Consider the following 139,581-nt stretch of genomic DNA (forward strand, 5'->3'; position numbering starts at 1 on the left):
TCTTGTTTTCAGTATGGCTGCAAGTGTACCTGGCATTGCACCTGCATTTACATTTAGGACAGGAAGGAAGAGAAATGGTTAAGCTTAGGATGAACTGAAATAATCTGTCTCTTACCATACAGAGAAATAATTTCCCAGAACTTACCCCTACCTCCCACCCCCCACCCTACGGATTCCTTAGATCTAATTGACCAGAACTGTGTCACATGACTGATCCTAACTAACTGCAAGGGAGACTAGGAAAGCCAGTCATTTCTCTTTTCCAGCCTCTTAAGTGGAAGGCCACAGGGGAGGGTGGGTTGGTGATGGCAGATAGATAGGACAGCCAGCTGATGGATCCCCTCCCTCCAGCCTGGCCACCCCCCAGGCCGTGGAGCAGGGCCATCCTGTCAGGTGGGACACAGACTGCTTGCCTCAGTCCCCACCACTTGCCTTCTTTTTTTAAATTTAAATTTTAATTAATTAGTTTATTTGATTGTGTTGGCTCCTACTTGTGGCATGCAGTGTCTTTCATTGCGGCGTGCAGGATCTAGTTTTCTGACCAGGGATCAAACCTGGGCCTCCCACATCAGAAGCAAGGAGTCTTAGCTGCAGGACCTCCAGGGAAGTCCCTCGACCACTCCTTAATGTCTCAATGTATTCATATTTCTTTCCTGGTTCTTGTTGGTTCTGGAATTTGCACCCCTGAATTAATGTATTTATTTTCCTCTCCCTGACCTTATTTCAGAGAAATAACACAAAAAACCCTTTTAGGTATTTCATAAGTGTGCAGCGAAAGTCTTCTTTCTACCACAGAACCCAGGCACTCAGTTCCTCTCCTTAGGGGTAAATAATACCTTGTTTGATTTTTTTATGCACATATAGGCAATTCTACCTATATTTTCTATTCTTGGATAGAAAAAGGGATGGACCCTTTTTAGCTCAAATGTGGACATGTACTATACATTGTCCTATACTTGTTTTTTTTCCCCCATTTACAATATCTAACAATATCACTTAGAGATCACTTCCTGGGACTTCCCTGGTGGCCCAGTGGTTATGACCCCACGCTTCCACTGCAGAGGGGCATGGGTTGGATCTCTGGCTTGGGAAACTGCATGCCACGAGGCCCAAAGTAAAAAAACAAACAGAGGAAGATCACTTCGTACCTGCACACGGACTCCCTCTTCAGTCCTTTTTCTGTCTGACTTGCTCTAGCAAGTCCCTCCCTCCTCCTCTTCTTTGAGCCTCTGTTTTTTCCTTCACAGAGGGGGTCTGATAAGCAATACCAACCCCAGAGGACCACTGGGAGAATTCAGAAGTGTTGGTTTATGATGTCTCTGAGTCTGTGAGACCAGGCTTAGTGCACACCCTGCTGAAGGTGAGGTGAGTTTTCAGAACCAGAAGGGATAGAGGCACGCAAGGGGAGTCCCTGGAAAAACAGCAGTCAAGTGCTTCATGCGTATTGTTTTATCTTTCCTAGTGGCTCAGACAGTAAAGAATCTACTTACCAAAGCAGGAGACTCTGGTTCGATCCCTGGGTAGGGAAGATTCCCTGGAGAAGGGAATGGCTTCCCATTCCAGTATTCTTGCCTGGAGAATCCCATGGACAGAGGAGCCTGGTGGGATACAGTCCATGGGGTCGCAAAGAGTCAGACACAACTGAGCCGTGAACACTTTCACGCCACTTTCAATCCTCACAGCAATCTTCTAAAGGAGATGCTCTGATCGTCTCTATTCTACAGAAGGGGAGCCAGAGCAGCCAGGTGACTTGACTGGAGTCACACAGCAGAGAGTGCTCCAGTTAGGGCTTTAGTCCACAGTGGCCCTTCCGGTGCCAGCACCCAGGCAGCTGGGCACCACGTCCAGACACAGGCCGACTGCCCACATCTGCTGAGCAGTCCCCAGGCTGAAGGGGACCCCCTCCCTGGGCCCTCCAGGTCACTCCGCCTGGGAGGAGACATCTGGAGCCACATTTGTCCCTGTGCTCAGAGCAGGCGAGGCTCAGGGTCTTTCTATCCACAGCGTGGAGCCAGGTCAGTTGAGGAACTTAGGGACCCAGAGGCCCAGGAGCCAGGCTGCTCGTCTGCTCTTTTCCCACAGGTTCAGTCCGGCAGCGCCATCTGGTGGCGACTGTCAGATCGCAGCGCCCTCCGCCCGCCCGGGACTCAGCCCAGCCCCAGGTTCTGGGCGGGGTTTGTGGGGGTGCGGAATCCCGGGTCCAGACCATCAAACGAGGTGGGAAGCCTGGAAAGAGCATCAGAGGGGCCTGGGGCCACAGACCTTGCTATGGCCCTGTCCTGCCGCCTATTCTCCATGTAAGCTCGGCCACTGTGGACTAAAGCCCTAACGAGCACTCTGCTGTGTGGCTCCAGTCAAGTCGCCTGGCTGCTCTGGCTCCCCTTCTGTAGAATAGAGACGATCAGAGCACGGAGGCCTTGCCTCAGTGCCCGGCCTTTTACAAAACCCACTCACTGCCCCATCTCAGCGTGTGCAGAGATCCCTCCTGGTGCTGATGCTGAGCTGGGCCCTGGAGTAGGGCAGAGCCCAAGAGGAGCGAAGCTGATGCTTCAGGACACAGACGAGGAGCAAGGACAATCAACTGTGGAAACTCCTTGAGCTGCACATAGGTATATGCCACTTTCATGGGAAAGTTTCCTGAGAGGATAAAATGAATTAAATACAGGCATTAACTAAGTATTGTGAAAGGAAATGCATTACATTTCCTACCAGTGTTTCTTGAAAAAGATGTTTAAATTGGCTTTTTAACGGTTTGCCATGAACCACACAGAGTTCCAGGAGAGGCACCTGCATATGAACTTATTGCAAGGCCCCTCCCAGTGCTCTGGACACCTGGGCAGGTGAGGGCACTGCAGCTTAAGCCTTGTTAGCTTCTCAGTGAACTTGCCCTTATTGCCCCACTGTCACCTCCTGGCTTCACCCCACCCCTCCCCTAGCTCCCCCCACACTGGCCTTGTCGCTCCTCGTACCCCCAGCACACTCTCACCTCAGAACCTTTGCATCTGCTGTTCCCTCTCCCCGAAATGCTCTTCCCCCAGGTCTTCCGGTGACTCCCTCACCTCCTTCAGGTTTCTGCTCCTGTCACCTCCTTGGGAAAGCCTCGCCTCACCACTCTACTTAAGGTAATGCTCTTACTTCCTGACCGCCGCTCCACGACACGTCTCATCACCTGCCAAGCCCCACATCTGACTCACCGTGCTCTGACCCATCTGCCCCATGAGAAGGTAGCCCTGTGGTGCAGGGGGTCCGTCTCCTTCACTGGAACAGCGCTGTGCATACAGTAGGTGCCTAATGAATGCCACAGAGCCCGAGGAGCCTGATCAAGCCCGGAACGGGGACAGCGTACTGGGGCCCCAGACTGGGAAGTGGTGATGATGAGGACGGGCAAGGGTGCTCAAGACAGAGGGAAGAGCAGTGGAAAGGCACGGGGCACTGAGCTTCTCCGAGCCTCCGTTTCCCCATCTGCGACGCCTCAGAGGGGTGCTGGTGAGGAAACGCATCTTGAGCAGGTGTCCAGTAAGGGCTCAATAAATGTCAGTTGTGATGTTCAGGTTGCTTCCCTCTGCTGTGAGAGACTCTGTGTGAGTGGATAATTATAGCGATTACAACAGTTAACCCCGGTTAAGCTCACTGTCTCAGTTTGTTGTTGTTCAGTCGCTCAGTCATGTCCGACTCTTTATGACCCCATGGACTGCGGCACACCAGGCTCCCCTGTCCTTCACCATCTCCCAGAGCTTGCTCAAACTCATGTCCATTGAATAGTCGGTAATGACATCCAACCATCTCATCCTGTCATCCCCTTCTCCTCCTTGGTTCTTCCAAAGCAGACCTGAGACAAGAATTTATTTGGGGACAACCCTCAGAAGCCCTGGCAGAGGTGAGGGGACAGAAAAAGAGCAAAGGAGTGGGTCCTGCTTCTCAGGGTTGCCAGGGCACAGGGGTTGGATAGAGCTCACCCCAGCACTGTCCCTCCCATCAAGGGCTGGGAAAGGTGGCCTTTGCCTCATCGGATGATGTTTGCTCTGGTGCCCTTCACCTGGGCTGAGTGTCCTCAGTTGCAGAGAAAGCCCTCAGGTGCTCCAGGTGTAGGATTGCCAACCGCAGCAAATGAGAATACAGACTTCCTACTTACATCTGAACTACAGGCTAACAATGACTGGTTTTTAGCATAAGTATGTCCCATGCAATATTTGAGACAGGCTGAAGAAGGACTTGTTTATCTGAAAATCAGATTTATCTGGTGGCCTGTGTTTTATCTGGCAACCTCTTGAGGTGGGAAGCCAAGCGCTTGTTTGGAAATGCGGGGCTGGCTTGGTGCTGGCAGGGCTGTTACTGGCCACTCAGCACTCCTCGTGTGTCTTCCCACTGCTCTTCCTCATGACCTGGCAGCTCATTCCAAGCACTATGAATCCGAAGTTTCTGGTTCTCTGAGGTCTGAACTCGGAAGTCCCAGAATGTCACTTCTGATGCATTCTCCTAGTCTGGGCCAGCCTGGATTCAAGGGGTGGAGAAATGGGCTTCACCTCTTGTGGGAATGACAGGTGTATGCAGGGAGGGAGATGTTGCTGGTGGCCATTAAGGGGGTGGTCAACTGCACTGGAAAAGCACTTCTTTCTTTAGGTCTGTTGATTACATCCAGGTTAATCTCTGTTGATCATGTCCAGGGTAAATTTCTGCACAGCTTAAAGTAATTCAAAATTTCCCAGTTATGAGTTATGACCCCTTAGTGGGTTGTAAAATCCATGTATGGAATCCCAAACTGATGAGTTTTTAAAATTCTTTTTACATTTTTAAATTAATTAATTGGTTACAAAGCATGTGAGATTTTATTTTTCCCACCAAGGATCAAACCCATGCCCCGACAGTGGAAGCACAGAATCTTAATCACTGGACTGCCGGGCAAGTCCCAAACCAGTGAGTTTTAAAATATTCTTTTAATTTGTAACTTCTGAACATGCACAAAAATAGAAAGTCTGAACCCCCTATACCATCACTCAGCTTCAGTCCCCACCAACATTTTTTTACACATGTGCATCTACCTGCCTTTGAACATTAAAAAAATATATTAAAATGGGGTGGGATAAGCTAGGAATTTGGAATTAACATATACACACTATTATAAATGCCTGGAAAATCCCATGGACAGAGGAGCCTGGTAGGCTGCAGTCCATGGGGTCGAAAAGAGTCGGACACGACTGAGCGACTTCACTTTCACTTTTCACTTTCATGCATTGGAGAAGGAAATGGCAACCCACTCCAGTATTCTTGCCTGGAGAATCCCAGGGACGGGGGAGCCTGGTGGGCTGAGGCGACTTAGCAGCAGCAGCAGCACTATTATAAATAAAATGAAAGTGAAAGTGAGGGCCCTCAGTTGTGCCCGACTCTTTGTGACCCCATGGACTGTATGTAGCCCACCAGGCTCCTCCATCCATGGGATTTTCCAGGCAAGAATACTGGAGTGGGTGGCCATTTCCTTCTCCAGGGATTTTCCCAACCCAGGGATCGAACCCAGGTCTCCCTCATTGCAGGCAAACTCTTTATGGTTTGAGTTACCAGGGAATCCCATAAATAAAATAGATACATATGTTTATACAAGGACCTACTGTATAGCACAGGGAGCTATACTCAGTATCTTATAATAATTTGTAATGAAAAATAATCTATAAAAGGAATATATATATAATGAATCCGGACTCCCCTAGTGACTCAGTGGAGAAGAATCTGCCAGCCAATGCAGGGGACACTGATTCAGTCTCTGGTCTGGGAAGATTCCACATGCCAGACCACGCTGCATATGTGAGACATGTGTAGCGTGTACATGTGTGCATGCTAACTGGTGCCCCACCACTACTGAGCCTGCGTGGTGGGATGAGTGAAGCCTGAGCCCTCTAGGGCCCGTGCTCCACAAGAGAAGTCACTGCAATGAGAAGCCTGTGCACCGGAACACAGAGTAGTCCCTGGTCACCACACCTAGAGAAAGCCTGAGCACAGCAACATAGACCCAGCACAGCCCCAAATAAAATAAATAAATAAAATTATATTAAAAAAAAAAAAAAAACTTCATTGTATACCCGAAACTAATACAACATTGTAAATCACCTATACTTCAAGTTTTTTTTTTTAATGGGAAAAATAAAGTAGATAGAATAAAATAGAATAGAAAATATCAGAAAAATAAGGGTATTATTTTGTGAAATTTTTGTTTCATTTTTATGTATGGTGTAGGTCAAAATGTTAAAATGTGTTTGAAAAAAGCTTTTCTGATACATAATTTCCCTTTGAACTCTTTAAAGAGCACTGGCTTTTGTGAGAAACAGTGTCCAACAGCATTTCATAACATTGTCTCGTTTTTACGGTAATTTCCCTGTTGTTATTTACAAAGTGACAAAACTTCCACTTAAGAGTAGCGCTATGTTACTGACATTTTAAAAACCGTCCTCAAAAACATTCATCTGTTCATGGAAGTTTTCAGTTCTTGTTAAGCAGTATCGTTTGGGAAGGTGAGAGGCAGGGATGACGCGAGGGAAAGGCCTCAGCCTGGACCCCCGCCCGGGTGGCTCGGTCCCCCGCTGGACCCGAGGTCCGGACTCCCGACTCGGCTTGAAAGGCGGCCTGTAGTTCCGAGAGATGCCATGAGAGGGCAGACGCGGCCGCCGACCGAGGGGCTGCGGGGTGTGCGGCCGAACCCAGAGGCTCTCCGGATCGATCCCGGTTCTCCGTTACCCAGGCTGCCCCTCCACCCCTCCCCCGGTAAAACGGATTCCTGGAAAGGTTAAATAATATAAATATAACATATAGTTTATGAATGCGTTCCCCCCTACAGCTTCATCTCAGATGCAACTGTGGACCTCCCACAAGGGCCGTGGGCCATTTAATGAGCGGGAAGAATCCAAGGAATTTTTATTTAGCTGGTTTGCCTTGGAAAGCGTGGGAGCGGAGGAACTCGGTGATTAAACAATACGGGTTGGGCGGGGTGGGTGGAGGGAGAAAGGGAAAAAAAGGAAGAACTTACACCTAATGAAAGCTAACTATAATTCTATTTCTCATCAATAAACATAAGGATATTGGTATAAAGTTTTGCAGTCTCATTTTTTTTAACTGCAAACACATACATACATAAATATATGAATATTTTATCCACAAATTCAAGGGCATGAGCAATGTCACATTAGTTCATTAAGAATTTTCCTTTACTTTAAATAATGACTTGTTTTTAGAAAAGTAACACATACTCAACAGAAAGAAATCCAAGCAATTTACTAAAGAAAGTACAGAGACAATAAGCAGTAGAACATCGTCACCAGTGGAGGTGTGTATTTCATGACTATCTCACAGATTTCTCCCTACCCAGCTTCACTCATCTCTATAGGGTGAGTGAACAGACAGACAGATATGATCATGAAGACTGGGATCATGATCCATGGCCTGTGTGTGGTTTTAAATTAATTAAGAGATTTGGGGGGAGGGGCAGTTTTAAGTTTATAGAAAAATTGAACAGAAAGTACAGAGAATTCTCATATATCACCTCACGTCTTCCTCACCCAGCCATTTTCCTATTAAAATTCTGCATTGTGATGTGGTACATTTGTTACAATTGATGAGCCAATATCAATGCATAATTATGAAATAAAGTTCATAGGGTTGCATTAGGGTTCACTTTTTGTGTTGTTCTTTCTGTGGATTTTGACCAGTGTATAATGACATGTATTCACCATTATGATACCACATTGGCAAAGTTTCACTGCCCTCCCCCAAACCCCATGTTCCATGTATTCATCCTTCCCTCCCTTGAGCCCCTGTCCACCACAGATCGTCTTCTGATTCCTTTCCTGGAATGTTGTATAACTGGAACCTACAATCATCTGGATTTTCTCCTGTGATGTTAGCCTTGTTGTTAGTCACTCAGTCGTGTCCAACTCTTTGTGACCCCATGAGCTGTGACCTGCCAGGCTCCTCTGTCCATGGGATTTCCCAGGCAAGAATACTGGAGTGGGTTGCCATTTCCTTCTCCAATATCAGCCTATGCTTCTCTTAAAATAAACATTAAAAATAATTTTATTGCAATTTAGAATATGAAGAAGAAAAGTGAAATTGAGTAAATTCTAAATTTGAGATGCATTTTTTGTAACCATAAGAAATGTGGGTTCAAAATGAAAGTAAAATGAGAAAAAGAAAAGAGGAAGAAGAGGAGGAAGAAGAGGAGGAGGAGGAAGAAGGAGAAAGGAAAGTGAATTCCTTACAAAGAATTCCTGTAGAGTTAAGACAGAGTTTGTGAAAGTCATTAACACATTGGAGTCTTTCTTTTAAACCATACATTTTAAACTTAGATATGAGTGTCTCTCTATAATAAAAGATAAGGTGACCAAAATATTTTTTTACACTGAGCCCTGGCAACTTCTGTTACTTTGACTTTGTTAACATGTGTAATACATTTATGTCCTGTTCTGCAGCCCTGAGTCTTCTCATTTTGTTTGAGTTCTGCAAAAGGTAAAGAATCTGCCTGCAGTGTGGGAAACCTGGGTTTGATCCCTGGGTAGGAAAAATCCCCTGGAGAAGGGAATGGCTACCCACTCCATTATTCTTGCAGAGAGAATGCCATAGACAGAGGAACCTGGCGGGCTACAGTCCATGAGGTCGCAAAGAGAAGGACACGACTGAGCGACAAACACTTTCACTTTCCACTGGAAGACATTTAGTACTTACCCTCAGTCCTTTTTGCATCAATTTTCTATTTCTGAGTTCTTTATATCAATTCCTCATAGACTGACCAGATTTTATTATTGAGTAGTTTTTTTTTTTTTTTTTTTTTAAGAAAGTCCAAATGATGTAATATCTGCTAAGAGTAGCAGTCAGAGTCTAGTCAGGAGACCACAGTTTAAACAGAAGTTTGGAGAATGAATTGCTAACTGTGACCAAAGGGTAACTCTAAGGAAAGCCTATGGTTCCTTAGTGCTGAGGGAGGGTACCCCAGGAAGGACAAATTTGGAAGGGGTTCACACCTTCTTGGGGAAAGTGAGTTTTGACCACTGGATAACAGAGGCTCTAATCTAGTCAGGCTGACCTGCTGGACTGACAAGAGGGTGCTCTCTTTAATTAAAAAAAAAATTTTTTTTTAAATCTTGTGATGGAGACTTCTAAGGTTTATTCTCTTCAGTTCAGTTCAGTTGCTCAGTCGTGTCCGACTCTTTGCGACCCCATGAATCGCAGCACACCAGGCCTCCCTGTCCATCACCATCTCCCGGAGTTCACTCAAACTCACGTCCTTCGAGTCGGTGATGCCATCCAGCCATCGCATCCTTTGTTGTCCCCTTCTCCTCCTGCCCCCAATCCCTCCCAGCATCAGAGTCTTTTCCAATGAGTCAACTCTTCGCATGAGGTGGCCAAAGTACTGGAGTTTCAGCTTTAGCATCATTCGTTCCAAGGAATGCCCAGGGCTGATCTCCTTTAGAATGGACTGGTTGGATCTCCTTGCAGTCCAAGGGCCTCTCAAGAGTCTTCTCCAACACCACAGTTCAAAAGCATCAATTCTTCGGTACTCAGCTTTCTTCACAGTCCAATTCTCTTAGCAACTTTCAAATATGCAACACAGTCTTATTAGTTATAGTCACCATGTTGACAGTACATCCCTATGTCTTATTTTATAGAAGTGAAGAGCTATGGCTTATTTTATGGCTGGAAGTTTGTACCTTCACCCATTTCGTCACCTCCAACCTCCCACCTCTGGCAGCCACCAATCTGTTCTTGGCATCTACCAGCTTGAGGTTTTCGCTGTTGTGGTTTTGTTTGTTTTGTTTTTAATTCCTCTTTTAAGTGAAATCATACCATAAGGTATTTGTTTTTCTTTATCTGGCTTATTTTTCTTAGCATGATGCCCTTGAGGCTCATTCAGGTTGTTGAAAATGGCAAGATCTTATTCTTTTCCATTTATGTGGGATGTCAGGGGACTTGCTAGGGCTCTCTCATTCCTGGACCACATCAGCCGTTAAACTCCACTAAGTTCCTGCTGTTTCTTTGTTGTCTTCCAATCACATCCTGGGTCATTTTCTACCAACAGATGCAGTCAAATTCTGGCTTCTTTGAAGGAATACTGTGTGATTGCCATAGACAGAGAAGCCTGGTAAGCCACAGTCCATGGAGTCGCAAAGAGTCAGATACAACTGAGCAACTAACACCTGTTTGATTATTTGCTCTGACCCCAGAAGGGCTCCTGCCTGGGTATTGTACTGAAAACTAGTTAGCTTCCAGTCTAGCCTGGGTGTGGACTCTCCCCTCCGTATCTCCGTAATCACCACCGTTCTTGACAGAATTTCAGGCTTGAATTTCTTCACTCTGTGTTGTTGCCAGAGAGGTCAGTTCCTTTGGGAAGAGAGTAGGAGCTGTCCATTTTATGGCCGGTTTCTATCCCCAGGCAAAACCCAGGGAACAATGGGTACGTTCTCTCTGAGTAACACGCCTGCTTTAGGAGCTGGAGAGGGAGAGGCAGCCTGAGAGCCATGAGCAGCCACCACTTCAGGAGCCAGGGCTGGAGGCCAGGGTGCCAGGAACTCCTGCCCACTGCACTCTGCGTAGAGATCCTGTTTCATGGAGGGGCGTCCACCTCTCCACCACACTCAGGCAGTCAGCCTCAGTGACACTGACAGCCTGCTCCTCCCAGGAAAAAAGTCCTAACTGGGAGCTATGAGGAGGGGCCCTGGGTCCTGGGCACAACTGTCTGGAGGCTCACCAGCTGTGAGGAGGCTGAAGGGAGAGAGTGGTTTTGGTTCAAATACCACAGACTCTCACTTTTCTTATCAAATTGTCATGAATGTTCTTGAACAAACGTTTCTTCATTTCTGTTCACCCTTAGGGCCATTTCCAGAAACGTTCAATATTTTTATTTTTACCACTTCTCACCAGTCTCATGGGCAGCAAGTCTGCAGTGGAATGTTGAGCTCACCTTGCAGGGGGTGCTGACCTCTGAAGGTGGAGGCTCTGTGTCTGTTGTCTCCTTGTCAGCATCTCATCCACAGAGCCTTCCTGGAGCCAGCACAGGTCGAGGCTCAATGATGGGCAGAGGAGCACATCTGGTTTTCTGCCACTCTCCTGGTAAACCTGCCCTCCCCGCCCCATGATGAATCCCAGAGAGGTCACTTGGGTGTGTCCGTCGCTGTCAGATAACAGAAGGCTGCATCCAGCCTCTCTAGAGAATCCAAGGGTCTCGTCCAGTCTCTGAACTACAGAGCTCCAGCTTCACAGATCGTGGTCCCTGGAGCCCCAGGCCCAGCTCCGGGCCTGGAATGGGGGGCGAGGGGTCAGTTCCTGCTCGCTGTCCTCATGGCCTGGTCTCAAGTTGCCATTTCTGACTCAACACCGGGACGGCCCCGAGGGAGGGGGTGTGTATTTCCTGTGGCTGCTATGGTAAGTCACCACAAGCTCAACATCACAAGATCACTCTCTACTGTTCTGGGGGCCAGAAGCCCCAGCTCAGCCTCGCTGGGCCGAGGAGAATGCGTGGGTGGGGCTGGTTCCTCGTGAAGCCCTGGAGAGAGCCCCTTCCCTGCCCTTTCAGCCTCCAGAGCTGTGCTCCTGACAGCCCCCGGCCACTCGCCCTTCCTCCATCCTCAGCCACAGTGATTGCTTCATCTATCGCCTTCCCCCGGGATATTCAAGATCACATCTCAGGCCCACCTGGATAACCCTGGACCACTTCCCCATCTCAAGATCCTCAACTCAATAATGTCGATGAAGTCCCTTTGTCACCTATGGGAACACTCGCAGGCCCAGGGGTCAGGCCCTGGATGTGTCTGGGTGTTAATCAGATTGGAACAGGGGGCTGGGGGGCCTAAGGACCAGACAGTCCTAAGTGGCTGGTTCTGCTACAACCAGGCATGGCCAGTGGCCACCAGTGCTTGTTCAGGGGGTGGCTTTTGAGGGGCCTCCCATGGGGACTCAGCTGCAGCCATGATGGGACCATTAATGGTCTCCCAGCTGCCAGCTCTGCACCCCCTCATTTTAGGCCCCAGCATGCACCCTCAGTGGGGTGCCTGAACCCCCAAGGGGTCCTCCCAGTCAAGTCCCACTCCCAGGGTCCTGCTGGGCCTCTGAGAGTTGGGCGCATATGCCCTCCCACCAAGATTTGCTGCTCACCCGTCCACCCCCACCCCCACTTCCTGGCTCTAGACTGAGGCCACATGGCCCAGGGGTTATGGCCCAGGGGTCATGGCCCAGGGGTCACAGCTCTGGCCTGGGCTCAGCTCTGCCACTTATCAACCGCAGACCTTGGGAGAGCGACTCACATTTTTGTATATGACTTGGCACAGAATAAGCATTTTGAAAAACAAAATAAACCAGCCCCCAAGCCCCCAGGCCCCAGAGGACACTACTTAGTTTTATAAAGGGAGCCCTCCCAACTCTTGCCTCCCAGGCATCTCAGACTTGGGGCTGGGTGGATGACCACCCCCCCCACCCCCACCTCCACTCCTCCTCCCCACCACATTGCTCCATTCTGAGGCTTTGAAACCTCAGCTGAAACGGAGCTGGAGCCGCAAAGAAACACCTGCTAACATCCTGTCCCTGAGCAGGGGCCTGGAGGAAAGGTGAGGAGAGGTCCTGGAGTGGGGTCGGGGTCGCTGCCCTCTGCCCTCTGGGGGCTCCAGGGAGGCGACAGCTCTGCCAGAGCCCTCTTCTTTTCCCTCAACTGTTGTTTTTTCTTTTTTTTTAACTAAACCTTTTATTTTGAGATTACTGTAGTGTCACATCTATCTTACCAACTTTTTACATGGAAAAATTTCAAGCCTTTTGAAAAGGTGTGAGAAAGACATGACACTCACATCCCTCTTACCTGAACTAACCAATTCACATGTGGTTAAGGGCATCATTTTTAATCTATTATCCACAGCTTTGTAATTACACATAGAGGTAAATGCAGAAATATGCAGACACCAACTCTGTCTACTAGGAAACACATTTCTAATATATATAATGATTATTTTTTTTATGTTCTTGCTACTTTTCTTTTTTTTTTTACTTTTTTTATTTTATTTTTAAACTTTACAATATTGTATTAGTTTTGCCAAATATCGAAATGAATCTGCCACAGGTATACCCGCGTTCCCCATCCTGAACCCTCCTCCCTCCTCCCTCCCCTACCCTCCCTCTGGGTCATCCCAGTGCACCAGCCCCAAGCATCCAGTACCGTGCATCGAACCTGGACTGGTGACTCGTTTCATACATGATATTATACATGTTTCAATGCTATTCTCCCAAATCTCCCCACCCTCTCCCTCTCCCACAGAGTCCATAAGACTGATCTATACATCAGTGTCTCTTTTGCTGTCTTGTACACAGGGTTATTGTTACCATCTTTCTAAATTCCATATATATGCGTTAGTATACTGTATTGGTGTTTTTCTTTCTGGCTTACTTCACTCTGTATAATAGGTTCCAGTTTCATCCATCTCATTAGAACTGATTCAAATGTATTCTTTTTAATGGCTGAATAATACTCCATTGTGTATATGTACCACAGCTTTCTTATCCATTCATCTGCTGATGGGCATCTAGGTTGCTTCCATGATTATATATAATATCCATGTTAGTCGCTCAGTTGTGTTCAACTCCTTGTGAGCCCATGGACTATAGCCCACCAGGCTCTTCTGTCCATGGGATTTCCCAGCTGACAATACCGGAGTGGGTAGCCATTCCCTTCTCCAGAGGACCTTCCCCCCTCAGGGATCAAACCCAGGTCTCCTGCATTGCAGGCAGATTCTTTACTGTCTGAGCTACTAGGGGAGCCCCATATATAATATATATAGTGATTTATTTAAATATATAGGATATATGCGATTTTATTATTTTTTTCCTGTCTCTGTCTGTGGAGAGGCCCTGGGAGCAATGATGCCTCCACAGTAATAAGCACACCCAGTACCAGCTCAACCTTGGGTTCTAACATCACTTTCCATTAAAACCATCCTCCCTCTGCCCTTCAGGAAGGGCTGGTTCTGGGTATGAGGCAGAAGTCCTGGAGGAGCCTGGGATGTGTCATCAGAGAGATGGGAGGTGCTCAGAAAACCACGGGGATTTTAAGGACAAGGGGCATCTGGAAGGGGTCCCACTGATTAAATCTAAGACAATGTAAGCATCAACATAAATAATAGTAATGGATCATAATCATAATATCTGAAAGCAAGATGTCACCTTATCAATATAAATAAAGGAATAAAAATTCTTTTTTTTTAAACAAAAAAATAAAACCAAGCTGACTTCACGCTGATTCAGCCAGTCCCCGTCCAACACCCCAGGGCTCTTCCTCTCTCTTTTTGGGACCGTGGTCACACTCCTTCCCTGCACAGCAAACTCCATCCTCCGTCCTTGGTTCTGACGGCTTCACCACATTCAGTGGTTTAGGTTATTTCCCAAGAGACTCAGCCTCATCCCAGAATTGCCGCACTGATCTCACCACCCACAGCAAACCTAAGCAAAGGTCCGCATTTATTTTCAGTCCTTTTTGACCTTAGGCTCACCATTCCACTGAAGGTGCCCAGTGTTTAAACCAGAAGAGGCGCCTTCTGAGTTGGGCACTGATGGATGAATAGGAGTCTCCTGAGAAGAGAAAGGGGAAGAGGGGCCATGCGTGTGGAAAGGCTGGGGGCGATTTGGGCATGTGAGATGTCCCCCTGCTGCGGCTGCAGCCCAGGTTTGTTCAGAGGGAAGGGGAGTAACAAAGGATGGGTCTGGAGAGGTGGGGTGGGGAGGAGTAACAGGCAAGGCCCTGGTGGTTGGGCCAGGAGCTTCAGGTCAATAGTGGGTCACAGGGGGCGTCAGAGTTTAGAAACTGTGGTGGAAGGATTGGTAAATGAGTGGGAGTGGTGGCGACCACAAGTTCAGCATTCTTGCTGCTCTGGAGACTCAGTTTTATCATCTGTAAGGTGGGTGCAGGAGGAGGACCCACTCCCAGGGCTGCTGGGGGACGCCCTGGAGTCTGAGAGGGGCCCGTGGCTCACACCCCCTGTCTGGGACATCTCTGCTTCCTGTTTCTCCGTCAGGGGAAGTCTCGGTCTCAGCTTCAAAAGCACAAACACGCTCTCAAAACAAAGGAAGCTGGTCCTCGACTGCGGAGGAAGCAGGAAGCTGCCGGCCCTGCTAGCAGCCCAGCTGCCGGGGCGCGGGGACGGCGGTATGGAGTCTGTGGCCCTGTACAGCTTCCAGGCCACGGAGAGTGACGAGCTGGCCTTCAACAAGGGGGACACGCTCAAGGTAGGGTGGCCGGGGCTGGCCGAGTTGTGCGTATGTGATATGGGGTGGGTGCTTAAAATCAAGGCCTGGATGGCCCTTCTAATAGAGTCTAGTCTCTGGAGGAAGATAGGCCCAGCTTCTCCAGTCATTGGCTACGTGACTCTGGACAAGCCACCTTCTGCCTCGGATTCTCAGTTTTCCCATCTGAGAAATGGGGAGTTAGTTAGTGCTCCCTCCCTTAGGAGCCATTCTGAGAATTCAGCGTAGTGAGTGGCAGGGGCTGATTCAACACCCAGTTTCCCAGGAAAGAAATGAGTTAACTCATTTGAAATGAGTTAAAGAGAGAGAGGCAAAGAGACTGAGACAGAGAGAGGATCTTGGGAATTAAGTACACACACTAACCTATCGGGGATAAAACAACTGTGACTAAGGGTCTAGACGGGCCTCCCCACAGGTGAGATGAGCCTCAATGCTACGCAGTTCCCCTCGTGGAACCTCTGTAAGGAGCACACACCCTCCAGGGCAGAGGGGTTTCCAGGCTCTCTCTCTCAGGAAGTGTCCCTGCTTACATGCCTGCATCTGGAAGCGGAGCTCAGGGCCCTGATTCGGGAGTGTTTGGCACGATTTGGGTGCTGGATTAGCCATCAAGTCCCACTCAGAAAGCTCCCTGGGCCCCAGGCTCCACGCCGGCCCGGTGGGCATGAGACCGGCCATCCTTCCAGTCTGAGCTGGGGCCCCGCTCCGGGCTGCCCCAAGCTTCAGGCCTCAGAAGGGATAGCACCTCCCGTGGGCTGACCGTGTATGGAGCCAGGTCTGAGCTCGGTGGTGTGCTCCAGTGCCCACTTAATCTGCCACGGCCCCATTTTACAGGTGACTAAGTGAGGCCCCCAGGCACCATGACTTGCTCAGTGTGGGGTCAGGTGTGAACCCCTTCACCTGGGCTGGGGTGAGAGGGTGACAGTTCTAAGAAGGGCCACATCATTTTGAGGAAGTCCCCCCTTATCTGTGCTGGGATGCTGGCCCTGGGCCCCCTGGGTAGCCGGCAGGGGGTGGTGACCTGAGGACGTGTGGTTACCTGAGGGTGGGGCAGGCTTGACACCAGGACCAAACAGCCAGTACAGGAGACTCTGAGGTCTAGGACCAGCTCAAAGGCCTTGTTAGCCAATCTGAGAGAGTTTGGGTCTCTAGTTCCAGACTCCAGGGCTTGGGAGAAAGTGGAATCATGAGGAATTTGGAATGGGGTGGGCAGTGCTTTCCCCCTGAGATGCAGGTGATGGACAGTGTGGTGGGGATGGATCTGTGGGGTCCCCCAAGGGAATCACTGTAAAAACTATGACACCCATTTCCCTCCTGGATGCCTGGGCTCTCTACCCACCCAGAGACTGGCCGGGTTCCCACTAACCCTGGCTAGAGCACTGGCATCTTCTGCTGTGTTTGCTTCTAACCCGGGCTCCTGAGGGCAGGGGCATAAACCAGTGCTGGCACAGGGCAGGACCTCAGCAAGACACGGGGTGTCAGAGGAAGGAAGGCGGGATTAAGATGTTAGCCAGGACCCAGGAGGGGACCTCTCGAGGCATGACAGGCCATGGGAAGGGCTGCCTTTTCCTTCCTTCATACAACAAACCCTTGCTGGCCTGTGGAGCATTGTCCTGAGTGCTGAGGCCACAGGCAGTGGACAAAGCCCAATCCCTGTCCTCCCAAACCTGACATTCCAGAGGGTGAGTCATGCCAGGAGGTGACAGATGGATGGAAGCAATCACCCGCGAAGATGGAATGCAGAGGGTGGGAGGGGCAGGGGGACAGCTTTAGACTAGGGGCGGGGGGGGGGGTCTGGGCAGCCTCTCAAAAGAAGTGACACCTCAGCTGAGATCTGAAGGATGAGCGGGACCCAACCATGCAGAGAAGAGGCGGGGGAGGAGAGTGAAGGAGGAGATGCATCCAGCGGGGGTGTGAGTGAGTCTGCAGCGTGGACTCAGCCTAGCTCCATGCTCCGTGGTGGCATAAAATACCACACAGTCCCTAAAAATGCCATCTGGGAAAGGGTCATTTAACAATGCAAAAATGCTCATGAGGCAACGTGAAGTGGCAAAAAGGCAGAATGCAGAGGAATATACACAGAGAGCCAACTCACACGTACTCAGTAGATTTGAGTTTTAGGGATAGGAAACTGACATTCTGCAGGTGAGAAAGGGAAAGCTGAGCCTCTTCTAGGCACCGGATTCGTGCCTAGGAAAAAACACCAGCATGTCCTGAGGAGTTAGTCCTGGGTCCTGGGAGGCGGGCCATCAGCAAGTCCCACTTCCTTGTTCATGCCCCTGCCTTTCCCTGATGGACAGGGATGAACAAGTGGGCCTTCCAGGCCCAGACCTGGCGACAGGGCCCTTCCTCACGGTGGTGCAGGTGCCAGGTCAAATCCTGCCTTGATTTAAGATTTTGATGGATTTTTTTTTTTTTTGCATTAAATTTTAAACAGTCTAATTTTTAGAACAGTTTGAGGTTTACAGAAAAATCGAGAAGGTAGTGCAGAGGGAGTCGCATCTGACACCGCAGGCCCGCTCTCACCCATGCATACCCTCTCCCGTGGTAACATTTTAGAGTATCAACCTGGTTCATTTGTTACATTAATAGACTGATATGGATACATTATCATTAACTACTGACAGCATGAAAATTTTTTGCATTGATTTTGATTTTTTAACATATTCTCTTAAAATACTATTTACGTTGATTCGTGACATCTTCGGAGCTCCGTAAATTTTGCGCTCAAAGTGCTTCCCCCACCTTATGTGGTCTGGAGTCCGATTTCTGTAACTGCAAAAGTTCGACTGCGACATCGCCTGGCAGCCCTGCTCTCCAACTCCCGTCTGGTGACTGAGCACGCAGGGCGTCCATTCGAGCGTGTTTCCAGCGCACCAGCTGTAAGCGCCCAGTGGACATACAGATCCCAGGCCCTGGGAGCTGGCAGGACGCTGTTCTTCCAGTCTTGAGCTCTGCTCTTAGATGACCCTCTGGACAAATAGCCCCAAATGTCACTTCCCTAAAACATAGCCCCCTCCCAGGAGTAGGCTGCTTTGGGTGCACAGTACCCGTCGCTCCTGGCTAGAGGAAAGATGTGGGTGCTGGCTTACCTCCACCTCTTCATCGACAGCCTGGCCCCCAGAACCCAGACTCAGGGAGCCCATGGCCTCAGCACCTCCACGGGGATGGCCGGTGTGCCCCAGGTTGGACACAGCCAGCCCTGAGCTCCCCACCTGCCCCCGCAGCTGTTCCATTGTACCCGGTGGCCACATCTGCCCACCAGCACCCAGGCCCAGAACTTGGGGTGGTCTTGGCTGCTTTCTCTGCATCTCGGAGCCAGCCTGTTAGCAGTTCCCCCTAAACCGTCCCAAATCTGACCACATCTCAGTCACCCCAGTCCAGGGCCCCATCACCGCTCACCTGGGCCCAGTTCCTCACATCCCTCCCTCCAGTCCACAGCCTGGTCTCCACACAACAGCCACAACCCAGAGCCTGACCTTCCCCCAGTGGCCCTCAGTGGTTCCTCTTGTTTGTTTTTGTGAATAATTTTCTTTATTTATTGGCTATGCTGGGTCTTTGTTGCTGTGTGGGCTTTCTCTAGTTGCGGGACCAGGGGCTACTCTCTGGTTGCTGTGCTTGGGCCTCACATTGCTGCAGCTTCCCTGGTTGCTGAGCACAGGCTCTAGGGCGCGTGGGCTTCTGTGCTTACAGCTCGCAGGCTCTAGAGCACAGGCTCAATAGTCGGGGTGCTCTGTGGCATGTGGGATCTTCCTTGATCAGGGATCGAACCTGAGTCTCCTGCATTGGCAGGTGGATTCTTTACCACCGAGCCACAGGGGAAGCCCGCTCGTCTTGGTTTTGAAAATAAAAATCTGAATGGCCTCCTCATTCCCACCAGAGTACAATAACGTCCAGCTCTCTCGCTCCCTGTGTACCTCACGGTCCGGCCCCCACCTCAGCTGCAGTCACACAGTTTTCCTTTCTGCTCCAAGGACAGCTTGCTCCCACCTCAAGGCCTTTACACTGGCTATTCCTTCGGCCATGGACCGACATCCCCACATCCTCTCACGTCCAGCCTTTCCTATAATTTGGGCCTCAGCTCACATGTCAGTCACCTCCTCAGAGATGCCTTTCTTGCCCACTCCCCCACCCCTGTGGACAATCCCCTGCCCCAACCAGGCATCTACATCTTCCTGGTGTATATCTTGCGAGCACTCCCCACTGCATTAAATTATCTTGTTTATTTGTCTGTTTCCTGTTTCTCCCTCTGCCTCTGCCCTCCAAAGCGTGACCTCCTGCTCCCGGCTGTGTCATTGGGCTGGACACAGGGCCTGCCCTGCAGGAGGTGCTCAGTGACCACACTGGCCAGGGGGTAGTGGCACAGGACAGCACCCAGGAGAAGGGGCCAAGGTGGGAGCATCACCAGGGAGGGTTGGCAATTCCTGTGTCTCAGAGGGTCTGGGTGCTTTGAACAATGTTGACGGCAAGACCTCAGCTACCGCAACCCATCAAAACATTTCTGAGTCTTTCCCTGGAGTGGAGATGACAGGAAAACAAACAAAGTTGGGATAGACGAGATGTGTTACAGCCTCATGTCCACACAGGACTTTGTAGGTCACAAAACACCACCACATGCCATGTAGGCTGCATCTATTTTATGGTTGCAGAAACCGAGGCCAAGGCTGCGGAGAGAGTTAGAGGCAGGCAGACTGGTCTAGAGCCCAAGGCTGCCGGGAACCTTCACTGAATCTGTGTCCCATAGGCCCTGATTTTCCCATTAAGCTGGGGTGGGGGGGATTTGTTTTGTGTTGTTTGGTTTTCAGCAAAAGTTTTCCTGAGTCAGCCACCTGCTTCCGGCTGTCCCTGGGGACGCTAGCCTGGCCCAGACAGTGGGGACAGGAAGGAGGGGGCTCGGCGGGCCAGGCGGTCAGACGAGTTGCTGCCCCAGCCCTCATTCCCATGGGGCCTCTGCTTGGGTGGCTCATCTGTGTCTGATTTTTTGTCTCAACCAAGCATCCCCACCGGGTTGGAGCTGATACATGGACCTGCTCTAGGACGGACAGGGAAGACTGCCCTTGGGCAGGGTCCAGAGACAGAATGAAGGGGGACTGGCGTGAAGAGTGAGGGGGTCCTGCTCACCTCCTCTTGGAGCCTGCGTCCTCCTCTGTGAAATAGCTTTTGATGACAGCAGCCCCGGGGGCCGGGGTGAGAAGGGGTGACCCGTGGCGAGCCTGCCCAGCGACAGGGGAGGGAGCCCAGCGTCCCGCCGCCACCCTCAGCAGCTTCCACCCACACTTGGGTTTCAGTTCCCCTCGGGCCACCTGCAGGGCGACACAGAGCCTGTGACCCGAGCCTTGTCTCAGCCCAAATACCTCCCATTTGCTCCCCAGGGTCTGAACTCCCCACCAGACCATCACCCCTGAGTTCAGGTGTGCGGGTTTGTAAATGTGGGTGACCCCAGGTGACCACCACTTGGTGGGGCTCCTCAGACTGCCCCCTCCCCGGGTCAGCGGAGGTGTCGAGTACCATGGGCCCCATGTCCAGGGCCACAGCTCAGGGACTGAGGGGCTTTGGGGTCTGCCCTAACCCCATGGGGTGCTGGGGGTCTGGGTGGCAGCACTTGGATGTCCAGCTCCAGCCCCGTGTGCCCTTGGCAGGGGAAGCTGACACTCCTGGGTGACCAGGAGCCATGTCTCTCCTGCCCACAGATCCTGAATATGGAGGATGACCAGAATTGGTACAAGGCCGAGCTGCGGGGCGCCGAGGGGTTTGTCCCTAAGAACTACATCCGCGTCAAGCCCCACCCGTGAGTAGCTCCCTCACATCCACAGGACCCCCTGCCCCGCTGCCAAATGTCCCCTCCCAGCCTGGCCCAGACGGAGTGACCTGCAAGGCCTCACCCCAGCCTCCCTCCATCCGTCTGGAGCCCCCTGTCTGTACCCTGAGCAGAAGTGGGGGACAGAGATGTGATGACTTGTCCCAAGTGGTGGTAGTCCAGGCCAGTCCAGGCCACAACACCGAGGATCTGGGACACCCGAGAGCACCCGGGCCCTGGAGAGGACGGGGCCTGGGCCCTCAGCGCTGGGCCCAACGGCTGCGGCGTGGCCTCAGGCAGGCCCTGGCTCTCTCTGTTCTTGTTTCTCTGTCTACAGCACAAGGAGGCCCGAGGTTCCACTCATGGGGGGCCCTAGGAGCCTGTGCAGGGGTGGGGGTGAGGGGCCAGGGAGGAGAGGGGCAGGAAGGAGGCAGACCTGAGGGCCCCGCCATTGGAGCAGGAGATGGGAGAGCTGGACACCAGCCAAGCAGAGCTGGGACAGGGCAGAGCAGGAGTCAAGTGTGGGGCCCAGGCATCCCCAGGCCTGGGACCTGCTGGCCCAGGGAAGCCTCTGGTCAGGCTTTCAACATTGAATGCCCTAGTCTCAGCCCTGACACAGGCCTAAGTGGCCAAGAATCTATGAAAAACCAAGTGGATACGTGTGGAGTGAAGGCTGAAGTAGCCTTGAGACACAGTCATTCACTAAACACTGGCTATGGCCCCAGGGACCCGGCCCAGGTGATGCTGGAGACACGTGATGAGATGCTCGGGTCAGAGCAACGTGTCCCAGGGAGAGACAAGAGGTAAAGAAAGTATGACAAGAGAAGGCAGTCAGCATCGAGATAACTAACCAGGGAGGCCTTCTCGGAAGAGGTGACAAACTGAGGTTTTGAAGGATGTGTGTAGGAGTTAGCTGCGTAGTCAGAGAAGGGCATTCCGGGGAGAGGGGCAATGAGAACCCCTGGCTGTGGGCCTGGCAGTGGGGCCTCAGATGCTGGGTGGAGGGTGGGAGGAGCCACGGATGGGTTTCAGCGTGGATGGGGGTCCTGCATCTGATGCGGAGGCAGGTGACAGGGCTGGGCAGGCTAGAGGGGGCAGGCTGGGAGCTGCAACATGTGTGTGGTTGTGGGGTGAAAGGAGAGGGAGGTGCACTGCCAGGGTGGGGCCTGGAGGCTGTTTCCTCTTTATCTGTCTTCGAGTTCTTTCCAAAGCTGCCACCACCTCCGGCTTCCTGTGTTGGGCAAGGCCTCTACCCACCTAGGTCCCCTGTCTGGGCTCCAAGCACTCCTACCCCGCCACAGGTCCTGTAGCCTGGGCTCCCAGCCTGCAAGGGCTGTGTGACCTTGACTTCCGTAAAGGGAGACAGATGGAGAGAACCTGCCAGGGCCACCAGCCAGGGCCAGGTCAGTGAAAGACACAATGGAAGTGGGAGCCTCCAGGTGGAGGCTGTGGCCCAGCGAAGGCTGGGAGCCTAGGAGGTTGGAGGCCACTGAGAAACCCAAGTAGAGGCTTTGGTTTACTCAGAAGGAAAGAAAAGCTGATGGATTTCAGGGCCATGCCCTGTGGGGCACTATGGTGGTTGAAGCCAGTCTCCACCAGGGTGGGTAGCAGCCGTGGAGGGTTCCGTGTCTGATGGCCCTGGGGTCCCTGGGGCTGTCTTTGGCCACTAGTGTCTGGGACAGATCAGGGACCAAGGGCAGATCCCCCACTTAGCTGAGGCCAGGTCCAGGTGCGTTCTGGGCTAACTTCACCCCTGCCCTAGCTCTGAAATAGCAGTGGGGAAAGTCCAGCCAGCAACTGACTCAGCCTTTGGGGCTCCAGTGTGGAACATGGCAGGGCAGGGGTCTCAGGGGGGCCCTGATCACTGCCACCATGCTGCAGCCCAGGGAGCCCGGGGCAGGTGTGATGCAGGCCACCTACTCCCAGGGCCTCTGGGCATCACAGGCAAGGTCCACCGAGGGTCTGACCCAGTCGTGTGGGGGTCTAGGAGTGCACAGTCTGCTGGGCCTGGGAGGTAGAGTAGAAGTTTGCCAGGAGTGTGAGCAGACCAGCTAACAGTGGGGGAGGTGGGGTGCGCATGGCTGAAGGTCGGAGCAGTGGCGGTAAACCCCTGCAGGTGGCGGCACCCTTGTCCTCCCAATGACCCTGCGAGCTAGGTGCTCTCGTCAGCGTCTTGTGGGCCAGGAGACTGTGGCAGAGACGAGTGGCCTGTCCAGGGTCAGAGACGGAGGGAGGTTTGCTTCAGGTGCTGTGGGCCTGGGCTGTGCCCACCAGGATGGAGTTGGGGAAATTTGCCAGGCAAATATTGGCGGGGGGCCTCTGCCCCTCCTTGGGCCTCAGTTTCCACATCAGTAAAATGGGGGCTAAGTGAGGAGTGAGCTGGGTTCTGGGGGTGTCAGGACGGGGAGGCTGGTTTCTCCCATCCTGTCCTTTGAGCTACCGAGGACCAGGAGGGGGCTGGGCACCCTCCTCAAGACTGCGGTTGTGAAAGCCTTTGAGGGTGACGGCCGCCCACACGCGGATGCCTCCTGTGGGGTTTTGTGGGTTCTTCAGAGACACCGGGCTCGGGAAACGCCCACATGGGGCCCCACTGGACCCCTGCTCCCCCCGCGGCAGCACCTGCACGGGTTCCTGCTGGGGGCTTCCCAGAGGAGCTCCGTTCTGGGCACCCCCGAGCCCTGGGCCCTCCGCGTCCCAGCTTAGCCTCTGGCCTGGAGGTTCCTCCGGGACTCCCAGAGACCCAGGCTGAGCTCTCAGAGGCAGCCTGGAGCCCTACCCTTGGCCGCCACCTCCACTGCCTCCACTCCAGGAAAACCCGCTGTGAGATGGGCCCAGGCCTCTCCACCCCCCAGTATGGGGGCAGTTGTGGGCTAGAAGCTCACTTTTGGGGTATGGGCTCCCAGGAGTGGCGTCTAGAACACAATGTCAGGACCAGGATTTTATTTTGGGGTGGAAGATGGGGAGGAGCCTTGGAACTGCTCTTTCTGGCTGGAACCAGGGAGCCAACACCATGAGCTGGGCAGGGTGCCTGTCCTACTCCCCTCAGTCACCACCTGAGACATTGGGGGCCCAACCCGCCCACACCCAGGCCGGGCACATCACTCGGAGGAGCTGCCAGCGCTCACACTTGGCAGGCAGGGGAGGGGTAGGTAGGGCTGCGGGCAGGACCCCGTCTGCCTGCACCTGAGCCCCCGTGCTGGGCTTGCAGGGCTCTCTGTCAACATCCTGACATGACAGGAAATTCCCGCCTCGTATCTGCCGGCTGGGCGCTCAGACTCAGGAAGGGGAGAAGGGAAACAGCTCAGGGAAGGGAGGCTTGGCGGCCTCGGGGCGCCAAGGTCTCACGGTGAGATTCCGGTCACACTGGGCTTTGGTTTCCCCATGTAAACATCAAGAGTGGACTAAAACCCTGGGGCTGGGAAGCCAGCTGGAGGTCACCTGGGCCCTCTGAGGGTAGGCGATTCCCAAAGAGCCAGACTCCGCCAGACTGCCTCGTGCATTTACCAGGAGCCTTCTATATACCTGGTTATGTTTGGTCAGAAGGAAGAGGGACTTGATCGAACCTGTGAGAAAAAGTCCAGGTGGCCTCAGTCTATGCATCTGTGAAATGGGTACAGGGAGAGACCCTTCCTCATCAGAGCAAAGCTACTATTTCTCTTTGGTGGTGGTTTAGTCGCTAAATTGGGTCTGACTGAAAAAAAGACAAATAAATTGTGTTTGACTGTTCACAATCCCATGGATTGTAGCCCACCAGGCTCTCTCTGTCCATGGAATTCTCCAGGCCAAAAATACTGGCGTGGCTTGCCATTTCCTTCTCCAGAGGATCTTTCTCATTCAGGGATTGAATCTGGGTCTCTTTCATTATAGGCAGATTCTTTACCATCTGAGCCAGGGGAAACCCATTTCTCTTTGGTCATCTTTAAAATATTTTTTCACTTTTAAGAAACTACAACAGGAAATGTAAAAGCCCAGGTGGGGGTGGCTGGGTCAGAGTTCACTGAGGTGTGTGTTTGCCTGAGTGTGTGCGCATGTTAGGTCGCTCAGTTGTGTCTGACTCTTTGTGACCCCGTGGACTGTAGCTTGCTAAGCTCTGTCTATGGGATTCTCCAGGCAAGAATACTGGAGTGGGTTGCCATGCCCTCCTCCAGGGGATCTTCCCAACCCGGGGATTGAACCCGAGACTCTTGTGTCTCCTGCATTGGCAGGTGGGTTCTTTACTACTAGTGCCACATGAGAAGCCCCGTGTGTTTGCCTGGTGTGGTGGCAAAGGCTTGTGCTCAGGAGGCAGAATGCTGGGACTAGGCACAGCTCCTGTCTGCCACCATGTGTGACCTTGGGTACATGACTTCTGCCTCTCTGGGCCTCAGGTTGATAGTCTGTAAAGTGGGCGCAGTCGCACCTCCTGTGTCCAGGACTGCTGGGAGGACCTGGCTGTGATGGGTGCCTGGCACCGGGCAGGGTGGCTGGCCCCCCGCCCTCACCTTGCCCTCTCTGCAGGTGGTACTCGGGCCGGATCTCCCGGCAGCTGGCGGAAGAGATTCTGATGAAGCGGAACCACCAGGGAGCCTTCCTGATCCGGGAGAGCGAGAGCTCCCCAGGGGAGTTCTCCGTTTCTGTGAAGTGAGTTCTGACCCGAATATGTGGAGGAGGGTGGGCAAAGACAGGCCCTCGGAGCAAGGAGGGAACAACAGACCCCTGGAAGCAGATGACAGTCTCGGGGTTGGGGGTGAGGCGACTGCAGGGCGTGGCCCTGGACAGTGAGGATTGGAGGTCGACTGGGAGTCCTCCCATGCTGGGCCAAAGGGTCGGCCATTGTTCCACGAGCAGCAAGTCACCAGGGGAAGCTGATATGACAAGGCTGCAGGGGGAGAGCAGCAAGCCCCCCGGGGTGGGTGTCCAGGATGTGCTCTGGACAGGGTCCCCCTTGTGCTATGCAGTCAAGAGGATGGACCCTGGGGCCAGGGTGCTTAGGTTCACATTCCAGCTCGGCCATTTCCTGTCTGTGTGACTTTGGGCAAGTCACTTAACCTCTCTGTACCTGTTTCCTCACGTGTAAAATGAATTATTGCGAGGAGCAAATGAGTCATTCTATCGAGAGCCGTTAGAATAGTGGCTGCCACTGAAGCAGGGTGGCAGCCTCTGGGCAAAGTGGAACCAGAAACCAGAAGTCACAATGGGGCAATGAGGAGTCCAGGTGGAAGGAGGGGCAGGAGCCGGGGAGGGGGTCGGGCCCCGCTCGTCTCTGTCCTGCCTCTTCCGCACCTGGAACAGGGGGATGTGGGAGCAGCAATTCAAGGACTAGTCACTGAGTTATGTGCAGTGTGCCGGGCAGCATCAGGGACTCAGGAAACAACAGGAAAAAACAAAGTTGCTGTCCTTCAGGGTTTGTGTCTTAGTCGGGGAGACAGACCTTGAAACAAACACAGCAGGAGCCAGGTGGCAGGGACGGATGGCCTCAGGTTTGAGCAGAGATCTGCAGCTGCAGTGCAGGCTGTCCGGGGCCCCAGGAGTGAGGACTGGGAGGAGAGCTTCCGCACAGAGGGAACAGCAAATGGAAAGCCCCTGGGGTGACTGGGCAAAGCCAGTGTGGGGAGGGGTGTCAAATCCAGAGAGAATGGCCTGACAGGTCCCTAGCAGGAGGCGGGTTCCCCCAGAGCAATAGGCCTCCACGGAGCATCCCCACTAGGGGAAGGAAGTGGATCCCTTGGGCTACTGAGGAGGAGGATGGCTGGGATCGAGGCAGGCCCTGGAAAGAGCCAGACGGAGCCGCTGGCATTAGCACTGGGATGGGGCTGGAGGGTCAGGGAGGTGGCATGTGCCCGTGAATTGGGGACCATCAACAATAATACCACCTTCAGGGTTGCTGAGGACACTGGGCACATAGCTGGATGGGATGGGTGGGTGGACATGGGCAGCATGGCCTCAGGGTGCTGGATGGCACCAGTCTTCTAGGACTTGGATGTGTCACAGCCAATGGCTGGCTGATTTTCCAATGGATAAACGTACATAGGATGGCTTTGATGGCTTCTGTGGGGAAAAGTCTGATGCGGCACCAGGCTCAGGGGAGGGAAGAGCTCGTGTCTCCCAGCAGGCTGGCCATGAGGCTCCTGTTTGCAGAAATGTGCCCCAAGGGAGGCCTTTCCTGTCTGTTCTATACAGAGCTTGTGGTGGTGTGCAGTTGGCACACTGGAGCCCTGGCAGGTGGGCTTCTCCTTGTCGGGGTCAGGAGAGCTTCTGGGGATGGTGGTCCCACACCAGGGGTCACAGCCCTCACCCGCCCCTCTCCAAGCTTTGTCACCAGCCTTGGCTTTTCTCACTTCCATTTCCCCTGGGAACAGGCTGAGCTCCTGATCCAAGGCAATGGCTCTCCTCCTCTCTGAGCCTCAGGGGTGGTGAGACACCAGTTCTTGGCCCTGAGCGTCTGGAGCCCCCTGGCTCGCCCCTCCTTCCACAGCCCAGACCTTGAGGCCAGTGGGTCCCCGAGGAACAGGAAGTGGCAGTTTTCCCTGTGCTGGCTCCCAGGGCCCAGTATCTCCTGGGAAAGGCGCCCGCCAGGCGGGCTGGTCTGGCCTCGCTCCAGGAATCAGCTCCAGGGTCACCGCAAAGCAGGGCACAGGGGCTTCTTTGGCCACTTCTGCAGCCTGAACTGAGCTCCTACCTGCCTCCCCCTCACCTGAGAGTGGATCCCATGGCCTGAACTTCCGCCGTGGGTGCCCTGGCACCCTGCCCTCTCCTGGAGCCTCCCGGGGCATGCAGACCCGCCACCCCAGGCACGGGGTCAGGCCAGCCAGCTCAACCTGTGGGGTGTGTGTGTGTAGGACAGGGGAGGAGTCCCTTGGGGAGTGAGGGACTGGGGTCTCCACGATGCCTGATGGAGGGAAGTTCGATGGCAGTAGGCACTCCGCAGGCTGGAGGAGATGACATCTGAGCTGGGCCCTGGGGCATGAGTAGGAGTTTGGTGCACAAAGAGGAGAGGGGATGCCAGGCCCAGGGAACAGCAAGTGTGAAGACCCAGAGGTGGGGCAGAGAAGGTGGGCTTGGAGAGTAGTTGTCTGTCCGAGCAGGAGGGGAATGGGCAGTTTTAGGGAGCCAGCACCAGTGCTTTCTGGGAAAGGGGCCTGGAGTGTCCCTCAGAGAAATCCCCGCACACACACTGTCCCCCTTGTTCCACCCCAGGCATCCTGCCCAAGCCCTTTCCCCTAGCTCAGAGCCAGAACCCTGGGTGCCCAGGTTGTGGTGTGTACACAGCACCACCAGGTGGCGCCCTCCAGCCTCAGTTGCATCTCCCAGGGCCAGGATCCTGGGTCCTGCCCCTACTCTGGTCCATCCTCTGTCAGCGGGCCTTTCAGGGCCCTTGGAGGACCACCAGGCAGACCTCAGAGCAGGAAACAGACTCAGGGCATCTGTGGCTAGGAGAGGGGCTTTTGAGGAAGAATATGAGCTGTGTAACCCTGGGCAAGGTACCCTGGTCTGTTTCCTCGTCTGTGAGATGAACATCGATGCAAGGGGCTGAGAATGCTGCCAGCACACAGCAAGTTCTCCCCAAATGTTGGCTTCCCCGGTGGCTCAGTAGTAAAGAATCCACCTGCCAGTGCAGGAGACACAGACTCCATCACTGGGTGGGGAAGATTCCCTGGAGAAGGAAATGGCAACCCACTCCAGTGTTCTTGCCTGGGAAATTCCATCGACAGAGAAGCCTGGTGGGCTACTGTCCGTGGGGTCGCAAAGAGTCAGATATGACTTAGCGACATGAACAACAACAATCCCAAAAGCCAGCTATAGTTGTCATTGCCATGTCAACCCTCCCAGGACCACACAGTGCCTCCTGGCCCCAGCCCCATGGTCCCAGGCTGTTAGAGAAAGGCCAGTGGCCATGTGGGGCTGGGCAGCCCAGCTCTCCTCCTGTGTAACCTCAGCAGATCCCATCCTCCTCGGCTGTAACGTCCTTATCTCCAGTGTGGAGACAGTAGCCAGGACGTTGTGAAGTCCAGTGACCTGACAGCCACCCTTCTGGGTGATGACTACACAGATGCATGTGCAAGAGCGTTTCCGCCTCACTGGCAGGGCTCCCGGGACCTCTGATCCTACACGAGTGGCATCTCCCACAAGCTCCCGCCAAGCCTCATAAAGCTGTCAGAGGTGGGGTTTACGGGCCTTGCTCTGCCTCCTGGAGCGACGGTGGCCACGGCTGGGTGCCCTTTACAAGTTTACAGAGGGCGGTCACCCCCACCCCCACCTCCAGGAGCATGTCTGAGCTGGCGGCCTGAGGGCCAGGGCAGGGGCGCATGGCCTGGCTGTGTTACTTTTGCCCCCACTCTAATACAGGCTGCGGTGGGCTCCTTGGTTGGAAGCAGTTTGTTCCCTAGTGAGACTAGGAAGATGCTTGCTTCTTTTCAGGCTCAGGTGCCTGGGGTCCTAACTGTTTGCTCTGCCCCTCTGGTTGCTGAGCCCCTACTGTGCACCAGGCCCCATGCCCAGTTTCAGGGACTCAGCTGCCATCAATTCAACAAAGCTCCCTGTCCTTTAGGCCCAGGTTCCACTGGAGCAACTGATAATTTTATACATGTATGTATGAGGAGATGTGTATGTATAATTTATTAAACAATTAGTAAATTATATAAAATCTTGGAAGATGAAAAAGGCTCTTGGAAAATGAGGCAGAAAGAATCGGAAGAAGGCATAGTTTTATGCAGGCAAAGACAGGGAGGAAGTGACCTCAGAAGTCTGGTGTGCAAGTGAAGAAACAAAGGCTCAGAAACGTGCAGTAACTTGCCTGAGGTCACACAGCCAGAAACAGCAGATCTAGTGCCCATTGACACCCCCATGACCTGAAAGACCAGGTCTGCCCTTCCGCTCTCCTTCCCTGAGGCTGAAAACCCGGTGTTGGGGGGTTCTCTCTCCACTCCCTTCCCAAGGTCAGTTTGATTCTATCTCACATCTGCTGCAGAACAAGTCATCCACCCCCTCCTTTTTCACAGATGGGAAGACTGAGTGCACAAGGGCCATGCCTTATCAGAAATCACCCAGTAGGCAGTCAGCAACCTGGCCTCCACCAGGCCACCAACCTGGTCTCCAAGCCCTGACTGGGGGGTCCTGGGGATCCTGACACCTTACCCCAGCCTTGTTTATCCACCCTGGGCCACTGTCACCCTGGCTAATGCCGCCACCAGGCCAGAAAAACCTGCTGGGCAGGACCAGCAGCAGCTAGCATTAGGCCTGACTTCATCCTTTAGACTTTTCTGACAGCCCAGGGGCCCGTCCCAGCCCTCACCCCCCTGGGTAGGTGGGCGTGAGGGTCACAAACAGGGACACACACACCCATGGCTGCTCGGAGATGGATGCACATGGCCGGCCTCCCGGAGCAGGGAGAGACACACGCACACATCCAGGTGTGATGGAGAGACACTGGCATGCGCAGGCCTAGACATCAGACACATACATCAGGCTTGGTGCCCTCTCCAGCTCGGGAGGGCTCACCCAGCAGGGCCACCCCTCCTAGCTCTGGGGTCACCTGGACTTAGACTCGGGCCTGGGGAGGTAGGAGACAGGCTGGCCGGGAGAGAAAGTCTGCCCAGGTGCTGGGTCCTCATCCCTGTCACATGGAGGAGGGTCGGTCACTCGTCAGGCCAGGGGCTGGCTCAGAGGAGGGTCACACCTGCTCACAGACACAGCAGACCAGCTGCCCCCAGCCGTGGGCGGGCTCCTCTCCCCTCTGAGCCCTGCTATCCCATCTTGAGCCATGCACAGGCTGAGGACTGGACCACGAGAGCTTCCCAGGTTTGAGAATCCGCCGGTTGTCAGTCTGATGAATTTGAGCAAACTCTGGGAGATAGTGGAGGACAGAGGAGCCTGGCACACTGCAGTCCCCGGGGTCACAGAGAGTTGGACTTGACTTAGCAATTGAACAACAATAAGGTTCTAGAACTGCTGGATCCCTTGCCCCCTCCCAGGTCTCGCCCCTTCCCTGGGTATGATCAGGGAAACACTCCATTCTGGGTGACGTCCGGGTGACTGAAGGTAACCTTCAAACACCAGAGTGTTCAGAACTGTGCTCACTTGGAGCTGAGGTCTCCTCAAAATCCCTACACCCTCCGACCCTCACCCGGAGGACAGCTGCTGAATACACCCCCGGCTCCTCCTCGGAGATGGCACTGAATTAGGGACTCTGCCTCCCCAGCACCACGGCCACAGTCCAGGGGCTGGGAGAACCCCAGGCTCTCCGGGACAGGGCACGAGGGAGTCAAGAACCAAGGCTGCAGCAGGCCGGACAGGAGGGAGGTGCCTGCCCGCCTGCCTGCCCTCCTCCCATCCTGGGACATGGACACACATATCCTACAGCCGACAGCACAGGTGCTTAGTCACCTGGGAACAATGCTTGCTGACGGCACACGAGCGGCTTTGTCTCAGGCCGGGGTGATGGCTCTGCCTGGTCACAGAGCCTCCAGCATTTTCTGGCCTCAGTTCTGCAGGTGGAGCTGGCTGCCCTGAGCGTGGACGTGTGTTAGAGGGGCTGGGAGTACAGCTCAGAGCCAGTGGGGGTTGGGGGTGTCAGCGGGGTCTGGGAATGAAACAGCCAGTGAGCATGGATGCCTGGGCTGCCCCACAGTGTCCCTGACCAGATTCTCTCCCAACTGGGCTATGCCTGGGCCGACTCCTGCCTTCCTGACTTTGGGTATCTGTGAGCAGCGGGTTGCTGGCTGGCTGCACAGGGCTGAGGAAGACAAGGAGTCCCCTGACTCTGACTGAGGGCATCTGAGGCAGCTCACGGAGCTTGGGCCATGATACCCAGGCTTTGAAGCATGAATAAGAGTTTGACTGAAGAAGAATTTGGAAGAAATAATGTAGCAGAGGCCTGGAGGCATGCTTGAAAGTGGAGAGAGAAGCTATGGCGTGGTTGGGATCCTTGCCTTGGGCGGGGCAGGAGGATTCCCCCTCCCCCAGGCCCAGAGACACAGAATGGAAGGTATTTACCTGGGACAAATCTCCATCTTAAATCTCACATCTTACTTTTAACAAGGCAGCACGCCAGGCCTGGGGCTGACAGGTGGAGGAAGTGAGCTCAGACAGGGATAGGCAACTGGGGGATGGACTCCGAGCTCCGGTCCAGGCCCTCGAAGCACTTGGACGGCAGCACTGCAGGAGCTCAGGCTGCCCAGTCATGTGCGGCCCCTCCTGGCATGGGATAGGCTGAGCACAGGGAGGCACCGGCAGGTCCCTCTGCCCTGTGGCCAGTCTGGGAGAGGCAGGCCATCCCTTCAATTGGAAGGTGCTGGGCAGAGGGGTAGGATGCCGTGCAGTTGGGATGCAAGGCTGGGTAAAGGGAGGGAGAAGAGAAAGGGGTACGTTGATCGCATCACAGTGTATTTGAAGAAAATTGAGGCTGGACAGGTCATCAGAGCCAGACCTTGAGATCAAGGTGTTAGGATTTTACCCCGAGGGCTGAGGGCCGTGGGGAGCCATAGAAGGTTCTTAAGGGGGGTGGGGGTGGACAGGAAGCATCCCATAGCCTGAGCCTCTTGCACACTGGCAGGCTTTGGTCTAAGTCAGGATGCTCTTAGGACTCACCCCTCAAGGGACTGTGAGGGCTGAGAGAGGATAAGGTCGGGGAGGGAAAAGAGAGTTAAGGCTGAGGGGACGTTGGAGAAAGGAGGTGCTGTCTGCTCAGCTCTCTCAGAGGAACCATGCAATGTTGCCAACCAATGAGCGTTCACCCAGAAGGGAGGTATTACTATGAGGAAACCGAGGTTCAGAGAAAGTAAGTGATTTGCCTAAGGTCACAGAGCAAGAAAGTGTCCTGATCCAGGGTCCACATCCTTAACTCCACACTCCACGGCCAGGAGATTCCCTGTGCCTTGCACGGAGCCCGTTGGAGGGGACTCAGTCCTCACCCGGAGAGGAAAAGGCCAGGTTCCAGGGGGCAGGGGGAGGGCCCATCCGAGCAGCCCTCTGAGATGGCCTCTCCCCCAGCTACGGGGACCAGGTTCAGCACTTCAAGGTGCTACGCGACCCCTCAGGGAAGTACTACCTGTGGGAGGAGAAGTTCAACTCTCTTAACGAGCTGGTCGCCTTCTACCGGACCACCACCATCGCCAAGAAGCGGCAGGTCTTCCTGCAGGACGAGGAGCCCCTGCCCAAGGTGGGTGGGTTTGGGGGGCGGCAGGAGGAGGGTCTAGCACAGCTTCTCCAGTTCTGTCCTGGGGGTTGTCGTGAAGCAAGAGGAGCTGGGGGGCAGGGGGAGGTGGGAAGGGCGGGTAGAAACTGCTGGGCAAGCAGAGCCTGGCTTATTCTCAGCCAGAAGCTGTGCGTGCACACAGTAGGCGCTCAGTAGTTGTGTGTTGAGTGAGTGAAGGTATGCCACCTGCTGAGCCTCCTGGGAGCCGGCACCTCACAGGTAGGAAGCTGAGGCTCAGGGAGCAACGGGATTCGTCCCAGGCCGCCTGCCGGGTGGGGTCAGCACTAGCTTCTGCTTGCCAGCAGTGGCGTGGGGTTGGGAAGTGGGGCAGGGGGTGCCCGTGGGCCAGGTCCCGGTCTGGTGGAGGGGGTCTAGCCACCCCTTGTTCTCACAATAACAGCAATTTGCCAGCCGGCTCTTTCATCAAGGGGCCCTGGGACCAGATCTCAGTCTCATTAGGGTGATGAAATCAGCCAGTGGGTTTATTAGACCTGACATACTGTTTTCCTTGGGACGGGGTGTCAGCAAGGCCTGGGGCTGGAGGTCAGGACCCTGCACAGCCTAGTGAACTCGGGTTCTGTTGGGGAGGGAGAGGGGGCCGCAGGCTGCTGCTCCAGTCCTGCCTGTTCCTAGGCCCCCCAACCCCTGCTCCTAGCCAGGTGTGATCTTAGGGCCAGTTCCCTCCCCTGGGCCTCAGCTTCCCCTGGGGCCAGTAGGATGAGCCCTGGGAGCTGATAGGAGAGTAAACAGTGTTTTCAGAGGACCCCCTTCCCCGCCTTATGCACCCTCCTCCCATCACCACACTTAGCGCCTGGCCCACTCAGAGCTCAGTCTCAGGGATGGTTCCCCCAGTGGGTCTGCTGCCCAGGCCAGCTCTGCCCTTGGAAAGTGTGAGGGGGCCACGAGGGAGCTGGGGGCTGCCGGAGGGCTCTCCCACACCCACCGCCTGGCTCTGAGGTCACCCACCCTGAGAGGCGACTGCAGAGCAGGCCCGGCCCCTGGGACCCAGGCTGCCTCCTCTGTCCTGGGCAGAGAACCGCTAATTACAGCCTGTCCATGATCCTATCGCCCGCCCAGATGAGATTCTGCAGGCTCGGAGCAGAGTGCCTGGTGGGCAGGCAGGTCCAGGGTGCTGGGTGTGATCATCATGGCACCAGGCTGACGTGCCCGGCGGGGAGCTCTCATCCAGCAGCCATTCGCAGAGGGCAACCAAGTCCCACAGAGGTCAGGGACTTACCCACGGCCGCTGGGGCACAGGTGGGACTAGAGCCCATCCTGAGAGATGGAAGTGTGCAAAGTGACATCCTTTGCCTCAAAGCCTGGCCAAGGGTAACAGCAGCAGACTGCTCATAGCCACACATCACTTTACAATATAAAGGCCTGCTCCCATAGGTCTGGGGCCTGGAGTCAAAAGCTCAGGAGAGAGCCCCCAAGACGCACAGGTATCTAACCAAAGTCCCATGCTGAGGCCCAGGACTTGGTCCCTTGATTGCTGGCCATGTGGTCCCAGCTGGGCTGCCAGGACAGACCCTGTGGAGATGTAGGGTCTGTGCTGCAGATGTGCAGGGAGCGGGCAGCAGAAGGCCCATGGCGGGGTGGGGTGGGGGGATGGCTGTCATCTGAACCTGGACACAGAGCTGGGTTCAATCCCAACTCTGCCTCCTCTTGGGGCTTCCATGGGGACAGCCCAGCGGGGGGCTCCTGAAAGCCCACTGACCGTCTCCTCCCTTGCAGCCGCCCCGGGCCTGTTTCGCCCAGGCCCAGTTTGACTTCTCGGCCCAGGATCCCTCCCAGCTCAGCTTCCGTCGTGGTGACATCATTGAGGTCCTGGAGCGCCTTGACCCCAGCTGGTGGCGGGGCCGGCTCTCTGGGCGGATCGGCTTCTTCCCGCGGAGCTACGTCCAGCCGGTGCACATGTGACTGGAGTGGGCCCAGGGGCTGAGTCAGTGGACCCGCCGTCCACCAGGCACGTGGAGAGAGGACACTGGCACCCCCAATCCAGGGCTTTGGACGGGAGCATGGGCGTCTTGACTGTCTGGCTGGCCTTTGGCGCTTCATGCTAACTGGGATGGGCCCAGCGCCCCGGAACCACTGCCATGTGCAGCGCCCACCGGTCTGGGGGGCTCCACGGCCTCTGCTGGCCTCTGACATCACAGGTTGGCCAGCAGGGCCCGTCCACTCCAAACACCAATGCCCCACCCCAGGAGGGCTGAGGACTCGGGCTCCACCCACTGGGGGCCCAAGCCAAGGAACCACAGGCTGGGCCTGCCTGTCTCTCCATTCAAAGCCCCAAGGGCTGGCTACTGGGAAGGGGGCCAGGGCCCTGTGTACCAGTGACCTGGACTTCTGGACAGACCCTGGTGGAAAACGACTTCTCAGCTGTCCTTCAAAGACTATGGGATCCACAGGCCTCCAACACCCCTGTCCACTGCAGACACTTAGTGAGGAGGGCAGGGTAGAGGCGAGGTCCCGAGGAAGGAGGGGAGGGGTGGGAGGAATGGAGGCAGCTGCTCCTTGCCACTGGCCCCATGGGACAGATGCACTCCAAGGGGGTAGCCCTGGACATGGCCCCCTAGAAGACACAGCTGCACCTGCCGTATTTGTTCAGGCCCAGGTTCTGCCCAGACCAGGACTTCAGGAAGCGGGGGTCACTGCAGACCCGGTGGGGAGCTGGGGCAGGAGCTGGACTTTGAGGCCCAGCAGCATCCAGGATGGGGGCAGCCTTGCTGGGCCTGGCTTAAGGAGAGGCTGGGTGTCTATGGGGATGGCGCTGCCATACGACCCGGGACGCTCAGAGGCCTGAGCTCTGGTGAATTCGCTGCTCATGACCTGGGCCCGTGAACTCAAAATAAATACAGTGAAAGAAGATAAGTATGTCCGTGAGAAATCTCATTTTCTTTCCAATTACAACTACTATTTTTAAAGTATCAGACATTCTTTTTTTCCCATTTCCTCCCTAATTTTTCAGGGCTCCTACTTGGCTGGCTTGGCCAGTCGCTGGGCACTGGCCTGCCCTGTGGCCCAAGGCGCGCTGCCCTCCTCTGGCCCTCGGTGTTCTTGACGGGGAAAGGGGTACTCTGGGGGCAGCGTCAGGCGAAGTAGGTGTAAAAGAAGATGTTGACGCACATGAGGAGGATGGCGTTGACACCGCAGACACGAGCCCAGAAGGCGTGTCTCTGGGATGCTCGGCCATCACCTGGGGGTAGTGGGAGGAACGGGGAGATGAGGGCCACAGGGTCCCACCCAGTACCCTTGCCTGCCACCCTGCCATGGGTGGGAGCAAGAGGGGGGCCTAGGGTCACACACACACACCTGTTTTCACTCCCAAGGGCAGGTCCTGAGCCAGAGTCCACCAGGTCAGGCTCTGGATCTAGAGGGAAGGGCAGGGGTGAGCCCAGACAGGGGTCAGTGACGGAAAGAGGGCAGGGACCAGGGTTAGATGGGGTTACAGGTCAAGACCCAGAAGATTCCTGAGTCAGAGAGGGTCAGAGGCCAGGGGTGAGGGCAGGCTCACCTGGACGCCCTGGGGGTGTGGTGTCAGCAGGCTCCCAGCGACCACCACAGCCCCGCTGAGCAGGAAGAGGGCCACGGCGAAGTGCAAGTAGTGGACGCCATGGAGGATGGGGGGCCGCGTGTCAGGGTGGCCGCAGGGCGGGGCTGGGTGCAAGAACTCCAGCACCAGCCTCGTGGCACCCACTGCCAGCCCCGCCATCAGGCCCCAGAAGGCTCCCTGGAGGAGAAGGCAGGGCTGCTGGGGCCTCGGGAGGAAGGCCAGGCCTCCCCCACTCAACACCCAGGCAGCAGGGGAGATGAGCCCTGAAGCCTCCCGCTCTTCCCACATCCCACCTGCTCGTTGGCCCGCCGCCAGAAGATGCCCAAAACGAAGACTGCGGTCACCGGTGGGGCCAGGGAGCTGGTCACCGACTGCATGTAGATGAAGAGCTGCCCGCCATTGGAGCCCTGCAGGACGGGGATCCAAGCCACACTCACGCCGACGAGCACCACGATGACCAGCCTGCAGGTAGCAGGAGGCGGGCCGTCCTCAAGACCCCCACCCCTCCCCACCTCCCCTGGGTCACTGAGGCTGGCTCTCCATCTGTCCCCTGCTACAGAGCTCCAGCCTCCTCCCCAGCCCCTGCTCCTCTCCTCCAAGAACACAGCTGGCCTTGCCCTCTCCAGACTCTTCCATGGCTCCCCGCTGCCTGCAGGAACCGCCCCCGACTCGGCCTGCAGTGCTCCCGGTCATCCCTGCCATCTCCCCCTGGTCTCCTGTCCATCTTCAAGGCCCGACTCCACCTCTCTAGGTTTGCCATCTCCCACTCCTGGTGGCAGCAGCCTCATCCTTTAGTTCCCTGCTGCACCTCCCAGCACACAGTAGGCACTCAATACAAACTTGTGAATGACCTGTTGCCCTCACATCCAGGCCAGACTGAGCCCCTGGTGGTTCCTCAAATCCTGGCGGGCCTTTGAAGGAGTTGGGACCTCTGGTGGCACACCCCACCCTCTGCTGTGCGTGGCCTGAAGCCCCTCTCCCTGCCCCCCTGTGTGGACACCTCCTCTCAGCTCCTGCCTGCCTCTGGCTGGTGTGAGCACCCTTCCTGCCCCCTCTACCCCCCCCCCGCCCCCCGACACCAGCAGGGACGTGTTTCACTCATTCCTCCATGAAGCATTCATGAGGAGCCTGCCTGAGAGACTGATGGGGTGCTGGGGCTAGGTCTTGGTGACAAGCGGGCCTGGTTTCAGTGCTGCCTCCGGAGTGGGGTGTTCTGTCATCGTGTGCTCAGGGCTAGGCCAAGGGAGCCCAGAGGAAGCACCAATCCAGGAGGGCTTCCAGGAAGAGGGGGCCCTGTGGCATTGGGGGACAAAACTGGGGCTAGGTGTCCATATGCTCTTCTCTGCTTAAGGGCCCCTTGCCTGTATCCTGGCTCACCTGGATGTCCCTCACCCCCAAGGTGGGTGATGGGTGGGACCCTCCGGGACCCCAGAAAGGACAGCAATAGGCCATATGTGCAGCTGGGCGGGTCCTCCCCTTCCCGGCCTGAGGGAGAGGGTGGAGGAAGGAGGCGCCCCCTTGATTAGGGCTAATTAACCCTCCGCCTGGCAGGCGGCGGGCGCTGCCCTCTTCAAAGGCACAGGCAGGCTGCACCCCACCCTCCTTGTACAGGCCCTGCGTCCAACACCAGACTCAGCATCTCTCACAGGGCTGGGCCTCTGCAGCCAGCCTAAAGTGTGGCCCTGGCCCTCACCAGCCTCTGGGGTTTGCTCTTCTGACTCAGCCCCCATCAGGCTGCCAGAGGGACCCGAAACCCAGAGGCTGTTCCTTCTGCCTGGAATGCCCTAATCAGCTCCTCCCCCAGCAAAGCCTCCTCATCCTCCAAAGCCCAGCTCGAGGCCCTCCTCCTCCAGGAAGTCTTCCTGCCCCCCCCAACCCCATTCTGCTGTCGGGTGGGCAGGCCCCCCCACTGTCCCTGGGCTGCAGCTGTGGTCACTTTAGGGGAGCCCCACAAGGCCAGGTGTCTCTGAGACCTCTCTGGGTCCCAGGGAGGCCCGGCACTAGCGGACTGAAAAGCAGGGGTGGGTGCAGGGAGGACCAGGGAGTGAGGCTCCGGACGCCGGTCATGAAGTGATCACACTCCGAGGCCTGTGGTGGCTCCTCCAGCCCCCGACCTGAGGCGATGCCAGGCTCCTGGGGGACCCCTGCTGCCCTGCCCTGTGTTCTGTCTCTTCTTGGACTGGGGCTCCAGAGACCCAGAGCCCGCATTGGGGAAACACAGCTTGAGCGGTGCTGTTTTAGGCAGGAAGCAGGCTGGAGGTATTGGGGGTGTGCTGGTGCTTCAAGAGGGCAGATGGTAGGGCTGAGCCCTGGGGCCCAGAGAGGGTGAGCAGCCAGGCCACATCACACAGCTGTGCGCCCACAGGCAGGTTGGCAGGGCCCAGGGTGGGCTTGCCTGAGGGGATGGGCGTGAAGGTGGGCCAAGGGTGCTGTTTGTGGGGTGGGCCGCATGGAGGGGAGACCAGCTCAGGACTTTGGCCAGGAAACAGCAGGCAGGGGCTGTGGAGCCACCAAAGGGGCCCTGAGTCTGCTGTGTCCAGCCAGGGGGGCGAGGCAAACCCCTGGGCAGTAGGAGAATGCCCAGTCCCAGCATCCGGGAGGCTGGAGCTGGAGGGGCTCAGGGAGTCACCTGGCTGGGAAAAGTGGCCCAGGTGCCGACCCTGGGAGTAGAGGGAGGGGCTCCCTGCCCTGGATGAGGCCCGGGCCATGCAGGAGCCCATACCTGCCGGCTGGCGTGTCCCAACACAGGCGGCTGTACTGCGTCACGGGACAGCTGCCCGGAGCTCAGGGGACCCCACCCTGAGGATGGGTGCCATGCACTCTCAGCCCGAGGGGGCACTGCTGGGTCAAGCCCAGCACCAGAGAGCAGGGTCCCTGGGGCGGGCAAAGTGGGGGTCGCATGGCTCAGAGGGAGATAGTTGGGGGCAGGACCCCTGAGAGGGCACCAGCTCCCCTTCACCAATCACAGAGTCTCAGCCCGGGAGCTCCTGGGGACTTAGCCAAGCTTGGGGATGGAGGGCCGGGCCAGACACAGCTACACCCACAGGAGGGGCGTCAGAACACCAGTGGGACCTACAAGACCTGCCTGATCTATGGGAGCCACTGGGCTCTAGTTCCTACAGGGGCCTTCCAGGGGAGGGGACTCAGTCCTTGCCCGGGGGTATCAGGTGGGCTGCCAGGAGGAGGGGCACTTGAGCAGATTCTAGAAAGATTAGATGAGTCATAGAGGGATAAGAACGGAACAAGCAGGGCTTAGAGGATGTGGGCAGAAGCTCAGTGGGGCCAGAGGGACAGCTACAGCCTGGGTGTGGCCACGCCCAAGTACTGGCTCCCGGCATGTCTGCAGCAACTGGGATACAACAGGGGACTAGGGGCTCAGACCCAGGGAAGACATCTCTGGGTGTTGGGAAAGGGGGCTTTCCCAGCAGACTCCCTCAGAGGTCCCGACTGGAGTAAGAGAGCTACCCAGGATGGGCATGGCCAGGGGCTGGATATGGAAGGTAGGCGCAGGATGTTCTGGCCTCTCCTCTCCTCTCCTTCCTGGCATCATTCTATCTCCAACCAGCAAACTCTTACTCATCCCTCAGTGCCCACCTCTGGGGGTTCCTCCTGGGCTGAGGGTGTGCTGGAGAAGTCCTCCTCCCCACCCCTCCCCCATACCGTCCCACCAGCAGCAGCTCCCGCTCGCCCGCACGGGGCCGCAGCCGCCTCCAGATGTCCATGGTGAAGAGGGTGCTGCTGCTATTGAAGATGGAGGTCAGCGAGGACATGAGCGCAGCCATCATCACAGCGACCATCAGCCCCCGCAGACCTGGGGGAGGGGTACAGGCCACTGTGACCTCCCTGGGCTGCTCCTGGGCCCTACTGATGAGGCCCCTCCAAGTGCCCGCAGGCAGAGGCCCAGAAGGGTTGGGGTGAGGGTGTTGGAGGTGGTGGGAGGAAGACCCTGACTTGGGATGCTGGGGCTGACAGTGGGCTCCTGCGGCTGCAGGCAACGTGTCTGCTCTCAGCCTCTTCTTTCTACAGAGCTGCCAGTTGACAGAGTGCTTCCACACCCGGACTGCATCTGACGGGTGAGGAGGTGGAAGCTCAGAGAGGAGAAGAGAGTTGCCCAGGGAGGCACAGCAGGCCAGAGGCAAAACCCAGGGGTAGTGGGGGAGTGACAAGGGACCCTCAGCCTGGAGCCCACACCCCGGGCAGGGCGCAGGGGTCCAGAGCCTGCGGTTTCTGCTACTTTTTGTGCATGGCTGCCAGGCAGGCTGAGAGGAGATAAGGCTGCCCACCTGGGGGATAAAAGCCCTTGAAAATGAATGAAGGGCCCACACTGAGGTGAGCAAGGCCCTGCTGTGCAAGGCCTCCTGGGGGTTGTAGGCTCCAAAGGGGCTGAGGGTACAGAGACTCAGTGCTGTGTGACTTTAGGTTGGTTGGCTCCCTCTCTGGGCTTTGGCACAAGTCTGTCTCCAAAGTTTCTTGTGCTTTTTCTTCAAGTGTGTAAGCACCTCCTCCACCTCTGTAGACTCCCTGTCTATCCTCCACCCCCACAACACCTATACACCCCTCCCTGACTCCAGGAAATGCCACCTCCTCCGAGGGCTCAGCCTTGGAGATGCCACTGCTTGCCTGGCCCTGGTTCTGCGTCTGACCTGCTGTGTGACTTCCAGGCATCTCATAGCTCCCTCTGTTCACTAGGCTGGCTGAGATGGGGCCCAAAGCAAAGTGAGTTAAATCATGGTTTCCCCCTCAAACATTTCTCCAACCTCCTTCTCCTGCTCAGGGAGGTGGATTACCTTGGGGTTTATTCTCCTCCCATTTCTCAGGTGGGGAGCTCAAGATCTTGGAGCTGGATCTCTAGGGGTTGTGGTGAGCCCCTCTGAAGAGTAGAGGCAGACGACGCCCCAAGGTGCGAGCCCACAGGGCAGCCAACCCCTGTGCCAGTCAGTTTCCCTGTGCTGTGTTTAATCCCACAACCACTTTGAGGGGTGAGTAGGCATCATTATCCCCAGTTTGCAAATGAGGACACAAAGCTATGAGCAGGGAAGAGGCTTGCCCCAAATACCTCTGCCAGCAAGCGGCAGAACCCAGGCCTGGTCTGGGAGGGAGGGAGGGTGAGAGGAGCAGGGTGGGGTCCGAGCTCCCACAGTGGGATGCTGAGAATCAGGAGGTGAAGCCAGCAGAGGACAGCCGTCTCCTCCATTTGCTTCAGTGGGACCACACCCCTCACCGTGATCTGCTTTCACATCCTGTATCCCACTGGCCGGGAATGTGGAAATGGCCAAAACACACCCATGTTCTCTGGTCTGCAGGGTCTCAGGGAGGCAGAAGCTGTAGGCTCAAGGCAGGGCTGGGCGCCTCGGGCCCCGGCAGAGTCAACAGTGGACTTGGGGGCCAGAGAGACTGAGCTCTGTGTCTTAGCCACAAGCTACAAGCCTGGGACGAGTCACTTTCCTCTCATCTGTGTCTCAGTTTCCACATCTGTAAACACAGCTAAGAACTCTGCCTCATAACATATAGGAGAGGTCGTTTGTGAGTGGGCCTGACACCCAGCAGGCCTGAAGGACGAAAGCGTGGCAGCCTTTCTTGGGGGCAGGGCCAGCACAGGCTAAGAGGATCCCCCAGCCCTGAGTTCAAACTCCAGCTTTGCAGCTCGCTTGTCACCTGACCTTGGCCAGGGCACCTTGGGTCCCAGGTTATGCATCTGTAAAGCCAGGATGATAAGGGACTTCCCTAGAGTTCTGTGCTTTCACCGCAGGGGGTGCAGGTTCTGTCCCTAGTTGGGGAACTAAGATCCCGTGTGCCCTGCAGGGTTGCAAAAAATTAAAAAAAAAAACAAAGAGGGTATGATGATTAGAGCACCAGGGTTCCTGAGAAGCAGGTGCAGGTCAGTCCTGTGCGACCCCCTGGGCATGGTGCTTGGTGCACGGTGGGCACCCTACATGCTTTCTGATTCCTTTCCTCTCTTCCCCCAGGAGCAGAACATCCCACCCAGGTGTCACACAGCATCACGCTGGATCCAGAGTGGCCTCCACCACCCCCAGGGCCCCTTGTCAGACCCAGCCAGGGCCTCACCCGTGGGCATCAGCTCCATGACCAGCTTGGGGTAGGCGATGTTGGAGCAGCCGATCTCAGCCCCGCAGGCCCGGAGGCACTCGGCTGGCACCACACAGCCCACGTCATCTGCAGGAGAAGGATCCTCAGTGTCCCCGGCCTGCCTGCCACCCTGGGGTGGGCAAGGAGCCTGGCTGGACCTGCTCTGTTATCACCTGCCATCAGCTGCTGCTCAGCCCTGAGCCTCAGTTTCCCGGCCAAGGTGACAGACAAGGAGGGGGCCAGTCTTGGAGCACTATTCTGTCCCTAGACACCCTCTCTCCCTGCCTTTCTGTCCATCACCATGAGCCTGTCCATACCCACGACGCTGGCTCCCTGTCCCCACGTGGGGCCGGGGCTCCCCTGCAGGGCTGCCTGCCCAAGCAGTGGTCAGTGGTCAGTGGTCAGTCTACCATCTGCCGTCTTCCTCCCCCTACCTCCTGCCCCCAGCCCTTCTCCCCAGAGGAGCAGGTGAAGGCCCTCCCCTCAGACTGTCTCCAGCAGCTTCCAAAGGACTCTTCAAACAAGAATGGAGGCCCCTCCACAAGACTCGCCAGACGCCAGGCTCCTCCAGGCTGGTCTCCTTCTGCACACTCCTCTCATGGTGTTCCAGCCTCCCCCCGACCCAACCTCCCTCTCCCAAGCCTTCCCACGGGCTGCTCAAAAGTCATCTCCTCGATCTGGGCCGTAAGGATGGAACCCAGGTTTCGCTGCTGACATTCCCCATGGCGGAGACAGCACCCACTGCATGCCCTCTGAGTGGACGTCCAGGGCCTCGACCCAGATCCGGACTGAATCTGAAGTCTCCGCCTCCCTTCCAGCACCATCGGCCCTGACCCCTGGGTTTTCAGCGGTGGTGGGGGCAGGGAGGGGGGCAGAGGTCAACAGAGAGTGACCTGCGCTCAGGGAGAACAGGCAACGGGAATGCAGCTGCTCGGCACAGGGGTCTGTTTGGGGTCAGAATGTTTCCACGTGTAGCATCGACGTTTCTGTCACTGAGCCCTCCTCATGGACCGAGCGCTCCTGGGTTAAGATCCCTACTTAGATGCCCAACCCACCACGGAGGGTTTCAGGTCTCCTCCCTTGAGCCAGTGGGACTGGAGTAGCATCACTCTGCCCCCACGATCCTCGGCCCGTCTCCAGCCCAGCCTATCCTGAGCGCCAGGCTCCTAGGACATCTGTACCAACAGCCCCCACTTCCAGTGCACCAGCCCCCAGCCCATGGGGGCTCCTCCCGTCACCTGCCCCCTCCACTGGGCTCCCTCCACCTGCTGCTTTGTCTTCTCACTGGCCCTCTTCCACCCTCTGCAGCCTCATCCTTTCAGAGTCACGGCTTTGCTCTTGTCACTTCCTTGTCAGGAGCCCCCTCCCCAACTCTGGAGCCCATGGTTTCCTGGAAAAAAAATTCCTTTCCACGACATTCAGACAGTCAACATTCAAGGCCCTGGACAGCTGGGCCCAGGTCCTGTCTTCCCAGCACCCGTGCCGGCCACCCTGACCTGCTTGTATTTTCTCACACACACCCAGCACCCGACGCCTTTGTGACTGGGCAGACGCGGCTGGGCTGCCTCCTCCCACTGCTCCTGCTCCATCCCTACCCTTGTTTGCCTCCGGCTTCACGCCTGTTGCAAAGGACTAGCTCTCGGAGGCTTTCCGTAACTGTCCCCCAACCCCTCCCAGGCAGAGCAGCTTCCTCCCAAGGCCTCCTAAAGCCCAGGCTTGAATCACAATTATTTGTTTGCATATTTCACCTCCTCCACCAGACTGGGAGCTCCCCAAGGGCGGACACTGGCTTTGAATCACCTCCGCTCCCAGGTATCACCCAGTCCAGGGCTGGGCCCAGAGAAGATAGTCTGTGAACATCTGTGAATGAATGAGTGAGTAAATAAGTGAATGGCTGGAGGAAGGGGAAAGGCACAGAAGGCCAGAAGGAAAGGGAGAAAGGAGCCCATGAAGCCCTAGGGGGGAGTTCAGGCACTGTTTGATCCAGCTGCCTTGCCCACCACTGTGCAGATGTGAGAACTCAGGACCAGAAAGGGCATAACTTGCCTAGGACACATAGTCAGACCCAGGATACAGCCCGGGGTCCCCTGGAGGGACTCTGGGTCCAGGTGAGGGCAGGTGACTGGCCCCTCCCAACAGGTTCTGGGCTTGGCCTGGCCGGCTCTGGCACCTGGAGGACTCAGCCCTCCCGGAGGGACGGATGAAGAGTCACAGCCACATAATGGCTTGAAAAGCCCGAGTCAGGAGATTCTGCCCAGGTTTATTCAGCCTGTCGCAGCCCACTGCAGGCTCCCAGGATGGGGCCCTGCCTCTGGGCACCTCAGGGTTTGTGCTGAGCGTCAGGAAAGAACAACCTCTCTTTTGTGACAGCAGCAGAGGTGTCGTCGCCAGCTAAACACTGGCCCCCATTTGTGCCAACTCAGGACTCAGCAGCCCCAGGCCGAAGGCAGGGCCAGGGGCCTGAGTGAGAGGCTTTGGCCTTGTCTGGTGCTGGACTCTGCAGGCCTGTGGGGGTGTCCCCACTGGCTCCACCTTGACATCAGCACCCCCACCCAGTGGAGGCCACGCTGGAGGCCTGAGGGCTGCCTCCCTCTCTGCCCTCCATGTCCTCCCTCCCTTCAGCCAGTGCCAAGTCCAGTCACTAGGCTTGGGGACTGGGGGGCTGTACCACCTAGCCCCTGTAACCCACGCCCTGTGGGAACTTCTAAGTCCATCAGTCTGGCCACACTCCTTCCTGCTCACAGCCTCCTGTGGCCCCCATCACCCACAGGAACGACCATGGAGCTCTAGCTGGGCACTACAGCCTCTTGCTCACGTGACCACCCTAACTACCACCAAAATGTCACCCACAACTCCAGGCCTCTGTGTCTGCTGTTCCCTCTCCCTGGAATACTCTTCTGAAACCCAGGGAGCTCCTCCTGACTCCTCTCGACTCTAAGGCATCACTCTCCAAGGGCGCCTTCCTGCCTCTCCAGAGGCGCTACCGCAGGAGCCCCTTGGGGAGCCTGGGCCCCAGGCGTGCACATCATAAGCTCACGCGTGGCAGGGTGTGGCTGTGTTTGTTGACTGACTGAATGACTCTCTTCTAAGCTGGTCACTTGACACACCACCTCAGGGAGTAAACAGGGTGCTCCCCACTCCCAGGCCAGCCTGGCTCATCCCTGGGAGCCAGTCTAGACCCTGATGTTGCAGGAGGAAGCGGGAGAAAAGAAAAGCACACAGACCTGCGTTTGGGTCCAGTTCTCCCAAACCCATACTGTGTGCCTGCTCAGCCCATTCAGTCGTGTCCAGCTCTTTGTGGCCCCACGGACTGTGGCCCACCAGACTTTTCTCTCCCTGCAATTATCTAGGTAAGAATATTTAAGTGGGTTGCCATGCCCTCCTCCAGGGAATCTTCCCGACCCACGGATCAAACCCGTGTCTCTTACATCTCTTGCATTGGCAGGCAGCTTCTTTACCACTAGGCCACCTGGGAAGCCTCCCATACTGTGTGGTCCTGGGAAACAGTTCTCGGGCTCTTTGCTCCTTGGTAAAGCCCTTCTGGGGACATCCACAGCCAATGACTCAACCTAAACTTCACACCTCACACAAATATTAACTCAAAATAGACGACAGATTTAAGTGTAAACTATCAAACTTCAAGGAAAAAAAATAGGAGAATATCATCAGAACGTGGGGCAAAATGGAGAGTTTTTAGACTTAACATCAAAAACATAATTCATAAAATGAAAAATTGACAAAATAGAGTTCATCAAATCTAAAGCTCTGGGGATTTCCCTGGAGGTCCAATGATTAAGACTCTGAGCCCTCACTGCTGAGAGCCTGGGTTCAATCCCTGGTGGGGGAACTAAATTCCACAAACTGCACAGTGTGACCAAAAAAACCCCAAACAAACAAACAAAACCAAAAAGAAGAAAAACAAACAAACAAACTAAAGCTTTTGCTTTGTGTAAAACATCATCAGTGAAAAGGATGAAAAGAAAAGCTGCAGAAACAAATTCAATAAAGTCACAGGAAACAAGATCCATACTCAGAATCAGTTGTTTCTGTATGCCAAGAGTGAACTGTCAGAAAGAGAAATTCAGAAAACAATCTTATTCTTTTTTTAATGCTATTTACAACGTATAAAAAATTGCTATTCATTTATGTATTGTAAATATGCTGTTTACAATACATAAAAAATTTACAATAGCATAAAAAAATAAGATACCTAGGAATAAATTTAACCAAGGAGATGGAAGATCTGTACACTGAAAACTATAAGACACTGAAAGAAACTGAAGAAGACACACCAAAAAATGAAAAGATATTCCATGCTCACAGATGAGAAGAATTAATAGTGTTAAACTATCCATACTACCTACAGTGATCCATAGATTCAATTCAATCCCTATCAAAATTCCAATGATATTTTTCACAGAGATATTAAAAACCATCCTAAAATATCTGGATGGAACCAATAAATGGTCCTGAGTAGCCAATGGAATTTTTAAGAAAGAAAAACAAAGCTGGAGGCATCACAGGCCTTGATTTCAAACCAAATCATAAAGCTGTAGTAATCAAAACAGTGAGGTACTGGTGCCAAACAGACACATAGCTCCATGGAACAGAGTAGAGAGCCCAGAAGCAAAGAGAAAGTGAAGCTGTTAGCCGCTCAGTCATGTCCAACTCTGTGACCCCATGGCCTGCAGCCCACCAGGCTCCTCTGTCCATGGAATCCTCTAAGCAAGAATACTGGAGTGGATAGTCATTCCCTTCTCCAGGGAATTTTCTTGACTCGGGGATTGAACCCAGGTCTCCAGACTTGCAGGCAGATCTTCTCACATACATGGTCAATTGATTTACGACAAAGGAGTCAAGGATATACAATGGGGAAAGGATAGTTTTTGCAATCAATAGTGTTGGGAAAACTGGACAGTGACATGCAAAAGAATGAAACTGGACTCCTGTCTCACACCACATGCAGAAATCAGTTTAAAGTGGCTTAAAGATTTGAATGAAAACCAGGTACCATAAAACTCCTAGAAGAAAACATAGGTGGTAGCTCCTTGACATCAGTCTGGGCCATGACTTTTTGGATTTGACACCAGAAGCAAAGGCAAAAAAAAGTGAAAAGCAAAAACAAACAAATAAAACAACTGGGACTACATCAAACTGAAAAACTTTGCACATCAAAGGACACAATCAACAAAATGAAAAGGTATTTTGAAGAATGGGAGAAAATATCTGCAAATTGTATATTTGATAAGGGGCTAATATCCAAAATATGTAAAGAATTCATGCAACTCAGTATCTAAGACTAAAACCCACAAACAAACCCCCAAAATCTGCTTTAAAGATGGGCAGAGGAACTAAACAGACATTTTCCCAAAGGAAACAAATGGCCAACAGGTATGTGTAAAGTACCTGTACAACATCACTAATCATCAGGGGAATGCAAATCACAACCACAATAAGCTATCACTTCACACCTGCAAGAAGGGCTATTATAAAAACACAAGAGATAACAAGAGCTGGCCAGGATGTGAAGAAAAGGAAACATTTGTACACTGTTGGTGGGAATGTAAATTGGTGCAACCACTATGGAAACAGCATGCAGGTTCCTTAAAAAATTATAAACAGAACTACCATATGATTCAGCAGTCCCACAACTAGGTACATATTTTAAGGAAATGAAATCACCTCCTTGAAGAGACATTTGCACTCCTGCTCATTGTAGCATTGATCACAATAGCCAAGATACCTGAGAGTTGGACTATAAAGAAAGCTGAGCACCGAAGAATTGATGCTTTTGAACTGTGATGTTGGAGAAGACTCTTGAGAGTTCCTTGGACTGCAAGGAGATCCAACCAGTCCATCCTAAAGGAGATCAGTTCTGAGTGTTCGTTGGAAGGACTGATGTTGAAGCTGAAACTCCAATACTTTGGCCACCTGATGCGAAGAGCTGACTCACTGGAAAAGACCCTGATGCTGGGAAAGATTGAGGGCAGGAGGACAAGGGGACCACAGAAGATAAGATGGTTGGATGGCATCACTGACTCAATGGAAATGGGTTTGGGTGGACTCCGGGAGTTGGTGATGGACAGGGAGGCCTGGTGTGCTGCGGTTCATGGGGTTGCAAAGAGTTGGACACGACCGAGCGACTGAACTAAACAATACTTTTGATGAATGGATAAAGAAGATGTGACGCTCATATAGATATATATGAAAATATTCAGTGACTTCCCTGGTGGTCCAGTGGCTAAGACCACATTTCCAATGCAGGGGGTGTGGGTTCCATCCCTGATCAGTAAACTAGATCCCATGTGCTGCAGCCAAGGCCCAGTGCAATCAAATAAATAAAATAAATATTGGAAAAGAAAATATTATTCAGTTATGAGAAGGAAAGACATCCTGCCATTTGTAACAATGTGGATGGATCTCAAGGGTTATATGCTGAGTAAAATAAGCCAAAGAAAGATAAATACCATATGATATCCCTTACATGTGGAGGCTAAGAATGCCAAACCCATAGAAATAAAGACTAGAATGCCATGGAGTATCAGTCAGCAATAGAAAGGAATGAGCTACCGATATACGTTGACCCGAACGAATCACCAGAGAGTGGATCAGTGGTGGCCAGAGTTAGGATGGAGATATTTGACTGCAGGGGGACAGTTCTCCACCTAGATCGTGACAGTTGTTACACAAACCTACGTGTGTGATGAGGGTGTACACACGTGCACATAAACAAGCACACGTAAGCTGCTGAAATCTGAACCAGCTTTCTGGCTGTGGTTATCGTACTGTGGTTATACAAGATGGCACCACTGGGGAAGACTGGGTGAAGAGTGCCTGCAAGCTCTCTGTTGGCTTTTCAACAGCTTCCTGTGATTCTAAAATTATGGGCAGGTAACTGCAGGGCTGGAGGCCCTTCAGCCCTGAGAGCCAGGACTCCCTTCATGAGCCCAGGGCCTCCGACCAGGGGAAGAACAAAAGGAGATGCCAAGGCCCAGAGACAGTCTTGAATGGGTCCCCAGCTGCAGAGGCCATTAGCCAGGCTTCAGGGCTCCCAGTGCTGTGCTCACCCCAGGGGCCGCATCCCTCTCACATCTGACTGTGGGGGGTGGGGGTGGGGAGGCAGGTGTGTGTGCACCTACCTGGGAGGTGCTGGGGGCACCTGAAGGGGCACCGTGTTCAGACACAATGTGAAGCCCCCGGGCCAGGGCAGAGGGCAGAACCCCGTGATGGGACCATAGAGACACTGGGCCGGGAGGCAGCACCACCGCTGAGGGCAGCAGACCCAGGGGAGATGGCCTGACAGGCAGACCGGGGGGTGGAGAGGGTCCTGAGGTAGGTTTTCTAGGGCCCAGGCCTAGAGATGTCAACAGCCAACCCTCTGCAGCACAGAGCAGTGTCCTCAGAGCCCCAAGCAGTCCGTGCATGGCTGGGAGGGGGTGGGAAGGCTGGGCCAGATGCCTGGCTGACTGGCTGTGGCACGCGACGGGGTGAGGGCTGTGGTTGGCGAGCTTTAATGGGCTTTGCTGTCCCCACCCTGGCAGCCTGCTTTCAGATGTGGTCCCCACACACCCCCGTCACCGGGGTCCCAAGCCCCAGGGACGCAGGTCAGAGAGCTGGGCCTGACCCCAGCCCACTGCTCCCCTCTCCGCCCTCCTCGCCCCAGCGCCTGGGCGCGGCTCATCATGCAGGACCAGTCCTGGGTCGGGGGGGGGGGGGGGGGCGGTGTTGTTCTCAGCAGGAAGCCGGGGCTGGGACCTAGAACTGGGTGCCTGCCCTGTCTACACCAGGCTCTGGGAGGGCCCCTGAGGCTGGGTCAGAGCGGCCCCGCCCCTGCTTCAGAGCCTCCCACCCCAGCACCCCAACTCTACTTCCACAACGGGTGAGCATCTGTGCATGCTTTCTGTCCCACCTGGGAAACTGGACACGGTTAGGTTGGACCAGGATTACCAGCAGTGTGAGGGAGGGGCGTGTCAAGGCTATCACCTTGCTGTGTGTCCTCAGGAGAACACTGTCCCTCTCTGGGCTGCAATGGCCCAGAAGCGCTTGGATTTTGGTCCCTGAGCGGTTCAGAATTCGGCCACCTGAGGCTGGTGGTGGCGGAGAAGACGCGCGCACACCCTCCAGACGTCTGTCCGTCTGGGGTGGGGTGAATGTGAATGTTTCCGGCCCCGCCCCCGGCCGCACGTGACCGCAGGTGGCGGCAGCCGGGTGGGCGGGGCCGCACTTAGTCACCGCCGCCAGCGCCCACGCCGCCCGCGCGCCCGGTAAGCGAACCCAGGCCCGCGCCCTCGACCCCCGACCCTCGGCCCCCGGGAGACCCGCCCGCTCACGCGCCGCCCCGAACCTCCTCCGCGCAGACCCCTAGGGTTGCCGATCGCGGCGCTGGGAGCTTTGGGGGCCCCTTCCCACCCCGGAAGCCCTGGAGATGCGGGGCGCCGCCGAGCAGGTCCAGAGGTCGTCGGAGAGCAGACTCCGGACCCTCCTTCTTGGGAACTTCTGGGGAGTCCCTTGCCGACCCTAGTTCCCCCCAGAAGTAGCCAGGACCTGTGGCGGCTCCAAAAATCCCCCGGGAGGCGGGCCCCCCCGCAGGTACCGGCACCCGAGCGGGAGGCGTGCGCCCCCGCCCCCCGCCGGCCCCTCCTCCGCGCGGCCGCCCCTCCCCGGCCCCGCCTGCACTCTGACCCGACCCTGCCCGCCCGCCCCTCCCGCAGGTCCGGGGCAGAGGAGAGGCGGCGGCCGGAGGCCCCAGAGCGCTCAGCGCCCAGCCGGAGACGGCCCGGAGCTGCGGAGCGTGCGGCCGCCATGGCCTTCTCGCAGGTGCAGTGCCTGGACGACAGCCACGTCAACTGGCGCTCCAGCGAAGCCAAGCCCGAGTTCTTCTACAGCGAGGAGCAGCGGCTGGCGCTGGAGGCGCTGGCGGCCAACGGCCGAGACGCCTTCTACGAGGTGCTGAAGCGCGAGAACATCCGCGACTTCCTCTCGGAGCTGGAGCTGCGGCGCATCCTGGAGACCATCGAGGTCTATGACCCCGGCTCCGAGGACCCCCGCGCCGGCACGCAGCCCCGCGGGCCGGAGGATGGTGATGCGGCCAGCGCGGCCGAGGGTACCCCCACCGAGGCCGAACCGCTGCCCTCGCTGGAGTACTGGCCCCAGAAGTCGGACCGCTCCATCCCACAGCTGGACCTGGGCTGGCCCGACACCATCGCCTACCGCGGCGTGACCCGGGCCAGCGTCTACATGCAGCCCCCCATCGACGGGCAGGCCCACATCAAGGAGGTGGTGCGCAAGATGATCAGTCAGGCCCAGAAGGTGAGTCGGCCGGCCAGAGTCCCCAAGAGACGCAGCCGGGCAGGCCTGACCTGTCCCGGTGTCTCAGGCGCCCATACGCGCGCACTCAGCCCAGCTCGGGCTTTCGGCTGCCTGTTGGGCTGCCTCCCTCCTGCCTTCGCCGGGATCCTCGGTTTCTCTGCAGAGCGATAGGGCACCTGGATCCCTTGGCCGCTGACAGCAGGCTGCTCCTGCTCAAAAGATCTTTGTGCATCGTTGGGGGGTGTTTCTGACTTCCTCAGACTTGGCGAGCAGATTCCCCAAAAGAAGGTGCTTGGACAGGGTGGGGCAGGAAGGATCACAGGGCTTTCCCTCACTGTCCCCGGGGATGGCTCTGAGAAGCAGGAGGTTCCTGCGCACACGTGCTCCCAAGTGCTCTGGTGTTGCTTTTGTGGATGGTGGAGACAGTCTGGGGCTTGGGGTAAGCATGGAGACTGAGAAGTAGCCTGAGTCTGGCCGAGGCTGGCCTGGAGATCCAAGTTCAACTGTGCCTTTTTCCTTGCTGTGCTGGGTGACTGAGAGCAAGTAGCTCTCCCTCTCTGAGCCTCTTCATGAGCTTTGCAGTGGCAGAACCTTCCCCGAGTGGGAGATGGGGACTGGCGATGGTGTGTTCCTGGGGGTGGAAGCAGAGCAGGTCCCAGTGAGGGTTGTCAACCTGGATCGAAGGGACCTCAGGCATTGTCTGGACCTCCTGCGGAGCAACCCCTGCCGAGCTGTGCCTTGTCCCGCCGTGGATATCCATTCAGCTGACACACTGAGAAGGGGTCTCTCCACTGGCAGCCAGCCAGGCCCTTGCTGGATAGCCATGACCATAAGCAGGGCCTTCTCTTGCTTCCATGTTTCAAGGCACATTCTGAGATGACTGATAAAGCCTGCCTTGCAAGTGAGGATTCATAAGCCAGCTCTGGACTCAGTAGAGAGGAGTGAGTGGTCAGCAGTGTCTGTTCAGGCCTTGGCCCGGCAGGGCAAGGTATTTCTAGCTGAATCTAACCCCTTCACTATTCTGGGCCCGCTCAAAACCCAGACAGTGGCCTTGGGGATCATCCTGGCTGACAGGGCCCAGGGGAGCTCTTGGGCAAAGAGACCAGAAGTGGGCCAGGCACTGACAAGATGGCCATGGCTTAAGTTTCCGGAAAGGTGGAGTCCCTGTTTCCTGAGGGGGCTGGCGGGGTCGGATAGCCTGTGTTGGGGAGCCTGGCTCTCTGCCTGATCCCAGGCAGCTTTGGGGCTTTGGGTTTCTGCTCTGTGAAACGGAGGTGGCGGGGATGAAAACAGTAAGGATGGAGTCGGGTATCGGAGTGAGGAAGAGGTGGGGTGGAGGGACCGTCACAATTTTTAGACTGAATAACCTGCTATGGCGGAGGGGGGTGCTGCTGGTGTGGGTGCCAGGCTTGAGGTTGTGAAACCCAGTCCCCTAGGAGTGCCTGTTGGATCCCATTACCCAGCCTCCACCCCCTTTTTAAAAATGGAGAAATTGAGACCCTGGTAGAGGGGGCTTGACCTGCCGTGCTGGGGCGCCTCTCCTCCCCACCGGAAGTAGGAAAGAGGTGGATCCCAGATCCCAGACTGCTCGGAAACAGCTGGAAAGTTTTATCACCCCAAAATGGAAAGACAGATCCAGGTCTGTCTCCCCAGGTCCAGACAGGGGAGCCTGGGGCCAGGCTGAGCACCAGGGCCTCCTCCCTCCTCTCTCGTCTCTGTGTCCGGGGCTAAGACCCAGCCATCCCATGCAGCCCCATGCCCCCTGTAACTTCGTCTGCTCCCCACAAAGCCCTCAAGCTTATCAGCATCACCTGTGTAAAGGGACAGAGCCAGGAGATAGTCCCGCCCAGGCCTGCACCCTGGTCTGTGTGGTCCCAGTCGGTGCTGACCTGCAGCCCCCAACAGGTGGGCGTTGGCCCTGCTTTCATCCCTCCCAGGGTAGGGGCTCACTGACCATGCTCCTACGGCGTGGCAGTGAGCCCTGGGCTCAACAGGAGGGGCCTCAGAGGCCAAGTGCCTCCCCTTTTGGCCAGGGACACTGAGACATAGAGGACGGGGGATTTGTTCACACCTGATGGGGAGCCTTGCTCCTGCTTTCCAGCCCATGTCTTCCCTGCCACGTCCACCCCAGGACCCACGGCCAACATAGTGTGTGGAGGGTGGAGGGGGCGGCCCTGATAACCAGAGCTGCTGTTTACTGGGTATCAGGCACTTTATAGTCTTGTGTAGTGTTATCTGCTCCATTTTCCAGATGTAGCCACTGAGGCCCAGTAGGTTAGTCCCTGCCAAGGTCACCTGGCTAGCTCTTGGGTGGAGAGGTAGGGAAGGGACCAGACTGGTGTTGTCTTCAGACTCTAGACAGGTCCCCTGCCTGTCCTGCCCTGGCCTTGAAAGGACCCAGTGAGGGGCAGAGCAGGGAGGGGCCGCTCATCCAAGCTACCTGGGACCCTCCCGTTTCCCTGCTCTGCCGCCTCCTGGCTCGCAGGGCGGGGCCATGACGCCGGCGGGTGCTGACGGGTGCTGACAGGGCGCTTTGCCTGGGCCGCCCGCCTGGCCGCCAGGAGCCTGACCCGCCTTCTCTCTCCCCATGAATCACCTCTCTTTCCCTCACCCCCGAATCCTCCTCTTGCCCCCAGCACCAGCGCAGGGAGAACACCCTCTCTCCCCATCTGGGATGGAGACCCTGCGGTCCGGCTGCCTGGCCAAAATGCTGGCCCCCTGCCCACCTGGGCCCCTGGGCTGGGGCTGGTGGCGCTGAGTCAGGACAGCCCAGCCCACCGCCTCCTCAGCCTAGACTGTCGTCAGCACAGCGGGCCGACCCGGGGGCAGGGAAGTGACACAGCACACACTCAGCCCGTCTCACTGGGAGTGGCCGTGTTCCCATCAAAGCCAACGCTGAGTTCTCCCCTTTTCCCAGGAGATGAGCGTGGAACTAATGGGCCACAGCATAGGATCCACAAGTACTTGGTCAGGTCCCGGCTCTTCCTCTACCACCTGTGACCCGGCACAAGCCCCGGTCAAGCCATCTGTGAAACGGGCAAGGCACTGGGGCCTTTTAAGGATCTCTCCTACTCTGACCCTCCTCTGGTAAAAAGACTAGTGGGTCCAGAGTCTGACTCCACTGGCAGGTGGTCCTGAGAAGGCCCCAGAGATAGAGGGTCATCTGCCTGCCCTTCTCCCAGCCCCTGGGAGCCAGGGATTTATCTGGGGAAAAACCTGCCATGGGGTTCTAACTGCATACCAGAGGCCGGGCCTGTAGCATCACGCCTGTAGCATCACGCCTGGGCGGCTGCAGCCTCTGCAAAAGGGGTAAGGCCGGGCTGGGTCGGGCTGGGGCTGTGGAGGGCCCGCCTTGGCCAGCAAAAGGGGAGATGCTCTAGCAGGTTGTTCATTCAGGGTTCCCCCCCACGGGACTTCTTCATTAGGGCCCCCGAGGGCAGGGCTGCATCATGTGTGGGTGAGGAATCGGTGGGGTGGGCACAAAGGAGAGTAAGGGGTAAAGCCTAGACCCGAAACCAGATCTTGTGCCCGCCAGGCCGGGGCCAGACCCAGAGATGTTAGGTTTCTTGCTTGGGGCCACACAGCAAGAAGGGACTGGAACCAGATTCCATGGTGCCCGAGTGACCCCACGTCTTTTCTGTCTGGTCCCTGCCTTCCCACGCTGCCATCCTAGCTCACAGCTTGGCTCCAGGAGAATAAAAGAGCTTAATGAGGCATTTATTAAATGCCAGCTGTACCCCAGGTGCTGAGCGGGCACTTTGCCTGCCTGGATCCTCCCAGCTCCACAGCGTAGGTGTGGTCCCGTCTGTGCAGACGAGGGGCTCGCAGAAAGCAAATGACCTGTCACCCAGCCAACACTGGAGGAGCCTTTCTAGGACCTAGCTCTGGGGGCTCTAAGCCCCCTTTCCCTGGAGGAGCAGTGTCTCGGCTGTTCTTTCTGAGCCCTGCCCCTCATGAGAGCCGTGGAGCCTCACTGTGGGCCCTCAGCTTGAATCAGGGCAGTAAAAGTATTTTCATGAGGCTCCTAGACTCTGGGTTCCCGCAGGAGCAGAACTCTGACTGCCCCAAGGCCTGGTGAGCACAAAGTTACAGGGAGCCAAGGCCCCTGAGGACCAGGGACTCTCACTGTCCCCAAACAAGGCGGTACCCTCACAGCCCTGACACCGTGAGAGGCCTTGGGGTGGCCCAGTTGGCTGCTTCCAGGGGCAGCACCAGCCAGCCTCACACAGTGGGTCTGGGGAGCACTTTCCAGCCCAGAGCCCCAGGTGGGGAACCATCTGATAATATAGTCCCAGGTGCTGGCTCCTATCTTCTCCAAAGGTTCCTACCCAGCAGCATTTGTGTCTTAATTGAGGTTGAGGAGAGTGAGGAGCAACTCTGCCAAGAAGGAGGGCTGGCACTTCTGGGCTGGGTGCACGCCAGGCTCCAGAGCGCCCGGGCAGGTTGCCCCACACCAGCCGACCCTGCCCTCCCTCCACGACCCTGGGAGCCAGGGCCTGTCATCACTCCCAGGTCACAGGTGATGACAGCTGAGGTTCAGAGGGGCCAGGGCCTGCTGAAGCTCCACCAGGGTCTTTGTTTTTTCTAGTTGTGGCATGTGAACTCTTAGTTGGGGCATGTGGCATGTGGGGATCCAGTTCCCTGACCAGGGATTGAGCCCAGGCACCCTGCACTGGGAAGGCCAGATCTTAGCCACTGAACCACCAGGGAAGTCCAACATACCAGGGCTTTGAGTGGCAGGCTTGCACTGAGCTTCTGGTCTTGGGGGGTCCAGCAGGCTCGCCCTGCAGCCAAGGGTCCTTCCCCTGGGCCCTCAGAGGTGGGCCAGGCCAGGCCTCTCAGAGGCCCCCTTGCTGAATGACCTCGGGCCTTAGGTTCTTTGTTTGTAAGATGGGGATTGGGCACTGGTCTTAATAAGGCAGTCATATACATGAGAATGCTCAGTGCGGGGAGCTGGACTGCCCCCTACTGGGGCCACACCTCCTTCATCCTGGCAGGCCCTGGCTGGCGGGCTGCACCAGCCTCCTTTGTGAGGTCTGAGTGATCCCCCAGATTAAACGCCACGTGGGGCGGTGGGAAGACAGTCTTTGGTTTTGGGGGACCCGTGCTTGAGCCCAGCTCTGCTGTCGGGCCATGCTGCCCGAGGTAACCGCTCCACCTGTCTGATCATCCGTCCCTTCCTGCTCAGCACCATCTGATGCCAGCACCTGCCCCAAAGGGGCTGTGAGATTTGCACGGGAAAAGCATGGTGTCTGGCACGGATTCAGTAAATGCCAGGTCTCTTCCCTCAGCCCTGTCATCCTGATGGCCTATCCCTGAGGGTGGTCTGGCTTGAGAAGTTGTGAGCCCCCCAGCCCCCATCCTGGAGGAGTTCAAGCAGGGGTTGATGGAACACAGCAGAGAGGACATGGGCCTCCAGTGGCTCAGGAGCCTTGCCCTGTGGGGCTGGTTCTGTGACTCTGGGCAAGTCCTTTCCAGGCCCCCTAAGCTGGGGCGTTAGGATGCTCCATGACCCCACCATGTCTGTTGCTCGTAGATCCTGGAGAAGCTGAGCTCTTAAATGTTTCAGATTGATGAACTTGAGATTTTCCAGTTTGAAAACTCTTGGCTTGTGCGGGCCTGGGTCTGGATCCTGCACCTGGAAGCTGGAGGCCCCTGGGGGCGGCAGGAAGAGGGAGAGGCTTGTCCTCTTGTCTCGTCCACCGGGCACAGCCCTGGTCACCTGACCCCACGCTCTGCGGCCTCTGGTCTCTGTAGCATTCCTGAGCTGTGGCCGATATCTATCAGACTCAGGGCAGGGCCCACGCCACTGGGCTGGGTGGGACCTGCATGTACTTCCTGACCCTGGCCCATTGCAGCCATTTGGCGCTTGGGTGGCCTGAATCTCGTTTAATTGGCCTTAATGAGGCTTCTGTCTTAATGGTGCAGAAAGAAGGTGCCAGAGCTGATGACTGTCAGAGGGGAGGGACCGCAGGTCTTCCAGTCTACTCCCCCATGACTGAGGAGGGAAGCGCTGTGCCATAGCCTCCCCTCCCCGACCCCCCAGCCCCCCAACACACTGTAAAGTGTAGCAGAGCTGGGCGGCCCAGGCAGTGACTCTCTGGGCAGTGCTGATTGCCAGGGCTTTGTTCTAGGACCCAGGGTGGGCTCTGGGAGGCGGCGGGTGGAGTCACAGCTAGAATGGATGCAGGATCCCTTCTGGGAGAGGAGCCAGGAGCAGGAGGCTTCTGTCACCAGCCAACTGTGTAACTCTGAGATGGTGACAGCATCCCCCACCACGCCCCCCACCAGGAAGAGACAGCGGTACAAGTGTCAGCAAGCTAGCCCTGGCTTGAGCTGGCATTGTCACCCTGTATACAGACTTCCTCCCCGTTTGCCGGGGAGGCTGGGGCTCCCAGGAGGCCTCTTCCCCAGGCCTTGCAGGTCCTTTCAGCATCAGGGTGGGGAGGGGAGAGGCACCATGTTGCATCGTGGGAAACTGAGGCACAGCGGCCGGGTCTGCCCAGCCCTGCTGGTGGGGGCGGGGCTGGGGGCAGGTGTTCCACACCCTAGTGAGCGAGGGCAGCCTCAGCTTCCCCCCGCCAGGCTTCAGCCCCTCCACCTGTGTAGGGCTGGTGACAGCCACAGTGCAGGTTGACCAGAGTAAATTCAGCACTTGTTTCCCTGAAAAAGTCCGTATTTCATCTTTGGTTTGAGAGCTGTTTTCACTGGGTAGGGAATTCCAGATTAATGGTTTCTCCATTCACTTGCTCCCATGTCCTCTGGTTTGCGTTGATTCTGAGACGTCTGCGTGGTTCCTCACTGGCTGATGGTCTTTTCCCTTCTGGTTGCTTTTAAGGTTTTCTCTTTTTCACTGATTTTAAGTGATGTGATTATGATGTGTCGTGGTGTGTTTCCTTCATGTGTCCTCTGCTTGGAATTCATCAAACTTCTGGACTTGGGGATAAATGAAAAGTCTAGTGGAAGTGGTAGTTGATCAGTGGTGTCTGACTCTTTGCGACCCCATGGACTGTAGCCCACCAGGCTCCTCTGTCCATGGAATTCTCCAGGCAAGAATAGCTAGAGTAGGTAGCCATTCCTTTCTCCGGGGGATCTTCCTGACCCAGGGATCGAACCCAGGTCCCTACATTGCAGGTAGATTCTTTACTGTCTGAGCCACCAGGGAAGCCCAGTGGTTTCCATCAAATGTAGGAATGTTATGGCCTTTTATTTCAAATGTTTTTCTATCCTCCCTCCCCCATCCTCTGCCTCAGCACCTGCTGAAACTCCAGTTACACGTACTCTAGACCTTTGGAGTTGATCCAAGTTCACTGACACTCTGGCCTTGGTTATTCTGTCTTGCTTTTTTTTTTGTCTTTTCTGTGTGTGTCATTTTGGATAATTTCTACTGATAGATGTTCAGGCTCACTAATCTTTTCTTCTATAGTATCTAATCTTCTATTAGTCCCATCCACTGTATTTTTCATCGTAAATGCTGAAACTCACCTCTTGTGTTTCAATTTGGTATTTGTTTAAAAAAATCTTCTACGTCTCTAAGTAACTTTTTGAGCATATAGGATGAAGTTATAACTGTTCACACTTCTTTGTCTGCCATTTGTATTCGTTCTGGGTTCACTTTGATCGATTTTTTTTTTTTCCTCTTGAGGCTCATTGTTTTCCTGTTTCTTTGAATGCCTGGTAATTTTTGATTGGATACTAGACTTGAAAATTTTATGTTGTGGGAGTTGTTTTTTGTTTTTTTTTCCTTTAAACATTTTGGAGCTTTGTTTGGGGATACAGTTCTTGGAAACAATGTAACACTTTGAGGCTTGCTGTTAAGCTTTATTAGGTAGGACCAAAGCAGATTTAGTCTACTATAGAAGTTGGCTAACAATGGACCAAATCTGGCCTACAGCCTGATTTTGTAAATAATGGAATGGAGATGTATACATTTGTTTATGAGTTGTCTGTGTCTGTTTTTGGAGTTGAAGGGGGTGTCAGAGACACATGGCTTGCAAAGCCTAAGACATTTGCTACCTGGCCTTTATAGAAAAACCTCATGGCCTCGGGTCCAGGGCATGTTTGCCCATCATGTAGGTGGTATCCTTCTGGGGACCCTCTTGCAGGTGCTTAGAGCCTGCACTCTGTTGGGGGAACGTAAATGACTCCTGGTCCTGTGTGATTACCAGCCGTTGTTCCAGCCGCTTCTTTCCAGCAGTTCTGTTCCAGTCTTGGTGGTTTCCTCCACCACCGAGAGAGTGCCTCTCAGTCTCCAGTTGAATCCTCAAGAGGCAACTCTGTGGCATTTTCTCTGTGCAGCCCTCTCCTCTCCTCTGTCCTGAAAATCCTGGTTTCCAGGCTCTGAGCAAACTTCATCTCCTCAACTCCGGGAGCCCCGGGACTCTGCTGTGTCCTGGAGGTGACTGAGGCAGTCCTGCAGCTGACTGCCTCATTTGTCTCCCTTCTGCCCCGGGTCCCTGCACTTGCTGTGCTGCCTGTTGGCCACGGCTTCACAGACTTTTCTGCCTGGTGTTTATTGCTAAGGCAGGTGGGTAAGTGCAGGCTCTGATATTCCCTTGTGGCTGGAAGCGGAATCCCAGGTCTTGAAGGCACTGTACCCACTCTTAGGACAGTCTGCAGCAAGCCCCTGGTGTTCCTATGGGTTGCCCTCCGGTTGGCAGAAAAGGAAGCAGAAATGGTGGGCAGTGATCTCCAGCCTGTCCACCTGAGGGTGCTGTGGGTCCAGAGGGCTGGGGTTGGTTCCGTCCGCTGAGCACAGCTTCTGGACCCTGAATGGCACTGTGCCTGCATTGGTTCACTTCACCTGCCAATAGCCATGCAGGTGGGTGCTGCCATCACCCCACAAGGAAACTAAGGCCCTTCCTGAGGTCACACAGCTTTCTGGGAGGACAGTCTAGAGCCCACGCTGCTACCGTCCTGTGTCCACCTGAGCCTTAGTGACAGACCCAGAGATCCAGACCCACCTCTTGCTTTTCCAGGTGGTGAAAGTGCCCAGTGAATGCTGGGGACTTGCCTGCCGTGCGTCGTGTCTCTGGTGACCTCTGGGCTCCAGGGCAGGTGGGTGTGACTGTCTCCCCTTCCTCTGGGGAGCACTTTGAGGGGAGAGACCCCTGCTGGCCCCTTAAGCTTCTGCAGGCATCTCCGTGGTCTTGGAGTGGGGGCAGGCAGGACCAGTGCAGAGGGAAACTGCCCATGCAGTCCTGGGTCTCAGGGTCAGGCCTTAGAGAGACGGCATGCCACTCAGTGGGTTGCTATGGCTTCTCCAGAAACAGATGTGGGGCCTGCTCACGGCAGCCTTTGAGTCAGGGTTTGAAGGACGGGAAGATGTTACCAGCGTGGAGGAGGAGGGGAAGGTGCCTGGTCAGGAGGACGGTGGGCTCAGCTGAGGCGAGGTCTGGGGTGTGAAGGGAGAGGTTGGTGGAGTCAGAGCCCCTGTGGCTTCTGGGCCTCTGGGGAGAGATGCTCAGAGGCTGGGCCATGGTCTTCCAGCGGCAGGGAGACCCCGGGTCGCCTCACCACTGCCCCTTCTCCCCCACCCTCCCCTGCCCACAGTGCACCTCTGCCCCAGGAGGGGTTCTGTGGTCACGGGGGTGGGGTCTCATGAGCAGCAGCGGGGGTGCCAGAAGCCTCAGGCTGAGAGTCAGCTTGTGAGATAGGAGCCCCAAGCTGGTGGCGCAGAGGGAGGTGGGGCAGCAGTGGTCAGAGCTGCCTCTCAGAACCCGTGGACACAGTGAGAGGCTGCGGCCTGCCTGGATGGGCTGTGTGGGGCACCCAGACCAAGCATAGGAACTTGGGGTTGCTCAGCAGGCACAGCCTTGGGCATCATCATCCCCATTTCACAGATGAAGAAACTGAGACCCAGAGAGGCTGCAGCTCACCCATCCCGGACGGCAGGCTGGGGTCCAGAGCTCCATCTCTCTTCCTGCCACGCCACCTGAGCAGGTCGTTAGGCAAGTGAACGAGTGGCCCTGTACCTCAGTGTCCTCGTCTGTAGAATGGGGGCAATGATCCGCACCTCACAGCATGTCTGAGGACTGGACGAGGTAGCGATTGTCAGGCAGAAGTTGCTTTGGGTGGGGCACAGGGCCCCGGGTTCTCATCTGCAGTCTCTGACCCTAGAGACGAGCACTCAGGTCTCCAGGCCTCTAAGAAAGGTGGTGGGCCCCATGGACAAGCCTCAGACCCCACCCTCCCGAGCACCAAGACCCCTCTCCAGCTCCGCTGGCACCTGTACAAGCCCTTCTTTGACCCCTGGCACTGAGCCCAATGCCTGGGACCCCGTGGGGCTCTACTGGGGAGAGAGGGGCAGGCCCCAGCAGACCCAGCCCAACAGCTGGCGGCCTAGACCGGGCACCCACCTGCCCGGGTGTCGCGGAGAAGGCACATGTGGGGTGGGTCCTGCTGGGTCATGGCATGTCCCCCAGCCCGGGCCCAGGGCACATCCCCTTCTGGCATTGTTGGCGGAGCCTGGACCTAGGCCTGCTCCAGGAGCAGTGTGTTAGCGGAGCCCTCCCCAGGCCGGCATGTGAGGCCATGCCTGCAGAAGGGCTGGAGTCACCATGGGGCGGGGGGTGGGGAGGATGTCCAGGCAAGAGGGTCCCTGCTGCCACCCCTACCCCACTCTGGGTCCCTGGGTTCCTTGGTGGAGCCCAAGGGTGTGCTGAGCCCACCAGCTCTGATGCCGCATCCCATCTGTCCTCTTGTCCACCCCCTCAAGCAGTCTCGGCCTTTGCATACATCCAGGGATGGGGCGCTCATTTCCTCTCAAGACCCCAGCCTATTTGGGGTCAGAGATCATGTCCCTCAGCTGGTGCTGCCACTGCCCCGTGGCCCCCCAGCCCTGTACAGACTATTTCTGCTCCCCGGGCTTGCCTGAAACACCCCTGAGGGACTCAGACAGTGAGTTGTGGTTCCCCAGGAGCCCTGGCTGGGGCCATGTGAGGAGGCTGCGTGTCTGTTCAGAGAGGGCAGGGCAGGGAGGGGCCCCCAGCAGTACTGGCTCTGGTACAGACGTGTGACCAGCGTCAGCAGGGGCCTGGGGCCCAGGAGGAGCCCTGCTGGGCCTGCAGGGGCCGCGTGAGCTCATAGGAGTGTGCGGGCAGGCCCTGGGCCACCTGCCAGGTGGCCTCCTGGCAGGGGTGGGGGAACTCTGGCTCCCCTGGGCCTGGTTGCTTTGAGCCTGTCTGTGCCCAGCTCACTGTGCGGCCCAGTGCACAACCCTGCCCGCCTTTCGATGGAAGACTCTTCCAGGGGGCTCTCAGACCCAGGATGGAGCCATGGCACTGGCCTTAGTGAGTGAGAGGGCTCAGCAGCACTGGACCCTGGTCTGCTGTGTTCCCCTTGCTGCCCAGTGGGGCAGGGAGGGCAAAGGAGAGAGACTGAGTGCCAAAGCCTGCTGACCACTGAGCCCTGCCAGGCCTGGCACCTGCTGACCACCCTACTCCCTGGCCCTGCACTACCAGGGCCCCTGAATGCCAGGCCTGGGCGTGTCTCAGCTGGACTGGGCTGGGCGCACTCTGACCTCTCGGTTCCACCCAGAGCCAGTCCCGAGGCTGAGGTCTGCTGCTGTGGCACAGATGTGGTCAGAGGACAGGAAGAGCACATGCACTCTGGACTCCGTCCAAACCAGACTGGAGAGGTGGCGGCGAGGGAGCCTGTCCAGGGACCAATGACCGGTGGGCGGCCGCAGCCCCCGCCTTCCTCCCTGGTGCTGACACGTCTGGCTCATCTCAGCTTCCTGAGGTGGCGGGTGGAAGGCGTGGCGTGGCCTGCCCGCCTTGGGAAAGCAGCCCAGGAGGGGAAACAGGACCGGGCTCTGAGCCCCAGGAGCAGGGAGGGCCACCCAGTTTTGTGGGGGCGGCCAGGGCTTGAACCCCAGAACTTGCCCCCTTCCCACTGCGGGGCCTTGAGTCAGCTCCTCTGGGCTCCTCAGCACCTTCCCCTTCCCTCCACATTCCTCACCTCCCAGTCACTGGGCTTGGTTTTCTGTGGTCTTGTGTTCTGGAAAAGGCAGGCCTGTGGACTGGGCCTGCCTCCATCCCCTGCTGTCCAGAGAGAGAGTCCAGCCTGTGCCACCCACTGGGCATCTTGCACCCTGAGTGTCGGTCCTATGCCTGCAGCCTCAGGGCCAGGAGAGCCAAGGCCGCAGGGAGCAGAGCCAGAGTGGGCAGGTGTGGGAGAGGGTGGTGGGCATGGAGGCACCTGTCCTCCTGGCTGCGTGCCCTGACGGTCTCCGTTCCTCTTTGCAGGTGATTGCTGTGGTCATGGACATGTTCACCGACGTGGACATCTTCAAGGACCTGTTGGATGCTGGCTTCAAAAGGAAGGTGGCCGTGTACATCATTGTGGACGAGAGCAATGTCAAGTACTTCCTGCACATGTGTGAGCGGGCCCGCATGCATCTGGGGCACCTAAAGGTGAACTGGCCAGTCTTTCAGTTCATTGACAAATTCTTGGAGTACCTGCCATGTGGGTTGGGGCTGAGCATGTAGAGTTCGGTGTCTAGGGCTGCCCACCAAGTGGTCACGTGGCCTCTGCTTCGGTGCCCTGGGGACAGGACACTACCTGTCAAAGCCCATGTGAGGTGCTCCTTCACCAGTGTCTCAAAGCAGCCCATGCCACAGTGGTTGTCTGTCTCTGCTTGCTCACCTCCAGTGACAGGGTGCTCACCCCTTGGCTCTGGCAGCTCACACGCCAGCTGGAGAACTTCAACTCAGGAAGTCCTAAGCCCAAGTCTGTCTCCACATCACATCCACCCATAGTCTTTAGGACCCAACAGAGGAAGCTTCCTTGGGTTGAGGTCAGGGAGGGCTCCCTTGGAGGCTGCAGAGTTGAAACAGACTTGAGGAGCCAGTGGAATAGAAAGGGCCTTCCAGGGAGTGACACCGGAGATGGAGACGGAATTCTCAGGTTGGGCCTGGGTTCCCAGCACTGCTTTGCTGTGTGTGGCCTGGAGCACGTGACCTCCCCTCTCTGGGCTCAGTGGTCCAGTGCAGCGGTCAATGGCCCGTGTGGCTAGGCTCTTCTGCTCAGACACCCTGGCATCTGGTGCCTTACTTGAGGCCTTCCTGGTGATTCAGACGGTAAAGAATTTGCCTGCAATGTGGGACACCCAGGTTCAATCCCTGGGTCAGGAAGATCCCCTGGAGAAGGGAATGGCAACCCACTCCAGTATTTTTCCCTGGAGAATCTCATGGACAGAGGAGCCTGACAGATTATATTCAATGGGGTCACAAGAGTCAGACATCACTTAGCGAAGAACACTTTGGGGGTGGAGGGAGCCATTGCTTGGCACCTGTGTGCAGCTTACTCCCCAGGGTATAGACCAACGACAGCGGATCCTGTCACAGCTCTTGTCCTGGGCCCTTGATATGGTTACTAGGCCCCCCTCTTGGCAGCCGGCAGGAGGGGTGGCTGTTCCACGTTACCAACTGGGGATGTGGGCACTGCCAGGTGTCACCCCTGCCAGTGAGCAAGGCATAGGCGCAGGGCCAGCACGAGCCCTCTGGCTGAGCATAGCTTCCAATGGGTCAGAATGCCTTGGGCAATGCCAGCCCTCTTAACGAGGGGCTGGGTTCCAGCGCCCATAATTAGTTGGCTTTGTCCAGTGACCCCCGTCCCAGCTGAGTCCTTTCAAGTGGGTGTGAGCTCTCCCGGCAGTGCGAGTCTCTGGCTGTTGGGACATTTTTATGTGGTCTCGCTGGTGGGCTGGCCCGCTGTGGTGCCTGCCGTGTAATTAGTACTGAGTGCCAATTCCCGGGGTGGACAGCTCAGGCTGGGAGGTCCAGGGTGTGGAGGAGGTAGCTTCTGAAAGGTGACCGCAGGGGCCTTGTCCTGTGGGCAGGAGATCACAGAGCCTCAGGGCTCTCGTCCAGCCCACTCCTGTGCTCAGAGGCCAACCGGCCCCCTCCTGCTGCACCCCTGCCCCGTGCCTGGCAGGGACCCTGAATACATCACAGCTGTCTACCTTCTGAGTCCCCCACTCCACGTACAGATGAAGAAACAGGGAGGAGGCTAGTCTGTGCAGAGGCTCCAGTGCCCCTGCTCTTCCAGCAGGGAAACCCTGATGCAGGTTCCTGGAAGTGCCCGGAGCTCCCAGAAGTGGGCAAGTGGGGCAGGCCATCCAGACCAGGCTTCCCAGGACGCTCAGGGAAACTGAGGCCAGAGGGAACCTGTGACTTGCCCAGAGGCGTTCTACCAAGTTGGAGCTGAACTTAAAAGTCAGTGATGGGAGGTCGGCGCAGACAGGGCCATACACCCTTGGTGCCCAGTGTCCTGGACTGAGGCTGAACCTGGCAGGCGGTCACCCTGGTATTGGCCATGCGGCTGCCCCCCTTCTGGTGCGAGGCCCACCTTCCTGAGCCTCCAGGGCTCCGTGGCCACCAGGATACCTCGTTGGGTGGTTTGAGGGTGAAAGCAGATGAATGATGGCTCTGAAGTTGCTCTGAGCGACGGGTAAGCACATGGCTGCAGCAGCAACAGGAGTTACAAACCCCGGGCCCTGAGCTGAGGGCAGGAGGCTGGGAACGAGGCCCCAGCCCAGAGCGTGGCCCAGCCTGCCCCGCTCACCCTTCCCTGCTCTGCAGAAGATGGCGGGTCCACAGGATGACACACTCTGGAGCTAGACACTGTGGGTCGACCAGGTATTTTCACTGGAAGGAATGTGTGACCCTGGCCGCCTTGTTCTCGCCTCTGAGTCCACCCCCTCCCAGCCCGGGCAGGGAGCCAGAGGCTCCTGTTGGCCCAGCCCTGGCCAAGTGTCACCTTGTCGAGAGCCTGCCTCCCTGCCCGGAGGCTGGCTGGGCCCAGACCTGTCCCAGGAGCACTTCCTTTGCCGGTAATCCCGGGGCCCGCCCTTGGGCCTGCCGCCCCTGCCCAGCTCTGCAGTGACCTGCCCTCAGGTCATGGGACCCAGGGTGCAGGTTGTCCCTGCTAGGGTCATACTCACGACCATGGCGGTGCTGGGCGCCAGTCTGAGGGCAACGCCAGGGGCCAGGCCTGGGCCACAGCTCTGCCCTCTAGCACTGTAACCTTGGGCAGAGACACTAAGGTCTCTGGCCTCAGCCTTTTTGCCTGAAAATTAGGAATATTGTCACTTATTTGGCAGGGCTTCCATGAAGAGTTAGGTAGGCCTGTGAGGGCAGGGTACTGGGTCCTGAACTCCTTTCCTTCCTGTCTGCAGTTGGGGCAGCCGTGGCCCCAGCTCTGGTGTGAGTGCCACGATGCTCCCCGCGCCCCTCTGAGCTGTGGTCTGGCTGGTGACCCCTCACGTCTAGCTCTCAGGGCAGCCCCCCAGCCGAACCCCTGAGCTGACACAACACCGTCTGAAAACAGCTGCAGTATTGCTTGGACTCAGCCCACTCTCAGGAGGTGGGAGGGTTGGCGCCAGCCCCTCCCCCGCCTGAGGCTCCCAGCTGTCCCCAGACCCCCGCCCGCCTGCTCAGCTGGGCCCTGACTCCCCCAGGCCCAGGGGACGTGGGCACAAGTGCCCACACTACACATGGGAACAGACCTCGAGAAGACGACCCCAGCCTCTGACCCCATGCCCAGGACTGGGCACATCTGGGGTGACTCTGGGTGCTGAGGGGTGCCCAGGCCAGGGAGCCAGGCCTCGAGGTCACCACTTAGGATGGCACCAGAGCTGTGAGATGCCTGGCTGCTTGGAAAAGCTAGCTGGCTTTGTGCAGCTGAACTGGAAAAACCAGCAGCCACCCGGGCGAAGGCTAGACCCATTTCTGAGGAACAAAAGAACCCCACGCAGGGCGGCCATGGGAAAGTGCCAGCTGAGGATGTACGGATTCCAGCTCCTCCTGGACAGGCTGGTCCCCGCCCCCTTCTGGTACTTGGGCCTCCCCTTCTCCTGACCTGCTTTCTCGGACCCTGGCCTGGCTCTGCAGGGGACTCAGGGCACTTTTTGCTGGCCGTGACCCGGAGGGCACTGCGGTACCTGCATCTTGCAGGTGGCGGACAAGGATGCTGCTCAGCAATCGCAGGACAGCCCCCAACAGAGAACTGCCTGGCCCAGAATGTCACGAAGCCAATCGGCTTGGCCCCAGGGAGGAGCCAGGAGCGCCCCACCCCTGCTCTGTCCCCTGCCCCCAAGGGTGCATCCCATCCCAGCTTCACTATTCCTGGGGGACGCCAGGGGGAGTGTTGGTTCCCCCTGCCCCATAAAACAGACCCTTTAGAAGAAGGCACCTGGGACACAGCTGTCTGTCCCCAACCTGGCCTGAACTTGCTGTCACCCATCAGCCCTGCTCAGCGTGGTCTCTGGACCTCCCCATGCCTCCTCCAACCCAGAAGGTGCCAGCAGGGCCTAGAGGGTGAAAGAGCCGCCAGGGTGCAGGTGCGGGCTGTCGTCAGTCCCTGGGGACTGGACCCTGTCCACTGGGAGGCCTTGGGCAAATCAGTCTGCTCCCTAAGCCACCTGACCATTGTGTATGGCCAAGCATCCCTGCCTCCCTGGGCCCGAGTCCACACCGTTCCAGATGTTTTCCACTCCTCTGTGTCCCTCCCGCTCCTTCTCTCTGAGTAGAAGGGAGAGAGAAGGGAGATGCCACTCCCATCGTGTTGCATGACACAGCCCTCCTTGTCCCCTTCAGTTTAGGGAGCAGCCGCTGAGCACCTAGCCCCTCCCCTGATGCACTCAAATCTTCACAGCAGCCCTGAAGCAGGGGGTGGACAGGCCCATTTCACAGCTGAGAACACTGAGGCAGGGGGAGGCCAGCTTGCATCCCTTTACACCAGGACTGGGGCTGTTTGACCAGAGCTCAAGAGTGACCCACTTGCTCAGGGAAGGGGGGTCTGGGCTGGTCCCCCCACCTTCCACCAGCCCCATGTGTACACAGGAGACTCCGTGGAGCCCTTGTGCCCAGCACACCCTGCCCCGTCCATCCACCCTTGGGGCGGTGGCACCCTGGGAGTGGATGAAGCTCTGCCCAGCCATCTTCCTCTTCTGGCCCATCACTGCTCCCATACATATCAGGAAACAGGCTCCCGAGGATCCGGGGATCACCCAGGGCCAGGGCAACCCATTTGTGTCCCCCACCTGCTGTGTGCTCTGCTAGGGGCTTCCCAGGCTCAGAGACAATGCGGCTTTGTGGATCCTCCACTTCTGCTTGCCCAAGCTCTGGCTCCTGAGACGTTACCTCATCTGGGTCCGGCCCCACGGGGTGGGACCGGACCCACCCCCACCCAGGACCAAACAGCCAGGTGCTGCCATGGCGGGGAGCCACCACAAGCCCCTGCCTGCTGCTGGGCCCCAGGGCTGGACAGGCCTGGAGTGGTAGGCCAGGCCCCCATCACGCAGTCAGGGAAACTAAGGCCCAGAGAGGGTCAGAGAGTCACTTAGAGTCATACAAAGCATCGGGCGAAGCTGAGGCCTGCCTCCCCGACGGATTGAGACACTCTGAGCTGTAGGTGGTGACCTTCTGAGCCCTTCATGGGACAAGCTTCGGGGAGGGTGGGGGCAGACACTGGTGGGAGGGGAGTCCTGGCTGGGAGGGGAGTCCTTCAAGTCCTCAGTCCTTGAAGGCCGAGGAGAAGCTGCGGCCTGAGTGTGCCAAGCTCTGGGCCAGGAACCCACAGAAGCTCTGGAGCAGGGCTGCGGTCAGGCACAGGTGACAGGGGAAGGCCTCACACCGCCTCCAGGAGCTTTGTTCAGACTTCTGGTCCCTGAGCCTGTTTAGTGTTTGGTACAAAGTCACGGGCACTAATTGTCCTGGGCCGCGGCCAGTTTCCTGCTGAGCTGGTTGTATGCAGACAGGCAGTGGGGGAAGCCAGCCTGGGAGCAGAGGTTTATCTGCCTTCTGGGCTGGGCTATACGGCCAGGTGGGCATCCCTGGAACCTGCCCCTCAACCTCTGTGGGTCCTACCCTGGGGCTCCCCAGGCAAGGGGTCTGCGACCCGTCACAGAAGGGACAGACGTGGAGTACCCAGGGCCGAGGGCCGGAGTGGAGACAGCCTCCAGGTCTTTCGTCCAGCCGGACTCAGGCCCCCCTCCTTCAGGCACAGAACCCTGCCCTCCACTGTCAGCCTTTGCGCCCTGTGAATGCATGCATTCTTCCTGGATGAACCCCCCGCCCCTTGTTCCCTACTCTCATTCCTCTGTGGCTCCCTACTGCCCCATAGGGTCTTTCATCAGCATCTGGCTGGCCCCACTCTGTAGGTTCCATAGCCCACCCTTCTCCCCCAAAGTCCTCCTGGTTCTCGGTCAGGCCTTTGTCGTCCTGAGTCTGGGGTGCCGCACCCTCTGCCCACCCTGACCAGCTCTTCCTCATCTGTCACACATCAGCCTGGATGCCAGCCTTCCCGGGAGGCTGCCCACAGCCGGGGTCATTACCTATCTGCTCCCCTCTCTCCAGTGTGGGCTTGTTGTCTCGGTCACCCCTTTGTGGGCTGGGGACCTCAGCAGGGATCAGTGAATGACTTAGTAAGCTGTCACTGGGTGAGGGTGACAGATGGTATTGCAGAAGGCGTGACAGGCCAGCACCCCCGGTGTGAACAGGGCCCCCCGGGAGGGAGTAAGAACTCTGTCACTGGGGCACACAAAGGATTTCAGGCTCAGAGTCCCTGGGGCTTGTGTTAGAATTGGAGTTCCTGAGCTCAGTCCTCCAGAGTGGGAGCTGGGGTGGTCACGAGCTGGGTGATGCTTGACCCCCCTGAGCCCCTCTGCCTCTTGCCCTGAGGTTTCACGTCAGGGTGCCCTCAGTTATCCTCTCAACCCCCAGGTCTCAGCCAGGCCTGCCCTGCCCACCCTGGGGTCCCCCTACCACTGGGCTTTCATGCCTGCCCCTCCCTCCAAACAGGAAGCTCTCCTGATGGGAGGGGAGCCCGTCCCCGGATCCCAGCACATCCACAGACTTACAGAGAGGGAGGGCTCTGACGCCCAGAGAAAGGCAGGAGGAATCTAGCCTTGACAGGGGGCTGGGCTGGACCAGGTCTGCCTCTGACTCCTGGGAGACCCTCTACTCCCTCTGGGTCTTGGCTCCCCTTCCGTGGTCTCTTGGGACCTCTCTGGCCGGCTCCTGAGCTGATTGTGCCAGCCCAGCAAGGGGGGATATGCCCAGGCAGGGGGTTGGCTCTGTGGGAAGAGGGGGAGGTTGCCAGGATCCCTGCCTGCAGGGCTCAGGGAACAGGGACACCGTGGTGACGGGGAGACGGGGGTGGGGTGAGGGGGTGGGCACGGCGGTCACCCATGCTGGGAAGGCCACAGATCTGCCCGAGTGCAGGACCCAGGTCTCTCAGGGCAACCCCATACCCCACTACACAGCCCCCAGGCATCCGCTGGACCTTCCTGAAACGTGTCCACCTCCCCCTCCTGCTGGAGACCTGCAGTAGCATTCCCCAGGCTGGACCCATCTCCCCTACCCACCTTGGCCAGGACCCACGCATGCACTACCGCTTTCTCTAGGCCCTTCCTCTGTCTTATCCTTCTTGTCCACGCTCGCCTGGATCCCTCCCCAGGCCCAGGTAGGGTGCTCAGTGCTGGGTTGTGTAATTCCGTCTCCTGTCTCCAACCCAGAATCTCAGGGTGCGGAGCAGCGGAGGAACCGAGTTCTTCACGCGGTCGGCCACCAAGTTCAAGGGTGCCCTGGCCCAGAAGTTCATGTTCGTGGATGGCGACCGGGCCATCTGTGGCTCTTACAGGTGACTCTGGCATTCCGGGGGATGGGGGAGAGGCGGCTCCAGTTCCCAGCTGGTTTCTGCCCTTAAGCCTGCCTATGACACCCTGGTTATTCTGGTTCACTGGTCCCCAAACTGCTGAGGTGTGAGTGGCACTGGGCCCGCCCGCACACCACCCGCCCGTCTCAGAAGCAGGCAGAATGACACTTTCCTCTGCCAGACTGTTGTTCCAGCCTCGAGGTGTCAGCAGCCCGGAGGTGGAGTGTGGGCCGGGCTCACAGGGCGGTCACTCTGAGAGCTGCTTAAGGGTGGGGGCAGGATGAGGCTGGCAGGGCCCAGCTCTACTGGGTCCATCAAGCAGGGACAGGGAGCTGGGAGGTGCCCACAGCCACACAGGGTGGGCGAGCAGATACTGATGGTGGCACAAGTCACTGTGCTGGACGACACACCCTGTCCAGGCTGCACCTCCAGGAGGGGCTTGGTGCATGGGGCTGCCTGAGGTCCCACACCAGGCCTGACCCTGGGGCTCCAGCCCCCTCCTCTGCCTCTGCTCCCTTCTCCTGAAACCCTTCTGTGGCTGCAGTCTGACGGACACTGGCCTCTGGGTGCACTGGGGCGGGGGAGGACTCCCTCATCCAGGGCCCAGACCCCACACCTGACCAGGTCCCTGTGTTGCAGCTTCACGTGGTCGGCCGCCAGGACGGATCGGAACGTGATCTCCGTGCTGTCGGGCCAGGTGGTAGAGATGTTTGACCGGCAGTTCCAGGAGCTGTACCTCATGTCGCACAGCGTCTGCCTCAAGGACATCCCCATGGAGAAGGAACCTGAGCCCGAGCCCATTGTCCTGCCCCCCTCAGTCCCGCTGGTGCCCTCGGGCACTGTGGCCAAGAAGCTCGTCAACCCCAAGTACGCACTGGTCAAGGCCAAGAGCGCCGACGAGATTGCCAAGTCATCGTCTGAGAAGCAGGACACTGCAAAGCCTGCGGGGGTGCGGGGTGCGGTCCTCGCTGAGCGCCCAGGAGACCTCCCCGAGCCTCCCCTGCCCGTGCACCCAGGGCTGCTCAACCTGGAGCGGGCCAACATGTTCGACTACCTGCCCACGTGGGTGGAGCCCGACCCCGAGCCTGGCAGCGACATCCTGGGATACATCAACATCATCGACCCCAACATTTGGAACCCCCAGCCCAGTCAGATGAACCGTATCAAGATCCGAGACACGTCCCAGGCGGGGACTCAGCTGTGGAGGCAGAGCCAGGACCCCGGCCCCGCCCTCCAGTCCAGTGCCCCGCCAGACGGCATCCCTGCCGAGAACAGCCTCCCCCAGGGGGACGCCCAGCCACGGCCGCCTGTGCCCAAGCCCCGGACGGTCCCAGTGGCAGACCTGCTCGCCCAGGAGGGCGGTGGTGCTGGCTGGGCCCTGGAGACTCCAGAGGAGGAATCACCCCACAATGGGATGGACCATGGGCTGTCCAGGACGGTGGGCCCAGGCCACGCCGCGCTTCAGCGGCAACTGCCTGTGACCCCGGATGACCCCGACGGCGAGGGACAGGTGGTCCCCAACGGGCTGGACGGGGAGGAGGAGGAAGACGACGATGACTACGTGACCCTGAGTGACCAGGACAGCCTCTCGGGCAGCTCTGACCATGGCCCTGGCCCCCGGCGGGCCTCACTGGCCTCCTCCTCCGTGTCAGACGAGTATTTTGAGGTGACGGATCGCTCGGCCTGTCTCCGGAGACGCCACTCGGAGCAGGTGGCCAACGGGCCGGCCCAGGCACCCCGCCGACAGCTGAGCGCCCCCCATATGACCCGTGGGACCTGTGGTGGAGCCCTGGGTGACTCCTCATGGGCCCAGGGTCAGGAGAGAGAAGAGGCAGGCGCCCAGAGGAGAATGCAGGCCGCACGTCCTGTGGACCAGGAGGCACAGGTGGGTCGGGGTCCTGGGAGCCCCACCCCCAGGACTGGGCACCCACAGGTGCCACCTGCTGGGCATCCGCAGTGCTGATGGCTTTCTTTGTTATGGGGAGATCTTATGGTGGGGGGTGGTAGCAACCAGGCAGGGCTCACATGCGGCAGGTTACTACCCAGCATTCCACAGAGGTAGCCTGAGCCAGGGACCAGGAGCCAGAAGAAGACACATGTAGCATGCCCAGAAGTGACAAGTGTGCAGGGTCACGCGAGTGGTCTGCTCCCGAGTTTGTGATGAGGGGATGGCGGTGCACAGAGGTGTTCCTTCACACCCCGAGGTCACACAGCAGTAGGTGGTCTTTGCCTGGACCTCATATCCAGCTACCTCCGTGTGGATCCCTTTGACTGTGGCCCAGGAACCATGCCCCTCCCCGCTCCCCTAGGCCGGGAAACATCTTGCCTGTCCTTGGCCTCTCCTCCTGGCACCCTCGGCATCCTGCAGTCCCGCCCCCGGAGCGTGTCGTACCTGGGAACAGCACGCGGCTGATCATGCCCGGCATGACCATCAGGCCCATGGGCAGCATCTTGAGATAGCTGGCCAGGATGGAGCCCCCCTTGGCGTGGTTCAGGTCCCGGGCAGACAGTGACCGCTGCACGATGACCTGGGGGCAGGGGAGAGGGTGAGTCCCAGCTGCCCCGGATTCCGCCTCCGCGGGGCTCAGGGAGTGCGTGAAGTGGAAGCTGACCTGTCAGCCCTGGATACACCCTCCCTGACCCCTGACAGCACCCCTGCTGGCAGGCTGAGCATCTGGGGCCCAGGTTCTCTCCAGGACTCAGTCTTCCCATCTGTCGAGCAGAGGAGTGTTGGTCCTGCCCGGCCTGTCACTCCGGCAGGCAGTTGTCAGGGCTGGAGAAGACCATGGAGCGGTGTCAGGGACCACCCCCCACACCCTCCCGCCACCTCCTGCGCTGTCACGAGAGGCCGGCAGGCTCATGCAAGTGTCAGGAGTAGACACTGGTTCCAGCTGTGTTTTGTGTCCCAGGCAGAGGTCTGGAGCTTTAGGACCTGGGTTTGGGGAAGCTTGTGTGTCAGTTGTGGAAGGAGCTAGAAGCTGCAACATGAGGGCAACTTCTCATGCAGCCGCAGGCGACGCCTATCTGGGCCTCAATTTCCAGATCTGCAGAATGGGAGGGGGTAGTCGGAACTGATGGCATCTGAGATCCTTCCAGTTCTGACACCACGATTCTACTTGTTAAGAACATGGGACTTTAAACAGCGTTACCGAGATATGATTCACACACAGTTCAGCCACGAGAAGCATACGACTCCATGGTTTTTAGTATGTTCCCAGCTGTGCAGTCTATAACTTTTAAATGCAAGTATTTTTCGGTTGCTATTCTGCAGTTTAAATCACTTCCTGCAGTTCAGAAGTAGAAATTCTTTGTGATTTTCACTTATTTTCCAAACACACGAGTTTGACAAGTGGCTCCTAGCAGTTGCCTCTGACATGGCTGTTGGTGAAGCAATTAATTACAGGGTCCCAGTCAGGGTGAGCTCTAAAATAGATGTTTTTCTGCTAAATCAGGCGGGGACAGAGCAATTTACAAAGCTCTAAGGGTGCAGCCAATGGAATCCACTAGAACATTCCTTGGGTTCACTTGGCGACTCCACCCTCCCTGGCTCATCCTCCAGCACCTTTTCATCAGCTGAAGAAAATTACCTACGTTTACATCAAAGCAAAGGGGCGGGAAGGACACACGTGGGAAATAGAGGCTTGCAGACTTTTTTTTTTTTTTATCTTTGGCTGTGCTGGGTCTTCATTGCTACGCTTGGGTTTTCTCTAGTTGCAGCGAGACGGGGGCTACTCCTGTTGCGGAGCACAGGCTCTAGGCGCATGGGCCTCAGGCACAGGCTTAGTTGCTCCACAGCATGTGGGATCTTCCTGGACCAGGGATTGAACCTGTGTTTCCTGCGTTGGCAGGTGGATTCCTAACCACTGGCCAGCAGGGAAGCCCCTATAGCCTGTTCTTCACCAAGGACCTCAGGTGCTTCCTCGATGCGATCTTTCTCCATCTTTTCCCGGGTTCTTGCTTGTGTGAAGGTATTAAGCACCTAGCAGTTAGGTGCCTACTGGTCTGCTGCTTGGGGACAGTTACCATCCTGGGGAGCAAGTGCAGAATCACAGGGTTGTGCATAGGCGTGGACACAAGCCTTTGTTTTAGGGTAAACCTTTGCTTTGATGAAAGTGGATTTTCTAAAGGCTAGAAATTGCAAATGTCCATCCTAGGTGCCTCTAGGTGCCCATTTAGGTTCGGCACCCTTAAGAGAAACTGTCATGAGCTTCTTCAGAGGTCCCTCTAAACATCTCAGAAAATGCCCTGAAGATTGTAAACTTGCTCGATAAAGGAGCTCTGGATCAGAGATGGTGATCCCTGAAAATTTAGGCTTCGGTGCAATTTTCTTGTTATAGTCACCTCAAGATCCAAAAGCGAAAGTGTGTCCTTGGAGGCATACTCACACATTCTAACTGTGGAAGCCCATCCCATTCAGACTGAACAGCGCATGGACGGTGGCTGAGCTGCATACCGAAATAGAACTTTGGGACTTCCCTGGTGGTCCAGTGGTTAGCGCTGGGTTCAGGCCCTGGCTGAGGAGCTAAGATCCCACAAGCCTTGTGGCTCGACCAATAGAAAAAAACTATAGTACTCTGATCCACGACCTGCGGCAGCCTGCCTGGGAAACCACTGCCCTGATGTCTCTCAGAGCCAGGCAGGAAGGCAGATGGCTGTTTCCAGCACCCGCCCAGGAAGCTGCACGGTGACTTTGTAACGATCAGCCCCAGGTGACCAGGACCTAATTAATAACTGGCAGCTTCTCTAACTGTTGTCTCCAACTCGTCCTCCGACCCTGACAGTTCTCACAGGCGCCCCGTTTCAGTCTCTGCCTCCTGCGTCCCCAGGCTGGTGGCCTCCCGTCGGCGCCCCCCCCAGCCTCCCCTCTGTGCCTCTGCAGAGGTTCCCCCTCCTCTGCTTGCCTTTGAGTTTCTGCCAAACGTGAGGTATGGGAGCCGCCTCCCCTGCTGCAGTTCAGAATAAACTGCCTTTGCTTTTCTTAAAACATGGCCAGTGCCAGGCTGGCAGCACGGGGGTTGCAGGACAGGCTGGTTCCACCTCCTCTCCACCAGCTCTGACTTGGGACATTCCATTCCTCACTTTGGGCCTCAGTTTCCCTGTCTGCAGTGGGGGTGAGCTGTGGTTCTCTGTAGACCCTCCCCTTGATGTCCTGTGATTACGAGAGCTGGGGCTGCACTCCTCACAGGAGCGTTTCCCTGAATCCCTGCCATCTTCTGCGATTTCACTCCATACTCTCTCGGTGGCCAGGCCCGGGACTGGGGAGGGACAGTTATGGTTGCCCCACTCCACAGCTGGAGAAGTGGTGCCCCTGCAGACCAGGCCAGGACCACCGCGCCGTCCCCAGCAGCATCAGCACCGCTGCCATAGAGGCCCCGCCTGAGGCCGCTCCCTCTCCCTGCTCAGCCACAGGACTGCCCCGAAGTGTTGTGTCCTTGCCTGCAAGGTGGGATGTGACCCCCAACCCTCAGGGTTACTGCACATCCTGGATGAGGCCTCGTGTGGCCAGCCAAGCCCAGTTCTGGCTGACTGGCGGCGAGTCACCCTGACAGAGGGCCCATGTGCTGGCCCAGGAGCATTTAGATGCTCGCTGTGAGATGGAGACAAGAGAGGAGCTCATGGGAACGAGGGTGACAGGGGCTGTGCACTCAACATGGCGCCCGGTCCGCAGCAGATCCTGAAGGTTGTGGCCTCTGCAGACAGACCCAGCTGCTGCCCAAGAGGGACGGTCCATCTGAAACTACAGCCACGACGGGACCAAGTGCGCTCCAGCACCGCCAGAGTGGGCAGGCCCAGGGCCCTTCCTGTCTGTGTGCAGACGAGCAGCTGCAGTGGGAGGGTACGGCAGCCCCCAGAGGGGAGCCCAGTGCCTGGCCAGGCCCCTCCTCCTGTTTCATTGGTTTTGTTGGGTTCTGAGTGTCACCTACACGCTGTGGCCAAGCTGGGAGACACAGAAATGTCTGAAGAAGGTGAAAAGCATTCATGGCCCCAGCACACACAGCTGCTACATGGTGCTGACCACACCGTAGGGCTGCCTGGATCAGGGGCTGAGTAGGACCCAGTGGATGGGTACCTGCGTGGCTGGGGATCTGGTCTGAGGCCCAGCGGTTCCCTAGGTAAACCCAGCCTGAGCAGGAGGGGGACAGGGAGGTTGGGCTGAGGCCAGGCATGGCCCCAAGCTCCTGGCACTCTGGACCCCCATGGGGTCAGCAGTGCCTCTGCCTCCCCGTGTGACCTTCTTATCCAGGAAGGAGGCCGATCCAGCCCTGACCTCCAGGCCAGCCTGTGTGCTGACTCACTCGGCCTTCATGGGAGAATCTCCTGAGTGCTGTCCCGTCCCTGGATGCAGGGCCATGCCAGGCCCACGCTAAGCGGGGAGGGAATGAGAGGTGCCTGGTGAGGAAGGGGCTGCGACTGGTCCACAGGGCTGCCTGGCACCCCCTGCCCACCCTCCACTGCTGGCCTTTCGTCCAGACCCTCACTCACCAGGGCTGGGCCTCAGTCCTCCCAGGTGCTGGGCAGACGCCTGCAGTGGGTACAGCCTACAGGGACTTTCGAGCATGTGACCATGTCACTTATCACAGCTGGGGAAACTGAGGCCCAGGATCCTTCCCACCTGGATTGTGTCCCACAGTTACAACCCAGGCAGGGTCTCCTGGCGAGCACATGGAACACCTACACTTGGGAGATGCAGAGTGCCCCTCACCGGCTGGCACCCACCCTGGCCTCAGTGTCCCGTCCTGTGGATGGGACTGCTGGGCCCGCCTCCCAGGAAGTCTGTCCCCGTTCACTCCACCATGACTGGCTGGGTCGACTCCCAGCCAGGTGGCCTCACTCCCAGGGTGGGGTCCTTGTGCCGTGGTCCAGAATCAGGGACAGTGGTCAGTCAGGCCAGTGCCCCTGAGGGCTCCTCCCACCTGAGTGCTGCCTGAAGGTACCCACAGCCCTCAGGCAGGCAGGACATCATCTGCTTCTGCCCAGGGAGGGAGCGTGGTCCCCTGAGGCCACCTGGTGCCAGCTTGGGAGGGGGACCCCGCCCCCAGGCACCAGGCCCAGGTGGAGGCCCATCTGACCCCTTACAGATGGGGGAGGCAGGCAGGGGCTTGGGGAGGAGCAGGCACTGGCCTTGATGTGACCACAAGGGCAGGATCACTCCCGTAGAACCTGTGGGGAAACAGGCACAGAGGAGGGAAGGCAATGTGTCCAGGAGCCCCAGCTGTTGGGGGCAGGGCCAGGGAGCAAAACCAGGCATGCTCACTGCAGGCCAGAGCCCTCGCAAAGGGATGGAGCTGGCTCCAGCCCCTGGGTCTCACCTGTCCACTCTGTCTCCCCCAGGGCCAGCGGTTTCACCACTACGGAGCCCCTGCCTCAGGCACCAGGGAGAAAGACGGCTTCCCGCGGCCATTGAGGACCCTGGGACCCCCGCAGTTCCGCCCCACTGCCGACGGTGCCCAGAGCTCTAGCAGGAAAGCAGGCCCGGCTATGGCAGGCCCCCAGCACTGGCAGGCCAAGAGCGGCCCAGGGCCCCGCATGTTGCCGGGTCCTGGGAGCCCAAGGCCGGCCCGAAATGCCAGTGCCCTGGCCAACAGCAGGGCCACCGAGGAACACCCCAGCCCCTTTGGAATCCCGTACTCCAAACTGTCCCAGTCAAAGCACCTGAAGGCCAGGACAGGTGGCAGCCAGTGGGCCCCATCTGACTCTAAACGGCGGGCCCATGCCCCCCGGGACCACAAGGACCCCTAGCACCCCGTGCCCGGGCCCACACCGTCCATGGCCTCTGCCCAGCCTGGGCTCACCATGAAGGGGTTCCTGGGTCACCTGCACCTCCACAGGCACCCTGGAAGGCAGGAATGGGGGAGGGCGGCGACATGGACCCTCACCTGGTCAGTGCACCAGTACCAGGCGGCCATGATGGTCAGGCCGAAGGTCATCCCAGTCCACGGGAGGTCCGCGGTGTAGGGGTCTCGGAACATATGCATGGCGTCTGCCCGGGGCACGTGGCACGTGGTATTGGAGATGGTCCTGGATGGGACGGCCTGGGCGTAGGCCTCTGCCAGCTGCTCGTACCCGCCAATCTGCTCGAAAGCTACAGGGGCGGGTGGGATGGTGATGGTCAGCGGCCAGTGGCTGTGACTCCTGGCCCCACTGCCCTCATCTCACAAGTAACTCAGGAGTCTCACAAATACAGGAGACTCAACTTTTTCCCATTACCTTTCCCAATGTCTGGAAAGGTATGGAGATAGAGGGTTTTTAAAAAAAAGTGAATTCAAAAGACTATTTTATTTGTATTTAAAGTAATAATATTAAAGGAACATTTTGCACGTGGGCACCCCATGTCCTGCAGCCTCTGGATGCCCATCGGCCAGGAGGGGGCCCCCCACCAGGCTCACTGTCGACTCGAGGACGCAGACGCGTCTTTTCCTTGGCACTCGAGGACTTTCCCCAGTAGTCGGAAGGGCTAATGTCCTGACCCAGGGGCTTCCGAAGGATGAGACTTTGGTGGAGCTGAGAGTGGCTGGGGGGCAGGGGGGTATGGCTCTGAGATGGGAAACAGGGTCCCGAGAGGGCAGGAGAGCCACCAAGGCCACACTGCCAGCCAGCTGGCCGGAGCCGAGATCACGTTCACCACTCCCTGTTCTTTGTCTGCCCTGGGGTCTGGGCCAAAAGTGAGAGTCCCTCAGTTGTGCCCAACTCTTTGTGACCCCATGGACTGTACAGTCCATGGAATTCTCCAGGCCAGAATACTGGAGTGGGTAGCCTTTCCCTTTTCCAGGGGAATCTTCCCAACCCAGGGATTGAACCCAGGTCTCCCGCATTGCAAGAGGATTCTTCACCAGCTGAGGCACCAGGGAAGCCTGTGGCTTTTGCTTTGTCTGTGGTCACTGCCCCACCACCCCTAACCAGACTGCGCCTGGCTGCCCAGGTGCTTTCCTGCAGTGGGCTCCAGGGACACAGGCCCCTGGTCTGTGAGGAGGCAGGTACACAAAGCCCAGGCAGCCCCAGGCCCAGCTCCCCACCCCCTCCCCACAGCCCCCAGCGTCATTCCCACCCGGAGCCCAGGCCAGGCCGAGGTGAGCGCTCAGAGCAAAGGTACAGACACTAAACAAGGGTTCTAGAGTTTGAGTCTGGAAGAGACTGTAAAGGCCTCTGTTTGCCCTCTATGGGCTCTTCCTGGCTCTGCTTGCATGCTTCCCAGGTTGGGGAGCTCACTACCCCCGGGACAGCCCCCAAGCTTACCCCTCCCTGTTCCCAGACCAGGAGATGCTGGTCTGAATCCCTTCTTCCCACCCTGCCTTTGTCCTGCCTGCCACAGCACTTCTTGGGGTCTTGTACAAGGTTTCAAACAGTGGGGGCAGATGTCCAGGCAAGTATGTGGTCTCCCAGTGGTGTGGGGGCACACCACCCACAGCCCCACCTCCCATAACTGAGCCAGGGTGGATATGGATGGCCCTGCTTCCTGCGTCAGCTCTGCAGCCAAACACCAGCCAGCTTGAGCTGGTGACAGAAGTGCCACAGGGCAGCTGGGGTGAGAGGGGAACAGGCTTCTGCCACTCAGGGGAGGCTGGCAGGGGGCTGAGGGCCCCACAGCCTGGCCTCGTGGGGACACCCACCCCCAGTGCCGACATGGGGGGCCTGCTACTAGATAGGCCCATGGCCCTCACCTTTGATCGTCAGGATCACGGCCCCCGCCACCATGACGAGCGTCTGCAGGGCGTCTGTGTAGATGACAGCAGTCAGGCCCCCTGCAAGTGGAGACAACAGAGCTGGAGGCGCCTGGCCTCAACGGGGGAGGGACGGGGAGGCCACCGAGCTCTGGGAGGGACAGCTGTCCCACACCCGTGCCCCTTGCCCTGGCATAGGTGGACACAGCAACCAGGCCGGCTGAGCAGCTGCAGAGGCCCATGTGCCTGGCTCAAACCGGCCAGGTCCCAGGCTACAGGAGGAGGTGCCCGAACCCCCACGGGCTAGCTTCCAGTTTCCCGTGTGTCCCCGGGTGCTGCACCTGCGATGGTGTAAAGGGCCGTGATGGCGAGCATGATGACCGTGGACAGGTAGAAGTTCCAGCCCAGGCAGATGTGCACGAACAGGGCCCCCGCATACAGGTCAATCTGGGGACGGGAAAGAAGCATGTGTAGAGGCCCAAGGCGACCCCAGGACCCAGAGCACCACGCGCCTGCCCAGTGGCCTTGGAAGGGGAGACCGCCTCACCCACCAGGGCCTGGCCTGAGCAGGGGCGGGCATCCTGGCTGTAGACAATGGTGGGCAGGGGACATTGCTGATGTTAATAAAGTCCTAAGCGCCCCCTACCCACCAGGGAGCAGCCTGTTGTTCATTTTGGCTCCTGCCTGGGGATGGAGAAGGAGAGTCCTGGAGGGCTTCCTTGGGGAGGAGTGGGTCTCAGAGCACAGGACCCTGTGTCTCAGTCTCCAGACCCACGTCTTTCTGTGTAAAATGGGTCCCTGTGCTCTGTTCCTTGTTAGGCAGAGCCCCCGAGAAGAGACCAGGCTTACGCCGGCCAGGCTGGGGGAACAGAGGGGCGCTCTTGCTTATTGAACTCTCCCCATGGGGTTGAAACTGAATCCAGGACCATGTCTCAGGCTGGAGCTTGATCCCAGGGGCTGAACTGGACTCAGTCCTGCTGTCCCAGACTCTGGGGAGCACAGGACAGTCAGGGCTCTGGGGTGAGCCTGAGAATATCAGTGCTGGAACAGGCCTTACAGACCATACACACACACCTTCACTGTGCAGTGGGTGCCCGGAGAAGGAGGGAGGACCCCGTCCTGCAGGACCCAGGGGCTAGACCAGGGGCCCCACCCCCAAGTGTCCAAACCTGCTTCATGTCAGGAAGATACTCCAAAACACAGCCTGTGGGGCCAAGAGGCTCCAAAGGCCACGGGTCAGCTGCCACATGGGGGACAGTCTGCGTGAGGCCAGAGCACCGGCCCAGCTAGGGGTCCAGCAGCCCTGCTGAAGTCAGGCTCTCAGGCCCCTGCTTCGCCAGGCTCCCCCGCTCCCCTCTCCTGGAGCAGAGACCAGCCAGTGTGGGGACGCTGACAAGCTGCTCTAGGAACAGTGGCCCCTCACTCTGCCCCCACCCCTGGCAGCGAGCCAGAGCAGCCCAAGCTGAGGAGCCCAGAGCTGTTGAATATAAGAGCAGGAAGGTCTCTCCAAGCCCCACCCCTCTTTACCCCACTCCATCAGACCAGGAACAGGGAGGTGAAGGGACCTCCCTATGGTCAGGCCCTGGCAAGTATCAGAGATGGGAGTGGCCAGGCAATGGGAGCAGGGGGCGGGTTCTAGAAAGTAGAGGAGACATAGGTTCTATCCCTGGTCTGGGAAGATCCCACAGGCCTCAGGGCAACTAAGCCCATGCACCACAATTACTGAGCCTGTGCTCCAGAGCCCGTGAACTGCGCCTACTGAGCCTGCGTGCCACCACTACTGAAGCCCGTGTGCCTAGAGCCTGTGCTCCACAACAAAAGAAGCCACTGCAGTGAGAAGCCCCTGTCCTGCAACTAGAGAAAATCTGCACAGCAACCAAGATCCAGAACAGCCAAAAAAAAAGAGGCCCCTCCCCAGACCCTAGTCACCTCAGAAGGGAGCCCTAGTCTGTGTGCCCAGCCTTCAGGCTCTGCCTTTAAGCCCAAGTGACTCTGGTCACACCAGACTGGCTGCTGTTCCATGCCCAGCACTTTGCTGCCTCCAGGCCTCAGCTCACCCAGGTCCCTCCATCCAGGAACATTCCCATATCTGCATCATTCAGGACTCAGCCTGCCCCCGACGCCCTGCTTCCCAAACTGCTCTGCAGCCCAGGGACTTCCTTCCGAGAGTAATGGTTGGACGGTGGGGACAGCAAGGGCATGGGTGTGGAGGAGGGACTCGGGGACCCTGAGCGGCCTCTGTAAAGGCTCCTGGTGCTGCTGGAGGCCAGGTAAGTGTGCAGTCAACTTCAGGCTCCAGGTTGTCCCCCAGCCCCATTGGACCCCTCCTTCTGCTGAACTCTGTCCTGGGGGCCCAGGCAAGCTGCAGTTGGGTAGGAGCTAAGAGCCCTGGGTCTGTGAACCTGGTGAGCAGGTCACCTTACCTCCTGAGCCCCAGGGACCCTGTCTGTAAAGTGGGGGGTGCGTGTGGAGCACCACCGGCATGGTGCTCAGCCCCTACCAGCCCCCTGGCCTCTGCAGACCCAGAGCAGGGGAAGCTGGGGTGGGGCAGGTGGGAGCCCTGAGGGAGCCGCTCCACTCCACAGAGGGGCACACAGGTGCAGAGGTTTGAAGCAACTGGCCTCGAGCCCCTAAATGACCCAGGGTGTCAGACCGGGTTTCTCTATTGTCCAGAGGTTAAGTGACCGGCCTGGAGCACACAGTGATGAAGCTCAGCTACCCTCCAGCCTTTAGGCCCCCTGGGGTCATCTGGCGGTTCTCTCTGTAGACTAGTGTCCCTGCCTGAGGCTGGCAGCAGGGGGCCCCTATGGTCTCTGAGCAGGCTGGAACTGGGGTGAGTCCTGGGCATGTGGACACACGGGGCATTCCAGGGGCTCCGCCCAGTGAGGTCAGGGCCTCAGGGGCCCGGCTGGGCTCCAGAGCTGCAAACAGCTTCAGCCCAAAGCCTTGGTCAGGGGAGCCCAGTCCCTCCAAGGCCTGGCCTGGCAATCAGCATTCCCCCTGCTTTCCTCCCACTTCATCCATGCAGCCCTAGCCTTGACATCAGTGGGTTCCCTCCCATTTTATAGGTGGGTAAACTGAGTCACCTGGGGCTTCCCCAGTGGTGCTAGTGGTAAAGAATCCACCAGCCAATGCAGGACATGAGGAGTTGATCCCTGGGTCTGGAAGATCCCTTGGAGAAAGCAATGGCAACCCACTCCAGTATTCTTGCCTGGAGAATCCCATGGACAGAGGAGCCTGGTGAGCTACAGTCCATGGAGTCACAGAGAGCTGGACATGACTGAGCGACTGAATGATGACAACTGAGACACCTCATCACAAAGTGGGACAGTGATCGGCACTCTGGGCTCTAACCGTGGTCTCTGCCTGATTCACCCTGATCACTCCCTAGGTCTCCACCATCTTGTCTGTAAACAGGGCTGTGCACAAAGTGTCCTCTAAGGACTCTCCCTACTTACTCCCCCACCGTTCTGGACACCCTGTCCAGGCTCTGAGTGTGGGATGTGAACTCTGCCTCAGAGCCACCAACAGGACAAACGAGCTGGGGGACCCCTTACGCCCAGAGGTTGGCCTTGGCAGACCCTGCCCCTCACCTCTTGCCCCTGTCTGCTCAAGTGCATCCTCTGGTGGGGGAGGGTGGCGGCACTAACACAAGCCTGACGTGTCACCCCTGCTCAAAGCCCCTGGGCTCCTTGGACACTCAGATCCCTTACTCACCTCTTACCAGCCCTCTGGCCTGGGGTGGGAGCAGCCCCTGAGAGCAACATGCAGCCTCGGTCCAGCTGTGTGACTGCTGGTCAGTCCCAGGCCCGCTGCTCCCTGTCACCCCCCACCGGCTCCTCCTCTGGTCCTGAAATGTCTGACCCCTAGGGTCTGAGCCCCCTGCCATGACCACCGCCAAAGCATCCCACACCACCCCCGCCTCCTTGGCGTTTGCCCTCCCCATCAGCATCCCTTTCTCCACTAGACCCCAGCTCTGTGCCAGCCAGCAGGAACGCCGCCTTCTCTTCTGAGGTCCACCCCCTGTGCTATATCTGCACCCCCCACCGTGCTGAGTCCCTGCTTCCAGAGGGGCAGGGGGCTCAGGTGGGGCAGGAGAGGGAGGAGGAAGCACATGGGAGCTGTCCTGGAGGGCAGCAGCGCCCCCTCTAAGAGAAACCCCTGGGGGAGGCCCTCTTAGGAGAAAAGGCAGGGCCGGCTTACTAACCAACCCCCCTCTGGAAACCCACGCCCACCCAGCAGGGGCCTGGCAGCCCAGGTGGAGGCCTGGCCGAGGCTCCCGGGGGTCCCGGGGTTGGGGTCGTGGAGGAGGAAGCCCTGGACACCCCTGCAGAAGCTGCCAGGCAGGAGGGAGGAACCAGGCTTGGTCTGTGCAGGGACCGCTGTCCACCTCTGAGCCTTGCCAGAGCTGGAGCAGCTGGATGGCCTCTGGGGACAGGCTGGTGATGGGGACTCAGGAGGGAGAACACAGGCCTGGAGTGGCCATGGAGGCCCCATGGGCTTGGGACCAGCTCCCCCATCCTGGCTTCCTGTGAGACCCAGGATGTGGACAGGATGTGCCCAGGCCAGGTCCCCCAGGGAAAGGGGAGTCAGCCTGGCAGTGGAGCTGACAGCCACTTGCCACCTTGGGCCAGAGACAGAAGGCTCTGGGCGCCCCCTAGTGGGCACTCCTGGCTGGCCAGAACCAGGACCCAGAGCCCAGACAAGAACCCAGGGGCAAAGCAGGAGTCACAGGGCTCCATTCTGCCCCCTCCCAGGGCCCTGGTGCAGCTGTGTGATCCTGGGCAAGTCAGTGTGCCTTTCTGGGCCTTGGTCTCCCCAGCTGTCAGACAAGGCAGAGGCTGATCAGGGGCTGTCGGTCACTTTGAGGGCCCCAGAGCAGGGATGTTACGGCTAAGCTGGCCAGAAGCTGGTGGGGGAAGGGATGGCTCACCGATATCTTGGTGAAGACGGACAGCAGCAGCGACAGGACAGACAGGTACATGCGAATCCGCTGGCCCCCGTAGCGCTTCTGCATGTATTCAGGCATGGTGACGATCTAGGGGCATAGGCCGGCGGGCTAAGCTCAGTGCTTCAAGGCCACAGCTAGCAATTGGGCCCGGAGCATCTCACAGCCCCAGCACCAGGCCTAGAATTCCAGGCTTACACTTCCGATCACATGGTGAGGGGCTTAGGCTGGGCTGTAGCAGGCTGAGACAGGAGGGATGCATGGGGGGCTGTGGCTGGGGGCAGGGGACAAGTTGGAAGGCTGTTATAACAAATCCAGATGAGCTCTGGCTAGATGGGGAAGTACGAGACTGAGACATCCAGGAAATGTGAACCACCAGACTTAGTGACGCCCGGCTGGGACCAAAGAAGCGGCATAATTGAGGATGTGACTTGCAGCCCAGGTGTGCAGCCTGTGTGCTCAGGTAGATGGAGCATCCTCCTCCAGATGCAACATGCAGGTACAGTAGAGACCAACAGACAAGGCCCCTGGGCTGAGGGCCCAGGGGACCTGACTCCATGGGTCGATAGGAATGTTAAGCTGGACTAGAAACAAACCCAGAGCTGAGACTTGTGGTTTCACTTACCAATTCATGTGTGAAGCCAGGGGTCCTGCCCATCGCCACCACCCACTCCACCCCAGGCCTGGCTGTCCCGAGGCCCCCAGCTGGGCTGTCCCTGGGCAGACTCACCTCCGAGGAGAGGTAGATGGGCACAAACACCCATGCCAGGGCCAGCAGCACATAGGTAGCCTGTGGGGGTCAGAGGCAGGTAAGGATAGGGCATACAGGGTCAAGAACTGTCCCCGCCTCCTCTCTGCAGCCCTGAACATTAAGGATGATGGCCGAGGCTCAGGGCTCCCTGCCTGCAGCATTCTGTAGACCCGACTTCCCCATCAACCCTGTCTGCCTGGATCTTGGCCTTCTGGGTTGCTGGGTACTGCCTCTGGCCATGGAGGGGTGGGCTCTGATGCGCACCATCCAGCACCTACAAGGTTGCTGCCCACCCCACCCGACTCCCACCCACAGCGGACACCCGCCTCTGGAGCTCACATTCCACTCGAAGCCAGCCACCGCCAAGCCTCCAGCCGCTCCCGAGCCCGCCAGCCCAATGAAGAGACCCGAACCCTCACTGCTGGCAAAAAGGGAGGCTCCGATCTGGAGGAGAGAGAGGGGAGGAGCTAGCATCAGTCATGCCCTCTCCACGCCTTCTACCACCTGCCTCCCACAACGGCCGCTCAGGGACCCCTGCTGGCCTAGGCCCCATCTCTGCCTCCTTGGCCCGGCCTGGGGGTGATTCTGGGTGTGAGGAGGACACAGGAAGTGACAGCAGGGATGCAGATGCAGGCTGACCTAGGGGTCAGATGTGGCCCTAGTGCAAGGAGGGGTGGGAGAGGTTGGGGGGCACTCACCGGCCACCACGTCATGTCCCGGCCGGCCAGGAAGTAGCCTCTCACTGTGTTCCTGCTGGCCCGGCAGGAGGACTGCAAAGACAGGGGCAGGAACTGGAGCCTTCGCTGGGCCAGAGGCAGGGAACAATGTGCCACTACCGTGGGAAATAGTGCACTGGCTCCCCAGAGAGTGGGACACACAGGTGGCCCCGAGACCCAGCAGTTCTGCTCCCGGCTACATCCGGGAGAGCTGAGAGCAGGTGCTCGAATGACCCCCTCACGTGGCTGCTCACAGCTGTGTAACTCACCGCAGCCTGAGGGTGGAAGCAACCCAAAGGCTCATCAGCTAATGGATGGATGGACGGATGAACAAACGTGCATCCACACCGCAGACCATCGCCCAGCCCCCAAGAGGAAGAGGCATCACTACTTGCTGAAACACGAGTCCATCAACATGCAGGCCTGGTTCTTCCAGACTCCAACTGTCTGCTCTCTGCTGCCCAGACGGTCAGGACAACTAAGCTGGTTTGTCTGGGCCCACCACTCGAAGCTTCTGATATGACTGCTGGCTGCCTGTCCCACTACAGCCCCCTGACCTCTGCTTTCTTTCTGTGCTCATGATCCAGCCACACTGAACACAGTACAGTTTGAGGACTCTCACCATCTTGCCAGGATGGCCATGTCCAGCTGTGTAGGTGGTGCACTGCCCCACCTCCAGAGCCGCCCTGGTCTTAGCCCCTGCTTTTCTCTATCGTGTTCTCTTATCCTCAAGGATGTAGTGGATGTTGCCAACGGCTTTCTCACAGCATTTTCCCTTCCTACAAGGACCTCATCTTTCCCAGCGGTTGACTGAGTGGTCCTGACTCACTCCAGCTCCAGGGGTCCCAAGCTACCTAAGTCACAGAGCCTGTCCCATTCCTCATGTACTGTGCATGTACTCAGATGTACTCTGCATGGGGGTTAAATAAACAGGGTGACAATATACAGTCTTGATGCACTCCTTTCCCAATTTTAAACTAGTCCATTGTTCCATGTCCAGTCCTAACTGTTGTTTCTTGACCTGCATACAGGTTTCTCAGGAGGCAGGTAAGGTAGTCTGATATTCCCATCTCTTTAAGAATTTTCCACAGTTTGTTGTGATTCACACAGTCAAAGGCTTTAGTATAGCCAATGAAGCAGAAATAGATGTTTTTCTGGAATTCTCTTGGTTTCTCTATGATCCAACAGATGTTGGCAATTTGATCTCTGGTTCCTCTGCCTTTTTTGAATCCAGCTTGTACATCTGGAATTTCTTGGTTCATGTACTGTTGAAGCCTAACTTGAAGGGTTTTGAGCATGACCTTGCTAGCATGTGAAATGAGAACAAATGTGTGGTAGTTTGAACATTCTTTGGCATTGCCCTTCTTTGGGATTGAAATGAAAACTGACCTTTTCCAGTCCTGTGGCCACTGCTGAGTTTTCCAAATTTGCTGGCATATTGAGTGCAGCACTTTAACAGCATCATCTTTTAGGATGTGAAATAGCTCAGCTGGCATTCCATCACCTCCACTAGCTTTGTTCGTAGCAGCGCTTCCTAAGGCCCACTTGACTTCACACTCCAGGATGTCTGGCTCTAGGTGAGTGACCACACTGTTGTGGTTATCTGGGTCATTAAGACCAGGAAGTAAATTAATAAATAGTAATGATAATATTTTTTAAAAAAGAAAGCCTCCACCGCAGGGGCCCCTCCTCCCCCAGCACGGTGCTCCCAAGAACACAGTACACTTGGTTGGAACGGATTTTCACATCCACTGGGTTCTTGTGGTCTTTGGAACAGCTGTGAGAGACGAGTGTACAGATCTACGAGGTGTGTTTGAGGAAACAGGAGGTTAAGTAACTGTTCTCAGAACACACAGACCCAACTTTCCCAACACTCAGCACTGGGCTGCCTGAGAGTTACTATTTAATCACAGGAGAATGAATTCTAGTCACTGTGGCTGTTACTTCCACCAGCCCCTCCCCCGCCTCCACCATCATCTCCAGTGCCCCCTGCCCCCCACCATCTCCACCTCTACCTCCACCACTCGCACTTTCTACTACAGGATCGACAGCAGCAGCAGGGTCCCTTATGTGTGGTCATCTCAGGTAGAAGACCTCTCCCATTTGGGAACTTGGGACCTAGGACCAGGCAGTGATACATGTCTTACAGATAAAGACCCTGAAGGTCAAAAAGCTGAGCAACTTCCAAGGATCCTAGTACTAGGGCCATGGCCAGAGAAGATAAGAGGGGCTTCTCATTCTCCACCAGGAGAGGAAGACCACTGCCAGTAAGGGCTCAGGGGTACCAGCCTGGGGAGCTCTGGAGACAAGACTGGCTGGCTTGTGTCCACCTCCCACCCAGGATTAGGAGTAGATGGAGGAGACCCTCCCCTCTGGGCAGGGTCCTGGGTTCACTGCCCAAGTCCCTGCCCCCTGAAGCCCCGGGGTTCACCTGCAAATGGGGCTGTTGGGGGGGGAAATGCGCACAGCACCTGCATAGCAATGGCCTCACTGCTGCTGGAGCCTGTGGTGGCCTAAAGCCCTTCTCTCTTCTCAAAGGCTGAAGAAACTGGCTTATGAACTAGGCAAGGCTGGTGGACATGGTGTTGTTAAAACAGAGACCCCAGGCCCTGCATGCCACTGCCCCGCCCTGGATTTGGCTCAGCTGGTGTGGGCGCAGCCAAGAACCCCTGTGATTCTGTGAGCCCATTTGACATCAGAGGGGAAGCAGAAGACTGCACACTGTGCCAAGCACCCAGCTTATCAGCTGCACAGAAGCCCCCAGCATCCCTTTCTACCTGCCCTTAGAGACACTTTCTGTTCCTCACTTTAGAGACTTGAGAATCTGTCGCCAAAGAGAGAAAGGGGCTTGGTCAAGGTCTCCGGCAAATCTCCCCGGGGCTGGGACGAGGGCCCAAGGGCATCGGGCCTCCAGAGAGAGTATGCCATGCCCAGGGACATCCCGGACGGTTCCCACGCCCCAGCGCCCGCCCCAGCCTGTGCCACCACTGTCCTCTCACCCATATGCCCACGGCCACGTTCAGGGCAAAATACACGGCGATGATGGCAATGTCCACCACGGTCAGCTGCCGCCCGGGGGTATGGGCGTCGCTGGTGGAGTTGTCCACAGCCATCCTGCAGCAGAGCCGGCTCTGAGCGAGTGGGACTGAGGGCTGGACCAGAGCAGAAGGCTTCCTGGCAGGCAGTAAATTTATGATTAAACCAGCACGACGGTGACATTCCAGCCCACAGTGCACGCTTCAAAGTGCAGCTGGGTCTTCTCCACCCCATCCCCTCCCCTGCCCCGGTGGGGACCCCTGGGGGAGGGGCGCCTCTTTACACACAAAGGAGACTTGGGAAATGTAAAGGGGTCTAGTGGACCCAGAGGAACCAGAATTGTCCCAGAAAGAAAAGGCTTGTTACCAAATACATGCAATTAAGGTAAGGAGCAGGAGGGATGGGGGCAAATGCCCCTCCTCTGGGGATACTGCCATGACAGCAGCCATGTCCTTCTACAGCCCTCAGGCCTCAAGTGGACCGCGAGGCCCTTGGCAGTGATTTGCATCTCTTGGGTCACTTCCAGGCACAGCAGTCCTAGTCCTAGAATGTGCTCTGTTGGACACTAGAGGCTTGTCACATTTCCTGTCCTCTTTTCTAGACCAGGCTCAAGAGCCCCTTCCTGATCATCCCCTTGGGTCCCCTGGTCTCCCAGCACCACGGATACTGGGCCCCACATTGAGCAAGCATCTGCCAGGGGCTGGGCCATGCTTAACCTTTCTGCTCACTGACCGGTTCTGTGCTCAGAGTAAGTGCTGTGGGTCACAGTCAGGGAAGGAAGTGGGAGGGTGGCCACCTGCCCCCATCCAGCCACTTGAGGGCCAGAGCTGGGCTTCGGCCCTGTATCAACCCCAGATGCTCCCCAGTGGTGGCAGTGATGGCTTGGGTCCACTATGTCCCTCCTGCTCAGATGCTTGCTCACAGATTAAATCGGTATATGCAGCTGGGCAGCTCTTGGTGACATGGCCTGTGGCTTCACAGAGCACTTGGAGTTTACCCTGACATGCAGCCCTTCCAGAAGTGTTAATGAGTGAGTGGCTTGCACTGGGAACACCGGCTTGCAAAGCCAACCGTGACTGTTACTTGGTAACCGAGGCGGGGGGTTTGAAGATTAATCCCCCTCACATGCAGGACTCGACCGGGAAGAAGTAAGTCGCTGCTTACGGTAAACTCAGGCAGGCCCAGACCGTCCTCCCCAGCCACCCTCACCTTCAGCCAGCTAAGCTCTCAGATGTCTTACTCATTGTTGGAAATGCATCATGACTCAAAAGGTCACTTCGTACTGCAGAGGGACCCAACTGGGTAATGTCCAGATTTATTAAACTGGTCTCCTAGAGAGGAAGTAGCTGAAAGAACAATCTTTGGTCCCCTCTCCATAGCCTGGGTCTCAGAAGGAAATATACCACTTAGACAGAGTCCTCCACCCCCTCCACTGTCTGATCAAAAGGCCTTGGGAGAGACGGCCGACATGAGCTGATGGATGGGGCCAGGGGGAGGGTGGCAGGGGAGGGAATGGAGAAGAAATTCCACACGGCAGTCCAATCACAGTCTACACTCTCCTCCAGCCTCCCCTGACCACACTCGCAGATCCAACTCCTCTGGGCCAGCTCACCCAGGACAGGTAGACAAACAGCTGTCCAGCCAAAGAGTCACAACTGGTGACTGCACATGGACACACCATCACCATCCAGAGTCCAGAGTTTACATTAGGGCTGATTCTTGCTGTCATGTGTTCCATGGGTTTAGATGTACATATGATGACACACATCCATCATTAGAGGATCACAGAGCATCTTCGCAGCCCTAAAAATCTAGGCTCTATGTATTCCTCTCTCCATTCCCCCACCAACACTTGATCTCTTAGTGTCCACAGTTTTGCCTCCTCCAGACCGTCATACAGTTGGAATTACATAGTTTGTAGCTTTTTTAGATTGTCTTTCACTTATTAAGATTCATTTTAGTTTCCTCCACATTGTTTCATGGATTGATAATCCATTTCCTTTTGCATGAATAATATTCCATTGTCTGAAGGCACCAGAGTTTATCCATTTACCTGCTGAAGGACATTTTGACGGATTCCAAGTTTTGGCAATTATGAATTAAACTGCTATAAAACTCCACGTGCAGGTTTTTATGTGGACGTAAGTTTTTTACTCCTTTCAGGAGATACCAAGGGGCATGACTGCCGGATCACATGGTAAAGTGTGTTTAGTTTTGTAGGACACTGCCAAACCATCTTCCCAAGTGGTCATTTCTGTATCCCCACCAGTGATGAATGAGCTCCTGTTGTTCCATTTTATCAGCATTTGATGCTCTCAGTGTCCCAGATGTTGGTCTAAGAAGTGTGCAGTGCTTCTCGTTGTTTTAACTTGTAGTTTCTTGATGGCATACGATTGAAGGCATCTCTTCATATGCTTCTTTACCATCTGTATACTTTCTTTAGTGAGGTGTCTGTAAGGTCTTTGGCCCCATTTTTTTCAGTATAAATTCAAAAGGTTTCCTGTCCCAAATGCCGCAGAAAAATGGATCAAAATATGTGGACAAGTTTTAAGAAGAAAGAATTCTATATGTTGACATTGATGTCTATTTAACTGATCAAAAACAAAGTCCTATTACTTTGTCTTGGTGGAATTTCAATAATAACAAATCAATCCCGGAATTTTCTTTCTAAAAATCACTTAAATCTAAGCATATTGTAATCTCACTTCCAAGTTTTATGGTTCATTTTTAATCAGGTTTTTATTTTCTAATGGAGATTTAATTGTTCTCTTTACTAGTCCTTTATCAGATGATTGTTTTCCAAAGACTTGTCCTAGTCTATGACGGGTCTTTTACTCTTGAGTATCACAGAGCAGAAGTTTTTAATTTTAGTGAATTCCAATTTATCAATTATTTCTTTCATGGATCATCCTTTGGTGTCATATCTGAAAAAAACCATTGCCATAACCAAGGTCATCTAGATTTTCTTCTAGGAGTTTGTTTTGACTTTTACATTTAAGTCTGGATTCCTTTTTTTTTCTTCTGCATGTGAATATCCAGTTATTGGTGGCTCAGATGGTAGAGAATCTGTCTGCAATGCCAGAGACCCAGATTTGATTCCTGGGTTAGTAAGATCCCCTGGAGAAGGGAATGGCTACCCACTCCAGTATTCTTGCCTAGAGAATTCCATGGACAGAGGAGCCTGGGGGGCTACAGTCCATGGGGTCGCAAAAAGCTGGACATGACTGAGTGACTAACACTTTCACACTGTCATCCAGTTATTTAAGCCCCGTTTGTTGAAAAGAATATTTTTGGTCCACTATGTTGCCTTTGCTCTTTGTAAAGATTGGTTAACTATATTTATGTGGGTCTGTTTATAAGCATTCTCTATTCTGTTCAACTGATCTGTCTTTTCTTTCAACAATATTTTGTTGTTGTTTTCGGCTTTGCCATAGGGCATGTAGGATCTTAGTTCCCTGACCAGGGGTCAAACCCACACCCCCTGAAGTAGACATGAAGTCTTAAACCACTGGCCCACCCAGGAAGTCCCACCACATTCTTGATTATGGCAACGTAAAGCTGGCTTGAAGAGAAGTAGTGTGAATATGTTCTTTTCCTTCAATTATTGCCTTGGCTGTTCTGAGTCTTCTATCTCTCCAATGTAAACTTTAGAATCAGTTTGACAAAATCCATGAAATAATCTGGTGGAATCTTTACTGAAATTTCATTGAATCTTTAGACCAAATTGGAAAGCACTGACATGTTGACATGTCTTCCTATCCATGAACATAGGCTATTTCTCCATTTAGTTTTTTTTAATTTATTTCATCTGTTTTGTAGTTTCCCTTAGATTTTATGCCTATTTTGTTAGATTTATACTTAATATGTCATTTTGTGGTGCTAGTGTATATGGTTTTATATTTTTATTTTCAAATTCCACTTGTTCTTTGCTGGTATACAGGAAAGCAACTGACCTTTATCCTATAATCTTGCTATAATCACTTATTAGTAATGAGTTGGGAGTTGTTCTTGATTCATATTTTCTACATAGGTGATCATATCATCTGAGAACAAAGCAGTTTTAATTCTTCCTTCCCCATTTGTGTACCTTTTAAATCCTTCTTGTCTTATTAGCTTGGATTTCCAGTACGATATTGAAAACAAGTGATGAGAGGGGACATTCTTGCCCTATTGGAAAGCTTCTAGCTTCTCACCACTAAGTATGGCGTTCACTGTAGGCTGTCAGTAGATATTCTTTAACAAGATCAAGTTCCCTCTCTATTCCTAGTTCCCTCAGCTTTTGTCATGAATGGATGTTGAATTTTTTCAGGTGCTTTTTCTGCATTGACTGATATAATTGTTGTTTTTCTTTAGTCTGTTGGTATGATGGATTATATGAAGTGATTTTCAACTGCTGAGAAGTCTTGCATATCTGGGATAAATCCACTAGGTCGTGTATAATTTTTTTTATACATTGTTGGAATGAATTTGCTAATATTTTGTTGAGGATTTTTGCACCTGTGTTCATGAGATCTTGGACTTTGGTTTACTTTTCTTGTAATATCTTTGTCTGGTTTTTGTCCTAGGGTAATGCTGGCCTCATAGAGTGAGTTAGGAACTACCCCCTTTTCAGCAGGAACAGTGTGGAGCTTGCAACAATGGTGGGGATGGGGGCGGTAGGGTGAAGTAACAATGGTTACCAGCCTCTTTGTACCTCTGCAGCAAGAAGTAGCTACTTGTTATCAGAGCACGGATCTCTGCTGTCTGGAGGGGACTTCTTGCCTATCCTGGCTCCCACGAACTCTGGAGATCGCTCCAGGAATGTGTGCAGAGCTGCCTGCCACAGGGTTGGGAGTGTGGGTCAGGTATCGGCAACTTTACTAAGAGCTGGATTTTACAAAAGTTAGCTACATTTACTGTTTAACACTTTCCCTGGAAGTTGCAAACCTTCAAGTCTCCAGAGTTCCAAAATCATGAAATGGATTTGCCACTGTTTAGATGGAGACAGATTCCTGGTGCTTCCTATTCCACCGTCTTCCACAAATCCTCCCCATTTGATTCATTTTTATTATTCCTCTTTATTGATAGCCTCCATTCGGTGACATATAATTCCTATACTTTAGTTTTTTGAGCATGTTTAAAATAAATTATTTAAAGTCTTTGTCTAGTACGTTTAAAGTCTGAGCTTCCTCAAGGAAGACCCTGTACATGGGTGCAATCTTGTTTCTTTAGATGCCTCAGAACTTTTTGTTGTTGAAAACTGCTATTTCTAATATAATGTGATGGAAATCAGGGTCTTCTCCATCCACAGGGTCTGTCTGCTTTTCTCAACTGATTCTGTAAAGTCTGCATTCTTCATTGTTTGTGGCAACTGAAATCTCTGGACAGTCAGCTTAGTGGTCAGCTAGTGAGTCATCACATACTTCCATAAAACTCTGAAACCAAAAAAGAAGAGAGAGAACAGCATTCCCAATCTACAGGCGGGCTGTGAGTCCTGGGCATGCCATCAACGCTCAGCCAGGAAATCTACAACCCCACTGGGGCCCTCACTTCTTGCTTGCACAGAAACCCAAGGTCAGACAGAGGTGCAAGTTTATGGCTTTCTCAGGCCTTTCTGAGCACATGCTCAGAAAGCAAAGGTTTAAGGTTTTTTAGAAGAAAAAAAAGCAATTTTTCTCTTTGTAAGAAAGTCTTCTTTTTGTGTGTGCATGAGCTGGAGGGGACTGTGGTTAGATGACCCCAGTATCTCACAGCCTGATAAACTCTAAGGCAGAGTATTGGGCTCTGAACTCTGATAGACAGTATGAGATGCTCGACACTGACCAGGGTCACAGCGCTTGCCCTCTGGAACCCCCTCCCTCCACACCTCATCACCCAGAGCATGCAGCGGTGCGTTTTGTTTCGAGTATGACTGTGCTATCAGACAAGGAGCAGAACAAAGCCACGCCAAGATGCAGACGGCAGCTCATGCCGACTCCTGACCTGACCCCAGTGGCTCATGCTGATGTCCCAACTCCTCTCCTGGCGCAGTCAAGTGACTATGCGTCATGAACGTGCAGGGCCCTGGACAAACAGAACAGGGAACATTACATCCCAAAGACACAACTACACCACGCCAAGCTGCAGAAATCCCCACAAGCTGACCAACACTTCAACATCCACACGTGGATATTCAGCTTCCACTTTATTTTAGTTATAAAACAATTGCCAAAACACAAAATTTAAAAAAACACACACAAACACAGTATGTTTTTATTCCTTCTTTTGTTGCAGAAAATAAATAACTGTCACATATTCCATATGCTTTCTAGAAAAGCGTTTCTAAAAATGTAGTTTACTGGATTTAACAGCATAATCTTTTTGGCTTTTCAACTGCAGTATCATACAGCAGATCATTTTATTTTACTAACTTTTTAAAAGCACTTGGGCTGCAGCAACTTTTGATAAAGGCCGTTTGTGAGCTTAAAAATCTTCTTCCAAGTTATTTTTTAAATAGTTAAACTGAATACAACCAGGTCTTAATTTATTCTATTTAAGAGAATATAGTTTTTCTTTTATAAAAATTGCCCCTCAAGCTCACAAACACCCAAATGGACATAAAAAGTGGGTCTGTCTTCATAGAAATTAACAAAAGGAAGGAACAAGACACAGCCGGCCCCCATGAAATGCATCCAGCCAGGCATGCGCCTCAGAGTACAGATGCTCACGACTCCAGTGTGGCCCTCAGGACTTATTAAGAGGACAGTGTTCAGTCATCTAAACCTATGTTTCTGAAAAGGTAGGACATGGACTCCCCATTGTGAATCCGACGGATGGCTTCTGAGAGGGTCATGCTGATATCCACAGTTTTGATTTTGGGGCACTGGAGCTTCTGGATTTCATGCGGAATTGTATTGGTAACCACCACCTGCCAATCAAGAGGAAGAAAGGAGAGGTCGTAACACCAAGTAGCCTCCTGGATGGGTCTGAAAATGTGACACATTCTCACCCTTCTGAGTCCTACTTCCAGGACTGGGGTTACTCTGCCTTCAGCACGGGTTCAGTCAGTGTGAACACAACCTGTATCTGAGGTTAAGGTTTGCACCCACTGTGACAGCTAGAGACAGACGACAGCAAGTGTGGGCAAGGACGTGGAGAAACTGGAAGGCTCACTCACTGCTGGTGGGAATGCAAACTGGTTCAGCTGTGTCGGAAAACAGCCTGGAAGTTCCTCAAACGGTTAAACATAGAGTTACCATGTGACCCAGCAATTCTTCTCCTAGGTAAGACACCCAAGAGAAATGAAAACATCTCCACCTGAAAACCTGTACATAAAAGTTCATAATAGTGTTATTTACAATAGTCAAAAAGAGGAAACAACCCAAATTATGAATAGAAAGCAAAATGTGCTACATCCAGGCAATGAAATACCACTAGGCAAAAATAGCAGGTACTGACACCTGCTGTAACACGGGTGAACTTTCAAAACATTATGCTGGTGAAAGAAGCCAGACACCCAAGGCCATGTATATGAGAAGGCCGGGTTAGGTAGACCCGTTACAGAGACAGACAGTGGATCAGCGGCCACCTAAAGATGAGTGGGTTGAGAAGAAATGCAGGCAGACAATGGGTAAGGAGTTCCACTGGCAGCCTGAAAATGTTCTAAAAGCGAGGGTGGTCATGGTTGCACAATTCTGTGAAAATATTGAAGATTATTATATATTTAATTTTTTTCATGAATTTGTATTGGAGTATAGGTGGCTTATGATGTGCTAGTTTCTGCTGTACAGCATAGTGAATCAATCACACATATGCATACATCCACTCCTCTTCAGCTTCTTGTCCATGCACGGCATTACAGAGTATTGATGGGCAGAGTACCCTGTGCTACACAGCAGGTCCTTGTTGAACATCTATTTTATACATCATAGTGTGTATATGTCAATCCAAATCTCCCAATTTATCCCTCTCCCTCTCTCCCCCTTGGTGACCACAAGTTTGTTTTCTACATCTGTGACTATTTCTGTTTTGTAAATAGGCTCATTTAAAAAACCATTTTTTAAAAACTCCACTTATAAGCAATATATGACATTTGTCTGTCTCGTATACTTTAAATGGGTCAGTCATAAGGCATGTGAATTACAGACCTTCCTCCCATCCATCATCCAAGCTTTCACTTTACATGGTTTCAGCTACCCCCCGTCAACCTCGGTCTGAAAACATTACATGGAAGGTTCCAGAAATAAATAACCCATACATCTTAAATCATGCAGAGAGCCAAGCAGTGTGAGAAAACCTCACACTGTGGTGCCCCATCAGGGAGGGGACTCATCCCTCTGTCTGGCAGACCCCACCCCAACAGTGACTCACAGTGCCTGTGACCAGCGGACCTTTATCTGGGTTAATAATGGCCCCAGAGCACAAGAGCAGTGATACTGGCAATTCAGATACACCAAAGAGAAGCTGCTAAGTGTTTCCTTTAAGCAAAAAGGCAAAAGTTCTCAAGGAAAGAAAAAAATTTTGTGCGCTGAGATTGTGAAGATCCATGGTAAGAATGAATCGTCCATTTGTGAAATTGTGTAGAAGGAAACAAATTCATGCTGGTTTTACTGTTGCACCTCAAGCCACAAAAGTTATGGCTACAGTGTGTGGTAAGTGCTTAGTTAAGATGAAAAAGGCATTAAATTTGCACAATAAGGTACGTTGTTATAATAGTTATATTTTATCATTAGTTGTTAATCTCCTACTGTGCCTAACTAATAAACATTATCACAGACTACACACAGGGTTCAGTACTATCCTGCACAGCTTTGGACATCCCCTGGCAGGCCGTGGAACCCATCCCCTGTGGATAAGTGGGGACTTTGGACTTCCCTGGTGGCTCAGCTGGTAAAGAATCCACCTGCAATGTGGGAGACCTAGGTTCAGTCCCTGGGTTGGGAAGATTCCCTGGAGAAGGGAAACGCTACCCACTCCAGTACTCTTGCCTGGAGAATTCTATGGTCTGTATAGTCCATGGGGTCACATAGAGTCGGACACGATTGAGCGACTTTCACTTTCCGGTATATCTCAATAAAGCTGCTATTTTTAAAAGTTAAGATTTGATAAAACATCTAAAAAAGGAGAAACAAACATTTTTCAAAAGCTATAAAAAAAAAGTCAGCCTTTAAAAAAAAAAAGAGGATGGAAATACTTCTCAAGTTATTACTTATAATACATATTTCCTACTTCCAAAATAAGCCTCAAGACAGTTCTTAACAAGAAAGTCCACACACGAGACTTGAAAGGGACAGCCAGGGATCATGCCAAACCAGCACCAAGAATGCAATCACCTGGCCACCGTGAGGACTCAGACTGGCTCTCTGCCTGATCTTCCAGGAATGTACAGGAAACAGCACTTTTATTTCTTAAAAGATAATAAACATGTGATTCATACAATCGCTCTCCAGACAGCCAGGCCCTGGGCCGAGGTGGACAGAGCAGAGCAAGGATGCCTGCTTGGCTCACTTCACCAGCCAGGCGCTGGGCCGAGGTGGACAGAGCAGGGCAGGGATGCCTGCTCGGTTCACTTCACCAGCCAGGCGCTGGGCCAAGGTGGACAGAGCAGAGCAGGGATGCCTGCTCGGTTCACTTCACCAGCCAGGCGCTGGGCCAAGGTGGACACAGCAGGGCAGGGACGCCTGCCCGGCTCACTTCAGCTGGGCACCACAGGCGTGTAGGAAGATGGCCAGCATGCCCTCCTCTCTGTCATGTCACGGGCATCTGTCCAGGGGGAGTTGGGCCTCAATATCAGGCAAATAGGGTCTGAACCCACGTGCGCCTCGTGGCTGCCCAACCTGAGGTCCCTGCATGTCTCTCACTCTCCCCACAGGGGTGTGTCCGAGCTCAGGGTGGGTGTGTGCCTGACGCCGGGCAGTACTTGCAGGGACCGTGTACTCCATCAATAGAAGTTACTAAAACTACCACCCACTGCCACTGTCAGGAGCAGAGGCCACAGCCAGTGACCAACAAAACAGAACCCATGCCAGGAAGCCACTCTTAACTCTCCACCTGCTCTTGTGACCTCAGGTCAGGGGCCCACGTGCACCAGCAGCTGTGCCCACACGTGGCCTGGCTCTGTTACCTCATCGATGGCAGACTCCTCGATCAGCAGGGGGGCGTCGGAGGACAGCAGGCCGTGGGTCGCCATCACGAAGATCTTATATGCACCCCTCTCCTTTAGGGTCTCCGCGGCGGCCAGGAAGCTGTCTACATCGTCGATGATGTCATCCTGGCATTACAGACGCAGCAAAAGACATGAGCACTTGTGCAAAGGTGAGTCTAGACCATGGGGAAAGAGGAGGGACTAAAGACATGTGCAGAGGTAAGTGTAGACCATGGGGAGAGAGAAGGGGCTAATTCTCCTGTGACATGCTCGCTGTCCACGGTGACCTGTCCAGACAGCGAGATCACTGGCTTCTGTGGAGTTCCCTCTGGGCCTCCCAGCTGGACAGTCATGACAGCTGTCACTTCATGGCCCCTGGGCCCTCGTCTCTCTGTCCCTACTGTCCAGAGCAACGCCCCACCAGGCAGGGGCTCCAGGAACACGCACCTGTATATCCATGCCCAGTACGGTACCTGTTAGGAGATGCTTTGACTCCACCAGGTTCTTTCCCCTTTGGTGCTACTTTTCCTTATTTTCCAAATTTTCTCCACTGGGTGGATGGGAAATGGGGTCTTATATATATTTTTATAGTGGGAAGACAATAATTACTATCAACAAAATACACAGTCTAGTGGTTTCTAATCTCACAGACTCCCAGTACGAGGTAACAGAAAATACATATGGTGGTTTCTGTCCCTGGATCCTGACAGCAGGCTTCTAAAGTGCTTGTAGGTGCCTCAGTAATGAGAGCACGACAAGAGTCTCTTGTCTTTACTCGGTGACTCTGGAGGGCTCCTGGGCGGGGGCTGGTCCCAGAAAGACCAGGCCATGATGAGAAGCTTGGCATTTTCAGCTCCCTCCACTCCTCCAGAGAGGGGAGGGGGCTGGAAATGGAGTTAATGACAGGGTTCAGGGAGCTTCCGGGTGCGCCCCAACTCCATGGGGACCCTCCCAGCCCTCGCCCTGAGCATCTCTCCCTTCCTCTGGCTGCTCATCTGAGTCTTTCGTCACATCCTTTAATGAACTGGTGAACATTAAGTTAGTGTCTGCCTGGGTTCTGAGAGCTGTTCTAGGACATGTCCGAGTCCAAGGAGGGTCCTGGGAGTCATGTCAGACTGAAGTTGGAGGTCACCTAACAATTCCCAGTTTTTGGACCAAAGCAAACGTTTAGCCTAAGACACCCACCCACTTGAGACTTACCTGGCCATAGCACCATCCCCAGCACGATTAACAAGGTGAGCTGACAAGCTAACGAGGGTAAATATGACAACCAGTAATGACAGAAGAGGCGCACGTACCACAATGATGGCGATCCTGCCTCCCACGTCACCAACAACTGTAATTGGGGGCTTTTCTTTAGGAATCAGCACTGGTCAGAAGAGAACACACACACAAGTTTCTGCATCTGATTTCCTGACATCCCTTTATCTGCCTAAAACCAGAGCCCCCAAAAGAATTCAGTTGTCATAAATCCTGGTCCAGGAACAACACAGAAGCCTGGCTCTCATCACCCAGACCAGAGGTCAGTGCCACTCCTACATGGACATCGCCATGGAGACAGACACATGGTCCTGTCTCCCCCCGCCCTTCCCTAAGGAGCCATTCGTCTTCCCCTCGGTGCCCCTGCCCTACTCCCTTTCCCCTAAGCCCCAGATTCCAACCTCCTCCTAAAATCTGTCTTCTCTCTTGCTAATCTGTCTGTTGACAGTTTTATTTCACTGCAGCCTCCTGAGCAGTGAACCTAAAGAGGCTAGAGGAAAAGCTTTTTCTCCCTAACAGACTCAAACAAAAGCAGTATTTTTTTTTCCATTGAAAAGGCGTTATTAAAGCTTGAAATAAGTTTCTTAAAGACAAAAACAAACTTATGCACAACTCCAACAGCCAGTCACAACCACATTCCTCATGTTCCCTCCTGGCCCAGGCAGAAGACAGTGAATAAGACACTCTGCCTTATTCACACACATTCCTCGGGTTTTCTCTTGTTTCCAGTCAATTCTTTCAGTGGGCTGCATAATGAGTTGTGCTGATGAGACATTCTTCACCAAGGCCTCCCCTCTGAACTATTTACTTGTCTAGTATTTTACATCAGAAATAACAGGACCATGAATAACTTGTGCACCTAGAGCTTTCTGCCCGTGTTAAACTCTGCTCTAGCACACACTACTGAGTGGACAAATGTGATCCCTATTGGGCCACAAGTGAGTCTAAACTGGGCATGTTCATGGGTCTTGCTGGGATCAGACAGACCACTGCTAAGGGGCCATCAGAGATGCACTTGTCAGAGCCAGAAAAAGGTACCAGTTTTTGCCAACTTAAGAAACAGACAAGAAGTACTTCACATTCAATACAGAAATTAAGTCAGCCTTAAAGGCAAAGAGGAAGTGACCCAGGGCTCCGTGCTTACTGGGGATCTCCAGGCTGGGGTGGATGGCAGCCGCGCTCCTGACCATGGGTGGGGAGTGCCGCCCGTCCACCAGGTCAGACTCGGCGTCCTGTGCTTCTCCGTGAATCACCGCGATGCCCAGCCGCAGGCGCTCGGCGAAAGACTGGGCCCTAGGGAGAGCAGGAGATGGGTCACAGCCACGCAAAGTGGTTTGCACTCATGTCTACAGAGAAGTATCACAGGAACTCAGAAAATGAAGTTTCCCAAAGGATTAGTGAAAAAGGAGACTGAAGCCACCTCAGCTTCTGGGAATCCAGGACAGAGTGTGGAGAACCCACCTGACACACGTGCCCCTGCGGGGCCTGTGGGCACGCAGCCAGCGAGTGAGCCTGTGCTATAGGCTAGCTCACCTCCCTGAAGCCTCTGCTTCCTCGCTTGGAGCTATGCACTCTCCCTGCTCACCTGGTTAACAGTGAGAACCAACACGTGAGGCAGAGCGTGCTAACGACTCAGCGGAGTAGGAAGGCTCAGATGACGGGGGCATTTTTCAGCAATAAAGTATTTTTAGATGAAGGGATGTACAATGTTTGTAGTACATAACACTACTGCACACTGAATAGACTGTGGTGTAGTATAAACATAACTTTATTTGCACTGGGAGACCAAACGTCCATTGACTCACTTTATTGCAACACTGCTTTCTGGAACCCACACCACCCCCAGGGCGTGTCTGTGTCTGACATCCTCTCAGTCAAACACAACTGCAGGTTCTGAACCCCCGTCTCATCAGTCACTCCAGTTACATGGAACTCTCAGCACTGCCCCATTTGCACACCTGTAGCGTCTGAAAGTTTTGTAAAATGTCACTTTTTAACACATACCAATCAGTGGCTTCTTGGCTGGATAGAATTATCTGTTAATAAATTACTGAGTTCTCTGAATAAAAGGCAGTAAACAACCTCAAAATATATTTGCTGGTATTTTAAATTGCAGATGTGAAGATGAACCACCAGCAGCTACCCAAGCGCAGGGCTGGGACTCTACAGTCCTGGACAGTTCCTGGTAGGAAATGTGACCGGCAGTCACAGACAGGGACTGGGACAAGGGAGGACGATGAACCATCACCTAATAAATGAAATCGGCAGACAGGCTGTGCACTATCAGTCCCCAGGTCAAAAAAGCAAGGGCCAGAGTGGGAGCTGCTGCAATGGGACCCAGAACACGGGGATTCAATGGGCTGGACTCAGGTGTGGTTTTGCACAGCAGCTGTGAGCACCCACCTACCTCTTGGCTGAGGCCGGAGACTTGGCCACGATGACCGCGTTCCTGTAGTCTGGGATCTGAGAAGAGGAGGGGCTGGGTGACTGCCATGTCTCCAAAGGCTGCTCACACCAGCTCCACAGTCAATAAAAAGCAACACCCCAACACACTCAGAAATGTCAGCTGGTCACTTGAACGTTTTCCAAAAAGAGAGAAAACTCAGAGTAAATTTCTTCTTTGGAAAATGAAGAAATGCCTACCTAAGGAAAAAAAATATCATCAAGACATGAATCTCATAGACTTATTTTAAGAAAAAAGTAGAGTTAATCAGTAATAAGCTCATATCTAAGTGGCAGCAAAGACATTTTTATAAAATCAACAGGAACTCCTCTCACAGACCCCTGTTACATGTAGTTTCACAGCCCAAGGATGATATTCACTGGACCTGAATCAAAGGCATTTGTCAACTTCTAAACAAGTGACTACTTAATGTAACTGTCACAGCCGATGAAGAAAGAAACCGGCCTGCTAATGGAATCAGCCCAGCACTCTTTACAAAGATACTAAGAGCCCTTAAGAAAATAAGCAAATGTTGGTCTACTCTGAAGCCCTTCACTCTGAGCATTTGAGTGACCTGGATGAGGATGACGACAACTGAAGAGACACCCGGTACCAACGCCTCAGAGCTCACAGGATAGGACTAGCATGCTTTTCAGCTGAGCAGCAGTTGGCTGTTTCTGATTTCATCTGGGCAATATTTTCAAACCATGTGCTTAAAATCTAATCACTTCATTAAATTATGTTATTCCATTCTGATATATCCCCACTGATTTCTCACAATTATGCTAGCTTGGTGAATTGGAACATAAGCACTCACCACCATCTAGCACACTGCACAGTGCCTAGCATGTGGAAAAAACTAAATAACCAATACTTAGTAAACAAACAAAACCCTGATGAATTTGAAGAAGGTTCTATTATAGATATACCTAATTGGATAAGATGTCTCTCCATCTGGTCCATCTACACACATAAATAGCACAAAATATTTTCATTTTCGCATGTTCCTCATCTTTCCTGGGAGTCTTTATGAACTGTTTTATGTACTTCCATGCCTCATTGAACATCATCAAACAGCACCAAATCCAACCAAGAGGAGAAATAACTAATGAAGGAACAGTTACTAAAGCCGAAAAGGAAACTTTAAAAGAAAGGACTTTTTAATAAAAACAGGTCTACTTCCTCCTCGGGACTCAAAACAGGAAATCAAACGCATAAAGAAAGAACAAGTTGTTATGAAGGTGAAGGTTTTTATGGTCAAAGTAAGAAGCTGGCTGGTTCAGAGGCAGGATGGATGCGGCTGCAAGAAAATGTCGGTGAGAGCAAGGCGTGGAATTTTCCCACCAATTCAGTACAGGAGAAAGCAAAACTTGAACAAAAAACAGTTAAATAATATATAGACTAGATACAAGATTTTCAACATCTAATAGCTCCTGAAGAAAGAAATGAAAAATCCAAATTACAGAAAACAAAATTCATAGGGAACGGAAAGGCCCACTGAGCATCCAGTGAGATGGATGAAGATGGTTCATCTCACTGGATGCTGGTTCATGGGTCAAAGATGTCCACAGACATGCCATGCGGAGATTTCAAAACCACAGCAAAAGGATACAGCACTCTCTCACACGGGTAATTCTGTCCAAGTGCAGATTAACACAGCCCTTCAGACAATCTTAATTTTTGCAGTACCTAGTAAAATATTCAGAGGAGGCAATGGCACCCCACTCCAGTACTCTTGCCTGGAAAATCCCATGGACGGAGGAGCCTGGTGGGCTGCTGTCTATGGGGTCGCACAGAGTTGGACACGACTGAAGCGACTTAGCAGCAGCAGCAGTAAAATATTAAAAATGTAGATACTTTTCAATCATGATTCCACTTCCAAGTATATTTCAGAAGAGCACTTAAGTACTGAGAAAAGCAAGTACTGCTTTTAGTACTTGAAGTACTGAAAAAATAATTTTCAGTGCAACATTACTTAAAAATTTTTTGAAAATATTTCACTTAAAAGAATGAAAAATTAAACCATCTAATATCCAGCCAAGAGGGAAATGGATGAAAAACCTGTGGCTCATTTAAACTTGTGCTTTAACACCTAAACAGGCAGCTATTTTTACATTAACTAAACTCAAATGAAATCAAGGATTCCATTCTCCAGTCACACTGGGCACTTCAGCTGCCATTCTGAAGGCAGAGTGAACATTTTCACTGGCATAGAAAGTTCTATCCATTACAGTTGGTCTGAATTTTGGGATACTGTGTAGCAATCATGAAGAAAGAGGTAATCCTATATATCTGAACATGGGAAGACCAAGAGACACCAGTTGGGGAAAGGAAAGAAAGTTACAGAACAGGAAAGGAAAGAAAGTTTCAGAACAACACAAACAATATATCAACTCTTTCTGCCCCCACCCCCCACCCCCCTCCAAATCGATATCTGCAACTATGTGTATATTGTAGAGCCAGAGAAGGTAAACTCAGAAGGCACTAAGAGGATTCGGGATTCAGGACACACCCCAGGCTAGTGATTCTAGGCACCTGAGGTCCAAGAGAAAAAAGAGGAACTTCAGAGCTCCGCAGATGAAGAGTTTCAAGGACACCAGTTACATTCATAAAGTCAACTTTAAGCAGAACACGTCAATGTTAATTCTTCATTGAGCCCAAGGAGATGCGAGATGCATTTTTCAGCTTTAAATAGAAGGTTGAGAAGTCTGAGCTAACTCACCTCCTCCTGAATGTACTGTAAGAGGAAGGGAGATGCTCTCAAGTTGTCAACAGGTATATTGAAGAAGCCCTGGATTTCCTTCTGGTGTAAATCCATAGTAATGAGATGAGTCAGACCTTTGAAAACAAAGCAGACACACACACACAGATTGTTTCATGACCAGTTGCACTGTATGAATAAGAGCTACATAAAACAAGATACCATAGGGAATAAATTACTATCTAAAATTACTCTCTCATCAAAAACTCAGCATCTTTATTCCTCAGATTCTTAGTACAATGAGATTATGAGATAATAGAAAATATATCTATTATCCTGGTCTCTGCCCCCAGAACAAAACTCCTAACCCCTTGTCACTCTCTCAGTGCTAAGAGCACCGGGAGCCTCTCTTGTTGTCACATCTGGTCTGTGACCCCGTCTCTGACACAGAGCTCCTGAAAGCTCTGGGGATGGGCTCCTGGACGTGGCTGGTCACCTTGACAGAAAGCTTGGCATTACCAGGCTTCCCGCCCCTACTGTCCAGAGAGGGGGAGGGACTGGACATGGAGCTGATGAATGACCACGCCTCCCTGAAGCCCCAAGAGCAAGGGCTCTGGGGAGTATCCGGGTGGTGAACACAGGGACGCCCCCTCTCCTAAGCAAGTGGGGACCTGGGCTTTCCCTCCTCAGAAGGGAAAGACTGGTGATTCTTCTTACAGAGAGATGCACAGTTTTCATACCAATTTAAAATAGCCAAAATCACAGCGATGGAGAAACGCCTCTGATAATTCTATGAGGGAGATTCCCTCTCCCTGAAGTTGTGTCAGTAGGCATGATAAAGCCAGATTAAGATATAATGTCTTCAGATATTAAGGTAAACCTCATATGCCTATAACTGGAAAAAATGAAGAATCTTCATCCCACTGGTTCCTTGAAGGATATCTGAAATTGAAATACATACAAACACACACACACATACACACACATACATATCATTCAATTGGAAAAAATGTAAAAAGCAAAATCTGCCCAAAAGAGCAAGAAAGCCTGGTGGCCCATCATGAGCAAGACTAGGTAGGAGGGCAGGGAACCTTCTCGGGAGCTCGGTGGCCCATCTGCTCCCTTCAGCAAAGTTCTCAGCAGGGTGTGCCTGGAGGTCACTGGGTTCAGGTCTGGTCATTTTCTGTTTTGGTTTTGCCTTCTTTGAAATGCTATAGGAGAAATTTATTCTGCAGTAAGTGTGTTACAAGGTAGTATGTGGGGACTCTTTATTCTCTTCTCTGTGCAAACTCTGATGTGTGCCTTCTATAGTCACATACACAAGTACACATTTGTGCGCATGTGCACACACACACACAAAGTAACAACTCTGAAATTATTGAGAAACAAGAGAGACACTTAGGATGTTACTGAAAAATGCACAACACAAAATAACGCATAGGATTTGCAAAATATGCCAAGCTGTTGTGGGAAAGAGAAGAGGTGAAAATAAAGAGAGTTGCTGTGTTAGAGTAGCTGATTCCAATGCCTTTTCTACTTTAAAAACAGCCTCAATAGGACTGCCACCTGCCATTCCAACTTTTTAATCTTTTAAACAAAGAATTTAGGAAAAAATAAGTTGTCCTCACGAGCTTTGTGTTCAGAAAGTTGGGCCAGGAGCAAACTGTCAGCATGAGCGTCTGTTACAGATTCACCATCTGGAAGCGACATCACTCTGGGCACTGTCCAACGCTCTGAGTCAGTGAAGATGAGCTTTACGATTCCTCAGGTAAAAATGCAACTCCCAGACCCCCATCAACCATCAATGCCCGCCCCTCACCGGCTTTGCACATCATGGAGGCCAGCAGCTTGGAAACGATGGAGCCCCTCTTCCTCATCTTGCACTGCTTGCTGTAGGGGAAGTAGGGGACCACACCAATGATGCTCTTGGCACAGGAGGTCTTACAGGCATACACCATGATCAGGAGCTCCATGATGGTGGTATTCACATCCCTGCAACCCAAGGGCAAAGACCAGCAGGGAGGGTATCAGACTTGCCACGACCTCTCTCAGTCCCAGCTAAGCATCAGCAAGATGCCACGCCCGCCTCAGCCAAGACAGGCTCCAGACACACAGAAGAGACAAACACCACTCTTCTTGGGCCTCCATCAGTAGCCCCCACGCCACCTCTCAGCCAATGACTCTACTTCCTTTCCCAACAAGAACAGCACTGTTCACTCCAGTTTATCCAGGACAGAGCCCTAGAGGCATCCTTAGCTGCCCTCCTGTCCAGATACCGGCAGCATCTCACACTCTACTGCTGCCCGGGCTGAGGCCCACATCCCCAAAGGATGGCAACAGCTGCACCCACACATTCCCCCTGTCCCTGGCAGTCTGCAACCACTCTCTGAATAGTACCTGGCTGATCTTAGAGTCATGGTCAGATCACAGACTCTCTGCCCAGGACCCAGGGGTGGTTTCCCACTTGGCCCGTGGCAGATGCCCAAGGCCCCACAGGGCTCCTGAGGCTCCTTCTGGATCTACCCCACTCCCTCTCTGCACCCTACTCCTCCTCCATGCCAGTCCTCATGGCCACCTGAGGGCCCTCTGTCTAGGGCCCCCCATTCCTGCCTGGAATGACCTCCTTGCCAGCTGGCACCGGCTTCCAGTGTTTGTCAGAGGTCACCCACCGATCAATCCTCACTCCAGCCTCCTGCCACCGTCACGCCAGCTTCCTTGCACACTGTGCTGGTTTTCCCTAGAGCCCTCATCACCTCCTGACAAACTGGATAATCTACTTGTTCATTATGTTACTTGCATGTCACAGAACCCAGGTTCCATGAAGATCAGGATCTGTGAGGTTCCATGAAGATCAGGATCTGTGATCTATTCTAATCTTTTATGCCTCTTGCACACCTGTAACAATGGCTAACACATGGCAGACACCTGACACATGTTTGTGAATAAGAGAGTGCAAAAGAGCAATGGGAAGCCTGGAGCTTTCAGGTGAGCAGGTTCTCTGGATTACAGAAAACTTAAGTCAATGGACATAATTTTCTTCACTTAAAAATTTTCTTATACTTTTAGTAAAAAGAGGCACTTATTTTACATATAAATGCACATTTAGCATGAAGCAATTTTTGGAATCTCTAGGCTAAAAACTGATGTACTATACAAACTCATTTCTAGACATTATTAAAAACTGCTGAGTTAAAATTTTCATCTAAGAGGCCTTCAGGGACATGTGTAGACAGAGTGGCGTTTGATCAAGGAGTGGTACAGACACCTCACTGCACTGAATCTTCTACCCTAGCGCACACGCCTGTGACTCGACAATTTCTAGAACACACGGCTCCCAGACGTCACGGCAGACAGAGGCACACCTGCCTTCACTACTGTCTCTCTTCTCCTTTAACTTATGATGCGGCAGGACAGCACCCAGTGACCACATTTAAATTATCTGCAGGAAAAGCTTTAAGAACCCAACTAAGCAAACACCTTTCCTGCTGCTTGTTCTCTTTGGGAACTAAAAGAGCTTCCCTCTAAGCTCTGTGAGACTCTGGCTCCTGACATTGCATGCCATAGGTGCTCACTGTCCCATGCCTCTCCCCCAGCGCGCGGCTATTCCCACACCGAAAGGACACAGGAAAGTCAGCAGCTATGTCAGAAAGATCAGCTGAGTAAGATCGAGCTAGTTTTAAAACAATCTTAGTCCTTCTTGTCTGGGTAACTCTTACTATACTAGACATTCAAGCCCAAACAGAGACCCAGAAAGCAACAACATTTCTGGTGGATAAGCTACTCACTTTGAAACAGTCTGAATGATGAAAACATCTTTTCCCCTCACAGATTCTTGAATTTGTACTCTTGTTTCTGGAAGGAAAAGGGGAAACGAGAAGGGTGAACAAGGCACATCATTTTAAAAAAACACGTAAGAAAATCTGCACCATTCCCCAAGGTTATAAACTATGGAAACTGGAACTGTTACAAACTCACTACAAGGCTTTAGATTCCATGGAGGATAACAAACACACTGTGATTAACACACTTTGAAAATGCCACCTGACACCAGGGCCACGCCAGACACATGCACTCTGCCTCAGGGGACAGATTCAACCCAGGCCAAGCTCACGCTTCCGTCAGCTGACAGCAACTGCCTTTGGGTGAGGTCTGAGGATGAGCCTCTAAGTCCCCGGCTGTGACCTGCCCCAGATTCTCTATGGAGCTGGTATTAGTTGGGGTGGGAACACCATGATGGCCCACCCCTGTCTGCCTTCCTGCAGACAGAACTCACTGGACACTGAGGCTGACTGCTCAGTTATGGAGGGTGAAGGCCGGGCCAGAATGGCAGGTACCACAAAAAGCCATCACAAGTGCACAGGATCACTCACCTCGGTCAGGCTCCTGATAAACCTGCACTTTGCCCATCTCCACCCCCAGCCGCCTAGAGAAGAGAAAGACGGAAAAAGCGGAAACAGTAATAAAACAGATACAACACCTTTACTATTAAGATGGTTTAGAAATTGATGAAAATAAAACAAATTTAAAAAATAGAGATATTGTTATTATAACATTTAAAGTGGGTCTCAAACTGTTTGGTCACCTAGCCCGTCACACCTCCACCCCACACCTATCCTGTCCTGGGGCTCCCTGCACTCCGCGGCCACATTCCTGCCTTTTCCTTTCTGCCTGGAGGACTCTGCCCCAACCCCCACTTGCTGCCATTTCCTGTTTCTCAATTCACATTCCACCCACAGGCTTACAGGCACCTGAGCACCTGAGCTAAGGCGGCACAACCTGCCCCATCGCTCTGATTTTCCTGCGCAGATCACTACCTGAAGTCATCCTGTTTGTCTGTTTGTTGACTTCCTCCTTGTCTGGCGCCTCCACTAAAGAAGGAAGGATTCTGACCGGCTTGTTCACTCTTACACCCCAGTATCTAGATCAAAGTATAGTACACAGCAGGGGTTCAGTATTTATTTAATAAGTTACTAAAATTATACTGAACTGTAACCTGTGAACTACCTACATATAGCATAGACCCTTCATTGTTCTCTGTACTCAAATAGCTCTATACAAATGTAGCACCTCACACAATCGCTGGCACTCAGGAGTCCCCGGTAAATGTCTCCTGAATCCACATGTAGGAGTGATGACAGTTTACAAAAGGTGAACCCTTGGTGCACGGATGACATGCAAATTCACTGTAAAATAGCTGCTGTCAAAGTTAACACCAGCGCCAATATGCATATCAAACGTAAACCACCACTGGACAAGCACAGACTTTAACAGCGTGATTATACTCACTCAGCGATCTTCTTTGAAAGCTCCATACACGATGAATTTGAATTTGCTGAAAACAACACCAGACCCCCTTTGGTTATGTTCATCTTGGCTTCTGATTCAGGTGGCGCCACACAAAACATCAAAACCTTCTTGGTTTTCCAATTCTCAGTGCCTAGAAAGATACCAAATATGTTAAAAACGGTCATATGAGATGAAATACACCTGAATATTCTTGAACAGCAAATGAGCTGAAGGAAATTAGTTTTTACCATAATGGAGTCTTTCACATTGAACGTGTATATGGACAAGTAGGGAGTCTATTTGAATTTATGGAAAGATGTCATCATATGTCTCAATTATTTTCATGACTACTGGGAATAAATGATAAACTTACAAGAAAGGTGGAGCTGAAGAGCTCAGTGTTTTACTGTTTGCTGCTTAAAGTCAATTACGACAACCTCCTTTTAGTTTCTGACAACAAAATTCCTCCTGGATTAACACACAGAAAAATGGCAGAGCCATTAGCAAGGACAAGAACTGACTGATCCTTAAACAATGAATAAATAACCCATCCACACCCAGCTTTCCCTGTAATACCTGTTTACCCCAAACCACCCACCCCTACCCCGCTCCTGGCCTTGCAGCTGTCCTGGGTCCTGTCTAAGCCTAACCTGGTCATCTGTACTTTCCTCAACTGGAACACAAGGTTGAGCAGATTACAATAATCTTGAAGGAAAGTGACTCAGCCACATAACTGATCAGCAGCAGGGCACACAGAAAGACCCTGGCCTAGAGGCCTTCAGAGTCATCCACATGTTCCTCCTCCTTCCACTCTGGGGCAAGTGTCCTGATGGAGAAAGGCAGGCAGAGGACTGGGTGCAGGATCAGCAGCCCAGGAGGCCTGGGGGGATGGAGGAGTCTTTTGAGCAAGCCTGCCGCGTTAACGCAGCCGTTATGTTTATGCTCTTGGAAGGCTGGTGGAGGGAGGAAAAGCCTGGAGCCCATATCTTATTTGTTATTTTAAAATTTTAATTACACAAGTACCTTCTCCTTGTAAAAAACTGAAACATGAGCATTTAGACTAAGGTCACCAGCTCCGATCGGATCCCAGGCTCCTCCCACCCACCTCCCGGAAGAGATAGTTCTTATTACTGGTTTGATACAGATACCATTGGGCTGTTTACACATTCACACATGTGATCCCCATTTTTAAAAAATGTATAAAAATTCATTTGTAACATAAAAAGGGACCATCATACAAATCTATCTCTAATCTGCTTTATTTTGAAACGATATATTTGAGAACCCAAGGAGAAAGCATAGACCCATCCTGTACTTTTTAACTTTGCCAGTGCTCCCTGGTGCAGCCAGGCTGCACTCGCAGGTCACCAACCCAAACAGGCCTCCCTGTGCATGCGTTTCCCTCTGCGGTAACTGCCAGGGGGAGCCAAGGGGGCACAGGTGGGTGACTCATGGTCCCACAAGCAGGCTAGGAGAAAACACTTCCTCTTCAGAGGCCTTCCACAATGGGAAACATGGGCCACCCCACTGGACTTGGCCTATTAATTACAAACAGAAACATATGAACAACTGGCCAAAGCCCTAAGGAGACCAAGAAGGACCACTGGTGTGTATAGCGGAAAGCGGCTTTGGAGCAGGGATGAGCAAGGTACATGCAGGCCAAAACAGGTTATTTCTGTAAATAAAACTATACTGGAACAGAGCCATGCTCACTGTTTACAAACTGTCCGTGGATGCAATGGTAGAGTTAGGTGTGGGCTGCAAAACCTAAAATATTACTTGGCCCCCTACAGAAAATGCATGCCGACCCAGCTTTATAGCATAGCGTTGGGCAGGGGGGCTGGTGCAAATGAAAGAAAGAATACTGTTTAACCCCCAACACTCAGAATTGGAGGAGATCCTGGTTGTCTTCTAACACCACCTCTCAACCCCTCTATGGCTGTGTTTAGGAACAGAGGTCTGGAAAAGGAAACCACAACAAAAATAAAACTCATCCTCCTGTAGTTATGAACACAGGCTTTAGAGTCAATCCAGGTTTGCATCTTAGCTCCTATTTGCCCTCAACTTACTGCAAGATCTCACATAAACTAACCTCTCTCACCCTCATCCATGCCACTGTGAATACTGACCTTACAGGGTCACTGTAAGATGAGCTCCTGTACAGCACTTAACACACTGCCCCACATACAGGATACCCTTGGTAAATCGAAGCTACGAGGAGTCAGCTTGTAATATGTTCACTATCTACTGAACAAGCACGTAATATGCATGGGGGTGGCAACCTTTTTACATCCCCCAGTCTTCAAATAAGAAGCTTCTTAAAGGAAAATGGTGTTCTTGAGTGGACATGTAATACTGAGAATCACAGTGTCTGAGGGGCAGGAAGAGTCCTCAGAAGTAACTCAGTCCATCTCTAGGATTCCTACCAACAAGCCACTCCAGACATCTGAATAGCCCGGACCCAATGCTCACACCGAGGGATGTCCCAGCCATTCCAATCCTTCCTCAGAATACACAATGATTGCTTTCCTGGCAGCTGCCACCTCTGGGCCTTCTCCTTTCCTTGAAGATTTATGGGAAACCTCAAATTCCTTCTCCCCTTGGCAGTCCTCAGCCTATCTCAAGATGGCACTCTTGGCCTGGGCCTGGCATTACTGATCATGGTTTAAGTCCTTTATCACTGACCATGCTCTCTAGGGTTCCAGTCCAGGCAGCAGGTTTCAATAGTGGAAACCTAAGACCCCAACATGCCACAGGCAGGGAAATTGGGAACAGGTTATCAATACAGCCAAGTTCTCCGACTGTCCATCTCAAGAGCTTGTCAAACAACAGAACTAGCTGCTAGTTTCAGTTCTCCTTTTCCTATTGTAAATTCAAATTGTGTCCTTTACCAAGCTTCAGGAAGAGTTTTAAAGAGAATCCTCAGAAGCAAGATAATCACCGGGATGGAGGGGCAGAAAGTTCATTAGCACAAGGCTTTAGTGTTAACAGAGTGTAAAGACAACATTCCCATTTCTCCTCCCATAAACTTCAGTTGCCCTTACATTTATTTATCCTAAATTAACTCTGGAATGTGTGAGAATTATATATAACGCATGAAAACACACCCTTTCCACAGAATCTCAGCACCTCACACAAAGTGGGTCGTACTTCTCTTTGAATGAGACAGGGCAATCTGCTAAGTCTCATGAACCAAACCTCACTGAAAGACCACTTGCTCTGTAAGTGCTAGCAGTCATCGTAAAAAAAACTCATCCACACCTCAGATGAGAAAGGCTGGCATCAAGGTGTGTAAACACCCTCCATCGGAAATTCACACTCCTCCACTGCCGCTGGAGTCGCAGTGTCAATATCCAATTTGTCTCCCCAGTTACCACCTACGCATTCTTGGCTTTCCCCTAAGGACAAGAGATAGAAGCCTGCTAAAAACAGCTTCCCCAGCAAATTTAAGGCTCAGGACAACAGAGACTTTTTCCACTATGCTGTTCTCTGCTGTGTACCCAGGGCCTAGAACAGCACCTGGCAGATGGAGAGGCTCAGTACACGTCTGCAGATAACACATGTTGGTGGAATAAAGCCTGACCTCATTGAGCTGCACTGATTAACACACAGAGTTGAAAGCAGTTTGCAAGCTCAAAGGCACCATAAAGAATTATTATTTTTATTCTGATGTTCTTCACATTTTGGGGATGTGAATTCTGAAAGAATTAGAAGGGCAAAGCCTAGATGTAATTAAGTCCCCATGCCTCTGGGATCCCAGGCACTCAGCTGTCTCTCCATCAGAATGTTTTCTTTCAGCTAAATACCATTTTCTGAGTGCTCTGAATTCTTATGACAACTCAATAAAGCAGGTATTACACTACAAGTCGACCCCTTTCAGACACAGTGCTAGGGGGCAGGGTGAGGCTTGGAGATGAAGATACTTCCTTCAGGTGGCCCTCCTGGAAGCAGAGGACACCAGGTCAGCTTCAGCTTGTCTCCCAAAACCAAGGAGGGTGACCTAACACCCCGCATTACAGGGGGGTAGGACCTGACAAACACCAGGTTAAAAAAACGTCTGTAGTAAACTCGCCTTGTTTGGAGAACAATTTTTATCACGTGCCAAAGAAAGAACACATGACTCGGTATTTCCCCTTTGGAGAATTTATTGTAGGGAAAGAAGGAAAAAGCTCAATGATGGCCACTGCATGCTTTTTCTAGGAGGACGACCCGTGAACATATGGAAAAGTTACATAATGGGGGTAATTAAGTAAAACTCTGAATATACATTCAATAGAATAAAAAACGGTATATATCCGAGACTGTGTGAAAGTGCTTATGTTAAGCGGGTGCAGAGCCGAGCTGCATCTCCTCCAAGCTGAACTGGGTGATAAGGGCAACGGACCAAGTCGGGACAGGAATACGGAGAAGACGGGCAGGACTTTGTGGGGTTCAATAATGTGGGCGAATCACTTATACTTGTGTACGGAACATCTTCACACATGAGAAATCATACTTTCTCACTCCAAATCTCCATCCTGAATTTCTTACTCCTTGCAAAAGCTACACACCCAAACCGCGTCAGTGTCAATAAAAGGGCGAAAAATCCGCACCATCACTGTGCAGTCGCGGTGGGGAGGCGGGGGGACCCTGAACAGCAGAAGCCTGCCTCGCAGCCACATCCCGGCCGCGGAAGAAAGCATCTTTCCGGGCGACAGAGGCCGGCCCGGCACCGCGCTTCCGCCCGCGGCCGCAGGTTCCGGACCAGCGGGACCGGCCTCGCGCCAGGCCCGCGGACCCCGACAGACCGGACCGCGCTGAGGGCGGCACGCGGCCGGCCCCCGCCGAGCCCCCCGCCCCTGCACCTGAGACCCACAGGCCCGGCCCGCCGGCCGCGCCACCACCGTCACCGGCTCCCGCCCGCCTACCTGGCCCCGACCCCAGCCCCGGCCCCGCCGCAGCTTCCGCTGCCGAAGGAGGAGAGCGCCGGTTCCCAGGCGGCCTGTCCAGGAGCAAAATGGCGACTCGGAGCGCGAGAACAGCGTCCGAGGCGACAGCGAGGCCTGAGGGCGGGGCCACGTGGGCGGGGCCTCAGGAGAGACCCCTCTACGGGGGCGGGACCCACCGAGGGGAGGGGCGGGGTCTTCGAGTCCAGTAGGAAGGTGCTAGGCCGGACGAGGGGCGGGGCGAGGTCGTGAGAGGGGCGGGGCCGACTGGAGGGGTGGGGCCGGATCGGGCGAGGGGCGGGGCAGGGCCTCCAGTACTAGAGACTCAAGATCATCACCGACACGTGAAAGCGAGTGCGGACTTGCTGTTTGGAATTACAAATGTCTGGGTTCAAGTCTTTACTGGCCTGTAACCTTCACTGCAGATGGTGACTGCAGCCATGAAATTAAAAGACGCTTACTCCTTGGAAGGAACGTTATGACCAACCTAGATAGCATATTGAAAAGTAGAGACATTACTTTGCCAACAAAGGTCCGTCTTGTCAAGGCTATGGTTTTTCCAGTGGTCACGTATGGATGTGAGAGTTGGACCGTAAAGAAAGCTGAGCGCTGAAGAACTGATGCTTTGGAACTGTGGTGTTGGAGAAGACTCTTGAGAGTGCCTTGGACTGCAAGGAGATCCAACCAGTCCATTCTAAAGGAGATCAGCCCTGGGTGTTCTTTGGAAGGAATGATGCTAAAGCTGAAACTCCAGTACTTTGGCCACCTCATACAAAGAGTTGACTCATTGGAAAAGACTCTGATGCTGGGAGGAATTGGAGGCAGGAGGAGAAGGGGACAGCAGAGGATGAGATGGCTGGATGGCATCACTGACTCGATGGATGTGAGTCTGAGTGAACTCCGGGAGTTGGTGATGGACAGGGAGGCCTGGCGTGCTGCGAATCATGGGGTCGCAAAGAGTCGGACACGACCGAGCAACTGAACTGAACTGAACTGAACTTTTGCCTGGAAAATCCCATGGGCAGAGGAGCCTGGGAGGCTGCAGTCCGTGGGGTCACGAAGAGTCGGATATGACTGAGCGACTTCACTTTCACTTTTCACTTTCATGCATTGGAGAAGGAAATGGCAACCCACTCCAGTATTCTTGCCTGGAGAATCCCAGGGACGGGGGAGCCTGTTGGGCTGCCGTCTATGGGGTCGCACAGAGTCGGACACGACTGAAGTGACTTAGCAGGAGCAGCAGCAGCAGCAGCAGCATCAACCTTGGGCAAACTCACTTTACGTCTCTGTGCCTCAGTTTCCACAGCTGAAAAGTGGAGATGATAGTAGCACCCATCTTAAGGATTGTTGGGAGGAGTAAGTAAAATAACACCTACTGAGTTTCCAGCACAGTTCTTGGCGTATAATAAACCCTCTATTGTGGTTAATTACAGTTATTTGCTTTGTTGTCCTTTCTTCTTTTACCATAAAGTAAGGAAGTGGTGCTTGCCTGAGTTCCTTATAATTTGAGTGTTTTATATATGTATAAAACATAATAATTGCAAACACATATGGAGTGTGTCAGGTGAAGTGCTTACCACATATTAAACACTGTAACTTATTTAACCCTCACAGAAGTATGAGATGATCTTATTATCTTCATTTTAATAGTTGTGGGAACTGAAACACTGACATTAAACAAATTGCCTAACGACAAGGGCTTCAGCCGTAAAGAATCCTCCTGCAATGCAGGAGACACAGGTTCGATCCCTGGGTCTGGAAGGTCCCCTGGTGAAGGAAATGGCTACCCACACCTGTATTCTTGCCTGGGAAATCCCATGGACAGTGGAGCCTAGTGGGCTACATGGATTCTCAAAAGAAGGACACAACTGAGCGACTAAACAACAAAATAACAAACAACCTGAACAAGAACTTCAATCCAGGTGGCCTGCCAGCATGGTCTGCATTAAGTCAGGCCCTATACCATGCCCCAGCTCCAGTTCTGCTTTGACTTTTTAACTAGAGTGAAGCTTGAAATCGCTCACAAGAGGCAGCACAGCCAGCTAAAAGCAGCTGGTCTTCACAGTCCAACCTCCTAATTTACAACATGGAATACAAGCATCTCTATTTATGAACTATAAACTATAAAATGCTTTCTGATATGGAGTCATTTCCTTTGCCTGACAGCTTTACAGGGTCTTACCTCTGTGAAGAGGCCAGTGAGCCCACAGACAGATTCGAGTACAAAACTGAATCCCCTTCTAGGGTGCTTTGGGTTCACCCACTGCTTCTGCACTGACCCAATCCTGATGCATCTCACCTCCTGATTTGGGTCTGCATTGGCTCCACCCAGCATTTCACAGTCCAAGTGACTGGATCTGACCAATCAGGGCCACTCATCTCTCTCAGCTCGATGATTCTCTCCAAGGGCAGGGCTCTGAGCCAATCAGTTCAGTTCATTTCAGTTCAGTGGCTCAGTTGTGTCCGACTCTTTGCGACCCCATGGACTGCGGCACACTAGGTTTCCCTATCCATCACCAACTCCTGGAGTCTGCTCAAACTCTTGTCCGTGGAGTTGGTGATGCCATCCAACCACCTCATCCTCTGTCATCCCCTTCTCCTCCTGCCTTCAATCTTTCCCAGCATCAGGGTCTTTTCAAATGAGTCAGTTCTTGGCATCATGTGGCCAAGGGATTGGAGTTTCAGCTTCAGCATCAGTCCTTCCAATGAATATTCAGGACTGATTTCCTTTAGGTTGGACTGGTTAGGTCTCCTTGCAGTCCAAGGGACTCTCAAGAGTCTTCTCCAACACCACAGTTCAAAAGCATCAATTCTTCAGCGCTCAGCTTTCTTTATAGTCCAACTCTCACACTCATACATGATTACTGGAAAAACCATAGCTTTGACTAGATGGACCTTTGTTGGCAAAGTAATGTCTTTGCTTTTTAATATGCTGTCTAGGTTGGTCATAGTTTTTCTTCCAAGGAGCAAGCGTCTTTTAATTTCATGGCTGCAGTCACCATCTGCAGTGATATTGGAGCCCCCCAAATTAAAGGCTGTTACTGTTTCCACTGTTTCCCCATCTATTTGCCATGAAGTGATGGGACCAGATGCCATGATCTTAGTTTTCTGAATGTTGAGTTTTAAGCCAATTTTTTCACTCTCCTCTTCCACTTTCATCAGGAGGCTCTTTAGTTCTTCACTTTCTGCCATAAGGGTGGTGTCATCTGCATATCATATGTTATCTGCATGCCGTAAGGTTGGTATCATCTGCATCTGAGCCAGTGGGAGCCCAGAAGATGCTCGAGCCGCAGTGGGCTACCTGTCCAGTTGATGCAGTCAGAATAACTAGAGGATCCTGAATATGGAACACTGAATTCCTTCCCTCCTTCCTGAAGTCAGTGTGGACTGGGTTTCCATCATCACAGGGGTCTGGCTGTTCTCCTCTGTTTAATTCTTATTGTTCTTTCCCACCAGCCTGTTCCCCTATCCCTGAAATACAGGGCCTTTGCATATGCTGTTTCTGCCTCTGGGGACAGGTTCCCTCCTGCTGCCCTCTCCTCCATCAACTCCTACTTAAACTACATCTCAGTGCAATTGTCCGGAGAAGACAATGGCACCCCACTCCAGTACTCTTGCCTGGAAAATCCCATGGACGGAGGAGCCTGGTAGGCTGCAGTCCATGGGGTCTCGAAGAGTTGGACATGACTGAGCGACTTCACTTTCACTTTTCACTTTCATGCATTGGAGAAGGAAATGGCAACCCACTCCAGTGTTCTTGCCTGGAGAATCCCAGGGACAAGGGAGCCTGGTGGGCTGCCGTCTATGGGGTTGCATAGAGTCGGACACGACTGAAGTGACTTGGCAGCAGCAGTGCAATTGTCATTTTTAAGCCTTTCCTAAACCACTCGCCTTCTCTAAGAAAAAAAAAATCGTGTACTTTTCCTTCCTTAGGCTTATTGTGATTGCTAATTGTGTATTTGTGTGTATGGTCATTTTATAAATATTCCCATCCCAGACCTGGCGGGCAAGTTCTTGTCTCTTTTGTTGATCACTGTTTCCCAGTACCCAGCACAGTGTCTGGCACAAGTGTGGTACTCAAGGAATGTCTGAGGGTGACTTCAGAATTACCTCCACCCCTGATGGAAAGGAGGTGGGCAATAGCACCACACAGGGACAGTATTCCTGATAATTTAAAAATCGTCTCTGCTAAGTCAGTATGAGCTAGCTCCCACATATCATGCTCCCAGGATTTGGCAATGAAATTGCCAGTTTCCCATCAGTTTCTCCTCATTGAAGGCATGTAGTTTTCAGTTTCCTTTGCTCTATTATATCAGATACCACTTATCCATCCACTTTCCATTCTCCAAACTATTTTGAAATCCCTCATATGCTGATGCCTTATTTCCCCCTCCTTCTTTATCCTTGGGGTTTAGGCCATGGGAGGGAGCCACGATGGACATCCAGCCCAGACGACCCACTAGTGACTGCAGCCCCAGTCACTACCTGACTTCAACTGTATGAGAGACCCGAAATGAGAACCACCCAGCTGAGCGAACTCAAGCCACAAAAAATTGAGAGATAATAATAAAACTTTGTACTAAGTTGCTGCCTTTGGTGGTGTCTTTTGTGTGTGTCTTTTTTTTCTTTTTGTCAATGTCTTGACACACATCTATGGGTAATGAGCAAGAAAGGATCAGAACCAGAATCTAAAGGTTGTGGTCAGTTTCACTGTAATGAAGTTTTTGGTTAGTCTATTTCCAAGCTTAATACTTGCTTGCAGAGCCTGCACATGATGGATGCTCAGTTTGCCTGCATCGTGTCACTGACCACATTCAAGGGCACATAGAACACGAATCAAGACACTCAATCCTAAGATATTTCCCTTCAACATTTTTTTAAGGAAAGAAAAGCGTCTTTGCTAAAGTTTTATAGAAGGTTTTCAGCAGGGTGGTAAACCAGAAAACACAGACTTCTTCAAATGACTATTGAAACAAAAACAGAGGGACTTGACTGTCAGTCATTTTGACCAGGGTCTGTACCCAGCTTCCTCCACAGAAATGACCTCAGCCAGAGAGCTGAAGGCACCTTTCTCAGGGAAGGTTTCCTCATCTGAAAAATGGGCACTAAGTTTAGCAGCCACATATGGATTCCAAGTCGAGGATGACTTTTCCGTGGAGTCAGAGAGTGGAGAGGCCACCAGAGGAAGCTGTTGTGCAGTTGTCTCCCCACCCTCATATCTCTGGCCATCAGGAATGAACAAATGAAGCTTCAGTTTTTCCACAAGTGGAGGAGGATGGCAGCTTTTTCAGCCAGGGGAGGCTGCAGAGGCCAGGGGCCTGGTCACTAGATAAGGGCAACTTGGAAGTTTCCATGTTTGTGTCCTTTCCTTCATCCTCTGGATTTTCTCCTTTTTAATCCACAACCCCCCATGGGGAAAAAAAAAAGGCTTCATTATCTTTCATGATGATTAATATTGACATATTATAAACAATTCAAACAAACCAGAAGAAAAAACTTAAAAGATCTTTGCCATTATCTCATCATGGAGAGATAAGCACTTGACTTTTTTTTAACCTCCTTTTCCCCCTTAACGATCCCTGGTCAGGGAACTAAGATCCTACAAGCCATGAGGTGCAGCCAAAAGACAGAAGCAGACTGCAGACTGTGTGATTCCCTTTGTGGGGATTTCCTGGAAGACTAATCCATGGTGACAGGAGGCAGGTCAGGGAGGCCTGCAAAGGAACAAGAAGGAATTTTTCACAAAGATGCAAAAGTTTGGGGAGGGAGGAGGGAGGAGGGTTCAGGATAGGGAACACAGGTATACCTGTGGCGGATTCATTTCGGTATTTGGCAAAACTAATACAATATTGCAAAGTTTAAAAATAAAATAAAAATTAAAAAAAAAAGATACAAAAGTTTTATCACATCATGTAGCATGACAGCAGTTCATACAATGGTAATACTGTATTTTACGTAGAGTTATTGTTTGTTGTTGTTTAGGCAGTCAGTCATGTCAGACTCTTTGCAACCCCATGGACTGTAGCCCTCCAGGCTCCTCTGTCCATGGAATTTCCCAGGCAGGAATACTGGAGTGGGTTGCCATTTCCTTCTCCAGGATGTCTTCCTAAACCACTGATCGAACCAGAGTCTCTTGTGGCTCCTGAATTGGCAGGCAGGTTTTTTTTTTTTTTTTTAACCACTGGGCCACCAGGGAAGCCTTTATGTAGAGTTGTTGTTGTTCAGTCACCAAGTTATATCCGACTCTTTGTGACCCAATGGGCTGCAGCATGCCAGGCTTCCTTGTCGTTCACAATCACCCTGAGTTTGCTCAAACTCATGTCCATTCAGTCGGTGATGCCATCCACCCATCTCATTCTTCTCCTTCTGCATTCAATCTTTTCCAGCATCAGGGTCTTTTATTTGCATCGTATGGCCAAATTATCAGCGTCAGCATCAGTAGAGTATGCCTCCAGAAAGTGTATCTATAGAAACCTGCTGGCCCCAAGGGCAGATCCTCTGTCCTACATGCTGTCCTACCGGTGCACTTGTCCCCACGCATTTCCTGCCTGTTCCTTCCACACATACACCCCACCCCTCCACCGCTGGCTTCCATGGCCTCCGTGGCTTTCCCTCTGCTATTCTTGTTCATGCTCATCCCCTCCCTGCTCTGCTCTCCATGGGGTCTTCCTGACCGAGAGACTGAACCCAACCCCATTGCAAATCCAGGTCTTCAGTGCTTCTTCATCCCACATGACTTCCCTGTAATGTGACTTTCACTTCTCTCTGGGCACTTAGAGGCATAACCTGCCAGCCAGGCCAGTACAGCAAGTCAGTGGATGGGGCAGGAGAGGGAGGCCCTAGCTGAGGAGAGGCTGGGCTACAAGGGACCCAGAGCCAGGTGCATGGAGGGACAGGGCAGTAACCATCCTGTTCTTCTCCCCAGAAGAGCTTCAAGCTACCTGACAGTCAGGTGCTCACAAGGAGCAGGTTTGTGTCCAGAGGCGCTCTCCCAGCCCTCCCTCCTGAGTGTGGTGTCCTGTGGCATCCACGAGAACACCTTCAGCTCCATCACTAAGGGTGACGTACAAGTCCAGAAGGACCTGTCTGTCTGCACTGAGCTGTCTGGTGGGACCACCGTGTACATCGGCATCATAGACTGGATGCAGAGGGAGATCAGAGCCCTGGCCCCCAGCAGGATGGAAATCATGACCCTCACTCCTCTGGACACAAGTACTTGGTGGGGAGTGGGCTGCACCCCAGCCTCACAGTCCATCTTCCAACAGATGTGGGTGGACCGGCAGGACCAGCCTCTCCACAAACGCTTCTAAATAGACTGTGAGCAGATGCATAGCACTTGCTGTGTAAGTTCATTCAGGATAAATTTGCCACACACTTTTGCCAGCCTCCTGAAACTGGAATAAGTCTTTGAAAATAAATTTGTCCTTGAAACTTATATCTGAGACTGTAGAACTTACTGCTGATTTTGACGTTGTATTCAGCACTTCCCCTGGTGTATCTTTTGTTTGTTTGTTTGTTTTTGGCTGTGCTGGGTCTTTGTTGCTGCATGCAGGCTTTTTTCTAGTTGTGGCGAGAGGAGGCTGCTCTCCAGTTTTGGTGCTCAGGCTTCTCACTGCAGTGGGCTTCTTTTGTTATGGAACACTGGCTTTAGGCTTCTCAGGCTTCAGTAGTTGCAGCCCACAGGCTCTGGACCACAGGCTCAGTAGTTGTGGTGCACTGGCTTAGTTGCTCTGCAGCATGGGGGATCTTCCCAGATCAGGGATCGAACTCATGTCTCTTACATTGGCAGGTGGATTCTTTACCAGTGAGCCACCAGGGAAGCCCCCCTTGGTATATGTTTAATACCTTGTGTAGATCTTTGGTTTAAGCCCCTAGTTACATGTCATTCCATCACTTCGTGGCTGAAGTGAAAACATGTTTCTGGAAGAAATATCGTTGGCTGGATGAGAATCTGTGAGACCTCGAATCTCTCTATCTGTGTAGAGGATTAATATGTCAGAATTGCTGAGCCCAGGGACTTCCTTGGTTGTCCAGTGGCTAAGACTCTGTGCTCCCAATACAGGAGGCCAGGGTTAGATCCCTGGTCAGGGAGCTAGATCCCACACGCCACAATAAAGACCCAGTGTAACTAAGTAAATAAATTTTTTTTATTTTTTTCTAAAGCCTCTTATTCCAGGATTTCTCTAGAGGCTGGCAAGAGTCCTGAGCCAATCACTATTTCTGTCCTGCTGGCCTGGTGAGGTTCGGGAAGGTCTGAGCCTCGGGACCTGCTTTCCTCTCATATCTGCTTTTTTCCCTCCAGGGCACCATGGACTGTTATCTGCCTTCACTTGGAAAACGGCTTTCATTTACCGCTGTAAACTTATTCACCCTTTTAACTTAGGCAAGACTTTTGTACTAAATCCTCAGTTCTTAAGAGATGACAAGAAATTTTGGTGTTATATAGTCATGTGAGAACATGAGGCCCAGCAACACATCACTGTGAGGAGAAGTGCTGCAGGAAACAAACAAAAGACTTTCTTTCAAGGCCTTCCCTTTGGACATTTGCTCCACATCCGCTATTAAATATGTAAAAGTCACCCACATATTGCAGAAAATATAACCCTTTGCTGCAAAATAAAATTTGAAAGGATTTTTATGGTTTTGCTTCCTAAATCATTTGGCACAAGTGGTCCAATCAACCTATGACTGACTGTGATTTCTAAGGAAACATCTTTCATCTTACTTTATGAGGAATTCTGGCAATGTGAGAAAATCTAAGCCACATGTTTTTCACTGTCCTGAAAGTTTTATGAATATGAAATTTAATGATGAGAAAATTGACTATAATGTTATATTTTATAGGCATTTAATTAAACATTTATTAATCTTGGTTTTACAGTTTTAAAAAAAATCATATGTGTTAATTTTTTTAGATATCAAATATAAATGAAAATTCTGAAATGGTCATTAAGTCCTAGATTGGGTGCCAGAAGAGCTTGCCAGATGAAGTGGAAGCTTTTCCTGAAAGCAGACAGAGGGCGCACACCATGCAGAGGCTCCTTCGTCTATACATCACTGCAGGGCGATCCCATGGGAGGGAGCAGCTGGGCCCTGTTCATGGCCAGGGCTGGAGCGGGGGCCAAGGCAGAGACTGCAGGGAAACAAGTTCTGTCTCAGCCTCAGAAAGGTGGTCACAGAAGCCGACAGAAGGCCTGTCCTGTCAATGAGGCACCACTGGGATAGAAATGAAGATTTCTGTCTAGGTCAGGAAGGGCTGGGCTCTGCCACAGTAACAGATGAGCCCCAAACCACTGTTGGTTTCTACTAACCAGAGTCCTTCTTTCCCCACACTGTGAGTCCACCATGAATCTCCTGGGAGCTGAATCCAGATCACCTACACTCAATGCCCAGTCTGGAGGAGCAGTGCCTGTGTGGGGTGCAGTCCCTGGTGCAGTGGAGGGAAAACGAGAGAACTGTTGCTAGTTGTGTGTCAACCAGAGGAGCTTCTGCTGGGAAGTGATGCATGTCACCTTTGCTCACATCTGACAAAGATTCTCCCCTTGACCAGATTCTGCACAGGCTCCTCTGAGATCTTTTTCTACTAGGTTTTGATTTTTGGACTTCCATGTTCATCTCTGCATTGTCCAACTGTAGCAAGAATCTTGCTTAAGTCAGTTTAGCCAGGATTCCCCATCCTCCATATCTGACTACCCTCCACATCTAATCAAGTTCTTCATCCTCCACTATCCCCCAGGTGATGTGCAATCTCCCTGACCTAGCTCCAGCAAAAATCTTGTTTAATCGGAAACCTCCTGTGGGCTTCCCAGGTGGTACTAGTGGTAAAGAATCTGACTGCCAATGCAGGAGACACAAGAGGTAATGGTTCAATCCCTGGGTTGGGAAAGTCCCCTGAAGTAAGGAATGGCAACCCACTCCAGTATTCTTGCCTGGAAAATTCCATGGACAGAGGAGCCTGGTGGGCTACAGTCCATGGGGTCCCAAAGAGTTGGACATGACTGAGCAACTGAGCACACATACACAGAGAATCCTCCAGTACTCCTGTTTCCTTTGATTAGTTTTCCATCCAGAGACTCCATCCTGCTCCTTGGTTATAAATTCCCACTTTTCCGCTCAGTCAGTCCAACCTCTCTCTCCCACTGCAAACCCCCACTTATCCTGACAACTCTTCTTGAATAAAGCCTGCCTTACCACTCTTTAACAAGAGTCAGAGTGAATCTTTTCTTCTTTAACTCATCTCATCTATTGGCCAAAGGAAGGCAAGTGACCAAGACGGTTGTTAACGGGGCTGGGGAGGAGAGTTTTCCAGAAAGTGGCAGTGGGTGCTTTTGAACAGTAACACAGCCTTTTACCATTTTCCTCTGACAGAGAAACTTGAAGACAATCCTCTGTAAAGCAGGTCCCACCCAAGACAGCTGTCTTGCCTGTTAGGTCTCAGGCAACCACATCTTGGTGGGTGGGGAGGGGAAGTCACGTGCCAGAGGTCATCAGAAGTCCCTTCTCCCTCCCCTCCTGAACCTCTTCATCCATTGAATCGTTTCTGACTCACACACCTGTCCCTCGAACTGGTGTTAAAGGCCACCTGACTCAGCTGGGGTCGGGGCGGGGGGCGGGGGGGCCGGGGAGGCACAAAATCTCTCTTCTGGGGAGCCTGTTTGCATGAGATGAAGGTAATCTCCCTCAGATTGAAAAGACATTTTATGCATGAATCTTGATTAGTTCCTTTAAAAAAAAAATCACTGTCACAACTACTGAGCCCAGATGTCACAATTACTGAAGCCTGTGCACCTAGAACCCATGCTCTGCAACAAGAGAAGCCATGCCAATGGCTACAACTAGAGAGAAGCCTGCACAGCAACAAAGACCCAAAATAGCAAGAAAAACAAGTAAATAAATTAAAAAATTACTTTCACACTTATTTATCATTTATAAGTGACATTTACTTATGTCATTTGTCTACATAAGAACCTGTGATGGCTTCTAACTGCCAACCTTGCAGGTGGAATCTGAACACCTTGTCCCCTCTCCCAGCTGTACTCAAAGGCAGGCTCAATTTCCCTCAGGATACAAAAACTAGGGTAATATTAGATGGGGGACAATGGGTACTAGGGAAATGACCAGCAATAGCCATTAACATTCACCACTGTGATTTGTTCTTCCTGCAGTAAAAGTGACACCTCACAAGTGTCCTCATGGGCACTCAGATAAATTACATTTCCCAGTCTCATTCCAGTGGGACTGTGTGATGGTACTCTGGACAATGGAATATGAGCAGAAGTAATTTACACCATTTTAGGGTTTGGTCCATAAAATGCTCCAATCTCACAACATCAAAGAAAACCAAGCCTGCCAGTAGTTAAAGTGGTAAAAGCAGATTTTACTTAGGAACTATTGCAGCAGGGGGAAAGAGGCCTCATCATAAGACTGGGCTCAACTCTGAATACGAAGAGGAAGCCATGGGAACACAAGGGTGGGGGCCAGTGGATGGAGAATTATTAAGGAAACATCAGGAATACAGAAGTATTCTGGCTAAACAAGATTTTTGCTGAAGGCAGGCAGGGGTGATCAGGCATCACCTCAGTGGAGAATGAGAAGTTTGGTCAGATAACCAGGGTGATCAAGGGTGGGAAATTCTGGCCAAACTGACCTGGCAGGATTCTTGCTAAAACTAGACTCTTGGAGGACACACCCAAGGATGGGGCCAAAGAGGACTAAGAGGAGCCTGAGTAAAGTTTGGTCAAGCAGAGAATCTTTCCCAGTATTCCTTTGGATCCTTATTTTTAAACAGCAGCTATAATGAATACTTTGGGAACAGTTGTGGCAACTTGAAAATAAACTGGTTGTGAGGTGATATTATAGAATTTTAAATTTTCCTACATGTGATAATGACACTTTGGTTGCATAAGATATCCTTACATTTAAGAGATGCATGCCTGGGACTTCCCTGGTGGTCCAGTGGTTAAGTGCCTGCCAGTGCATAGACACGGCTTCAATCCGTGCTCCAGGAACTAGATCCCACATGTCATGGGGCAACTAAGCCTACGTGCCACAACCACTGAGCCCTCGCTCTAGAGCCCAAGAGCTGCAACTACTGAAGCCCACTTGCCTAGAGCCTGTGCTCCACAACACGACAAGCCTGCACGCCACAACTAGACAGTAGCCCTGATCACCGCAACTAGAGAAAGCCTGAGCACAGCAACGAAAACCCAGCCAAAAGAAAAGAGAGAGAGATGCGTGCCTAATTAGTTAGAGGTGAAAAGTCACACAAGACCACAGCAGTGGGTTTGGTTTAGGGCTGACATCCAAACTCAAAATACTAACTGCTCACGCAGCACCTAGCTGACTTAGAAAGGATGTGGAACAGGAAGTACAGCAGCACTCTATACAGCTCTCCACGTCTCTGATGACTGCATATGGGCTAGGTTCTAGCCCCAGAGGATTCAGCAAAGAGTACCCACTGGCTCTGTGGCTCCCTGCTTGTCTGGTGGCAATGTGACAGTAAGAGGTCACATGCATTCTTCAGCAGAGCTAGGGCCCATACGTTACGAGTTACACCAGCAGCCAAGAACAGCAAGCTGAGAGGCAGCCTTCAACAGCAGTTGAACAGCACACACAGGTCCTACAGGAACGCCATCTGAGTTCAGACTACAAGTCAGCTCCTGGAGGAAGGATTCACAGCTGTGAAAGCTCTCCCTCTAGTCACAGATGTCAGCAACATTTGAAATCACTGGACAAAAAAGTTAAATAAAACAAAACGGCTGACACTTGTTGAAGCCAGATAATGAGTTTATCAAACTATGCTTCAGTGCTTGAAAATTTTTATGATAAGAAATCAAAAGAAATAAAATCTCAAATGGAGGTGTTCACCACCTGCTTTCATTTCCTGTGTGGTTTACCAGTGAGTTAATTCCTTCTGTTTAAAGCTCCCTGCTCTCAAGTCATAGCGCAAATTCCCCTTTTATGTAGCGCCCCTCCCCCACTCCGACTATAGGCTCCGTCCCTCCCTCCAATCCAAGTGCTTTTTCTTCTAGACTCTTCCTGTTGCCTTCTTTCAGTTGCAGGGCACAGAAAAAGAAAAAAAGGAAACTCTGCCACATAACCAAATAACCCTAGATTCCATGTCAGGCAGGCTTGGACCCAGGGTTCCAGGCAGGCAGCCAGGCCCCGCGGCTCTAGCCCTATCACATGGCTGTTGTTCCTCGGGGTGGCTTCCTTTTGTAGACACTACACGAGGTACCAGCTACCAGCTCCTAAGCATGCTTCCTTCCGGAAGGACTTGGGGAAGCCTTTGCCGCAGCATGCTCAGCAGAAGTCCCAAGGCTTGCTCTCATTGGCCAGGCTTATCACATGCCCACCAATCAGGGAATGTCTGGCCCTGATTGGTGGATCTGGGTCACATGCTTCACACCCGGCCCTGAGGTGAGTCAGTGATGTCAGCGACCCTCGAAGATTCGGAAGCAGGTGACTCTGGGAGGCAGGTGACTCGCGCTGGGGTTCCAGCATCTGAGAGATGAGGCCAGAATTGGTGGAGGGTGGGGTGCGGGTGGGGGACCTGGTTGGTGACGTGGTCCAGCCCACCTCAGAGGCCATTAGGGTGCTCACTGGCTCTGAGTGGGTTTTCGTCCTGTGAGTCCCCAGAATGATTTTTGGACGTCAAGGGGGCTGAATTTTCTCCTGAGAGTCCTGGTGAACGCGCTTCCTTTCGGCTCAGTCCCCTGTCAGGAGTCGCGCCTCTGGGGCTGTAGTTCCAAGAGAGGCCGTCAGGGGGCGATGGAGAAGCGAGAGGCAAGACTCCATTCAGTCCTTTCAGTTCAGTTCAGGTGTTCAGTCGTGTCTTTTCGCGACCCTGTGGACTGCAGCACGCCAGGCTTCCCTGTCCATTACCAAGTCAGTCCTTTGGGTTTTGCTTTTTAACTGTATATGGGAAAGCGCCTCGTGCAGTCGATGAGTCCTCACAAACTGGACGAATCTGCGAGGCCAGCGACTGAGGCCTCAGGAGCCCCCTGGTGCCGCCCACGCTCCCCTGACTCAGTGTGTCGTTTACACTGGCGCCACTCTACAGTATGGACTCCTTTGTGAGCTTCCTCTGCGCCGTCGTGCGTAGTTGTGTTTCCGTGTGAACACATTTTTTCTCAGGTTCTGCGGTCCCTGCGTTCATTTGTCTGCTCTAGTGTTGATGGGCATCTGGGTGATTTCTGGTTTGGGCCATTATGAGTAAATAATACTGCTGGAAACCTTTCACATATGTTTCAGTGGACACATATATATGCACTTTTGTTGGGTGTATATCTGTGAATGGGATTGCTGGGCCACAAGTTGTATACATTTTTTAGTGTCAGTGGATACTGATTGCCACACCCTTTCCAAGGAGGCTGAGCGGATTTGCACTCAGGGTCCAGTTGCACTGGGTACTCTCTGTCTTTTCCTTGTTAGCCATTCAAGTTCAATAGGGTTTTCTTTTGCGGGGGGGGGGGAGGGGGGGCAGTAATATTTATTTGGCCACATCAGGTCTTGGTTGTGACATGTGGGATCTAGTTCCCTGGTCAGGAATTGAACTTGGACCCCCTGCATTGGGAGCCACTGGACCACCAAGGAATTCCCTCAATAGGTTTTTTAAAAACAGCTTGATTGAATTGACATACTGTAAAATTCACCTGTTTTTATGTGTACAAATCAATGCTTTTAAGTAAACTTGTGCAATCACCACAGTGAATCAATTATAGAACATTTCCATCATTCCTAGACCCCTCATGCCCTGTTTAGTTTGTTTTTTAACCTCATTTTCTTCAACAGTCTTTGGGCACTTATCTGGTGCCAGGCACTTTTCTAGGCGATATGAATAACTGAAAAATCAGGAAAACCTGGTCCTTGCAGCCTAGAGAGACTCAGACATAACCCAATTGCTGTAATCTTGGGGAGGTACAGAGTAGTGTGGGATGTGCAGTGACCCAGAAATTGACAAGGGTTTCTGACGCTTTAATTGCAAATGTGGGGAGGGAGCAGGGGCAAAGTGTAAGACAACAGGGAAGGGACAGCTTGACCACCACCTGGGAAAATGTCCTTCCAAAGAAGGGCTCATCCTTCCAAACCTTGGGGGTTTTCCCAACCATAGGGTTGGTTAGGAGTCTCTGCCCTTTACCCCCAGAACCTCCTGGGCTTCGATACAGGTCTGCTTCCCTCCTGGACTGAGGGCAGTGAGGACAGGGTCTTGACTTTCTTCACTATGTGTCTCAGGCTCCGAGCAGTGTCTCAGAGGCTTCCAAAGTGCCCCAAGCTGGGGGGCCTAAGGTGACAGACATGTATTCTCTCACAGTGCTGAAGGCTCAAAGTCAGAAGCCAAGGTGTAGGCAAGGCTCTTCTCCCTCTGAAGGTGGCAGGGAGGTCCTCTCTTGCCTCTACTAGCTGTGATGGTACCAACAGTCCATCGTGATCCTTGACTTGTAGCTGCATCACTCCAGTCTCTACCTTCTCATCATAGGGAGGTTTTGTGTATGGATCTCTGCGTTTCTGCTGTTCTTCCGAGGAACCAGTCATATTGGATTTAGGGTTTCCCTACCCCAGTATAACTTAATCTTAACCAAGTACACCTGCAAAGACACTGTTTCCAAATAAAGTCACATGTGAGGTTTCAGATAAACAGGAATTTGGATAGGGGACACTATGCAGCCCAACACAGTGCTCAGAAAGCCTGTTGGCAGATGCCTTCCTTTCCTCGTACTCTGAGCTGGCACTCACTGTGGAGCCTACTGCTGGCTTTGGTGTGAAAATCACCTTGACGGGGTTGGGGTGGGGGTCCAGGAAGTCTGTTAGATCATATCTCCTGGGTGTTCAATCTGTTTTCCTCTAGAATCAGCTCCTTTGGGTGCATCCAGACCAGCCCCCCTTGGGAGGGCCAGGCCTTGGACACAGAGAGTCACTACACCCCAGGTCCCCTTGCCTTTTCATTTCAAACACTTTTAAAGTACACTAATATCACATGGTGATTTTTATAAACGTAAAAAACTTTTCTTTGTTTTCCTTTTCTTTCAAACATTTCATTGTGTACTTACAAATAATGCATGGTGATATTTTTAAAACTTTTTTAAACCTTATTTTTTGTTTCATTTTTCACTTCAAACATTTTTTTTTAAATAGTCAAATAATGCATGGTGTTGTAAAATGAAAACAAGTGCAGGGAAATAGCCCCAAAAGAGAGCTGTTGCCAACCCCAGGATCTGTTATTTCCATCTTACATCTCCTGATTTTCAACTAGTCAGGTTGTCACCTGGAGTAGAGGCTACACTTCCCAGTTCCCAGATGGTGAGGGAGGCCACATGACTAAGTTCTGGCCAGTGGGATGAAGTGCAAGTGTTACATGTCAGTTTCTAGAAAGTTCTCTCAAACAACAGCTCATGGGTGCCCTTTGCCCTTTCTTGTCTGTTGCTTAGAAATCAGATGTGGTGCTGGAGTGCCTTCTTGGAGCATGAAGTCAGGGTTGCACCCCGGGGATGAGAGAGCAGAAACTGCTGAGTCAGCCTGAATCATGGCTGTCTGTGGAGATACCATAGCAGCCAGGGCTGTCCGTACTTGGACTCAGATGTGTGAGACACACCAGCTTCTGTCTGTGGTTGTGTACTGGCTCGCCAGGGGTGGACTAAAGCCACATACGTGTATTATCTCACAGTGCTGGAGGCCAGAAGTTTGAACTCAGCATCGCTGGGCCATGTCTGGGAATCAGCAGGGCCTCCCCGCCTCCAGAGGCTTTAAGGGAGAATCTGCCCCTGGCCTCTGCCAGCATCTGGGAGCAGGAGCCTTTCTTGGACTGTGATCGCATCACTCTGATCTCTGCCTTGGAGACCCTGATGCTGGGAAAGACTGGGGAGGATGAGAAGGGGGCAGCGGAGGATGAGAAGGTTGGAAGGCATCGATAGACAGAAGTTTGAGGAAACCCAGGGAGATAGTGAAGGACAGGGAAGCCTGGCATGCTGCAGTCCGCGGGGTTGCAAAGTCAGACACGACTTAGCAACTGAACAACATGCTGCCAACTGTGTGTATATGTGTGTAATCTTCCCCTGGCTCCCACTCAGAAAGATATATGTGACTACATTTAGGGTCCACGTACATAATCCAGGAAAATTTCTTCATCTCATCATCCTTGACTTGATCATATCTGCTGAGATCCTTTTACCAAGTGAAAGTCGTGGTAAAACAGAAATTGCTCAGTCATGTCTGACTCTTTGTGACCCCATGTACTGTAACCTACCAGTCTCCTCAGTCTAGGAGGAGTTTTCCAGGCAAGAATGGAAAACCTGGAATTTTTCAGGCAAGAATACTGGAGTGGGTTGCCATTTCTTTTACCAAGTAAGGGAATATTTACAGGCTCCAGGGATGAAGACTTGATGTCTTTGGGGGGCAGTGTCCAGCCACTGTTGTTCATGTCTCTGTTACTTTGTGCTGAGAGGAAACCCCAGGGAGCAGACAAGAATACATGGAAAGGAATGTTCTGGGCAGCATTATGTGTTATAACTGAAGAATGGAAATGACATCCATGATCAGCTGACTTTGGAGAATGTAGATTAATGATCTGGTGTCGTGGGGCCTTATACAGTAATGAAAAGGAAGCATTTATCAGTACGGCTAAGACCCCTGCAGAACACTGTGCTGAGCTCCGTGCTGGAGCTTGAGGGCCCAGCCCTTCCCCGTATGAGCTCCCAGTCCAGAACCAGTCATGACAGCATAGTGTAGGCACAGCAGCAGAGTGTCCTGGACCTCTGATTGAGCTGGGAGGTTTGGATATTGGGGGATAATTAGGTTTGCACCAGATGGGCTTGGGGGAGGGGCATTCCAAGTGAGGAGACTTCCAGGTGCAAAGACTTAGCTGTAGATTGGCTGTGGCCATGTGAGACGACAGAGGGGGGCAGAGGCGGTGGGGTGCTGACAGGCTCAGGCAACAGAGACCTAACAAGAGGGGCTTCCTGGCCCAAGTGATGGAGTGCTGTGTCAGGCTCGCCCCCTCGTGTCAGCATCCTCCCTGACCGTCGGCAGTCACCAGGGTGACAACCCTTCTCACTCAGTCCAGGGTGGAAAGACATTTCTGCAGCCAGGGAGGACATTCCTGGATCTTCCCTGCATGCAGCTGTTCCCCGTGCAGCAACTCAGTGACTCCCCACCCTTCTCTGCGCTGCTCTGCATCTTGGGAACTACACTGGTGAATTCTTGCATTTTTGGTTTGTAACTCCTCTCTTTTTATTCTCTGAAAAGACAACTACATCAGGCAATAGTTAGCAATCTGTGCAAGTGGGCATATTGTGTACAGAGATGTACTTTGTGGCAATAACAGCACGAAGGAGGGGGAGGATGCAGCTGTTTAGGAGCAAAGTTTTACTAAACCATTGAAATGAACACTAATCTTGAAAACATTATGTAACATGAAAGAAGACAGACAGGAAAGGCAACATATTTTATTAATTTAAGTGAAATGTGCAGAATAAGCAAATCCATAGCAATAGAAAGCAGATTAGCGGTTGCTAGATGTTGGGTTTGTGGGTGTAGGAGGGGGTGAGGAGTGGGGATTACTACTAACCCCTTTTGGGAATCATGAAAGTGTTGTGAGGTTGAATGGTGGTGAGGGTTGCATAACCTTGTGAACCTACTGAAAACCACTGCATTTTATGCTTTAGGATAGTGAGTTTTACAGTATACAGTTTATTTCTCAAGTTTTTCAAAAAGAAAAACAAAAAATTTACAACCCTGGTATTACTCAGCCATTTAAAAAAATGAAATAATGCCATTTGTAGCAACATGGATGGACTTGAGAGTGTCATACTGAGTGACATAAGTCAGATAGAGGAGAAATAGCACATGACATCCCTTATATGTAGAATCTAAAAAGAAGTGATACAAATGAATTTGCTTACAAAGCAGAGACTCACAGACTTAGAAAATGAACTTATGGTTGCTGGGGTTGGGGAAGGATAGTTAGGGAGTTTGGGAAGGTCATGTACACATACTATATTCAAAATGAGTAATCAACAAGGACCTATTGTATAGCACATGAAACTCTGTTCAATGTTATGTGGCAGCCTGGATGGGAGGGGGTGTTTGAGGAAGAATGGATACATGTATATGTATGGCAGGTCACCTGAAACTACCACAATATTATTAATCAGTTATACCTCAATACAAAAGAAAAGCTTTAAAGTTTGGGGGGAAAAAACCTTACCACCCTGCATGTAGCAATAGGAATGTACTTAGAGACAAGAAACAGACAAAAACAAACGGAGTTTGCCCACAAAAGGAAGCCAGAGCAGCTGTGCCCAGGTGTCCACTCCAAGTAGTGGCAGGGCTGCCCAGAGCGTGGCATTTAAATGTGACTGGAGGTCAGGCTGCTGTGCAGATTTGGATTCTAAGGGTATAGTTTAGAGAACCTAACTTTCTCATGCTCTTTCAGGTGATGCTGGCACTGCTGGTCTTAGGACCAAACTTGCTGTAGCAAGGTAGTGCTGGTTATCTCCTGCTATGTCACCTTCACAAAACCTAGAGCCATGAAAAACAGTTGTTTCCTTGTCACAGTTCTGTGAGTTGACTGGGCTCAGCTGGGTGGTTTTTCCATGGAGGATCTCTCTTGCAGTTGTAGTCAGACAGATGGTAACTGGGGTTGGAATGTTCCTAAGGCCGCTCACCTGGGTTCACCTGTCTGGTGCCCCGACTGGGATGGCTACAACCACCAGAAACTAGATAGGCCTTGACCTCTCTCTATGCAACCTTTCCATGTGGCTACTTATTCCACATTCCTTAGAGTAGTCTGCCCTGTGACATGGCAGATAGATTTTCCCAGAATAAGTGTTCCAAGACACAGAAAGTGGAAACTTCAGGGTTCTTGTCTCCTGAGCTTAGAAATGGGTACATTATCCTCATTCTTTGGTGTTCTAATGGTTGAAGTAGTCGCAGGGCCCACTCGAGTTGAAGGAGAGACCACATAATTCCTTAGTGGGAGGGGTTTTAAAGAAATTTGGGGCATTTTTTGGACTTCCCTGGTGGTACCGTGGATAAGAATCCGCCTGCCAATGCAGAGGACACGGGTTCCATCCTTGGTCAGGGAAGATTCCACATACCACAGAGCAGCTAAGCCCAAGCACCGCAACTACTGAGCCTGTGTTCTAGAGCCTGTGCTCGGCAACAAGAGAAGCCATTGCTCACCACAAGAGAAAGTCAGAGTGCAGCAACGAAACGCAGCGCAGCCATAAAGAAAGAAAGAAATTTGGGGCCATTTTTAATCCTCCGAAAAGGTTCTGATAGGTTCCCTTGACAAGGGCTCGTAGGTATACTGCTCCCTCTTGAGTCCTTGTACCGTCATGACAGTTTCCCTGCCACCTGGCTTGGTTGTAGATCTAGGCTGTGAGATTTTGGTGTGCTTTCCTGGTTGAACTGTTTTTATGTAGGAATTTGGGGATATTTAAATACTACACTAACATTGCCACCATCATCCAGGACTCTTCCCTCTGGGCTTTAATTTGGATCTGCATATTTTTTCATTCCTGATACAGGTCGTCACCCAGTGTGGGAGCCACAGGGCTCATAAAAACTGTAGGAATGTTCTGGCCAGTGAACCCTCATCTGCCTTTGGCTATGTGACCTCAAGTGGCTTGAACTTTCCAAGCTTTTTTCATTAAAAAATGAAAATGCTCACTTTGAGGAGATGTGTTTAGAGATAGCAGATAAAGGCATTTGGCACATATTAGACAGTAAAGAGTAAGTATGAGAAAAATAAAAAATAAGACCGTTGCCAACAGATTGAAGAGAAAAACAAAGAAAAATTGGAGGTGTGGGCAGGATGGTAAGTTGAGCCAATCCTTCTGGGGCAACTGGTAATATTTAACAAGAGCCGGGCAGCTGTTCTTTGCTTTGGCCTAGAAATTCCCCATTTGGGAATATATTCCAAGGAAATGATTCCCAAGGGGAAGATATGCAGTTTTTCTGCAGATGTTTTTAATAGCACTATTCATGATAGGAAGTAATTGGAAAGAAAACAAGTGACTAATTTAAAAAGTCTTGAAAAAGCAAAGGAAGAGAGCATGACAGCAACAGAAAATAGAAGTATAGGGAGTTCAAGGGGTCAGCCCCTCCATGGAGCAACCATTAGGCAAAAATCAACAGAACTAACTTATTTTGGAACTCTGGAATCCAACCAAGAGCTTACAGCAACCAGGGGAGTGCTTAATGAAGGAGTGGGGGAGTTAAGTTTCAGTATGAGGGGATTGTGGTGTTTTTGCTTCCCTTATTGCCACAGGTGGTTGTGGAAACCACAGCCTGTGTTCCTGGTGTGGCCTGTTGGGAAAGGGGTCAGTGTGGACTTTGTTCTTAAACACTGTGCTGGAATGTTTTAACCAGTTTGGCAGTTCCCTAAGGCCCTGGTGCCAAGATGTCTCTTGATTTTGCCCACCTCGGGTTAAATCCATTTTCCTGGAAGTGACAGTCAAAAATATTTAAAGATCTAGAGTCCCCTAAGCCATCTGGGGCAAGGGTGAGTGGACAAAAGGGCAGCAGATGGACTGAAAGGCCTGGGAGGAAGGGGGCTGAGGAGAAAGATGGTGGATGGAATAAGGCTTTGAAGGACTGAGGCACCTATGAGGGTATTTGGACTACGAAGAGCACGCCCAGGGCCAGATGCATACACAGAAAAGGTCTCCCAGGGTCCTAGGCTTACAAATCTAGCGGACCCTTGGGCTCTGCATAAGCAGAAGATGAAGCAGAGTCCTAGGTGGCCTGGCCAAGGTTGTAGGAGCGTCCAGCTCAGATCCAGTCTGCACAGATTGGGAGGAGGATTGTTTATTCTCCTTGGCTCCAGGCATTTATGAAAACCTCTGTCCACTGACATAATAGAACTGAGAGTTCAGTCATGACACATGGCAAAGAATATAGTTTTTACAAAATACCTTGGAAAAGT

General features: G+C 53.4%; 4 protein-coding genes across 11 annotated transcripts; 2 read left to right on the forward strand and 2 right to left on the reverse strand.

The window, feature by feature from the left end:
- Positions 1–14,531: 14,531 nt before the first annotated feature.
- LOC113877238 (GRB2-related adapter protein) lies at positions 14,532–36,092 on the forward strand. Its single transcript, XM_027517185.1, has 6 exons — positions 14,532–14,674; positions 15,024–15,234; positions 20,940–21,037; positions 25,544–25,666; positions 33,014–33,182; positions 34,953–36,092. The coding sequence occupies exons 2-6, from the start codon at positions 15,157–15,159 to the stop codon at positions 35,136–35,138; spliced, it is 654 nt and encodes a 217-aa protein (XP_027372986.1). The 5' UTR covers positions 14,532–14,674; positions 15,024–15,156; the 3' UTR covers positions 35,139–36,092.
- A 3-nt stretch (positions 36,093–36,095) lies between these two features.
- Positions 36,096–91,096, reverse strand: SLC5A10 (solute carrier family 5 member 10). Of its 3 annotated transcripts, XM_027517182.1 has the most exons (15): positions 90,903–91,096; positions 87,886–87,957; positions 87,527–87,631; positions 87,167–87,226; positions 86,422–86,526; positions 81,830–81,935; positions 81,489–81,569; positions 79,707–79,912; positions 74,222–74,357; positions 42,838–42,945; positions 40,432–40,582; positions 37,065–37,233; positions 36,733–36,948; positions 36,531–36,588; positions 36,096–36,414 (listed from the first exon to the last, which is right to left on the reverse strand). In XM_027517182.1, the coding sequence occupies exons 1-15, from the start codon at positions 91,014–91,016 to the stop codon at positions 36,308–36,310; spliced, it is 1,794 nt and encodes a 597-aa protein (XP_027372983.1). In that variant the 5' UTR covers positions 91,017–91,096; the 3' UTR covers positions 36,096–36,307. The 3 variants fall into 3 exon arrangements, with proteins under 3 accessions (XP_027372983.1, XP_027372984.1, XP_027372985.1); XM_027517183.1 differs by lacking the exon at positions 87,886–87,957 and having other exon boundaries at positions 36,137–36,414; positions 90,903–91,045; XM_027517184.1 differs by lacking the exon at positions 42,838–42,945 and having other exon boundaries at positions 36,137–36,414; positions 90,903–91,044.
- FAM83G (family with sequence similarity 83 member G) lies at positions 51,081–80,211 on the forward strand. Its single transcript, XM_027517181.1, has 6 exons — positions 51,081–51,122; positions 51,570–52,167; positions 64,416–64,583; positions 71,690–71,814; positions 72,469–73,714; positions 79,162–80,211. The coding sequence occupies exons 2-6, from the start codon at positions 51,661–51,663 to the stop codon at positions 79,567–79,569; spliced, it is 2,454 nt and encodes an 817-aa protein (XP_027372982.1). The 5' UTR covers positions 51,081–51,122; positions 51,570–51,660; the 3' UTR covers positions 79,570–80,211.
- A 3,641-nt stretch (positions 91,097–94,737) lies between the features above and the next one.
- Positions 94,738–117,781, reverse strand: PRPSAP2 (phosphoribosyl pyrophosphate synthetase associated protein 2). 6 transcript variants are annotated; one of them, XM_027516704.1, is made up of 15 exons: positions 117,639–117,730; positions 113,105–113,199; positions 112,732–112,882; positions 112,260–112,363; positions 111,816–111,868; positions 111,231–111,297; positions 109,265–109,437; positions 107,467–107,582; positions 104,709–104,764; positions 103,446–103,594; positions 102,340–102,410; positions 101,021–101,167; positions 97,714–97,825; positions 96,901–96,981; positions 94,738–96,353 (listed from the first exon to the last, which is right to left on the reverse strand). In XM_027516704.1, the coding sequence occupies exons 5-15, from the start codon at positions 111,850–111,852 to the stop codon at positions 96,334–96,336; spliced, it is 1,029 nt and encodes a 342-aa protein (XP_027372505.1). In that variant the 5' UTR covers positions 111,853–111,868; positions 112,260–112,363; positions 112,732–112,882; positions 113,105–113,199; positions 117,639–117,730; the 3' UTR covers positions 94,738–96,333. The 6 variants fall into 6 exon arrangements, with proteins under 6 accessions (XP_027372505.1, XP_027372502.1, XP_027372504.1 ...); XM_027516701.1 differs by lacking the exon at positions 112,260–112,363 and having other exon boundaries at positions 117,639–117,732; XM_027516703.1 differs by lacking the exons at positions 112,260–112,363; positions 117,639–117,730 and adding an exon at positions 115,993–116,117.
- Between the last annotated feature and the right edge of the window lie 21,800 nt (positions 117,782–139,581).

This window comes from Bos indicus x Bos taurus, chromosome 19 (assembly GCF_003369695.1).
Source record: "Bos indicus x Bos taurus breed Angus x Brahman F1 hybrid chromosome 19, Bos_hybrid_MaternalHap_v2.0, whole genome shotgun sequence".
Lineage (NCBI taxonomy): Eukaryota > Metazoa > Chordata > Mammalia > Artiodactyla > Bovidae > Bos > Bos indicus x Bos taurus.

What these genes read in the sequence shown, in the direction of transcription:
- LOC113877238 (XM_027517185.1), top strand. Translation starts at nt 15,157, where the DNA reads ATGGAGTCTGTGGCCCTGTACAGCTTCCAGGCCACGGAGAGTGACGAG. An exon ending in ATCCGCGTCAAGCCCCACCC is followed by an intron (nt 21,038 to 25,543) that starts GTGAGTAGCTCC and finishes CCCTCTCTGCAG; the next exon opens with GTGGTACTCGGGCCGGATCT. An exon ending in ACGAGGAGCCCCTGCCCAAG is followed by an intron (nt 33,183 to 34,952) that starts GTGGGTGGGTTT and finishes CCTCCCTTGCAG; the next exon opens with CCGCCCCGGGCCTGTTTCGC.
- FAM83G (XM_027517181.1), top strand. Translation starts at nt 51,661, where the DNA reads ATGGCCTTCTCGCAGGTGCAGTGCCTGGACGACAGCCACGTCAACTGG. An exon ending in GCCATCTGTGGCTCTTACAG is followed by an intron (nt 71,815 to 72,468) that starts GTGACTCTGGCA and finishes CCTGTGTTGCAG; the next exon opens with CTTCACGTGGTCGGCCGCCA. An exon ending in CTGTGGACCAGGAGGCACAG is followed by an intron (nt 73,715 to 79,161) that starts GTGGGTCGGGGT and finishes TGTCTCCCCCAG; the next exon opens with GGCCAGCGGTTTCACCACTA.
- SLC5A10 (XM_027517182.1), bottom strand. Translation starts at nt 91,016, where the DNA reads ATGGCTGTGGACAACTCCACCAGCGACGCCCATACCCCCGGGCGGCAG. An exon ending in GGGACATGACGTGGTGGCCG is followed by an intron (nt 87,632 to 87,885) that starts GTGAGTGCCCCC and finishes TCTCTCCTCCAG; the next exon opens with ATCGGAGCCTCCCTTTTTGC. An exon ending in GGTACTGGTGCACTGACCAG is followed by an intron (nt 74,358 to 79,706) that starts GTGAGGGTCCAT and finishes CCCTGCCCCCAG; the next exon opens with GTCATCGTGCAGCGGTCACT.
- PRPSAP2 (XM_027516706.1), bottom strand. Translation starts at nt 112,850, where the DNA reads ATGTTTTGTGTGGCGCCACCTGAATCAGAAGCCAAGATGAACATAACC. An exon ending in CTTTCAAAGAAGATCGCTGA is followed by an intron (nt 111,869 to 112,731) that starts GTGAGTATAATC and finishes TCTCTTCTCTAG; the next exon opens with GCGGCTGGGGGTGGAGATGG. An exon ending in ATCATTCAGACTGTTTCAAA is followed by an intron (nt 109,438 to 111,230) that starts GTGAGTAGCTTA and finishes CTTGGGTTGCAG; the next exon opens with GGATGTGAATACCACCATCA.